The 107,744-nt window shown below is 45.5% G+C and overlaps 1 protein-coding gene across 2 annotated transcripts; it reads right to left on the bottom strand.

Annotated features, from left to right (window-relative positions):
- Positions 1-927: 927 nt before the first annotated feature.
- Positions 928-73,388, bottom strand: PAK3 (p21 (RAC1) activated kinase 3). Of its 2 annotated transcripts, XM_086619833.1 has the most exons (16): positions 73,350-73,388; positions 37,883-38,079; positions 31,392-31,492; positions 27,734-27,778; positions 26,457-26,610; positions 24,672-24,709; positions 22,109-22,240; positions 20,985-21,147; positions 16,326-16,389; positions 12,625-12,673; positions 9,755-9,867; positions 8,766-8,883; positions 7,857-7,956; positions 7,243-7,439; positions 2,074-2,211; positions 928-1,753 (listed from the first exon to the last, which is right to left on the bottom strand). In XM_086619833.1, exons 2-16 carry the CDS (start codon positions 38,055-38,057, stop codon positions 1,664-1,666), a joined length of 1,677 nt encoding a protein of 558 aa, XP_086475959.1. In that variant the 5' UTR covers positions 38,058-38,079; positions 73,350-73,388; the 3' UTR covers positions 928-1,663. The 2 variants fall into 2 exon arrangements, with proteins under 2 accessions (XP_086475959.1, XP_086475960.1); XM_086619834.1 differs by lacking the exon at positions 27,734-27,778.
- Between the last annotated feature and the right edge of the window lie 34,356 nt (positions 73,389-107,744).

Raw genomic sequence — 107,744 nt, 5'->3', positions numbered from 1 at the left:
GTTTTTTTCTTTTCTCACTGGGTGGGTGTTGCTTCAATTGCTGTTTTGAAGGTCGTTGATTAGTTGTACCGCTAAAATACAGCAACAAATACTCCATGCGAATGCTTTTTCTGAGTGAAGCCACATTGCGTCTTTCTTTCAGAAATGAATAAATAAAACACAACTTGCATACTTAAACTATTCTGCTCCCTCACAAATCAGTTGACTAGTCAAGCACAATCCTCATTCACAGCCAGGATTCCCTCTCTCCCAGCAGCTCAGAGCCGCGTTCGGCAGTGCCTGCTGTACGCGGGACAGCAGAAGGCAGGCTGGCTCCACGCCTCTCGGTGTTTCTGCAATCCCCTCTGCATTTCACGCGCTTGCTCTCGCTCAGTGCACAACTCCAGCTTTTAAAGCACTTTCTTCCAGAGCTGTTGGCTGCACTGGCTCATGCCAAGCTACACTGCCGGAGCCGTCACTCATTCACGTCCGCCTCAGTGTCCATGGCAGAACTCGCGTGCCTGAAGGACACCCACCTGCGCAGGAGCCTGCGGAGCAGCCCGGCTCCCTCCCCCTCTGCTGACAGTGGCACAAACGCTACTAACCTTTCCCAGGAGCTACGAGATGCCCAGGAGAGCAGGCATCCTCCGAAGTGACAGCACTGCTCAGCTCTGCTTTGCCCTTCTCTGCTTCTGCAGACTCAAGCTGGCTAATCCCACCAGTCCGTGCATTTCACAGCACGGCTACGATTCCCCTCGGAAGCAGCCCACTGCCAGCTTGGCTCCGATACAGGATGATTAGTCCGGTCCTAGGAAGAGGCAAGAACCCACTGCTGGTCTGGGTCTGCGGACGCTGTGGCTGTTCCGTGCTCTGCAAGGGGTCTGCTGGGGCTCAGCACCCGGTGAGGCCGGGCTGCTCTCACCTTACGTTCCTCCTACAGCGCTGCATCAGACGAGCCCTTTCGGAGCACCCCGACCGACCGACCTTTCTGCTCTTTCATCTCAGTAAAACTCTCATCCAGGCAAACAGATTACAATTAGTCATACAAACCAAATTGTCAAGAACCGGAACACTCTCTATTCACAGTTGAAAGCCTGTATCTCAACAGGACGTTTTGTCTGCACCACTCTCTGATTTGGTTTTGGTTGGAAATGCAATTTCACTTTCCTCCTCGTCTAGAAGTACCATGACTGGGCAAACACCAGTGAGTGGGCTGTATTCAAAAGGCAGTGCAGTCTGGAGTTTATGAACGAAGGAGACACTTCTCCAATGCCAAACCATACAAAAAGAAAACATAAAAGGGACTTTCTGTCTTTAAGAAACAACTGACAATTTAAAAGTGAATGTACAGCTTATTCACAGGGTGAGAAGGAAGGGAATCTTCCAACTGATTTGCTTTACCTTGGAGATGGCTGAGGCAGCAAAGCATTTTCGGTCATTATCTCTCTGTCTTAAGCCCTGTTTCATCTTAAAAATAAATTAAGGAGCCAGAAAGCAGGAAGAAGACAAATGATAATTTTTCAATCCTTGAGGGACTGGGTTGTTCTCCCTCCTACCACCATGACTGTGACCGTTGGTTTGTTCATCCGTCCATCTGTCCTGCAGCACAAGAGTTGAGGTTTTATAGAGTTTTTGTTCTCAGTCCTGCTCTGAGCTGGCATGGGAGGAAAGCCGGCCTGAAGCGCTAGCGGCTGCTGTTCTTAATCGCTTCCTTTGCTGCAATGATCAGAGGAGTCAGGCTGGAGAGAGGCTTGGCTAATTTTAAAAATGGATGCTGCCCAAAGGAAAAAAAGAAAAGAAATGCACCGTTACTTTCCAAATGCAGTTACTCGCAGGCTCAAGCAGCAGCATTCTGCTTACACAGAAACAGGACTGAGGGGACCATCTGCACCTGCATCTTCACGTCCAGTACCTTGCTATCGCAGGCAAACACGGCCCGTAATCCTATTAAACCATTTATCAAGGTGTCTTCAGATTGCTGGGATTTTTGCCCTGCCAGTGCTCTGGGAATGCTGCTTGCTGCCCCAGAGACTTGTTCCTTTCAGGAGACTCAAAATACACAACTGTTTCACTTGCAGCTGCTTTGCATTTTACCTGCAGAAGCTCCTTGGCAGACCCTCGCCTGTCCACGTCCATCTCCAGGCAGCAGTTCAGAAAGTCGCGGAACACAGCGGACAGTCGCTCGGGGTTCTGCAGCTCCGGTGTCCCGTTTGTAGCTATCAGATACAGCGCCTGGACAAAAAGGAAACACGAGACTCCACCTGCTTCTTTCGTAGCCTTAACTGCTCATATAGACCCCATTTGTTAAGGTGCAGTCTCCAGTGGCAGTTTCTTCCCCGGCAAAGGGTTAGAGAGGCTCCCTGACCTCTCCAGAGCAACAGCAGGAGATTTAAATGTGGTGTAACAGAAACTGGCAGTCCGTCGCCGAGGGGAGCTGCTCCGGAGCAGAGCAGCAGCCGTGGGGGCACTTAGCTACAATATCCACCCGGCAGAAAGCCATGGCCCCTGCACTTGCCAAAGTGCCAATCCAGCCAGAGCTCCCACAAAAACACACAGCCGTCCAGCCTCAGGCTGCAGGGGGTGCCGGAGCCCTTCCCTGGTAAGGGGTGGCCGTGGTGAGAACACCATGCTGTGTCTGGTGGTCAACACATGAGAGGGAAGGGATGTCATCCAGAGGGACCTTTGACAGGCTGGAGAGGTGGGCCTGTGAGAACCTCAGGAAGTTCAACCTGAGTGCAAGGTCTTTTTACAAGGGTGTGTAAGCGACAGGACAAGTGGCAATGGATTTAAACTGAAAGGGCAGATTTTGATTAGATCCAAGGAAGAAATTCTTCACTCTGAGGGTGATGAGGCACTGGAACAGGTTTCCCAGAGAAGCTGTGGATGCCCCATCCCTGGAAGTGTTCAAGGCCAGGCTGGATGACACTGTGAGCAACCTAGTCTACTGGAAGGTGTCCCTTTCTCCCAATGATCTTTAAGGTCCCTTCCAACTCAAACCATTCTATGATTCTTCTGTTAGTCCTGATGCAGCAACAAAATGATCTTGCCTTGACAGCTGATTTCATTGGCTGACCTAGTTAGTATGAACTACATCAGCAAAAGCATGTTTTGCTTCTCCAAGTATTGACACTGGCTTTACAGGCTATTTTAAAGAGTGATTTGGTCTAACTATACTATTTCAAAGGATGACATAAAATGCATCTCTACAGTGCTCACTAGTCTCTAAAGTACAGCTTCCATAAACAAAGGTAGGCAATATTTTTCCTCTGATCTTGATAAAAATGGCAACTGGATGAAAAAAACATAAATTCATCAGCTTATTCCTTGGATAAACAAACAGAAACATTTGGAACCTTATTTTCACCACAGACACGCAAGTTGCATGCACAAATATATTATGAAGAAAATGCATAATTGGGCAGACAGGAGCCACCTGCAACTGTCTTTCAGCAGTCTCCAAATTCCAGATTATGTGGTAAACGAAAAACTTTTAATGGTCTAATCAGAAAAATGAGTAATTCCATCCCTATGGTAACCCTGTGCTAATTTTGACACTCGAGTAAATACATTAATGATGTCTCCATCCCAGAAACTGCCAGGGAAGAAATGGGAGGTTCTGGCAGTTGGGCTATTGAAAGCTCAGGCTTGGTGACATGGAGAAAGTGGCTGGGACTATAAAAGAAATATGTTCACTGAGTTATTTCAGCAAAAATGGACATGAAGCAGAACAAACTGCGTTGCCTTTAAACTATAATCTTGATGTTTCAGGCAAGCTTCTCAATGAGAAGAATTGAGGGGTAGACTGTTTTAGAAAAGTCTATTTATTAGGAAAGATAACATTAAATCTTTTACCCTCGTTTCATGTTTTCAGGGTCATGTTCAGACAGAAGAGCTGGAACAACTTAAAACCCCAAAGCAAAGTGTTACCTGAGAATTGAGAGTTATTTGTCTGTGTTAAGGGTTGAGTCCTCTGTGAATTCCCTTCCATGATGTGCACAAACGTCCAGCTGCTCATCTGAATGCACAGCCATGCTGCGCATACAGGTCTATCCAAACACCTGGAAATTCCAGCCTTTCTCCTCCTCAACAGCATCTAGCCTAAGCTAAGCTTAAGTTCCTTAAGCAAAGCCAAGGACACTCACTTCCATGATAGTGTTTATGCAGCTTGGCAAGTCTTCTTGATGTTCCTCAGGCCAAGGAATTAGACTGTAATTTTGCAAAACACAGGGTGGGCTGTATCCAGTGTGGTTCACTTCTAACCAAGGTCTAACATGCCGAGAAGCTAGAGAAGAGTTCCTTCTGCTTTTGCAAGATGTTATTTAGAAACATAAGACAAACATTTTGAACTATTAAAACATAAACTTGCAGAATATGTCTAAAATATACAGCAATAATAGTAGAAATAGGCCTAGGGGTCTTCCCTAAAAATGTCTGCCACGATAATAACCACTCTGCGCTACCGGCATTTAAATAGACCGTGACCAAATTGACTTTGTTATTATCCTCTTAAATACAGAGAAGAATTCCCAAGCCTAAAAAGGCAAATGAACTATCCTAGAGTAAAAACAATAAAAGGAAGTTTCTCTACTTTTCCCACAACAAAAATGTCACAGAATCAGTGTTATCCTGTCCCTCTGCAGCTGACTTCAGCCACCAGGCACAGTGGTGAGCTGGAGTGTCTGTCCTCACTATGTTTAAATTGTTACTTCTCCTGCAGTAAAGGAACACAGCACCGATGTCAACCTTGGAAATTTTATTCCTACCATATTTACCTGACTGTGAAACAGGAGCACCAGGACAAACGGAGCTCTTTTAGTTGCCCGTTTCTTCACAGAACATGAATCATGAGGAAGAGTCATCTTTAGCTAGATACTGCACCTTTTAAATATTTCTACAAGAGAAAAAGGTGTTTGGGAAGCTGAAGTACCTTATCATGGATCTTTTGGATTCCTATGGTACAACCAGCAAAGAAAAACAAGTACAGTGCGAAGGAAATGAGTGTTTGCAGTAGCTGCAAAGGGATAATAAGCTCATTAATTTGTTTAACATACCAGGAAACAAGAAAGGGTTCTTGTTATAGCTGCAGTCTGTGAAAACGAGATCCTAAAGTTATCCAGGCCACCCAGACACACGACAGAACAATATACAGATGATTTAGAAGCCTGAAACTGTAGAAGATCCACAGCATTTGGAAAATATGCTACAGCTTTCAGGAAAAATTGATGCACTGTGGTTAATACATGAAAAAGCAAACAGAAATGCTTAGCATTTGGTTTGTTTTGGGTTTTAAGGGTATTTTTTTTCCTTTTTTTTTTTTTTAATTGAAACTGGGGAGGTCCAACCTGTGTTTCAAAGGATATTTATCACACCAATGTTTGTCCCTCAGGCCGTAGGCATATGCTTGATGGAAAGAAATCACGGTGAGAGAAAATAAATACCATCACAGAAAAAATCCAGGACAATCATGGCTTGAAAACGGTTCATTCCTAAGAGTTCTGCATAGGCTGGAAAGAACCTGAGCAACAACTTCTGCAAAAGGGTCCAGGAAGCTAATATAGATGGTACCAACTTCAGATGTCTGATTTTAATCTACTGCAATTTTACTCAGACACCTGAACATGCCTTGAAGCTTCAAGTGTTCAAGTTGATCTTAACTCCAGCAGGAGATGAGGCGCGTATGGGAAAAAAATTATCTGGGTAAGGGCAGGAATAGCTCAATGTGAATTTGGTCAGAGATAAGAAATCCAGTTATCTTTCTAACAGTTGACCTGAGGCTTCCCGGGGAGCTCTCATCAACATCTGAGGTTAAAGCAGCAGGGAATTTTCAGCATCCAGACCAGCAATGCTAATTCTCTTCATCTGTTTTTGCTGCCTTATACAAGGCAAATGCATTTTGCAGGGTCTTCCAGGGAAGCAAGTGGAATATAGGTCCTCTCTTTGCAGGGAACTGAAGCAAAACTGGTGATGTGCAAAAGTCTCTGCTGGTGGAACTGGGCTGCAGTGACACAGGTCACCTGCCAACCCACCAGCTACGGTGCACGCTGCTTATTCAGCAGTCTGAATCCAAACGTGCGTGTTTGTTATACCCCGTCACAAGGTGGCACAGTGCACGTCACTCCACATGTGTGCACTGGAACCAAAAACCCCAGAGCACCTACCAAACTGAAAGAAGTGTTCCAGGAAAACTCAGGAACCAGGTTTGGTTCAAGGCCAGGTTGGATGAGGCTTTGGGCAACCTAGTGTAGTGGAGGATTTCCCTGCCCATGGCAGGGGGGTTGGAACTGGATGATCTTTGAGGTCCCTTCCAACCCAAACCATTCTATGATTCTATTCTATGATTCTAACCTTTTTTCAAAAAGAGTAGAAGACTGCAATTTGTAAAATCATTGTATTCCTTTCTGAAGTAGCATGGCTGGGGGTATTTCTATTGTTTCTTCTTTTAGTCTGCAGTACACAGTCTGGGTGCCATAGACCAGAGAGAGCACAGCCTTACTGCTACCAGAAACGCTAAAGGTTTTTAGAGCTAAATGCTCCATTTTAGTTCTAGCTTTAACAAAAATTAGGTATGTATACACAAAGGTCAATATTAATTTCCTCATAAATTCCTGCATCCTATCAGGAATTAACTGTGCAGCATTTAACTTTGTTTCAGCTATCAGTCACGAGGTTTTATCTTGGGATACATTCCTCCACTATTACACGCTCGTTTGGTATAAGAACTGGCAGTTTCATGTTAAGGAATTAGGATGAAACTGAAAACTTCAAAATATTAAAAATACATTCGTTTACTACAAGTGACTGCACTAAAACATACTTTTAGAAATGTGTTTGGCAATAAGTAATTATGACATTACTATAACCAGTGACACTTCCTGAAAGGCTCTGGTAAGCAATCGGCACCGATCTCAGTTTGAAAAGACCTCCCTGCAGATACAGCTGAAATGCTTTTCATAAAAACTCCCCTAATTGGAGAGACCTGCTGCTGAAAAATTCTCAGGAGAGTTCAAAAACCACACGAGCAATTTCAAGCATCACTGAAGGCAAAAATGGCACATTTCTGAACTGGCTCCACGTCACTCCTCTTTTGAGGTTCTCCCGCTGACGTAACCAAAGCTACAGCAGAGGCTGATCTCCAGTGACATTTTTAGAAGCGGGCCCTGGTGGAACTAGTTGAAGCTGATGTGACTGGGATTTTGTCTCATGGGAGACAAAACACGGGACAGATTTGAAAGACAGTGGTATCTGATGTTATTTGTACCTTACCCTGAGAGGATTTTCATTAAGATAAGGAGGTTCTCCTTCCACCATTTCTATTGCCATGATCCCAAGTGACCAGATGTCCACTTTGGGGCCGTATGCTTTTCTTGTCACCACTTCTGGTGCCATCCAGTAAGGAGTCCCGACCATTGTGCTCCGTTTACTCTGCTCAGGGGTGATCTGAGCACAGAAGCCAAAATCAGCTGAGGAGAAAAACAAGTATTGTTAAAGCCATCTTGAATTCTGAAACCAAGCAAAAGAAATCTCCACCATATGCCTGAGAACGTGTTGTCGAATGCCATGCCCTGTTTACTCAGTGCTGTAGCCAAAGACATTTTGAATTGGCCACTTAAAAAAACCCCTCAAGTTTCATGCAGTGACTTTTATTCACTTGAAGCTTTAGATTGTAACTCCCTCCCTCTGGAAGGGACATACACAAACCAAAGCTGCTCTTTACACCTTTTTCCTTTCTATACCTCTCTGCACGTTGGAATTGTGCTCTCAGCTTGCAGCAGTGGTCGGTGCACTACCACAGACATCACTTTTGGGTAAGTGGCAGTCAGTGAAAAGCAGCACCACACCACATCCTGGGAATGCAGTGCCTGACCAAGAATACCTACTCAATTTGACAGATCCATCCATTCCAAGAAGAATATTGTCGCTTTTGATGTCTCTGTGAATCACTTGGTTTGAATGAAGGAAATCCAGTGCTTGCAGGCACTGATACATAAAAAAGAAACATGAGGATAAAAATTAATGACCTGATTTCATCATATAACAAAGGAAATGGCTCTAAAACATTTAATTTCTACACAAATTGTGAGTAATGGCAAAATATTGTGCTGTCAAGAGGAACAGCTTGCTGCTTCAACACTGTTAGAGTAATAACTTTCTAAATGAAGGCATAGTAGCTTTTGAAAGAGAAACGTCAATTGTCACAGACTATCCCCTGAAAGCACAGACAGAATAACTGCTGCTGCAATGACTCTGCTATCCCCATCCATATGACAAACTCTTGTTTTCCAAAAAAGTCTCTTCCTTCGGTATGAAGTGGATCACTTTCAGGTGGGAGCTTGCATGACCAGGATTTTATTGTTAGGCTCTACAGCACATTTGGAAATAGCATGTTAGTCATTTTTCAGAAGCAAACACCATTTTGGGTGGAATGCTATCTTTTCAAGCTGAGGACTGTGATAAATGAGTCTCTGTTTCTCTTTGCAGTTATTTTAAAATTGTTTGCTTTTACAGGCAAGAAATGCAGTACAGACATGTTCCAGGCAAATGTTTAAAGAGGCAAAGTTGAGGGAAAAAAAAATAAAGAGATAGCACAATAACTGTATATGGATATAATAATGGAGTTTAATAAGTAGAGTGATTCTGGCAGGCAGTTCACTTAAGATGCTCTTTCTTCGCCATATTATAAAAGCAACAGAGACAAAGCTCTGAACATGAAATCACTCATGTTCTTACCACCCATTTAGAAGTACCATCCTGTCAAAGTATTCCGAAGCACACGCAGGATCCCTTACCTCCCTACAGACAGCTGCTATCTGTCCTTCGTCCATACATGTCTCTGTAACAACATCAGTTAAAGAGCCTCCAGCCAAGTACTCCATAACCACCCAGAGTTCATCACCGACTAGGTAGCTGAAAGAAGAAAACAATGGCATTGAGATGAATGTGCACAACTAAATTACCTTATGAAAACAACTACAGCTGATTTTTGTTTCTAGGTCATTTTTAAACGAAGACAAAATAAAATGAATAGACATTCTTCCTAAGCCATTCAGTACTTAGAATCTGAGCAGCCTAAATGAGACAGGCTTGTAACTGAAGAATTAGATGTCTTAGATGGCAAGCAAGTGAAAAATGCAGTTTAGTAACAGCAAAGATAAATCTTGAACCAGGACTTATCACATCATCTGGTTCATCATCTTAACACATAAATTCCATGATTAACTCCAGGAACAAGACAACATAACTTTCATAGTTGTCCACGGTAGGAGGGTGTGTACCACTGAGGACAGAAATTGGTCAACAGTTTGGAAAACCTGACATAAAATACATTCAGAAACAGGAAAAAACAGTTTAAAAACTGGCAAATTATGTGTTTCTGGAAACAAGAACCTAGTCTTCCTGGCATCCACAGCAATGGAAAATAGTGGGAACAGCCCAAGGGAAATTATTTTTATGATGATTTATCAGCGCTTATCGTAAGACACAGAAAATATGATCAACTTAAAAAAAAAAAAAAAAACAAAAACCAACAAAACAACACGGAAGTAGTGAACTTACAGGCTGTTGTTTTAGTTAGATATGGCTGATCCAGGTTTTGGACAACAGTCTTCAAACTATATATGCCAGAAACGATGAATGCAGACAAAATGCAACCTCCTCCCATACATTGCAGATGAGTAGATAGAGAGGTCAATTTTCTGACAGTGATCAAAGGCCATTTTTAATCTTCGGCTTGCAGTACGTAAGTGAACGTTCACAAGGTAATACCAGAACTACCTACCTGTCTAAATAGTTAACAATATTGGGGTTCTTATTTTCCCTCATGACCAGGATTTCATTAATAATTAGTTCCTTTTTGGGCTGTTGCTGGAGATTCATTTGCTTTATGGCCACCTAAAATGACATTGAAAACCATTAACTCGAGTAGTCTGTTGCAGGAGATCAGGATGAACATGGAGTGAGTGTTTTTTGGAATGACGTAGTAGAGCTGTGCCAAACTGTCTTGTTATTAGACATAAGAGCTCAGTAACTTACACTACAACACCCTATTTCTCTGCTAGCTTGGGTGCTAGTTACAGGATACATGGCCATATAGATTTTGCCTTGTAAAATCTGTAAAAATGACCTTTAAACTATCAACCACAAATCTCTAACAACACTCTCTGGACCTACATTCCTCTCAAATGGCCTCAGTTTATCACCACTATTATTATTCATGCATGTTTTGCAAGCAAGAAGAGATTTTGTTACTGTGAACATATATAAAAACAGCTGGTAATACTTTAGCAATTAATTATATGACTTTTCAATCATTATTTCAGCAACTGCTGTTATTCTTGACTTGAGTTCATAACTGAAAAAACCACATGCACGTACATGTTACGTATAAAATGCCATACTAAAATGATCATTAAGGTCACACACCAAAAAATACAATCCTAGCACTTCCTAACTTCTTGAATTTTGATATTGCAACTCTAAATACATTCTACAAAACAGTTTAGGTTTGCATTTATTTTCTGTGTTTAAAAAAAAAAAACCAATAAATCCATTCTATGGTATTTTATGGATACACCCAGGGTTTTAAGCAGGACTTAGGGCTCTTAGATCCCTCATAGACCTCTATATCCAAGAGCAGCACTGCAGGTGGATGACAAACTACCAGTAAGATTATGATGTATTTGCTGACAGCGAGAAATGATAAGTCAGAAATCTTAAACTGTAGCCCCAAAGAGACTTCTCTAAGATGCCACCTTGTCTATTTATTACTAATATGATCCCTTCTGCTCTGAATCATTGTAGCCAATCTGCCTCTGCCTTACCCTCGCTCCTCTGTCCAGTCCCATCTTCCCCCAAGTGGCCACGATCTCGACTCGAGCTCTCGTCCTGGCCCCCTTGCTGACCCTGCTTCTGCCAGCCCCATCCCTCTGGGCTCAGCCCTACTTCCCTTGCTGCCATCCAGCTCAGCTCCAGCCAAGGACTCCTACACAAAAGTCTTCCCCAGGGGTCTCAGAAGAGCCCTCCTACCCGACACGCACCTCATGGGGAGACGCGACCCTGTGGCTAATTAAAGTCTGCCTCTTGTTCCCTCCGTAGGCAATTCGGCCAGCCTCCCCCTCTGTCTAGTCCTGCTCTTGACATGGCACAAGAGAGACCACCCCTCTGCTCGCACTCCTGGGTTTCTAGCCAGATTTTCATGCAGAGTTTGTATATGTTCAAAAACTCTGGTTTGGAAAAGGAAATGAACCTTAAGGTGCCGCTTTAAATCGGCGACTACAGAGACTGCCAACGTTACTCCTGCTTTCCTTCAAGATTTGTTTCTCGCCTCCTTGGCCCCCACTTCCTTGCAATCAGTTCACGGGCTGTAATGGGCTGTCCCTGACACTGGACCCAAAGACAACCGCATTGTTTAGGAGAGATCTTTGCTCTTGATATACGTCTTCTCGTTCGTCAGCGTGCGTGTCAACCAGCTTCAGCAGGACTAAAACACAGAGACTGCGTCTCAAACATGACCTCTCCCTAATCAGATCTTGCATTATACTTTGAAGATGAAACACGTGATGGAAAAAACACTAAATAGTATGACTGTCTGAACCTGTGATTAAGATCAATTGGGACTGAGTGACGGCAGCCTCCACCAGCTAGCTGATGCATTAATATATTCGTAGTTAGCACAGAGCTAGCGTATCCTTCTCTGAAAGATACTGCTTCTCTCCTTGCCTCCTTTCTGGTAGTTAATAAGGACAAAGTCTGTCCAAAATTAAGCGATGTAATGAAGCTATTCATTCCTCATAGCAATAAGGGAATCTGTGACCACCCCTGGGGCTCTCCCGAGGCCTCTCATTATGACAGATCTTTAGATTTTACAGTTTGTATTGCTAACTGACCTACAGCCAGGTCCACAGGCAGCTTTTATGCTGTAAATGTATAGGGTGAAATTGTATATATAGACCAACATTCTCTGTAATAGCACAACTTCATGCACCTTGGGGAAGAGAGATAATTTCCAAACCAATATATTTACACTGGCAATAAAAATCATATAGTTTTTATCAGCCCAAAAGCTTACTGGGATCTCTTTACAGATTTCTCTCCATTAAAATACCCATTCAGGGATGATGTAACATGGCACCAGGTTGGGACCAACAATACCGTGGAGAGCACCAACCTGTTCTGAAGACAGAGTAAGTAAAAAAATAATTCTCCTATAATTGGCCTTAAAAGCTATGGGTGAAACATCAGGCCATGCACAGAGAGCACCTCAGCTCTTATGATTCCAGGGGCACCAGGACCTCCCTCCAGGAATTCACAGGTACTTTTCCAGGCATTAATCAAAACCTCAGTGTAATAGTTGCTGGAAAGGGGATGGCCACAGTTAAGCATTCAGTTACTGAGACACAGAACCACATTGCCCTTAAAGAGCTTTCACTGAAAAGCTCAAGACAGAAGACAATGTCAGCTGGCACTGGTCCGTGCTTAGGAGACACAGCCTTAGCAGAAGATGTATTTTGCAGGCTGACTAGTCTGTGCTGCGGAGGAACAGCCTTTGCAGTAAAGATCTGCTGACAACCTGAAAGCCCCATCCACAGTCTGCACCAGAGGGGAAAGCACTGAATACCTGCAAAGTCTGCTGGGACTGCTGACACTTACCTCTTGTCCTGTGGCGATGTCGATTGCTGTATAAACAGTTCCTGATGCCCTAGAAACAAAACAGCAGCCAAGAAATGAGAAGTGGTTTAGTCCCTACGAGTGAAAGCAAGCCCAGATAGGAGATCTCTGCTGCCTGCAGTGTTTATAAACACCACCTTTGTTCATCCACTCCTTCAGCCAGCAGCGCACAGCGCAGCAGCCCACCAGCCCTCTGCCATGCAGGGTTTCCAAGATAAAAACCTATGTCCAACATGAAGAAAAAGGGCTGGTGCAAATCTCAAACATACATACTAAATTATTTTAGTTCAAAATTTAAGGATGAGGTGTCTACAAAAATTGGATAATAATATATTTAATTATTTTTCCATTTTCTCCAGTTTTGCTTTGTTGTTTTTTGTTTTTCTTTTCTTGTACATGTTTTTTTTTTTTTTTTTCCCCAGGAAATACAACATACAGTCTAGTTGTGCCTTCTCCAACAGCTTATTTGGATCTGTCTGCAAAGTTCAGGCAACATCATGCAGTCACTCTGAGAACCCTGAATACACATGACAGCGATCTGAGGAAAGGGTCTACATGCAGCTTCCTCCAGCATGCAAGGAAACTATTCTCCAGCCATCCTGCAAGGCAGGTTAGGGCATATATCGTTTCACACACAAATGGAGAACTACTCAAAAGAGAGGATCCTTGGACAGCTTCTTTGTGTGTCAAGAGCCGCCAGCAGCTGCTTCGTTAGGTGCACCAGTGGTTCCTCCCCTGTAATGATGGGAATGGCCAGAGAGGCCACGATCAGATGAAATCCCTTTGGGTTTAAAAGCAACCGTGGGCTTGTAAACCCTCATGGGGCTTCCTTCTGAGCTAAACCACAGGTTTACACTACCATCATTTAAGAAGCCCATGTCTGCATGGGCAGCGAGGCAAGGGAGAGCCAGGGTGGGAATTCTGAATAGCAGGAACACGCATCCAGCAAATGCCCCACTGACTGAAAATGCCAAAAATCAGTTTGCTCATTTTCACATGACCCCCCTCCTTGTTTGTGTACCTGCAGGCTGAAATGTTTCTGAAGCATTTTAATTCAACAGGCACCAGAGACTGCATGTCTGTGTCGAGAACAATGTTCTCATTGGGCACGCTATGTATTCTTTTAATATAAATGCAAATGCATTTTCCTATGACTAATTGTCGAGATTAATCCAATTTGTTTTCATAAAAAGCCAACACCATTTATTCAGACTTGCTAACATCACGCTGTACCTCCTGAGCAAAGCCCTGTCAGGGTTGATTTAAAAACAGCTATTTAAATGAGGATGCTTTTGGTATGCTCCAGGCCATCTGTGAGGAGTTTAGATAAAGGTGAGTAATTTAAGTAAAGCTGTGAATTAATTGCAAGAGCTCTGCAATTCTGCATTACGAACTTTTACTTCTAAGCAACTATAATTTCTGATCTGTATCTAACTTTTAAACGCTTCTGTAATATCTTGGTTTTAATGCAGTTAGGCAAGTACCAGGGCCTGCAATTAGATCTGTGTCACTGTGATGCAGTGCAGTAGAAGTTAAAAAAAAAACAACCTGAACCCAGGCTGCTCATGGCTCCGTACTAATTTGTCTTTCTAGCAAGAGCTAACACTGCTTGAGCAAGCACAGCCTCTTTATCAAGCACTAGTTAAATACGTTTTCTCCGGTGTCAGCAGCATTTTCAGTCCTCAACTGCAGAGAGATGACAAACCAGAGACCCAGCACAGAAGCTGGCCTGTTCCTCAGCACAGGCCTGCTGACTACCATTCACTGCAAGGTGGCTGTAAAACCATCACACTGTTTATTAACTTACCAGCTGCATGAAGCCATGAAGTGCTACGTGCCGGTCAAGTTGCTTTTCCTTATGTAAGAAGTTGCTTTCTACCTGCTGCTCTCCGAGTAGCCACGTCTCTTGCTGCCTTGCAGTGCTCTCATTAGCAGCTACTAAAAAACTACTCGCTTCCAACACTACTAGTGCCTTTGGCATAACTGCACCCAACTCACTGCAAAGGTGGGCAGCTCAGGAACTGGCACCTGCATCAGCTGAGGACATCAGCACCATCCAAGGCAGTGCATCTCAGCCCAGCCCTGCTGCAGACAGACACGCTAACCCCAGCCATGCAGCAGTTTGGTTCCTCCTGATCATCCTGTTTGATTACCTTGGTGATGATTTTTTTCTTTAGGATCTTTCCCCATCACTGTAAATTGACCTGCAGCATTACAGTCATGAGCTGGTTACGGCAGCACACTCACTCCTCTGTGAGAAGGGCATGCAATCTTCAGGCTGTACTAAAAGCTGGAGGAAATCAATTTAGATATCCTTTTAGGCCAGATACTAGCCACTTGTCTTTCCACCAGTTGTTGAGGCACCTTTGTACAAGCTCACTCCTAGGACTGTCAAAATAAAAGACTGTGAGGGTGATGGTCATATTCTCACGGTGACAGCAATAATCTGCTTCACATGCATGTTCATTCTGACTCTCACTTCTTCAGTTGACACTTATCTTTTGAGAGACTGGCACGGCTCTAAGTGTCCACTGACATTTTACAAATGACAATAAGAACCAAAGCTTTGGGTAGAAAGCAAGCTGCAATCTGAGAAAGGGTTTTTATAGAATGAATGGAGCAGAAACACCTTCCCACAAGTGCCCTACCAAACAAGATACATCTACGATAAAGCCTGCCAGGGAGAGAGCATGAGTGTGTCTGGCTTTCTGCAGTACCTATCAGTTCTAGGTCAGCAACATGCTACCCCAAGTTCAAACCTCACAAACACTTAAGGTAGAAAAATATCTTCTGATGTCAGTAAACAGCTTCTGTCATACACTGACAGCAGCAGGACCCGGGTGTTACACAAATGGTACTAGCCCTCCTGGAATTACAGCATAGCCAAGGAAAGCGTGATCGAGCAGAGACTGTGTCCATATTTAAAATGCAAGTCAAAGACCTAATTTTGATGTAATTTCTTTTGTTCTTGTCTCCTCACATAGGAAATCTTCCAAATCAATCCCATTTACAGTAAGCAAAGTTGAGTTTCAAAAGGGAATAGCTTGGTTGATTATTTTCAGTAAACTTCTAAAACCTGCAGGATCCACAAGCGGTCTGCCATCAGGCAGATGATGGATTTTATCATCAAGTGCTTTGTGCATCAACACTGTGTTTATTACCTAATTTTTGGGTTTTACTACCTCTGCTAGAAAAGAGAGTTTATTATTTAATCTCTAGATTCAGTTTCTAAACTATGTGGTTATAATTCTGATCACTGAGTACTTTTTTAAGCAAAAATATCTGAAAGAAATGTTATTGAGCACTGTTATTTATCTGACAACTCTCAGGTGGTAAGTTGCTCTTTTAGGCAATAAAGTTTTTTCTTTCTTTTGCGTGGCCATATTATTTTGAGATGTAGAAAAATGATTTCTCTTAAGAAAACAAGCGAATAGGTGCCACACACCTGAAGGACAGGTGCTCTTCCAGGTCCTGCTCCTTTCTGCAGGCAAGACATTGCCAGCATCAAGTTGCCTTTGACGATGCCTTCTGACACAGTTATAAATTCTGACCAGTACTGAGAGACAGAAGAATCTAAACCCAGCGTCTGAACACATTTGGAGCTTGCCTGACTTCACACGTGGTATTACACCAGCAAAACAGCTGGCTCATGTTTTTGTGTAAGTAACCGTGATTGGACTTACCCTTGGCCAATTTTTTCAAATCGAGTGTATTTCTTCTTAGGATCTCCCACGCTGACAATGCTCCCTGAAAGAAACAAAATTAAAGATGTTCACTTAAAATTGGAGATACCACCTTCCAGCAGGTTCAGACATGCAGCCCCACTGTCTGGGGTTGTGAGCTGTTTGTAGTCAGCTGGACAACAACACAGGCAGCTCCACAGCACAGATGATTTTCCAGCTCCACAAAGACTGATCTTCTACACTCCTTTGGAGAGTTACCTTGATAGGAAACTAAGAGCAGGGAGAAATATTCACAGGAGACACATACCAGAGAAGAACAAGTACCAATGCAAGTATTTCTTGTCTACAGACATTAACGAGAGCTGGAACAATAGAGCCTTTATCTTCTCAGGAATAAATACCCTATGTGATTCAACAGGTTTAATACTTCCAAAGATTAAATGCATCTTGGCTTCTGGAATCAATTTTTATGAACAGGTGCCATTTTCAGAACAGGAAGAATACTGCTAAGTGTTTCCAGGGGGTGATCTTCTCAATCTTTCAGCAGTTTGCCAAAAGAATGCCTTTAAGTTTTAAAAGAACAGCATCTCCTGTTACAGTCAATAATTTAAGAGCTTTAAGAACTATGACTGTCATAATTTATTACCAGGCTAAGTTCTGAAGATGACCTTCCTTGTGCCGTTTTAAGAAGCACACTGCTTGACTTCAGCCTGACTGGCATCAGTAACTGGCATTTGACTCGCGCTGCCAGCACCGCACACGTGCTCATCTTCACGAACACGCACGGCCGTGACGGATAACAAGAACAGCAAAAGTGTTACACAGACAGCGGCACAAATGAGATGCTGACAACTCCACGAGCCCGGGCGATGCGATGCAGAAGCCAGGCGGGATGGGGAGATGGGGTGCTGCCGCCTCCCGGCAGCTCCGCGCTGCAGCAGCGGGAAGGCAGGGCCAGTCCGTCCGGCACAGGACGTGGGACAGTCCGGGTCCACCAGACACTGCGGAGCTCATGTGCCACTGAAAGCTAAAAGTAAAGCATGCACTGCCTGGCAGCTTCTTGCCCACTCTGAGGTGCAGGCAGTCTGAATGGGAAGGCAAGAAAGTAGTAATTAGGATACGGTGTTTGTGTCGAAAGAAAGAGCCAAAATCGGATAAACTGAAATCTGAAGGAATAATTAAAAAAACAATATTGTTTTTTCTGGTCCGGTATTTCCCAGATAAAATATGAACAATGACACCTAGGGTGATGGCTCAATGCAAATGACTTCTAAAGATTTAACTTGGAACATACATCACTAAAATACTTTGAAGAAGATTAGTTCAGGAGGAAAGACAATCTTTCACAGCATATTTTGTTTGACTGATCTGGCAATATTCCTGTACCACAAATACAAACACATACTTATTGGTTCACCTGTGCATCCAAAACAAAATGAGGTGATGTGCCATTCACTTTGAGTAGTAACAAACACCTCTCTCCCCTGTCAAGGCCACTTCTCTGGAGCAGAGGGCTTTAGCATCTGACTGGATGCCTAGCCAGGAATTCTGCCTGCCAGCACGGCAAGAAGATGAGGCACCCACACCATCTGGTAGACTCCCTGCTAAAACTATTTTGTTGGCCTTGCCAAGATGGCTAAGGGGAGCTGCAGGAGAAGAGGTTTCCTTTGCCCCACGGTACTTGCTCCCCTCACCTGGCACTCCAGGAATGCCAGCCACTGCCACTGCTGATGGCAGCGTGGGCACCTAACTGCTGGCTGAGGATGCCGTCACAGTCTCAAGTAGCCTGAAGTGGTCGTGTCCTGCTGTGCCAGCCGTCAAGAGTTAGAGTAACCAGGTTGTCTGGAGTCCAAGCCAAGGACGCAGGCTTTCAGGACCTGGTTAACTTTTCATAGTTTCGTCTCACTGAAACGCATAACGTAAAACGAAGCTTTCATTCTGCTTCTCTATAGCAGGTCTCCACTACAACGTAACTCTTCAGTCAAGAAAAACACGACCAGAGGACCCTGGGACTCCCTTCTGACTGGATGAAGGGATGTGAGATGAGAAAGCACACCCTTCCACTCACACTGCTGAGCTTAATCACCCCTCAGACAGGGGTTCCCCGTGAGACTCCGCTAAAACGAACACTGCCGTAATCCTGTGCTGGACTGGACAACAGGAAAACCACTCTGTTGTCAGTGTCCAGCTAGGTGCTATTTTCAGTTAGTTAATGGACCTGTGTATCTATCAGAATAGATATCAGAAGCTCATGGAAGTTCACGTTAGAAAAGAACACATAAAAAGACTGCAGAACAAATATTATGAAGAAGAATTTTCCAATTTGGCCACTGATTTTGCAGTTCAGATTTCTGGAGTTTCTTCTCAAAACTTGCGTAGCTGCTTTCACAAGTTAGTTGTTTGTGGCTGGTTTCCTGTGCTTAAGCCAATGCACATCAAATATGACAGCACTAAAATCAACGGAGTGACTGGTACACGGCTCCAGTTCAGAGAAGCACTCCCTACTCTGGACAAAAGATAAACATATCAGCTATTTTGATGTCTTTGAGCACTTTCCTTTATCGAGTCCTAAATTAAGTGGATAAGAAAGCAGAATTGGGCCACCTCTGTTTTATAATTACAGTGGAACATATTTGCGATTTCATGATGGGCATAATTTTGTTTGATCTTATCTCAGTATTACGGGCTTCACTCCCTAGTAAAACTTGTAATGAAAGTGGCTCTAAAAAAACCCAAGTTATTTCAAGCAGAAAAGAATAATGAAAGCAATTTAAGATAAAAGACAGGAGACATCTTCCTAAAAGTAGCATAAAATCAACTGTGGTGGAAGCAGGCGAGGTGGAGAAGTTAAAACAAAACAAACCAGAAAAAAACCAACCACCACACATGCTTAAATACAATTTTCCCAGGACTGTAGTAAAAAAGCATCACCTTCGTTTTCAGATAGCTTCATGAAAGCACAAAGATTTTAATTGTCCACATCATAATTTGCCCAAGGCAGACTTTCAGACTTTGCTCACTTGGTACCAAATTCTTAAGAAAGAAAAAGCACATAACATTTCAAAGATATAACCCACAATAACTCCAGGGCTGAGTCCTAACCTGGCATACACAGAACCTTGAATAAACACCACACATACTTGTGTTTGCGTACGCAGGGCACCTGCAGGTATCACGGTGGAATCCTGCCTTAAATATTTAGCCTCAGCTGAAGAAGCTGTAATTCCTCCCTTTATATGCTGGCATACCTGCAGGTAACTATCTGCTCTGGAATTTATTTCTTTGTGCCCTCAGCTGACGCTATTGAACTTATCCCTTGGATATTCCCTAATGGCACAGAGATTCAGCTCTTTACAGTCCTGTCAACCTGCTAAGGGTGGAGAAAACTCTACACAAGCAGCTGAAATCTCACAGCGAAGGAAGGCTTCAGCCTCTGCAGTTACAGCAGCCATCAGTGGCAGGGCAAGTACGGCGAAAAGGTTGGCATAGCACCAGGATGAGCATTGACAACCACTGTGAAGAAGCCACAGTCAGACTGCACCCCTTTACAAGCAGTTGCCCCCATTAAAGACAGAACATTACTGGCTTTGAAATCAAACACAAGGAGGTGTAGATCAATCCACTTTTTGTCCTAACAGCTGATGGCAGACACAGAGTAAACTGGGCTATGTTATGAACCCAATAATTTATCACCTGAGAACACAGCACTGGCAGCTATTATGTTCAAGAAGCAGATTAAGTTGTTTGTACTGCAGAATGATGAAGGGCTTGATGTGTTTTCCTAGAGTATGATCTGCACAGGGGGCTGGGGCCAATGGTTAGGATTCTAACAGTATTAACTGGCTGGAAATTAGCTCTGACAAAGTGCCATGTATCTGAGGAATGGACAGTGGATGTGTCGGAGGCTGGCTCCTGAGAAATGCCTGCAGTGCAGTTTTACCCAATCACACCACATAGATGTGTCTCTTTGATACATCTTTGGAAGTATAAAGCTAAGGAAAAAAAAAAGGATTGTTATAGAAGGAATTTTTTTTTCCTTTTGGGGCACATGGAAAACACCTCTTCCTCTCTATCCATGGTGTCAGGTGATGTTCTTTCAAAAGAGTTCTCTCTGACACAAACATAGAATTCTTATAAAAACAAACTCTGATATATTACAAGTAGTAGCAACAACAATCATAGAAATGACACCAGCAGAATATCTGGGGCAGAAGAGCTCCTTGAGGCTGAAGGAATCAGCTTAGTGCTGCAGTCGTCTATTGGTAAAAAACAAAACCAAAATAAACCCAACAGATTTCTGCAAAGTATTTTGGCTTCAATGACTGGTGAGAAGTCAGGACACTAAAGAGAATTTAGGAACCCAAATACTCTGTTCAATTTGACCATCAGCACACAGGAGTTCAATAGGTCACAGCCTTCCACTCAACCAGGAACAATCTCCACTTTTGCCTTTAGTGTAGAAGGAAGCTGAGGCAAATCCAACCCAGCCACAGCTGCCCTCGGAGGCAGAGGAACACCCAGAACGTGCTCTCGCGTCCTCTAAGCACAACACAGTGTGTAGGGAGTTGTAAGTGATTCTGTGACACTAAACTGAGGATGAACATTTGGTACATATAATCCTGAGACACGCATATCAGACAAGAAATACAGAATACGTACTCAGTTTCTCTAGAATCTCCTCATCTGTCATCTTGGATTTTTTTCGCTGCCGGTCTGTGTTTCTGTACAAAGTGTTTGTGTTTGAGTTTTCAGGTTGGGGAGTGGTGGCTTCTTTAGCTGGTGCTGGTGCAGCGGCAGGTTCAATTACAGAGCGCGTGTAGATCTGTGACAAGAAATTATTTTGTGTCAGAACGGTGGCTTGCAGAGGTGCCCTGAGATCCTATTTCAAATACAAACCCTTAGGAAGATGCTGTCTGCCACATCCATGGCTCTTAAAAATGTTGAGTTTTGCTGTCCACTTCTTGAACTGACCAGGCAAAAGAGAAAGGCTAGTTTGACACAAGTTCATGGCCAGTTTCATTTTCAATTTTCATCGATTTTTTGAAAGATGATTGAAACAATGAATTTACTGTGTTGCAAGGATACAGACATAGACCTGTCCAGGGCCCCAGAGCTTTGTTACTTGACGCTCGTTTGTTTTCACGGGGAACAAAATGACTCTTTGGTTGATACCTAAGCGTCTGAATAGAAGCAGGCAACATTTCCCTTTTCTGATCGTGACAGTTCAACAGACTTCTCATCAGTATCTCAAGCTTTAGAGAGTCGCCATTAGGAACTGCGTTCCAGTCCTTCAGAGACCTCCCTTCTCTTTACAATGCACAGTTGTGTAGAATTCTTCTCACCAAATTTCAGTCATGTAAAAGTTAAGGGTGTAGTCTAAGGTGTCCATTGAGCTGCTTATATAGTCTGTGGAGGGGGACAGGTACCTCCAGGGGACAGTTTCTCCTATACATCCTGCAAGGGTGTGAACTGCGTCTGATGACAGACAGTCTACACAGACCCTTTGGACAAAGTTACTTAATTTTACACCAGTAGCATTAAAAGACACAATGCTACCTTCTGCTCTGATACTAAGACAAATTCACAGACACTCTCAGAATCACAGGAAACTCATGACTAAACGTAAAAGCTCGAAAGATTTTCCTGGTGTCAGTGGCTTGGGTGAAGCACTATGCCATGGCAGGGCTCCAGCCCTCAGAGTCTTCAACAGCAAGTGCTGCCTGATCAGAAACACACAGCTCTGAATTACACCAAATACGGTGCTAACCAGAGCTGGGACTTACTGATTTTGTATGTTCAGGCCGTGGTGCGATAACAGGTGGAGGTTCATTGTCGTCTTCCTCCTCTTCATCATCTTCATCCTCTTCTTCAGAAACAGAGGGAGCTAGGGGGGGTTCTGATGCTGTTTTTGTGCTCTGTGGACAGACAGTAGGACGAGTGACAGTCATCACTTTTGACACTTGGGAGGTCTGACAGTGACACACAAATTTCATCTGCTTAGGCATCAGAAACCAATCTAGACACACCTATAGTCCTACAGGCCTCAGCTCTAAGTCACACACAGCACAACATAATGTAAAGGTTACAAATCACTGTGCTGTTTTGTTAATTCGTCTTGGTAGTTTTCATTTTTGCTAAAAACAACTAAATCATTCCCATGCTTAGTCAAAGTCTAATTTCACAAAATGCAATGCTTGAATATATCACTAGCAATCACATCTAGTTGCTGGTTAATTGCTTTGGCATTGTGTCTACAGAAATGGTAACAGTTAATTAAGCTAACAGGTGTCTACTGGCTAGGTTAATTAAGACACTTCAAAGTGCAAAGCCTCCTTTGCTGTCTTGATGGGAATTTGGTTTTGGAGAAAAAGGCTATTTGTTTCTTTACTATTTTACCCATGGGATAATCATATTGCCTGTTTCCACAGTGCTGAATTTCCCTGTTTAGTAGCTCCTTTTCCAGCACCATCCTCCTCTTTAGCTAATCATAAGTTAACACACTGATCTTTCCACCCTTTGCCTGTTTCTTACCACTACAGCGGAGAATAAAAGCCACTGCCAGGGTGCAATCCACCTTCAGGCAGACTCCAAATACGGGGCAGGCAAGGGAAGTCTGGCTGATCAGTGTCTACACATACACTGAAGCCTACACTGCGGATATTTAAAGTCAGATGTGTTGAAAGCCCCCACCACAGGCAGGGGGTTACATCCCATCATCACAACTTTGCTGGCAAAACAAAAAAGGCGCCTTGTTAAGTGTCCACCAACTGCTTTAAAGCTGACTACAACAGGCCACTTAGAGAACTGAAGCAAATCAAAGCACTACTCTAAATATTCTTCTCTCATTTGCGCTATCTGTAAAATGGCACCAGTTTGGTCCAGTATAAATACCAGGGACAGCCTGCAGGAAAGAGGGAGACCTAATCTCCATGCCTGTGTTTTACTGACTAGATGACTGTCACCTGTACTTGCACACAGGGTCACACATTTACATGGAGTATCGTATTTTCTGAGACTCAGTTCCACTGCCCAGCTTTTAAAGGTAAATGGTGGAACAGGCTACCAATCTGGCCGAAGTAGGGAATGATATGCCAGACCTTCTAAACAGCAGTTTAAGGGCCAAGTCTGTCAAGCAAGGGATGCCCTAATAGGAAGGTAAGTGTTACTTTGTCATACATTAGATCAGCGTATAGCTTTCCGTGCATCATTAGCACTTTGCTTACATGGGGACAGAAAATAATAAAGTGAAAAATAAAGAAAGGAATAATCACATTTCTGTTATGTCAAATTGTTATAACTATTTTTTTCCACTGGGCTCCATGCCTGGTCTGACAGCACTACGTCGTGCAGCTAGAACATATACAATGCCATATTATTTATTGTCAGACTCCCTTTAAGGAGTGAAGTGAAATGAAAGTAATTCCAATGACTGCTCGATCCTGTCAGACAATTGTTTTCCCTGCACTACAACATCTATCCAGCATCCTCTGAGTCGGTAACTTTTGAAAGCTGACATCTTGACTGTCTCACCACGGTCTGTGTCTGGTAGAATAAAATACCACAGCATCTGCCAATGTGTCCATACCCAACAGAAAAGCTACTGGGGAGGGTTACTATGCTCTGGTGAACCCCAAACTTCCTTTTAAAAGTGTGTTTTAACGATAATGAAAGTGGCATCAACTGAGAATCAGAAGTGTGAATATTCAAAGATGATTTTCATTTCATTGTACACACTCTCTGCTGTCTAATCAAAAATCTGAAATTAAGTTGCTTAACACTCGAAAATAAAGGCCAAATCCCCATTCAGTCATTTGCTATTTAATGTACTAATATTAACACTAATAAATCTGGTCAATATTAATGTGGATGTCATGACTACATCTCTGGGATTGCTATGGCAATCCAGTATTAATTAGAGTGGATGATTATTTAAAACTTTCTTTCAATGGTTCCAGTGAGTTACATATCAATTAAAACCTTATTTATATTCAGCTACATATCCAGCTGTACTAAGGATAAATCATAAAATTTAATAGAAATGGATTCTAAGTTGTTAAAACCAAATTAAAATGGGCTAATTAGCACTGCATATTGTTGCGAATTATATATTCCACCATGGCCAAGAACAGCAAGCAATCTTCTGTCTGCAAAGCCAGACTTTCATCTGCTTAGAAGTTCTTAAACAGAAAATTAGAAAACAGCCAATGATCCCTTTTCTGCTGCTGCAAAGACACTAAAATGTACTTTATTTCAGCCTACAAGGCTGGCACTCTGTCACAAAGACAGCTCACAGCTTGCTCCACAATTCCTAACGCTATGGAAGTAAAAGGTTACTTTGGCACTCACCGAAGGATGGGCTTCTATGTATCCGTGGGCGCTTTTATCTGCAACGTGCAAGGGAAAATTAACCAGATGCTGTTAGAAACCTGCCTGTTGTGGGGAACCCCACAGAGCACGTAAACCCAAATAGATAGCATTTTTCTTTCACAACATCCTTCCAGTAGCAAGTTATGTTTACATAACAAGCAAGGTAACAGGGCAATATACTAGTTTATTCTTCTTCTACAGTCCCCCGTGTCTAGTTTTTTGCCCTGTTTTGGCAGTAAATAAAATAAATAGAAACTTGGTCAAGAAGATGCAAATTGTTCTTTAACAATCAGAGCTAAAGTAGCTTCTTTAAAAAAAAAAATAAATGAAAATTGCATGCATTGATTCTCTTCAGCTTGCTGAAGATGCTTCCCCATAACAGCTTCCCCAAAATCCCCCTCAGCCATCGCGGTTCTATTCTGGCACAGCACAGTAACAGCTCCTGAGCCCAGGCGCATACACTAACTGTTCTGAACTTTGCATTTCATCACAAAAGTAATTGCTATTTTAGCAAACATTAAGTGTCAAGTTAGACAGTCAAGTATTTTTATTACGGAATTTAGAAAAGAGATGCTTTCCCTCAAAAGAAGAGACACGTTAGTAAATTCTGGAGATAACTGCACAGTTTTTAGGGCTTCGGAGAAGCGTTCTCAGTCTGCATTTTTGAAGTTGTATTGGACGAATCAGCAAATTGAGGAAATTTGAGACTCCACTGCCACAGACTATCGTGTGTAGGGAACTGAACCACTGCAGGTTAAATTACAAATGCTGTCCACACTCTGTTGGATAGAGACACCCCCTTACTAGCTGAAGCTGTTGGCAGGACCTTTACCAAACTAACGGCATTTTTATTTAAAAATCAACTCAGTTATTAAGGAATAGCAAAAGAACACATCAATACAAAAGCCAGATATGCTGCACTTAGTGAAAACCTCTGCTTACTTGCTAGATGCGTCACCAGCCAGAGTCTGTCTCGCAAAAAAAAAAAAACCAAAAAACCACAAAACAAACAAAAAAGAAAGAATGGGCCAAAGGAAAAAAAATGCAAACTGCAGCACAGACTTGCGCTCTCATTTTTGCAGCGCTACACTGTAATTTTGCAGACTGTACACAACCAAGGGAAAAAATGACACCCCCATCACATTTGCAGGCTTTTGGATGGTAATGCCTAAATCATGAGGATGTTCCTGGAATGAGCACGCTACGGAGATTGCCCTGGACACTGACTCCTTCCTTCTCATCCTCTGGCAACATTCCTTTTATATCTCCATAGTAGCTGTTCTAGGTTTGTTTGTGATTTATGCACAGCAACCTAATCTTCTCTGCAGCTAATGCAAAAAAATCCTTCAAAATTCTCCTCTATCATGAAGCATCACAGAAAATCCTCATAGTTCATAACCCATTGCTCAAAGGATCGAAGTGTAACTCATGAAACAAGTATACCCTGTACCTCAATCTGAACACTGTGCAGGAATAAGGATGTGAAAAACCAAAAGTAAACAAGACTCTTGGACACCAATGCTTCTGACTAAAAATAGTAATGATTGTTCCATCTAGTATCTTACTTTGTTCTAAAGTGACAAAGAAAAGTCACAGTTTCAATGACATTTAGGGAACAAAAGGAGAAATATAATTCATTTCAGGAATAGTCTACATAGTGGATTTTTTTTTTAAGGTTGCTTCTTGACTACTTAAATGTTGAATGTTGGTCTGACTCATTTTGGGGCCTGACACTCCCTTTTTCGCAGTGAGACGTCGACTTACCTCCTGACGTAAAGCTCATATATTTCTGGTTGTTAACTGTTTCTTTGGAATCATAAAATTTGAGAACATCTAGAACAGCTTGTGGGTTCTTCTTCTGCTCCAGTTTTGTTATGTTGGAGGTCTGTAGTAGCCTGGCCCACTGCTCTGGAATGCCCTGTAGATGTCAAGTGGAAAGAATCTGTATTTAGAATATTTAACAGCCATCACTTCACAGATCTTTACCAAGATCCCATGCTACCTGTAAGATTACTTTCAGAAATTTCGATTGACACCTTACAATTAAAATTAGTGGCTTATACATTAGATGCAATCATTCTCTTCTCTATCAAAATATAGAGCTAAAACCAGGATCCAACTTGAAAAGAAAGTTATGACTGTGATAGGAAAAAAAGTGCATGAAACTCATCTTTAAATCAACTCTGCTCTTCCATGGAATAATGATTTAAGGCTTAGCTTGCTTTCCTGGTGATTCAGTGCAGACATAACAAGACTATTCTATATTTGTGGACAACACAGTGTACTTTAGGAGCTTTACACTGGATTTTTAATGCTTAATACTGCAAACACATTTTGCTGAAATGATCACTGCTGTCTGATTAAAAGGTAAACCCCACCCTGATACAACGAATTTTCAGCATACCAGGGAACGCTGTGGGGTTAAGATTCTGCATTTAAATTCTCAAAACCATAACACTGAGCTGTACCACTGCTGCTAAGGATGTCTCTTTTTCGAGCTCCTGTAGCTCTGTAGGTTCTCTACTGTAAATATACAGAAAACAGGGACTCAGAAAACAGGCTGAGAGTGCCAAAGCCTTGCATGAATTCTTGGACCTCTTATAAGCAAGGGTGACGTTTGAAAATTGATCCAATCACTGAAAGCTGCAGCTCTGCATTGAAATTATATTGATGAAAAATTGCTTTAAATATCCAGTATAATTTCCTAAATTTGAAAGCCTGTAATTTTCTCCATTTACTGCACAGCCAACATCTACCAGCAAACTGTAGGACTTACTGAACGAAAAACTACACCTGAAGTACATTTAAACTTAGCCTTGGTGCCACCCCAATCTAGGTAAACACTTTAACATGGCTTCTTCCTAAGAAGTTCTCCACAAAACAATGTGTGACATGGGCCTCCAAAGTTTAGGATTAATGAAAAAAAAAAGTGGGATAAGCCAAGCAACAAATCTACTGCACACACATCAACCTGCTGCTGCAGTGCTATGACATCTCAAAGAAGCATTTTGATGCAAGATTCTTTTGGGCCCGTGACGCACCTCTGGGAGCTTCCCTGTGCACATCTGTGAGCCATAGAGATCTGGCTGTAATGGACGTAAATAAAGAAAGAAAAGAAAGTTAAAACAGAATGTGGGACAACTTAGAAGGTGGTAGGAGGAAACCAATGGGCCAAAGTGGGGAAGTCCCATCTAAAATGGGAGTTACGAGGTAGATACCAAATAGATTAGGTGGTGGACAGGCTACAGGAAGGCAGGCTTAGGAAAACAGAAAAATCACAACTGTTCCGAAGTTTGGAAGCATCATTCCCCCTCCTCTCTTTTTTTAAACCAGTTTTTCTCTCCCTCATAAAAATACATTACTGAGGATTAACGGCAACTGACTGGAAAAACCACCTGCGATTTATTTTTTTTAGTTAAAAAGTAAAAATAACAGAGGAAGATCGGGGCTTTTGCTGTTTGTCTAGTTTTGAAAGCCAGGTTAGCATTTCTGAATGGCTCTACACAACTTTTCTTCCAATGGTTCTCCAGCCCCAAGACCACAACTGGCCAATGCATGAGTCAACACCGTGCAGTGGAGAAAGCAGCTGGTCAAACTCGGATTTCACGCTGGGAGGCTGCGTGTTGCCGTAACGCAAAGAACCTACGCGTGTCCGACTGAAAATCGGGATAGTTCTAAAGAAACGCTTGATTAGATCAATAACGTGCAACTTCTTTGGATCTATAGCCACAACTTTCTCCCACTCGCTAATGTCATAATCTTGAAACTTTAAAAGTTTGGTGGGTGACCACGTTTTATTCTAGATTGGGGATCAGGAAACTGTTTCAAAAACGCATGCCTTACAAAATGCACTCCCCAAAGCCCTGCAAACCACACTTCCTCCTCCATTCAGAAAATGCAAGTTGTTTCTTCAAAATAAATCAACATAAAGCTCTAGCAGCATGCTCCCGGCCCAACAGTTTCCAACCCATTTTATTTTGGGCTTTAAAAGCCCTACTTCTCAGCAAACGTGGTTGCTCCAAGCACAGTGAAATGGAGATACAACATACGTTCATGAGCAACAACACAGCTTAGTGCTCAAGCCTGAAAGCTGAAACTCAGGAGACCATGCAACTTGGATTTGAGATGCAACTAACAGCAATCGGGTAATGCAGCTGGGGGGTGACTGTTAGGTGTCAGGAAATGGCCCAATGCACTGCACATAACCAGTAGAGCAGACACCATCGGCATGACAACCATAGTAATCTGAAACAAAAAACCCCACGTATTTGCACATTTATTGGACATTCCCATGGCACTTCCAAACTTTTGAAAGAGACAGACAGTGTGATCACTAGACAGTGGGAATATTTTTTCATGATGTGGCTAGTGGCAGTCCCTTCAGCAGGACATACTTACCACACGACTACGCAGCTGATACACGGGTTGTATCCAGGTTGGGACAAATCAAACATGCCTAATGTCACGTAGAATGTAATGCTTGCATCTGGGGTTAACTGGGAACTCATAGCTAGTTCTTCATGGTGCATCATCCCCTTGCTTTGACTGATGTTTTATTCCACTAAGGACTGCAGCATTAAGTCCTGGGCTGGCAAGCTGCATGGGGGAAGTCACTTGTCCCTTTGGTTTGGTTTGAAGGTGAGAGCCTTCTCAAACCGCAGCGCTGCTCTCCCACACTTTAGGAACAAGTATTATTATAGAAACATTGTGTAATTGTGAAACAGCAGTCATCTAATGTCCACTGTTTTTTTAAAAAAAAATATTAAAAAGAAATTGTGCTACACCAATAAAGCTGGACATATTAGCCATGTACAATCACTTTGTTCTATAAAAGGTCAGGACCTTTGCTGGTGGCATCTGACACCAAAAAAAAATTTTAAAAAATCAAAAATCTCTTATGCTAGAGACTGTTTTGACACACTGGATGATAACAACGACATTCAAACTGATCCAAATCGTGATCTCTGAAGTACTGACAGAGAGTGCTTGTGCTTAGAACTGAAGGGTGTTAACTTCGACATCCCTCCTTTTTGTTCCAGCTGGCAGGAGCATGAAACTAACTGGGATCCTCACCACCAGCCAGTCTACAAGAGAACACGATTGCGACCCATTGTGTTTGCATAGAGCCAGAAGGGAAAAGTCTGAAGCACAGGGTAGAAATAAAGGCACAAGGCTGAAAGGAAGAACAAACATAGAACGAAGGACTGAACATTCGGTAGGGAGAGCAGTGAAATAAGGAAGGAAGGAAAGAAAAGATAGATAGGAAAGAGGGATGCAAACACAAAAGGGGGAAAACAAAAGCAGAAAGTAACAGAATATATAATATGATACCAAGATAAAGGGAATGGCACTGAAAATTAACCTGAACAATAAAGTGGCTACAGGGAGAGACAGAGAGGGAAAGAAAAAAAAAAAAAAAAAGAGGAAAACCAGGACAGATAGCAGGGAAAACAATTTTAAAAGCTTTATGCTAAGTTTCTGATCAAAAATGACTACATCTGGGCTTTTAAAATGAGTATTTAATCAATCCCTAGGGTTCAGCAAAGAATAAATTTCAAAGTAAGATTTTATAAGTGACATCTATTTTAAAAAGGCTAATTAACTGGTCCACATATCTTAAATGTAGCTGTATTTCCTAATTACTACAGATAATTCAATTTCACTACTCCTTTGAAGACACACTGTCATTAAATGTGACTCTTTTTCCTATTGTTATTACTACTATTGCTACTGTAGCATAGAAAAAGTTTTGAGCTTTCTGAAATGTTTTTGAGAAACAAAAGTAGTGATCAAAGTAAAAAATTATGAAGAAATCATGTTTAGGGCTCAAATTCTGAAAACTAACCATCCTTAGTCCAGGCAAATGATTTGTCCCATCCTGTTTGGTGTATGCAGCCCGTCAGCACTAGCGTTCTACAATCTGACACACGGTGATAACACAGTCTGACCACTTAGCTCACAGGGTACTACCGATGGTACAGGGAGTTCCGAATGTTTCCTCTCGCTTCCACAGCTCAACCAAATGCCAACTTACTGCCATCTTAGCTTTAAGGATTAATGGTTTCAGCACCTGACTAGTAGTCTGAGAGAAAATGTTTTGAAGCCCCCTGCACACTTCAAGGAGCTTCTATCAGCCTCATTTTTCCCAACACTTCATATGCTTCGTCATGACATAAGTAGAAAAAGCTGACTTATTTTATTGATACGTAAAGGCTAGACATGTGTCGGATCACCTAGTCTATGGACATATTTTGAAGGATATTAGATCAAAATGAACGGAATTATACAGCGCTGCTGCTTTCTGAGTGTCTCCAAGGGTTGTCTGCAGAGCAGCTGGACTTTGCACTTTGGGGCTGATTGTCTACAGAAAGACATAGCCACGCACATTGCGTGGGATTTTTATGCTTTTCCAAAGGCACTAAATAACCAACCCCTGTAGCAGTTTGTGGGACTGATAAAAAGCACACACCTACGTTCTTCCTAGTTTTCATTTTCCACAGACACTCTGCTGACAATCCTTGGAGAAAAAGAAAAGCAGCCTGAATCAGAAAACACACACTCCAAATCCTAAGCCCAACAAATAAAAGTCTCTTTCTTCACAGCCTGGCTGCCATCATCTGATGTTTCTGGCAACAGGAGGTTATTTTACCATCAAGAAACTAGAAGCTCTGGTAAGCACGCAATACAGCGGTTACTTACTGTGAATTCTCCAGTGACAGCATCAAATCCCACGTGAATGGTATGTTCAAAGTCTGAAGGAAGAGAGATCTCAGGACGTTCCTTCTCTTTCTTCTTGTTGGCTAGAGGCAAAACATTAACATGCACTTATTTTCTGCACAGCTTCTCATTCAAAAATTTTTACAATCAGGTGTGCTCAAAATAGTATTTTAAGAGTCAAAACCAAATTAATTAACATCCATCTTACTTGATAAATAGACACAAGCTAATACACCACTAGTCTAACTGTCAACCCCTGCTTGGGAAGGTCCAGAGTGTTTTTTTCTTTCTTCCTTCCAATCAGAGCTGCCAAAGCAAGCTGTTCATGAAGTAGCCTTCCTAGGCTATCTCTAACCAGTGTGATTTCTATTATCAGTTCTTTTTTTCCATCGAGCTTTCATATCTAACTCCTGTTTGTCTTCGTTCTGTGGGTTCCTGCAGAAGTAAAGCACCCAGGACACGCATGTGCTGCCTGTCTGCATGTGAGTCTTTTCTCCAACATGCTTTCAACCAGTTGTCAAACTCAGCCAAATCAGAGAGGAGAGGGTTTTTTGTTTTGTTTTTTGTTTCACAAGTTCTGTGAAAACAGGCAGCTCAGCAGAAGACAAAGATCCTACTCCTGCCTCCTCTCCGAGTAAAAGGCTGAAGCAGCAGCTCTGTATTAGAAACCACAGAAACTCCACAGCAACAAGATCCCATAAATGCCATTGGAAAAGCTTCATTCGAACTCTCAATTAACTAAGGCACACAACCATAAACCCCGGGCTTTATTAGTCTCCAGGAATTCCTTCTTTCTAAATCACTCCATCGATATTCACAGTGGGTGGAGTGTCTTACTGAAGGAGATGGACTTGAAGTCAGCCAAGCTGCATATGTTTCTCACCTCCCTCCTATTTTAACACCTTCTGAAAGTAACATCCCTTGTGGTCATCCATCTCCTGTGCTTTTTATTATTGACAAATCTCACTTCAGCCTGGTTTTATTGACCCTGATAAAGAATGAGTAGAATAAATGCTGAGAGAAGCTGCCTTTATTCAGAAGGATGCATCCAGAATCCATGTTCAACAGAGATTTCTCTGAAAAATAGTGACAATAATGCCAGTTCTGGACAACTCCCAAACAGCTAGATAAACATAGCATAAACCTGCGTTCAAACATCTATCCTGCTGGCAGGTACCTGAAATATTTGGCTTCCCTGGAGAACCAGCATGCTCCAAGAATAACTATTACGTGGCTGAATAATACAGTACAGAGCTATCTGTAGTGCCAGTGGTATCATCTGTAACAGCTGAGAGGGGAAATGCCATTCTACCAAATACATTTGTCATTTCAGTGGAAAAATTACGTGCTAATGATTGGAACAGAACAAATACTACAGTGCCCACTTGCAGTATGCAAGAGTTATTAACACAAACTCAGGAAATAGGACATGCATAAAGCACTCATGTAGAATACAAAAGAGTCACATCATCTCACATCTTCAAAGAAAGCATTCTGCACCTGAGAATCCCACCTCTCCTCTGCTGCCCTTCTGACCAGTTTAATGCGTGTCTGGTTTACACGTCCTCGTCGTGGTCCTGAGCAGGCTTGCTCTATAGATCTGATGTGACATGACTTCACGCTATCAGTTGTGAGAAACTCAGAGATATACAAAAGGTTTATGCTGTGCCTACCACAATTGGACTCTAGATCCCACCTCTAAAGGATGGGATCCTTTAGGATCTCTAAAAGGCCAGTGTCTCTCCACTTATTAATGATAATATGAAAACGAATACACATGCCATAGTTACACATCAGCAGGAGAGAAAGCAGCAGTCGTTCAGGTCCTGCCTGTGCCTTCCATATTCCCTCAGTGCAGCACCATTGACAGCTGTGCTATGCACCTCAAAAACAGCTGGATGAAGACAATTTTGTGCGTGTCTTACTTCAAAAGCAAGTGTCCCCTTCTACCAGTATCAACCAGGATGCAGCTTTGCTAAATCTATTTTCTGGCACATCAGCTTTCTAACATAAAGCACTACCATGCTCACAGACTTTTAATTAACATTTTCCTTCAGTGTTTTAGTATTAAGCTCACCAGCTTCGTGAGTTTATCTAGGGGTCTCATCCAAAGGCTGAACTCACTGTTCATCAGGACCCCTCCCAGCCTGGGTCTGTCTTTGCTCACAGATAGTAGCTCCACAAGGCCTCTCTCTGAACATCTTTCGTATTCTACCTTATGGTATTCTTTAGTTGGAAGATGCTCTGCTCTTCATAGTTATAGTCAATAGAGTGTTTTGGATATTTCTAATCCTTTGTCTGCATCCTCATTAAATAATTGTCACCTTTTGTCTGTATTGCATGCCCCTACACAACGTTAATTGATGAATTATTTTCATTTAGCATTCAGCAAAGATAGCAGCAATTCATCAAATACAAATGCAAAGGCTTTTCCCCTTCTTTCATCTCTAAGATGATGATGTTTAACTTTCAGGATAGATGTTGCCAGTTACAAGATGTCATCTCTGCTCAGCATATATGACTTTCTATTGTAGATAACAAAACTGGCTTCTCCTACCTCATCATTTGCAAGCAAATGCAGTGAAAATTAGATTTAAAGGATCATCAAATTCAGTTCAAAGCAATAGTCAAATCCAGAAGTGAAATAAGGCATTACAGAAAACATTCCATCAAAAGCAGCACTTGTGCATTCTAGGCCTCTCCTGCCGGGGGACAGGCATTCCAGCTCATCCCGCAAGATTTGGCTCATCTGCTTCATGGACCTCTGCCTACCAGACTGTGGATATAATACCTATGGTCCAAATGCTGATAAACTATAAATTAAAAACAGAATTAAAAATCTCCTTGCAACACTCGCACCCCTCCCCAGTCTAAAGTCTTTGACACTTCTGTCCGTGCCCTGCAACTCAAATCACTTCTATTTTACATAAGCTGGCAAAATGATATGAAAAGGCACGACTTGTTTGAAGCAATGACTGACTGGATTCAAGGGTTTTATACTGGACATTCCTATGTGATTTTCTTATAAATGCCCCTCACAATACACTCCTGCTGCACAGCAGTTAGCCACGAGGGCCACCCACATCATCTCGGCAACTACTACAGATTAAAAGAGAACAAGGAAAGAGCGTTCTGTCTTCCACAGTCCGCATCACCATCATTATTTTGTTAAAAGAGCAGTTGTCTGGGAGAAAAATGTGACTCAGCTAAGTGGCAGTTTTTCTCCAGAGAGGGAGGGAGGGTTTGACCTAACGCTTACACCCTCCTGTTTGCCCTCCTCCTCTTCATCTCATTCTCTCCTCCATCCCCTCTCCTTCCCACTGTTGCTCACATTGTCCTCCCATCCTCCTTCCTGCTCTGCTCCTCCTGTCCTGCCCCAGCAGCCTTGTCCTTTTCGTTCTCCTCCATTAATCTTAACCCCATCAGGTTTTTGTCCTTCCCTCTTTCCTTGTTCTGTACAGGAGGCAACCAGATGACTAAAGGTCACACTCTGCTCCCATCCGCAGCTCAGACTAAAGCAGCATCGATGGAAGTGGCATTATTCACTCAATAATCTTAACACAGATGGACCTCTGCAGCTGCAAGGGGCACCAGCGCTGGGGTGGGCCCGCTCCCCTCGCTTCTTTAGGCTGAATGCTCTACAGTGCCTTTATGGAGCCACCACTTCACACACAGCATCAATGTGTTTCATAGCACAGCAATTACGGGTGCTTTAACGAAAGAAGAACAAGGCTGTATCAAACAACCGGAAGAAGGCAAGTCATTTATTCCTGCTCTCGATTCTCCGGAGGTATCAGCACTCTGCTGAAAGGAAACACTAATGTCATCAACTCGACCATGGCTCCCACCACCATCATCACCTCTGAGGGAGGCAGGCCAATTTCACGGCTTCAGCATAGGCTATGAGGGAACAGGTTCAGCTCCTTGTTCCACAGATTGCCCACGTGACGCTGGAAGTGTATCTCGGTATGTTTGCCTTGGCCCCCTGCCCCCAGGAAATGGGGTACCTTACCCCAGAGAAGCAGGCGAGAGAAGCTACACCGAGGAACACGGGGGGGTCAGGTGCTATGGGAAGGAGCAGGACACTGATGTCTAAGTGGCTTGTTTCAACTGCAGAAGCACAGAAGGGCCCCACTGAGTCATCAGCAGCTTGTCAAAACAAGGTTTTAAACACAGAAGCACCCAAACCCTAACTGGAAACCCTACACTCCAACAGGGAAGTGACTGCAAAAGATTCCTGGTCCCCGAGCACAGCAGTCCCAGCACACAGCATTGCCTTGGAGAGAACGCACGGCAGCATATCCATCCTCCCCTCCCTCCCGCCTGGTCAGCAAGAGAAAGACAACAAAGCTCCTGCAGGTTCAGGCAGAAACACCCTGCCACGGTGTTTTCTTCATGTTCTGTTTACTAGTACCAGTGGTGGACTATCACGATAAAATTGTGACGCTGCAAAGCGCTGCGCTGGATGAGAGCAGCCGTATTAATCACCTTCCGCTTTATAAGCGGGACTCTCAAAAATGTGTCACCGAGTCTGTGAAGCATGCACAGGCCAGCTGGTACCCTGACCCACAAACCAACCCTGAGATGAAACCACCTCAAACTTCCTCCATTTATTATTTCACCCAAATTGCACTGTAAATCTTAGCTGACTTTCCCTCACAGTCACATTTAAAACCATGATACTTGTATGTTTACCAAGACTGCTCTGACTGGTAGTTAATTACATCTGGTTTTAATGTCGCCAGTCATTTCCAGGAGGCGTTGTTTCTGGATCCCCCTGTTTCTGCATGCATTTCACGCAGCACCTCTTGCTTGAGAAATGTTCCCTCAGAAAGGGATAATACCGTCCTGCTGGCAGTCTGGGGAAGAAGTGACCCAAGTCCTTCCAGGAATTAAACAGGCCGGAAGAGATTTTAATTTTGGCCTTTAAAAAGAATGAAATGAATATTAATTTTAATCCCAGAAGGGGACATTCTGGGAAGCACTCTGCACAGTGAACCAGCCAGGTCTGCCTGAGGAACAGCTCCATCCAGTCCCAGTCTTCACATGAGAGGAGCCATCAGGACTGTCCCTGACTGAGGGGAGGAATGGGGCTGAAATTGTGCCTTCTACTGCCAGTGAGGAGTTCTGAATGCCAGACTGCCTCCAACTGCTCCACACAACCTGTGGAAGAGACTCGTGAACACGGCAGCCAAGTAGCACAGGTGAGCTGGAGCTCCGAGGGAACGACTGCGGTTCCATAGTTCTGAGCTCTCCTTGGAGGAACAGTAATGCACATCGAAGGCGGAATCCTTCTCGAAATCCAGATGGATTTTGTGCTGCTGATCACAACCCTTTGAGTCCAGCGTTTCAACAAGTTTTCAGTCCACCTCACTGTCCACTTATCTAGACCATACTTGATCAGTTTGTCCGTGAGGACACTACAGGAGGCTGTGCTGAACATCTTATTAAAGTAGAAATAACACCCACTGTTCTCCCTTCACCACCCAACCTGTCATCTCATGGTACAAGGCTGTCAGTATGGTTCAGTGTGAATTTCCCTTCATAAACCCGTGCTGACTGTTCCTGATCACATTCTTATCCTTCATTTGTGTAGAAATGGTTTCCAGGAGGATTTGCTCCACTCGCTTCCCAGGGACCAAGGTAAGGCTGACTGGCCTGTAGTTCCCCAGATCCTCGTTAAAGACAGAAGTGACATTTGCTTTTTCTCAGTCATCAGGAACATGGCCCAGTCACCATAATCTTTCAAAGATAATCAAGAGTGGCCTTGCAGTGACATCAGCAGCTCCCTCAGCACTTGTGGGTGCAGTCCATCAGTTCCCCTGGCATTACGAAAAAAGAAGATCCCTTCCCCTAATTCTGTAAATACGCTAACTGAAAACACTCTCCTTTCTGCAAATGCATTTCAAAGAACACAACTGACATGCTGTCTCCTGCATGTTTAAAAGACTCTCTTGCTGTAACCACACCTAGCAGGTTTTAAACCAAACCATTCTGCGTTTATTCTCACTGCAAAAGTGACAAGCAAAAAGAGCCTCGCTCCTATTCCTGGAATATAAGTGCATTAAAAAAAAAACAAAGCAACATCCCTAAAGTGTCAGGCATATTGCCTTCTTGCTTCTGCAACTGTATATTCAAAAGTACACAACCTCATCTCTGTTTCTACCGCAAATGCAAAGCAAAATCCAAAGGAAAGGATTCCCCAGCTTAACTATAAATTTATTTTTAAAAGGCAAGTGGCACAACGTGTGCACATCCTACCGGCTTTTCAAAGACAAGGAAGTGACTGAACACCACCTCCTCCTCTTTTGAATCATGTTACTAGAGTAATTGGAAGAGAAGGATTCGAAAGGACTTTACCATGTTCTGCAACCAAAGCAGAAAGAAAACAGTGGCAGAAAGCAAACGCAGTAACCAACAACCAACAGAGAGCAAACAGATGTAGCCACCCCTTCGCACTGCTGATACTTTACTTTTATCCCCTCCTCCTGGGAAGATGGAGCGCAGCCTGGCTTTCTTGTTCTTCTCCTCGGGGGCCATGGGGAGCGGTTTTGAACTGTGGTTTAGTGCTGAAGAATCGCGATTGTTGCTGTTCATTCTCAACGGTGGGGCTGGAGGTTTCTCTTCAACATCCAGACTATCGGACATCTTCAGCAGCCCTCACAGCCTCCTGCAAAAGCAGAACAGAGAGTACACCTGTCAAATAAGGATGCCAAGAGGGGTGTCCTGGGGAGGAAAGCAGGTGAGAAAAGCCTTCTGATGGAATAAGGCAGCCTCTCTATCAGAAGTTTGCTCTGAATAAGGTTACTGCTGGTTGCTATAAATAAACACAGCAACCAATTCATAAAAATCACTGTATTACTATTAAAATAACAATTTTTTTTAATCCCTGATAAAAGCTTTTAAAATTTTTATTTACAATTTTTTCCCTTTACTTGTTTACAATCCAAATTTTCCCCTAAAACCAGACTTCCAAAGCCAACTTTCAATGATTTACTGAAACTACCTGGTATTGCAGTGAACCATTTTTATGACGTAAGAAAACAAGATGCATGATGCGGGGATAGGGATAGCAAACATTAAGATCTGTTTCCTCCCTGCTCTGTGTTTGGAGAGGGTTTCATCCTGGGAGTGTGGGGCTTCAAAAGGAATGATCTTCCCAAAGGAAACTCATTAAATTAAATTAAAAATTTTCTTGCACATAAAAATGAGCGATATGTTTGCTTTAAAGTCAATCAAGGTCTAAGCAGGAAAATGATCATATCCTGAAAACCATTCAAGTCTTCCTCTTTCTGTCTTGCTACCACACAGGTCTGTTACCACACGGTTGTTTGTGGCACAGCTTTGAATAACAGCACTATAAAGTCCCAAGCATGGTACCTCAGCAAGGGGTGGACGTGTACAGTCTTTTGTTGACTGCTAAGAACAGGGGTACTGATCTGTGGAAAAAAAAATACCTAGAAATTGTTACAAAACTTTCTAAATTGCGAAAATGTAGGTAAGACTTTTCAAATTCCTAATCTTTCTAGCATATCTTAACTATTAAAATTCAAGTGTGGATTAAGCAGCTGGTTTAACAAACAAGTAATGCTTGGTAAAATGTACTGGTTTAAGACTTGAAAATAGAGCATGATTTCAGACAGATCAGACACGATGTGGGCTATACTGCACATTTTTAAAGGTTACAATTCCACAGGCACCTTGCCTCCCAACCCCTCTAAAATCACTGCGGCCCTTTTATGGAAGACACATGCAGACCACTGTGCATGTGTTATGGAACCGTCCTTGGGCTGATGACTGCTATAACTTGTGTTATCTGTGAGTCAGCCCAAGCAGAGTTCCACAGCTGAAAAACATAAGTTGCTTCATTTTAAACTCCCTAGTACATACAGCACCAAGTGGGCATCCTGGAGATCTTGATTCACAAACATGCACTTAAAGACATTACTGACCCCAGTTGCTCACCTCCATCAGGAGAGCAGTTTGTATGAGCACCCTTCCCTGGTGACTTCATCAAGCGGTTTGTGTTAAATTAGTGATCTGAGCTATTCTGGCATATTTTGTCTGCAGGAAATTAGGGAGAGCCCAAACAATTGCTCCACAGGTAGATCAATACGGTGTTCACCAGCCAAAGAGGATGCCTGCTTGTAGGCTCAAGCCCTATGTGAACTGCTAGACCTTCCCTACACCATGGGGTTGCTCACCTCCACCTGTATGGTGCACAGGTAATACTGAACCACAGGCAGCCACCGACCAGGTGCTGTTCCCTGTAGCTTTGCCTTCAGGCCTAGAAGCACGGAAAAGATCACGCACTCTTAGCTAACAAAGTCATGTATTGGAGACGGCTGTCAGACAGAAAGATGCTTTTGTCATTTGGAACACACCACTTGGGAAAGCACAGAAGTGACCCTCCACAGAAAACCACTGTCCCCAGCACATGCCCGGTCCCCCTAAGAGGGCTCTGCTGACACAGCCCAGCTTTCTGGGCAAAGATCTCCTGGGAGACCGGCTCTGGTGATGGAGGAACATGGCTCACCCTCCTATGGAAGCACATATGTAGGTAATAACACGCTTTGTATCACCAAGGAACAGTTATAAATCGTGCCCAGGCTAGGGCTTGTGCTGATCTAACTTCCAAGTAGAGACCAGCCTATTCACCTAGAGAACTAAACGCTTTGGTAGATTCAGGCCAAACAGTTAACATTAGTAATCTTTGTGGTTTCTATCCTGAAATGCAGAAGGTTTTCCAGTAACAAGAGAGGGGGAAAAAAAAAAAAAAAAGAAAAAAAAAGAGCCAGTGATGAAAACTACTGTAAGGTAATAGGGAGAACTACCTGTGCCATGTGTGTTATCCTGGTGAAGGGACAGCACATGATATCCCAGTATTTCTGTGCAGGGAAGCGTGATGGAGTTCCCAGCTTATGAAGCCCAACAGAGACATCGGACATGGCTCCCTGTCCCTCCAGCAATTCTCAGAGACTAGGAGCTTATGGCAACAGCAGCTTTTATTCTCTCTTTAACCCACCAACAAACACTTTTCCAGTGCCAAAGACAGCCTTTGCTCCCTGAGACCACTGGCGTGAGGCTGACCACAGGAGCACCAAGGCACATTTTCAGCTTGTTATCAAAAGCAAGAGGGTTATTCTGGGAAGTCCATCATAAGGCACAAAGTCTCAGCTGTCCCTAAGAACAGGCTAACTGTATCTGTCACTGTATCTATTTGTAAACAATGCCAGTTTGCTGAAATAGGTCCTCCCATGGGATTTCATTCCACAAAGAATACTATTAACGGCTTCTGGCCCAAATTTGCCTATGATGTAATTATTTCCAAGATTTTGAAAGGAACACTATATTTTGTTCAGAGCTGTTTCAGGCTCAGTTTCAAGAACTGTACAAAGCTCTTTTATTCACTCCTAAACCAGAAAAAAAAAAAAAAAAAAAAGAGGGGGGAAGATAGCCTAAAAGGTTCAACGGTTGATATTAACTTTTTAAAGCTGGTCCAAAGGAAAACTAAAGCGAACCACAGGGCAATACACACCAAGAGACCTACAATTTATGGTTTCCCTGATCAGAGCCCATCTGCTCTTCCATTCATTCTAATTTCCAGAATTTCCACATACCACTGCATCACAACAAAAGAACATTCACTACCATATAAGACTTCAGATTTTAAGTGTTTTGTACTTATTCACTCCAACCATCATTTAGAGAAAACCTGCAAAGAATGGAGGGCCAACAAGACATATTTAGCTGAGATATTTCTCAGGTTTACATTGCAGAGAAGTGTCAACAGCACGACAGCCCAAGTTAAACTCCATCCTGGGGCCAGTTTTTCCTGTCATAACAACAAGTCCTTGGTCCTGTTAGTCTTGTTCTGCACAGGGTGACTCCATCCAAAACCACCTTCTATCTATTGGAAATGACTATGCCAGATTCGCATATTCTGTCAGTCAAATTCTGCTATTCTCTCACTCTCTCTTTTTTTTTTTTAAGGTTTGGCTGTTTTGTTTGTTTGTTTGGGTTTTTTTGGTTTTTTTTTTTGTTTTTTTTTTTTCCTTTTTTTTACTAAAAGGATATTGATAAGATTGGGAGGTCAAAAGACTGGACACTAGAAAGTATTTCTTTATGGAGAGGGTGGTCAAACACTGGAACAGGCTTCCTAGAGAGGTGGTCGATGCCCCAAGCCTGTCAGCATTTAAGAGGCATTTCGACAATGTCCTTAACAACATGCTTTAACCTTTGGTCAGTGGTGACCACCTGAAGTGGTCACACACACAGACTAGACGATCACTGTAGGTCCCTTCCAACCGAAATTCTGTGCTATTCTAAAAGCTAATTATATCTTTAATTTCTTACAAATGTGAGGTTCACTGAGAATTTCGTTCTTTGGAGATCACATTTCAGAATAAAATGCTTTCGCTGCTCTCATCATCTGACAAAGCAGCAAGCATGGAGCCAAGCACTCCTAGGAAACTTAGCAAAGCAGTGCATTCAGCCTCTGGATTACAAAATGGGGTTTGTACCCTTTTTTCCATGCTCAGAAGTGATAACTACTGCCTCATTAAGAATCCTTAAGTGTTGCATCAGCACCAATTCCTGCCTCCCAAAAATAATCTCTGCCATTTCCTCCCCTTCATACACTTCTTGTCCATACAGACTCAAGTCTCTCCACTCAAAACATGCATTGGTTTCATGGGGTTTTGCTGTGCCTCCTGGCAGGCTCCTCGGCAACCTTGCTTCCCATGTCTCAACTCGACACGTAAGGTGTCAATAGTTGCATTCTTCCTGGAGAGAAATGCCCACAAAACTTCCATTTCTTAGGTGCAAGATGAATTCTCAAGTCTCTGACTTCATGTTGACTAAGTTTCTACGCGGTACTTCAAGAAGCACATAATTCACTGAAGACCTTCTCCCAAAGAAGCTATTGAAAGCAAACCCTTGAAGAAGGCAGAAAAACCGCTTCAATTCGCACCTGTATCAGAATTGCAAATTCTACGAGTACAATGCTGAAGTAACATATTCCATGCCCAAAGGTTCTCAAAACCCGCAGGACTGACTGAAGGGAAGGGAGCACTTCCAGGGTCTCTGAGCTAATGTTCCGCAGCCCTCACAAGCTCAAGGAGACAGCATGGCATTGGTTTCTACTCCTGTCACGTTTCTTAGACTCTTCCTGCAGCCCTGAGCACGAGAGAGTAAATTTTAAGCAGAAGCAGAACTGAGATTGCAGAATAATTCTGCAGTGGAGACAAGATCCTGGCAAACCCTGCAGGCAGACCTGTGAAACACTGTGCCCCGCTTCTCAGCACGGCTACAGTACAGCTACCAGAGCACTTCACCACACCAGAGCTGTGGGACCCACCAAGCTGTCAGCAGGGATAGCTTTTGAAGGGGCCAGCCCGTGCTCGCCAAGAGGAGGGAATGCACAATCGACAGGATTTTCCTCATCTCAGTCCTCAAAGACCCCATTCGTGCAACCAAGGCAGTGCCGGTAAGACCTTTAAAAGAAACTCGGAAAATAATAGCATGTGTGCAACACAGAACTGACACCATAACTACCTACTTCCAGACAAAATTCCTTTCAATGTCCAGTGGATTTAAGGCAGCATTTAAAGAATCAGACTTGTTTGTTCTCATTGTACCAAAATACACAAGTGTGTTAGAGTATGTTAGCTCGGGCTTCACAGCCAAGTGGCAAAAGCTGAAATTAAATTCTCAGCCAGGCCAGTTGCTCCCACATCACTGTTAGAGGGTTATAGAATACAATTCAACGTCCCTTTCCTTCCCCCCCATCTCTCCCAGTCACCAGCTTTGCTAAGCGTGAAGACAAACATTGACTTTAAATATATGGCATTCAGCTTCTCCATGACTCAATTCCCCCTTTGCATAAGCCTGTCTTATAACGTTTTTGTATCTAGTTCTTGCCAAGCTAGGGAGAGGAAGGAAGATAGCTGAGGCACCCAAGTGTCTTCAAAACAACACACACAGAAAAAAAATTGCTTTAATTCAGTTCAAGTTCAGAGCAGAATCTCATGCGAGGCCTTTATCCCAGTAAGCTCTTGACCCCTGTGTATCTGGGGAATACTGTTTGTAGATAGATCTTGAAGAGCTTTTTTAGGTTAGTCACGTTATTTCACAGTCTGCAGCATTCAGACATGACTGGTTCCAATTAAAACTCACAAAGAGTATCCTGTTTGCAGAGACACTGGTGTTCACTTTCAAAGCTTCAGAGATACTGTTGTAGCTTGTGATGCAGCAAAACCGTTTCCAAGATCTGCGGACTGGAAGGAGCCATGCCAATTTTCAGGCAGTAGCTTTGAGAACGTAACTTGACTATGCAATGCTTGCTCTTTGTTTATAAATACACTTCCTCCAAAAAGATATTTTATTACTTAGTTATATGGGCCAAATTCTGCTCCCAGTGATACTCATCCATCTCCCAGAAATCAATGGTGATGTAACTGAGACACATTTTCTCCAGATATTGAGTACTGAGACACTCTGTTAAGTACTATCTGTAGGTATTTATGCAGTACTTCCCAGCCCAGCTGCAGAAGAACTGTACCTGCTTTTCTACTTCTGCATGTTTATTTGCAGGTTTTTTTCACCTGAAAGAGCAGCCGGTTAGTTGTGAAGAATGGACGCAGTCACCGTTTCACTACTTATGTGAAAGATGTTTACTGTCTTCTCTGCAAAATTTGATTAAGTTAAAATACAACACTGATTTCTTTTTGATTAGAAAAGGGCCATATTCAGCATCAGCTAAAGACGACACAACTCTGCTTGGGCACGCAGGGTCTATAATGCCCCACGGGCAGTCTGTGCTCAGCTGCCTCCAGCCCTGGGTGCCTGCAGGGGGGAAGTGGGCAGAGGCAGCCTGAGTGCCTCGGTGCCTTTGGGAGTAAAGATGTCTTTGAGACCTCCTCCACATGCCCGTGTTGCCAAACAACCATTGCATCCCTTCTTGATACAACCCTGAAAAAAGGCAGCATTCACACAGGCTACAGAAGGAATTATAAGCCTAGAAACCATAATAACAACACTTTGCTTTTATACTGCCTTTTTACAACTGTCTCAAAGCACAATACAAACATTTGCCAATTAAGCTTCCCCATTCCCCTCACAGGCAGGTAAACGTGCTCTGAGATGAACAAATTATTCAAACTGAGTAATTTCTTTGATGAATGTACTCTCTGTTTCTGTTTGCAAACACCCTGTAAGCAGCTTATGATTTCCTCCAATATATTCATTTATTCAGAAGTTATCCTCTGAAACTTGCTGCAAGTAACTTCTGGCCTCTGAACTCGCTGTTCATAAGCAGCTCCTGTGTGGAGGGGATATTTTGAATTCAGGTTGTATCCAAGCAAAACCACCCGGGTCACAAGGACTTGCAACGGTTTGTTTTCTGAGATGGGATAAGCAAGCTTCTGTTAGGAATTGCAGTATTAGGAGTTTTACTAAGTGACTTACTAATACTGGTTTAAAATTCACTCTTGATGGTGCACTTGCAGCAATACCATCAACAAATGAATACAGAAAGAATGTGAATGCAGTAGCTGCTCATTTAATGGTTTTGACTAAATATTTCTTCAAATTTCAATTATTATGTCCCTTGTCTGGACCTCAAGAGTCACCCAGTTAAACTGGTGAGAGCTGGGAATGGACTGCAGCAGTGGAGCTTGTCACAACTGATGAAAGTAACCTGCAAACATTTTTTTTCTCCTTGCTTAATCTAGATTTTAGAGCATTTTTCAGTAAAAGGCCTTCAAAGGTCTCTCCCCTTCAAACATTTAGTCTGTCTATCTAACTACATTTCTTTCTGCAGCTCTTTCAACTCTGTCTCTGCAAACTGCCAATGCAACCACAGACAATGTTTTACAAAATGCATCCGACTTTCATCTCAACACCCTTCAGCCCACCCGCTTTCAGTGCCTCTTCCCACGTGCTGCAACCTCGCTGCTGCTCTGCAGACTCCCAAGATCCAGTATCTGCTCCCACTACAAAAGCTTCACCGTTCCTCGTACAGGTTCACTTTTCCAAGTGCAACAAGTATTGGGACTTGCCCAGGTTTTAATAGAGCACCTCTCACTTTCCCTCTCTGTACAAAGCCATGGGTTTCAGGCTGTGGTCCCAAAAAGCAAAGCATGGCATTATTTTTACATCAGTATAAAGCCAGCTATGTTTAAAGTTAGGTGTATATTTAAGGGTTGTCCTTAACCAGTGCTTAATGTATGAGAAAACACGAGATAACGCTGAGGCTTCAGTGTAGCTGCAAGACATCGTCAAAGGAAAACTGGAGAGAGTCGAGTCTTTCTCCATCCCTCTGGGATGGGGCTGAACCTTAAAAGCACACCCCTAGTCCAACATATTTTCTTTGTGGGTGTTTTTTAATCACATTAAAACAAAAGCAATCCATTCAAGCTGAGCTCATGCCAGGATCCTGGCCACTCACTAAACCATTTGAGCTTTGGGATGGTTACATGACCTGGGAGGGGAAGGAGCGTGTGTACGGAGGGTGCGGGGCAGTGAAACGACCTTCCAGATGAAATCTTGTCCAGGTGTTCAGTAATTAAACCTCCTAAGAGCACGGAAAGGAAAGGCAGTATGCTCCTATGGGTTACAACAAGCGAGCACCTCGCAGCATCACAGCGTCAGAAGATGGCCTGCAAAGTGGTTGCAAAACCATTAACGGGCACAGTCACGTAACAAACAAGCAAATGAAATGTGGAAAGAGGGAGTATGGGGAGTAAGCATGTGTTCAAAGCATGGCTGCCAGGAAAGCCTCTGCCAGGCAGCCTCTTGGCCATTATTGTTTTAAGAACACTGACAGTATATGGATTTTAAGTCATTAAGAAACTCACTTTTAGGGAATTATTTTTGCTAGGAAAAGTGACAACTTCATACAACAAAGGTATGGACACATCATACCCTGATGATGCAGAAAAGCTAGCTGGGTCACTAGGACACTTCTGCCACCCACGGCGAGCCTCCACCCTCCTGGCTGCCTTGGGAAGAGCCACCGGCACCTCCACCCACTCATACCCAACATCAATCTGACAGGGTTTGAACAATACCCATATTTATATGGCGGGGAGCACACTATCATTGCGTTCAAAGATTACAGCTGTTGCAACTCAGCACAAGAACTTCACCCCTTCTCTCATCTTCTCTAGTGGAGATGTGTTTCAGGTGAATCTACACTGGCCTACCATGCACGCTTCATCTATACCTGAGAAATACCCCAGGAAAAATCATGCTGTGTCATTGCATCAAGGCAAATGTCTCTTATTTTACACATCATGCGTGTCCCTCTCTGCAGAAAAAGATACAAAGCTCCCTTACACCAATATATCTGGAACCACGTAAGGGCGATGTCATTACTTCCCACTGGCAGGAAGACACTGCTTTCTTCTGTCGACACAGCTTCAGGACATCCAGGTTGAACTGCCAGTTCTTCCACTGGCCTTGGGCAGCTTGGGAGTCTCCTTACCACATTCTACCTTTTATAACCTCTCTTCCTCACTTCTCATACCTCTCTAGCATGCATGCTTTGGGTGCAGGGTTGGTCTCCACCTTACGTGCACAGCACCACACAATGGGCCGTGTCTACGCTCTCAGCAGAACATCACACGTTTGCCCAGCAATCCCACCAGCTTAAAACGGCCTTGGAGCATCCCGAGGCAGAGACCTGAGGTCTGATTCACACAGCCTGCTCTGTCACAGCAGGGGAAAGACTGACAGCACTGCAAACCACCAGCACAGGAGCTTGAATTTGGCCACTCTCAAGCAGAGTTTAGCCTGGATATACCTGGGGATCAAAAAAACAGTGATCTGGGCAGATTGCTCACTGGTCACAGGGTTTGGCAGATGCGAGCTTGCTCTCTCTCATCATTTAAACAATACCAAAGGAAGTTTCTTCTTGCTTGGACTTCCACAGTAAGAATTCTACATATAAAAGTGTTCTTGAGTTTGTATTTTTGGGGCATCCTAAACACCTACTGAACTCCAGCTGGTGCATTAAGACTGCTTTCAATAAACCACTTGGCATCTTGCCTATTATGTCATTCAGTTTGTTTACATTAAAAAAAAAACAAAGTTTGAAAGAAAAGAGAGAGGGGTAAAAAGAAAAAAGGAACAGTTTCCCTGCTCCTCACATTCTCTGCAGGTGTTGGTGCTTTCTTTGCTCATCCACAGTTTATTCTCTGCGTGACACACTCACAGAAGACATGCCATGATAAACACGACCAGCTGAACCCCCCCAGCCTAGCACCATACCAACCCACGCTAACAATGTTCACCAAAGAAACAGCCGTGGCCCTTTCCCCTGCAACGGTCCCCATGAGCAGACCAAGAGCTGGTTTTGCCTCCGGACACATGTGCAGCTCTCCAAGAAGCCAGCAAGAGGGAAGGTATTCCATGTCGATTACAACCCCTCTGCTCAAGCACTGTCCCATGCCCCACTAGACACACACACTCCAAGCCAACATCTACCACACAACTGTGGAAGAGATGAGGAAGCAGCAATATAATGCCAGTAATTGAAAATTACAGACATTTGCCATTTTCTAGCACTTTCCAGTCACCTTTTAGATCCTTTTGCTTTTGCAATCCTTAGTCTGCGAGCTGAGAAACTTGCTGTAGTAAACAACACTAAACCCCTGCGACAGAGCAGATGGATGAATCTGACATTTAAAAGACTTAACTCAAGGCCACCCCAGGATTGCCAGACAGACTTGGGAGGCAAACCCCACTCCAAGAAGGAAAAACAAATAACAGGGCATACTCTGGACGTCTCCAGCTCTGCTACTGGGGCTGAAAACAAAGACCTCTAATCAAGAGAGCATGGGATGGACTTTCAAGCCTCCAAATGCCACATGCAGAAACAGAGACCGACACCACATGAGAAGATTTGCTGTACTGATCTTCCCAAGACATCATGGTATGTTTGGAAGGACACAGCTTCTGCCTCCAGGTATGGAAAGGGCAAAGCCCAGGCTGCCACACGCCTTTTATCCGGGAGGTAGATGGGTTCCAGATTCTGCTTGATCTCTTTAGGGCACTAGGGCAGGAAGGCATTCATATCCCCATTTACTTCCTCAGGGACAACGTTTTGCCTTTTATTCTTTGCCAGGCCTTTTATTTACAGTTGACTAGCTTCATATATCTAATATTCACCTGCTACGTTAGTGATCTTATCGTGCGTAATGGCATATCTACCTTGGGGGTATTATGGATCTGGAGCAGTCAGAGGGGGGGAAACAGAGCAGTCACTGCATGCACTTATATATTTCCAGTTGCCAGCTATACCCTGGCTTCAGAGCAGCAGGATGTGAAGACCAGGAGAGCAAGTGTACAAGTGCTATTCTTAAGTGGGTCAGGGGAGAAACGACACCTATATGCAGAAAGCAAAACACGATCTACACGCTAAATCTGTTTTTTTCTCAGCTACCACAATGGTCTGGTATTTTTAAACTGCTAAAATGGGGAGTCAGAAATGAATGCCTCATTGCTTGAAAAAAATAAATCTTCTGCTCCAGAGTAGTGCTCTACTACTCCTTCTTGCCTGACTCCACTCCACATTACAACAGGGAAACAATTCACCACCTAAACGACAAAATAAAGGAGTTCGGGGAACTACTCAATTCCTCTGCACTTGTCCATAGCCTCCTGCACAGTTTGCAACCACCATGGCTAAGAACACTGTGCCCAGCCTAGGATGAAACACCTCCCACAAAAGGTGGTGGCATCCAGGAGTGGGGACATCCCAGCCACAGTCACTGTAAGGCAGAGTGCTTGAGACAGCAGAGATCATTGTAGTTTTGGAAATGGCACTGTGTCCAAGCTACAAATCCTAGGTAGAGCAACTGGTAGGTATCTCACACTTCCAGGTTTTCCTTCCTGCTTCCTGCAAATTTTCACTAGGACAAACCACTCAGCTGCTCCGTACAACCACAGATGCCTTGTCTGAAGAACCCAGGAGTACGTTTGCAAGTCACTGACGCAAAAGGACACAAATCTTTTGATATAAGCAGACAAGAGTCAAACCATATCTGCTCCCAACGTATCAGGGTACTCCCATCTCTGAAGGTCTCTGTCCAGACGTGAGGAGTCGTCTGCACTTGCTCCTTTAAAAGGAAACCATCTCTCTCACTCAGTAGGTGTTTCTAAAGCAGCCTGAGGTCCTAACATAAACCCCTAACAGAAGTACAAACTCCCAGAGCAGCAGTTGACACTAATGTAATCTTTTATCAGGTCAAAGCAAGCACCAAAAATAAGGAACCATCAAAAAAGCACAGAAACAAGTAAACAAACAAAAAGCAAGGGAAGAGGAAAGAGGACAACAACAGGACCCAAAATAGATTCCTTGTGCCAGGCACACATCAGATTTATGGCATAAAAGCTTTGCAAAGAGCCTTGCTCTTAAAACAGCTCATCAACACTCACCCTGCTGCTGGCTGAAGTCTACTACTGTTTGACACCCTCTACTTTCTATATACAACTTCAGGCCTTAAAAGAAAACTTAAATACATTAATTGAGGATTTTACGAGGCACAAAATGACACCTGCATTGTTATATTCTGTAAGAAGCAAAGCAGGCTGAGAACTGAGGACAACAGAGAAGTAGCATCCAAAGACAGATGATGTCCAAGAAAATCTTAACAGCTCCTTCACGTGTCTTTATCCTCCAGTCATTACAAACAAGGGCCAAGGGTTTGGAGGTGCACTGCTCTCCCCGGTGACAGCTCACGACCAGCCAACGTGGAGAGCAGACAGAAGAAGGTGTGTCTCCATGCTTGCTTTGCGTAGAGCTGCGGAGCCTTGCAATTCCCTCCTGACAGCCTTCAACCAGCCTGTGCCCCACCATGCCCCACTCTGGTACTGACAACTGGCTGACTTTTGGAACTATAAAGAGCATTTCCATCTGTACACAGACAGCAGCAAACTGCTGCTCCTTGGCTCAGCTGGCAGCAACTGTCACCTCAAGCGGGCACCTGGCCACAAGATGTCCATGTCTGCAATAAGTGACCTAGGCATATTCCTTCCCAGGCCTCATCCCAGGAGGCACAGTGGAAGCTATTGAAAGATGGTGGGATACGAGGGAGCTGGCAGCACACCGCCAGCCTCCAGGCTCACAGTATCCCCAGCTCTGCCTCGGTACAAACCTGGCCTTCACCAGGGGACAGCAGCAGGGCTCTGCCTGTTGGTTTGTTTCCGTGCAGGACATATCAAGAGGCAGAGTCATATGCTGAGAGTAAAAGCGTGGGACACCTGCCACAGACTTCACAAGCGACCTCAGACAAGTTACACACTGTCTCTGTCTGTTCTTGCTCTGTGAGGAACTCAGCTCTCTCTTTTGGTGTTAACGTAGATGGGAGGTTGCTTCTATTTCACCAGATCTATCAGACTTTAAAGAACCTAATAAAAAGGCAGTTTAGCTTCAGAAACCTGACAGCAATCATGTTGTCAGCCAGCACACAGTAGGTGCAATACAGTGTCAACAGGTTGTTGACAGCAAGTGAAGAAGAGAAAAAGGCCCACAAAATACCTCCTAGGAAGTGAAAAAACAGGAAATACTGAAGAAGATATCAAACCTCTGGAAATGCTGGATTGCTAGGAAAAAAGTCAGAGGCAAGAACAGAGTCTGTACACTCATCTGCCCTTGATGAGGAAAAGACAAGAAAAATGGAGGTGAAGTGATGTTACTAAGTGGCAGAAAACTACAAGAAATGAGCAAAACACTGTTGCCAGGGTCCCTGTCTAGAAAAAACACAAACCACCCACAACAGCTGATATATTGTCTGATCTCAGACAAAATGAACCTGTCTAAAGGCACTATTGTTTAGGCAAAATCATGAAGCAGAGAAAAGAATAAATACTTAGGCTACAGAGCTGTGCGTCACCATGTCTACATGTAACTCTAGAGATACTAGAGGTCCCTTAGTGAAACAGGTAACAGCCTGAGATACACATCGTTCCGGTTTACAGGGCAGCCTGGGAGGCTCCTAATGGAGCTCCCGAGGAACACCTCCAACCAGCACGGCCACCTCAACTATCCAGCAAGCGTGGAAGAGAGACAGGCCCAAGGGGCAAGAGCATTTACACCCATTAAGAACATGGTTAAAGGAACCCAGGAAGCATGGAGACAAGCTGCCTGAAACTATAGGCTCTGGGGTCCAGAGCACAGCACAGAAAGATACATAAGGAGAAAGATGTTCAAGTCAGAGCAAGGGGTTAAACACACACGGGAAACAGAATACCTTCACGATGCAGTTTCTCCAGAAAGTACCTACCAAGCGTGAATGCAGTGACTGAGGATGCTCCTGTGAAAAGAAGGATCTCTGCAGTACAGCCTCAGCAGACAAACAGACTCAATAGTCAGGCTCTGCAAAGGAATCTGCCAGCCGTTCTACAGCTATGCTTGTGGCTGTGCCATTAAATCAGGGACCAAATTGATTCCAGCTGGCTTGTAGAGCCAGCTGCAAATGATAAGAGGCAATCTTAGACCAGAGAAATGCCACCAAAACATAGAATAAATAAAAAAAAAATAAATTTAAAAAGTGTTCTGAGGTCAGTGCGAAAATATAAGAACCCTCACAAAACCAGAGGCATTATCACTTTAGCTTGACAGAAGCTGATAGACAGAACTAACCACTACTTGGCAGTAGGCCCATGTAAACACAAAAAGATAAACATTTGATAAAGAAATATTACCATTTTCATAGAAACTTATGTCCCTAGAAGGCTTTACAAGACAAGAGGCTTTGATTAAGAAACTAGCATAGACAAAAAAGACCACAGAACACACTCAGCCAATTAAAAGCCACACTAACGAACAGGTCACAACGACTAACCATGATCTAAGAATAATCACTGAGGGAGCCTGTTCCTAGTGAGGTTAATTCCTGGTCCTGCTTTTACCCCTGAGGCCTTTAAAGAAATTCTTTGAGCAAAAGATGCTATGAGCACCTTGCACTGCACTGAGCTAGAGAAGTTCTGCAGGCTCTGCACCACCGCTCTGAAGTCTGGGAACATCCAAGGCCATCAGCAGTGACGGGCAGTGCCAAGGGACCAAGAACCTCCACCTTAGGGCTTAAGGGCCCTCAGCAGCAGAGGGTGGGGTCAGGGTCATCTCAGGGAGCATGACCAGACTACGGGTCCCACCCAAGCTGGAAGGGTTGCTCATCAACCTGGTGTTTCCATTAAGTGGGGCAAGGCTGGAGACAGTCATGGCCAGGAGCTGGGAACACAGGTAGCACAGCCCCAGCTGCCTGCTACTGAGCTAGAAACTTAAATTAATCCTTATCTCTTGAGCCACTCCAAGAAGCTGGTATGCAAGAAGCTGCTCTGCTACTAGAATGATTTTGTCAGCCCCTTCCTAATTTACAGCCTTAGGCAGATGCCTGCTTTTCCTTGCCCAGTCCTGAGGTATCAAAGTCCTACACAGCAGCTCAGAGCAACACCAAGATGCCTCAGAAGCAAACCTACAAACAGCAAGTATGGAAAGCCAGCGACCCACCCCATTTACCAGCTGATCAGGTCACAAAGTACATTTGCTCAGACAGAAAAGGAGCCACCAGCTACGCTCCCTGGAATGTGATGTTTCCACCCACACCTTACTAGTCACCAGCACTGTCTGGGTCACAAGCCAGGAGAAAGGACCACGAAAACAAACTCATGGAGTACGTCCAAGGAAAAATTGCCCATGTTCTTCGGAGAGCATCAGTGTACAGCCCTTCCTGGTTGGTAACTAATGGCAGAAAACGCCCACAGAAAGAGAAACTTTACAGAATGCAATGTGCGTGTCTCAGTGGCAGAGAAAAGAGCAGATTAACACACCAAGTTATTACCTAACTCTAATGGGAGACTCCAAGTGATTTCAGAGTGCTGCAGACAGTAATGCAATACCAGCTCCTTGATGGGCCAGATCACAAGAAAAAAAATATTACCTTCTCTTTGCAAGACTACATGTCATGATACACTAGCCAGCAACATCCTCAGAACTTCTGTTGACAACATGCACCATTGTCAGCCATCCTCATTAGAGTGCCGCTGTCCTGGATGAAACAAGTTACAGCAATAAAAAAAACACCACCTGCTTACACTCCAATCTTTGCTAGCACTACTTGGCAGCTCAGAGATCCGCCCCACCACTGAGACACAGAGACCTAGGTTACGAGAAAGCTACTGCAGAAAATTAGCCAAAGATCTACTGGTGTAAACGTTCAGGGTTTTTCCCCCCTTGTGGCAAATTTCAGAGGGCAACCTAAGAGCAGCCTCTACGAAAAGGCAACAGCCACCCATCCTGTTTCTTCAGTCTCTATACCTAAACGAAAGCATCCTCCCACTTTCAAGAGATGAAGGTTCTTTTGCAAAATTAATCACTTCTTGCAGCTCAAACAGCTCTTGTTTGCCATCAAAACCAAAATAAAACAATAAAAATCTTTGTGTACCAGAGAAGAGAAAATATTTACCTTGCATTAAACAAACTTTTCCCAAGGTGCAGGCACAACTGTAAATAGGAGGAAATGTTAAGAAGAGACGGTAGAAGCTGTTTGCAACTACACACCTCAAAGCCAGAAGGGATACGAAACTGGATCTCCGCTCTTCAGGACTAAAGAAAATTGTCACAAAGAACCACAAATTATTTATTAAAGAGAGTATGATACCACGGGGAAACAAAACAAAACCTAAAATAATCTAGATGCAGACATTTCTATCAACAGAAACCAGACAACAGTACAGGGAAGACAGCTCTTTCCTCTATTATCTTTAATTCAATTCTGCTTATCAACCTCATCGTTACAGCTAAGAGTGCAAAGACTTTAACACATTTAGAATCTTATTCAATTCCCACTGAAGTCACCGAATAGACTCCAGTAACGCTGTATCAGGTTTCTATGGGCCCTTCCAATTCGAGGAGCTAAACGCTCCTTTAAGAACTAAATGAATTCAGCTTCCTTGCCTTTGTGAGAACGCCCTGGCTGCTTGCCCTTTCTCTGACTCGGACACACTTGGCCCAGTCCTGCAGAGGACTAAGTTCCCTCTGCTCCCGCTGAAGTCAAGGGCATCTCTAAGGCTCAGCATGCCCCAAACCAGGCTGCCTGCCACGCAGGGGCCAAATGCCAAGACGTCAGCTAGTAAATGCACAGACCCTGGGAAGAACGAAAGTGTGAAGGCAAAGCCCACGGCTCAGAACGGGCAGCCCTGGCTCATTTTCCGGGCATGCCAGGCACACGGAAGTCCCGCTGTACCAGTGGGCACACTTCTCCATTTCATACAGGGACCTGCGAGTCTAATTTGGGCTGACACAGTGTGGCATGCACACTTGAATGAGCTTCTGCTGGAAAATGTGGGCCATCACATCATGGTTTATTACTATTTCATTATCTTCAGACGCAATTCAGCCTGCAACAGCTCCTAAATACAACACTTCACAGATCTTGTTCCTGTGTTACTTTGTGTTTTAAAATATTTCTCTTCCATTATCTAGAAAATATTTATACAGAGTGATAACATTTCGTGCACCTGAAAAGTCATTTATCTCAGGTTCACAAAGCTTTTCACCAGCTACAATGAATTAAACCCCTTGACACCATATAGGTAAATTCCAGTAGCACCCATCCCTAACTGATAGAATCTCAATGCACTTCTGCAGTGATCAATGAATTCTTAGGAGACAAATCACACACTTGTCTGCAGAGCCAGAGTCAGAATCCTGGGCTTTGCACTGCCAAAAGTCTCAGCCTTTTAGCCTAAATGACAAAAAGCCCTAAAGCCAGAGGCTGCAGACTGTAAACCGCTGTACGCCACACAGCCCGTGCCAGACAAAGCTCACCCTCGGCATCAGGAGCTGAACAGAGCTCACCTGAGCCAGCCAGAACACGGGCACCGGTCTGCAAAGAGCTTACAAATCAGGAAATCGATTCACAGAGATTAAATTACCACTCCAAATTGCCCTAATAAATCCACGGATGTAAAAATGAGATAAATTAACAAACATGCCACCACCTATTCCTGATAAACATGCCAAGAGCTCAAATTCCTCCTCTTGCTGTCCACCACTAGCAGTTGTAAGCTCTCCAGCCATGAAATGCAACCAGAGTTCTTAAGTTCTGCAACCTGTACACACAGCATCTAATATATCAAATCTATATTCTGAATTAAATTGTACAGAGCATCTCCTGTACTCCAGAGAACAGCAATCACTGCCAGTTGAAGATAATGACAAGAAAATCACCTTTTGCTGTAGCGTACTGCTGCTCTTGTTAGCTATCCACCATCCAGAACGGCCCAGTCTGGATAAAGACCTACGGAAAGTCAGCTTTATCATCCCTCTACCCCTGAGCCATCAGGGGATGCACACCCTCTGCTACGTTTACCTTGATATTTTGACATTCAAACACTTGCCTACAGCTACAGGGGCAGGGGTACCTGGTCACATCACTTACTGCATACTCATCTGCCAGATGCATTGACCACATCCCCTCTGCACGTCTGCAGCCTCTGATCCCCTTCAGCTGCATCACTCAGCAGCTGATCTCTTTCAAAAAATTGATCGATTCTGCTATTGACATCCCCGTAATTTCTGCTGTTCTCAAGGGGAGCTAAGGTCTTTTAAAAACACAGCCTTCAACATCCGAATCAAATCCCAAGTATCAGAAGGGCTTTTCCCATCCTGCCTCCCTGTGCAGAAGCAGAGGAGGAAGTGCCAGGAATCTGACGTTCTCTTCTGCTCTCTAACTCGCTTATCTTGGGGACTCCGGCCAATTGCATAATTACAATGTGCCTCAATTCCCACATTTCTCAGTGGCTACAATTATGCTGTAACAAATCCCTGGTCACCTGGGACTGATCCTGTACTTGGGATTCTGCCTCCCTGCAGGCATGCCGCAATCCGATAGGCACAGGCCATGCTCCTGGGAGATCCAAGGTCTCTGACTGGAGCTGGTCATGAATTTTTCAGCAAGTTACATGTCAGTGGCCTGAATCTTTTCATGGGAATATGCCACTGTTCTGGAAGGCTTCATCAGAAGGGCGTGTCTCTGGATGAAACAGAAAAGGAACAGCATTTCTGTTCCCTTAGAGAGCAGCTGAATAAAGTACGGACTTGGGGCCGTTAACAGGAGTGGGAAACCCAGTTCAATGCAGTCACCAGCCCATCAGGTATCCTGGTAAGGGATTCAGATTCCCCAGGAACAGTTTTTCCACTCCTTTGTCAAAATTTCTTAACAGCATTCCTTCCACTCCCACTCTTTTCTGAAAAGCTTTAAATGGTCTTAGTGTCAGGGAGATACAGAAGAGAAAACCATTTCCTACCTGGCCCTACAATAGGGAAAGAGCTCAGGTTCCACTTACCTGCACATGGTGCTGTGTACACACAGTGACCAGGGTACCACAAGCTGAGCTCTCAAGAGTCCAAGGATATTAGAATCTCCACTCAACTTCCCTTCAACAAAAAGCCAGCCTGCTGGCCACCTCCCAGGGATCCTGTGCAGATTATCAATTAGTTAATGGCTGGAGAGTGCTTGGAAAAGGCAGAAGGTGAGGGAGTGCTGTCATTTCCCATTATTATCGCGGCTCCCGGACACCCATGCCACAGGAAAGTTGGATCTGTCCTTCCTATGAATCTGTGATGCTGGACTCAACATGTATCAGTTGTTGCAAGCACTGCATGCGAGTTGTAACAAGCAAGCAACCATACTGGCCTAGAACCTTTTGAGAAGCTCTGGAGGGCACAGGGCTCTGGAGGTGGAGGGCACAGGGCCACTGGCTCTTAACATGCAAACGCAGCCGTGTGACATCGCTCTGCCCCGTGAGACTTTTTGAAAAAGCCCTTCTGCCAAAAGCTGCCGCTCACCCAGAAAAGCTGGCAGAAGGGAAGATGTGTCTGCACTAAACCATTTGTACATAGCATCTGGTGACTTAGCCCAAAGTGCCAGGGAAACGATTTGAGGTAACTTTCCAACTCCACAGTGACAAAGGCTGAGGCATACGTTCTTGCAACTTGGCTCTAGGAATGACGACTCCCACCAGAGGACCACCAGGACTTGGGTCTACAGGAACTCATCAGTCTTCCCTTCAGCTTCTGCACCCAAACTGACAACACAGAAGACACTGGCCACGCTCTCCTTAGTAAATGATTTATTACAATCTAAACTTCAATGCCAACACATTTAAAACTCGCCTGATTCTTTTGGCAGCCAGTATTACTTAATTTGACAATCCAACCGCACAAAAAAGACTGAAGTAAAGGCTGGAATTTGCACAAACACATTTACACTGAGTGTCCACACCACTCGAAGCAGGTGATTTATAACTGAATCAGTTAAACCACTGCCACTTTTCTGACAAGCCCAGAACTTCCTCCTCCCAGACTGACAGGACGAATTACCTTCATCCCTCTGTAAGTCAAAACACCAAAGAAGCATCTACTCCGCACCAAAGCTGTGCTTGCAGTTCTTAAAGATGCACCCAAGTTCCCTTTTCCAGCAGGCACATCAGCACAGCCCTCTCCCAGCAGCGAGTGCCTTGGTGAGTGGCTGGCCCACACTGACTTCCATGGAGAAGTGTCACCTTATGCCCTGGAAGAGAACACTGCAGTTGTCCTGGTACACCAGGAATTACACACCTCTACTCTTTACCTATCTATCCTCAGTAAAAAAAAATAAATCTGCTTTGATAACTTGCTGGCAACAACTGTCAAAACCCAGTTTACATGCATGTGAGTGCTGTACGTGCACACACCAGAAATTACCGTTTTCCTCCAGGTATCCCACTAATTTCTTTTTACCAAACTCTGCGGATATAGGGTAACGTGGTATTAAAAGGACTTGGCTAGATTATCACCTCCATTTCTAGGTGTGCAATCGTCTGCAATTTCAGGCAATGCACCCTCCATAAGGCTTTGGCAAAATACGCGTTTGCATTGAACATCAAGAGACAGAGAGGCAACAAATTCTCCTCTCCATCCTTCCGAGAGATAAACAGCTCGGCAAGTTGAGTGATAAAGAACCAATATAATTATATATCATTAAGCTGCAACTAATACTGGTGGAGAATGGATAAGGGCCTGCTGATTAGACATGTTATCAAGGAAAATCTAAGATGTGGTACTAAGGCACACGTTGAAAACAGAATACATTTTGTGCTTCTCCTAGAAATATTTAGCTTTATTTCAAGCCACCGTCTCTTGTCGTTTTACTTGGCATGAGCACTTCTCACCATAAAGAATTCCTTCTTCCGTCAAGGATTTTTTGAAGGAAACAACAGCATCTACCAAAGAAACAGCCTCCAGGTTCTCTTTGGCAAAACAAAACTCGTCTCAAACTTCATTCAGAAGGAAATGACAGCCTGATGAGAAAACACTACCAGACCTCACTGCACAGCCCATTTGCTCCTCATGCAAGGCCTCCACCAGAATTCATACCATTCCTGCACTGACTCCCCGGACTTCCTTGAAACAAAATTCCTGTGCTGAACATCTTATCCACAAATTTCTTGCCAACCATGACCAAAACTTCATCCATTTGCTTTCAAATAATATGAAGGGATTCAGTAATGCAGCAGAGAAATTACTGCCTGTTTCAGGTGCACACAGAAGACAGTGCTCAGCTCCCATGAGAATCCAGCTCTGGTTGCACGTGTCTCACCATCCATGTGGAAAGCAAATACTTTTACTCACCTGCCAAGCAAGAGTTACTTAGACTTATCGAGCACGCATTCTTGCACACTACCTTTGGGGCCTGGCCAAGGTTAACACCTTCAATATTTAGAGCCCATCTATACGTCCAAGACAGCTACTGGTGCCTCTACAGCCCATTCAGGTCCTGGCCTCTGCCCAGAGATCACCACAGTGGGAGTTAAACAGTGGTTCTGGTATTCGCAACGGAAAAATTGGGAGCTCCGGAAGGATCTGGGACTGCATTCCTTTAAGTCTGAAACAGGATTCCTATCAGATAATACAAATCTCTGATGACTTGTGAGCCGAAGAGTGACGTTTCTTCACCCCTTTGCCTTTCACTAGTTCCACTGATTTCTATGACAGAGAAGTTTCAGGAAGAAAAGCATAAACCCGGTTCTAACCTAATCCGTTTTCTGACCCTACACAGCGTTTACCTGTGGCCAGTATGTGACCAGCCACCAAGGCAGATTCTGTGCCAGTTTTCTGGGCTTGTACCATTCCCAGCTCAGTGAAGCTTCACAACAGTTCAAAGCTGTGGCCTTTATCAGAAGGCGAGCATTCAGTGTTATTGATAGAACTCAGTCATGACTACCCAGGTAGATCATTATACTCTTTTCACAATTATCATTAGCACTAATATGGCTTTGGCTGCTGCCAACTGTAGGAGTGCCTTGATCTGATTCACATTCAGGAGCATTATATCATATAAGCGCAACATACAATCCCAGTCTGACAGGCTGATACTGCAGACTGTGTAAATGGAGATGAATCACTTCTTAAGTCTTTGCAGGTTTGTTTGCTCCCAAAGAAACAAGTTTCCATTCTTCTAAAGGCTGCCTGGACAGCAGAACCCTGCATTCTTTTCCTCGTCAGTAAGGGAGCACCTCCAGGGTAGAAGACCTTTTCTGAGTGACTGACCTATGCCTGCGGCCATCTTCAAAATGCCTGTCCCAAGAACTCTGTTTGAGAAAAGAAATCTTGTGAGAGGGGAAGGATTTTGAAAAGGAGCTATAGAAAGGATGAATGTGCGCTGGGAAACAGCAGAAATCTTGAGACCATGTTCCTATTGCAAATGCTATTTAGGTGTCACATCAAGATGAGAACTGTTGCCGTTGTTAAACACAGCTATTTTATAAACCTCGATTCTGCAAATTAAATGAAAACCAGAGGTCAGATGACATAACTGGAAGAAAGATTTGGCCAAAGGCCATTATTTTTCATAAGGACTGGCCTCTGGGAGAGCAGGTATGTCATGAAACCCCTAGTGAGATGGTTAACACAGACTAAGAGAACAGTATTGACAGATTATTTTTTGCTGGAAGTAATCTCACCACTGAGCTCTGACACAGGTTGGAAAATCCACTCAGATCCCAGAAGCTTGACTGCAGAACAATTTAACATGTGGCAAAACACACATCCTTTATACATATACCTGGGATGCTGCTTGGAGTTTGTTGGGTTGGTTTCCCCTGCTCTCTAAATTCTAACCTGTTTATATTTCCAGAAATTAAAGCTAAAGGGTAAAGTGATAAGATTTTTCCAACATCACATGAAAAAGTACAGGAAAACTGGCTTCCCCCAAACTGTCAAGCCAGAGTTGCAACTGCATTTTCACTTGTTTCACTAGAGCCATAAAACACCACTTGTGCTGAAGCGGTGCAAGGGGAGACGTCCAGTTTCAAGCACTGTCCAAGCTGCACAAGAGCACCATTCGTTGGTAACTGATTCACAGCTAAATGGATTGAAATGGGCGAGTCCCTTGAACTGACGGATATCAGCCTTCTGGAATGACGACGGCGTGAGCCCAATGTGGTAATAATTCAGGCCCTACCTTCTGCCTTCAGAGTGTGAGGTACAGACATTAACACAGAACCACAGCTCCACAAGCTGTGGGATCCTGGGTACCAGAAATTCTGCTCAGGGTAGAGTCTCAGGCAAAGCACAGGAAGGGAGAACCCAGAGGGACAGTCTCTAAGATGTGGTTCCACATCCACAGCTGGCCTAAATTTTACTCCACACCAGGAAGCAGCTCCTTTCCCACAGATGGCTGCTGTTAGCAAGTGCTGACACCCACCATGGAGCAAGTGGGCATGCAATATTAATAGCATCAACGAGAAAATTATAAGCCCACATCAAAGCACTGAAAGTTAGTTTTAAAGCCAGATGTCCTAAAAACAAGTGCAAAGGGAAAGGTATTACACTCAGCTAAACACGTTTAGAGAACTTTATTTTTAAGATGTGATTCTGCAGTTTTCAAACATACACATGTATGCAGAATGACCCTTCAGGATGAGGAAAAGCTGCTGTCACCTATAACTCAGCAAATCACACGTTACACAAAGAAATAAAAATCAATGCTGCTCTGACATTTAGCCTGATAGAAAAGTCAAAGCTATCCTATCCAACAGCTGGGAAGTTCTGCTGTGACCATGTTTTTCCTACTACAGGGTCATTCCCTTGGAATCTGGGTCCAAAGATTCTGCTGGACTTAAACAGAAGCAAACCAATAATGCAAATGAAGTAGTATAAACTCATTTGCTAGAGTTCCTCTAGTAACAGGCAATGATAAAAGAGCATAATGAATTAATCTAATTTAGAAATCTCCCCTCCTCAATTAAAACACTCCAACATTGGACCAAACTACATAGAGCCTGTTCTCATCAACAGAGGCAGCACAGCTGGAACACAGATGAAGACGCTGTCAGCAACGCAAGCTCCATGAGAAGACTCTTGGATTTTGGGATATAATAAATTAGGGACAAGTACAAAACACAGAAATATTACCATGAGGATATAGTGGCTGTTACTGGTGTCCCTTTTGATTGGGACAGGGACTGCTCAGACACAGCTACGTCTCCACAGATAGCCACAGTTCAATCTGAGCTCCTCTGCTTGCACTCCAAGCAGCTTCATACACAAGCCTGTTTTCATAACTAAAGGCATCTGAGCACAGAGCTGTACCCATGCCAACATCCCTGCAAGGTGTCCATCATAGTCCTGTCCTGCTGACAGCTACCGGAGTCAGCCACTTCCAGCTTGGAGGACACATGCTCCACCACTGCAATGCTCTGAACAAGCCATGAAGTATGACACGATGGTAACGGTGAAGTCTTCATGTGATTCTAGATGTGTTTCCTTGATAGCTCTGCCACTTTAACATCCACTCACAGTCAGGGCCTGACATCTTTTTAAGTAGTTTGTTGAGACGCTACAACCTGTTGACTCAACTTGGTTGTTTGTCTTAATCTGCCACAGACCTCAGAGCTGCACAGTAAAATACGATGGGCTATTTCCTCTCGGAGCAGGTGAAAGATGGAATCAACCACTAATACATCTGCTCTACTTTCTCTGCTCAGTTAACTGGTCTCATTTTGAATCAAACCCTGTCTACTTATTATTTGGGCAAAACAGACAGGGATCAAAGCCAATCCTATCTTACGCATCTGCAGCCTCCCTGACTTCACTGGCGCTCAGGCCAGGCAGTTTGAAATTACATCACTGGCATCTTGATGCAGCTTAGATGGCATCACCTCAGGTTACATAGAAACTCAGGACTGGGAGGGACCTGCCAGGTCACCAAGTACGGTCCCTGCTGTCCAGGCAACCACGTCACCTAATCCCTTTATAAATGAATCAAAAATAGTTATGAACCATACTTCATCGGGCACACCCCAGGCTGGCCACGAATGATAAACTGTGGTGTAAAGTGACTCGGGAAAAAGCACGCAGACACATCCAAGACAAATTAGAAACTGCAATAAGCAGGGAGGCAACTGAGTCTAATGGCCAGGCAATGGGATGGGCAGCAAGGTGGCTGGGCCCTGCTGCTGGCTCCCATGCTGACCTGTTCCACCCACAGTGGCATTGCTCCATCCCTCAGGTTCCTCTGGGCTGAGACCAAGATAATGACGTTGTTCTTCCTCTGTAGGTTGCTTGTAGCTCTACAGACAAAGATGGATACAAAAACTAACTATTTTTATCCACTCAATCTCCCTAGCAGGTTTTTAAAGCCCATTTTAAAGCCCTCCTTTGCAATTCAGTCTGTAGATAATTTGCTACCTGCATCTCCATAAAGTTTAACCTGTCAGAGCCTGGCAGAGGTGTAATTTCATCCCCAGGCTCTTCTGACTTGAGACTCTGGAGCATCTCTTTGTGGATAAAGTATCAAAGCAACAGCTCTGAGAGACAACAGCCCTTTGCATCTCACAACCCATGCATTATTCTCTCTAAACATAGTTTAACAGGCCAGAATCAAAACTTCTGCTCTCCCCTCATTTCTCCTCCCCCCATGCACACTTTAAGAAAGAACAAACACAGATAAGAGCAGTAGACAGAGATACAGACAGAGAGGATGGTTTATCCCACAGGCAGAGGATTACTGCATCATGATGTAATGACCTTGTTCAGAAAAGAAAAAGGTTACTTACATGACAGCATGAGTTGGAGAAATACCAGCTCCTTTCCAGAACAGGGTAAAACAATGTCCATTTAAAGTTATGCTGAAGAAAACGTAAAACACTTGTCCAGTGAACTGGAGAGAGAAAGAGCAAACTTCAGCCCAACTGGCCTGGATATAATCTCTCTCCAGATGCACATAAAACATTGAACCAAACAAGCAGGAGTGTTGCTCATCTAAGAATGCATGGAAAGGAGATGCCATTCTGCTTTCTATGCATTTGCATCTTCAAACATCCAAGAGTCCCCTCTGCCTCCTACAAAGATGCAGGGCAAAAATAGCCACTTTTGTGTTTTATTTCAGGTGCAAAATGATACAGAGCCAACCATTTTATTTGCCCCCTGTGAAGACTTCACATTTTTACTTTCTTTGAATCTTTTCTGCCCCCAAAGAACAACTGGAGGGAGGAAGGCCACATGCTGCCTGTATATGAAGCAATCCCATGAAAGAATAACTCGAGGCCAGGCTTGTTTTCTCTGTTTAGACAGCATTTAGTGAAGCTTTGGCCATGACTAAAACTCCAAGGCTGAGTTAATCACATTTGCAACTACAGGTTCCTCAAAGGGACTTGTTTCTAATGAATTTCCAAATGCTATTAAAAGAATAGCTACAGCATTCACCATTTAAAACATTGTAAAAGAACCCCGATGTTACTGCCCCAGTACAGCACACTGATTTCACTGCTTGACATTCAGCCCTCACTGTTGTTATTCTGCTAAAGTGAAGCGTATGTTATTAAAGCCAATATTTACCAACAGATACTACAGTTGTGAAAGTAATACAGTCCTTTCATGTAAAACTAAGCTTCAACAGGAAATAAAAGGCATTTGGCAAGTCTTAGCCTGCCAAGGGCAACTGCGACATGTCCTGTTTCCAGGACAAGAAAGCCCTCCAGTTACCCCAGATACTTCCAGTGGTGAATGCTGAGCTTGTCTGGTAAGTTTTCCGAGCCCAGTGGAAATCCTACAGCAGACACAGAAAGCTCTGAGTCTGAATTGGCACCAGATGCTTCAGAAAACAAGTGAATTTCATTCTGTTACAGGAATAGGAGGAGGCCAAAGCACTTTATTTGTCAGCACAGGAACAGTCACTCATCTAAGAGCATGAATATTCTGTTGAAGTCGTTATAAAATGAGACTCTTCCAAGGAAACCCTGCACTCAGCAACAGTGCCATGTGCCAGCTTACAGTGCCCTCTGCTCTTGTATGCAAGAAGAAATGTATTTTCTATAGCAGATGAAGAGCAACGACAGCCTTCAGACTAGAGTATGGAATATAATTTGCAACAAATTCCAACCTCTCAAGAAGCTGCCTACGATATCTCCCTACTAGCTCAAAGACTCCATACAAAGGCCAACTCAACATCATGCATCTACTGCAACGTCTCTTCTCAATTAACCAAGAAAAAGGTGTGTTAACCACACATCAAAACTGCATTGCAGCTAGTGCTGCCAATTACTGATGGCAAAAAGGGAGGCTGATTCATTTGACTGTATGTGGGCCTTGGCTGGAGTTTTCCCAAAATGCTACAAGAAAAGAAAGCCTCAGTGAACCTCCCCCTCATTCCCACCCCTTCCTCCCCCCCAAATCACAGCCAAGGGGCCCGCACTTGCAAAAACGACGTTTCCTGGAGGATTCTTTCTCCAAACCACTCCTTTTCTAAATTCAGATGAAACACGCAGCAACTCAAAACACGTTTGCGTATATGTACGCATACATGCACACCCCTCCCAAACAGGTTCAAGCGAAATGCAATGCAAAGTGTCCAAAAAGCCTTTAAATCCCTAGTCCCCAGAGAGCCCCTACATCTTCCATTATAGATCCCGCTGCGTTACGTGGCCACCTGTGTAACGCGTCATGGCTCAGCCACCCGTCTGCAGTGGTGGCCGAGCAGGGGGCGGGGGACCCTTGTCTTTTAGCTCAAAACAGTCATAAACCAGAACATTTCTGCTCTGCACAAGCACATCCTGAATCCAGATCCTTTCACAAGCTCCTCGTATTGGATGCGTTTAACATCTAATACAACACAAGCAGCAATTCTTCATCCAACATGTCCCTCCTTCGCTGTACAGGTTTCAAACGAGCCCTGCAGCCTCGGGGTGCCGCGGCTCTTCTCTGCCTGGCACTGCCAGATGGAAGCACCACAGGTCTGCTTTGAAAAAGGACACATGACGTTCCACCGTAAATTGGCCTCATTCGTCACCAAGGACCCAAATTCTATCATTTAAGCACCTACCGGCCTAGGTTTGCAAGGTGCCCGGCCACACCAACACCACTGTTCTGCACAGAGAGCTCAGGACACAAAAATTCAGTCATGTTTGCTTCTAACTGGTATCTGCCATTGCTCTGCCAGCAGCCCGCTGATGACCTTGGACATCTGACTTCATCCTTGGTTTTCCAGTGCGTCTGACACGAGTCAATCTGCCACCCAGCCTCCCTGGAGCAGTCAGGTCCTGCCTTAACACATCTACGCTCTTCCTCCAGGCCTGACTTTCAGCCATTTATTGTAAACCTTTAAAACTGTTTTCACAGGAAACATGCATGGAGACCTTCTGAGTGCAGAAAAACGCTCGCACCATGCACCTACTGCTCACTTCCTTCAGGTACCAACGTTCAAAACTCAAGTGAGCGCTCTGGGAGGGAGCCTGGGCCAGCTTGAGCTGCCCTTTCTGTGGCGAGGGGGACCAGCCATCAGACATGGCCAGCTCCATGGATCACAACATCGTGTCTCACTAACACTGCAGGACACATCAGTGCAAAGCATCTTCTGCCTAACAACCCCACCAACAAAAGCCATCAGTCTAATGAGAACTTACACTTTAGAAGCCGTTTGGAGTATGTAAGAGCACAATTTTTACCTCTCCTTGCCCAAAAGTAAGTCCCATCGTGGGTCGACTTTGGGATTATGTTTACCAGACTGCTTCCTGGGGTACATACACAGCTATAACTCTCAATGTATCATTTCTGTTCTGGTACATAAGCATTATACTCAGAATAACCACTCCAACAGACGCATTCCACACACGGAGAGTCACACACATTCAGCTGTACCCATGAGGCTAAGCTCTGCCATTCTGCTGCGATCAGCAATGCAAACACCACGAAATATAGCTCAAAAAAAATCCACTCAAGAATCAGGTAACTGACCTCTTGCATCATCTGTGGGCCTGGAAACTTCATCCACATGGTGTTGCTCACTAAGCAAAAGGAGAGAGATCTTGCCACACCAAGGAGTTATAACTGGAAAACTACCTCCTACGCAGATTCCTACCACTTTTCCTTATCACATGAAGAAGCTTGCCATTTATCCTGAGTGTCCAGAGTGCTCTGCAGACCATAGGAGAACACAGGGCACGCCCTCAGGAGCAAGTTACTCAAAAGCTCTCACTGTCTGTGTTATGGATCGTGGCTGTAGGGATTGCCCCCTAATTAGATGCTTTTGACACATTTTACTTCAGAAACACACAATGGTACCAGGGGTTCCAGCGTTTCAGTATCACTATAGCTTTCAAAAAGAAGGGTCCAGGACATACACTCTATGTTTGAACTGTCTATATAGTGCAGAAAAGAATAAGGCTCCACTCTCAGCTTTTTCCTTCTGAAGTGCTTAATTTTATTCATTAATGCCACTGGAGAGGAGGATTCTGCATTCCTCTAGTGCAAGAAGTGAAGAGAGAACAAGAGCATGGAGAGAAGGCGTGGTGAAAGATATGGGGCAGAAATGAAAGGAGAAGACTGTCCCCAAAGACAGCCACTCTAGATACTTCCAAATATTACCCCATCTCTTTCTGGTCCATGCATCCTACAAAGAGCAAGGTGCCTCCTCAAAAAGAAACAAAACAAGGAGCAAGTAGTGGCTGCTTTGGTCTTTTTTTTTCTTGCTAGACATCTCATCTCTTCCCAACTTGAGTTCCCAGAGCCTCTGGAATAAAGAGAGAGGAGTCATAGCACAGCACAGCTAACAGGGATCATATCTTTAGGAAATAAATAACTAGGATGCCAACCTGAGCTGGCTAGACTCACTAAAAAGATCAAACAAGGATGTAAGCAGCTCTTTTCTGGAGCAGGCAGGCATCGTTTCAGTTGCTGAAATATTCATGCCCCAATAGGAGCTGTGGTATCAATGTCTGTCCCTCATACAAACAAACCTGAGCTCAAAGCATGACAATCTGTGTTGTGCAGAGTGGAATCACAAAGGCATCTTCCAAGCCTCCATTTCTGCATGCACACATTAGACAGCTTTTCTGGTGACACTTCAAGAGCATCCCAAATCCGAGTCCACAATCTTCTGCCTATGAGGGCAGGAGACATTAAAAACAGTTTTAGCAAACGCCCAGGATTTTAATCGTGTGACTCCCCTTCTTCCCTCTCAGGTTTACCATGCACCATGTTTCATCTGGGGAGTGGCTGGGTGCACCTGATAAATATGAGCTGGCATCTGGTCACTGCAGGTTGAATCAAAAGACTCTGCAGGGAAGCGCCTGGAAAATTTCTCATCTAGAGGATTTTCTCCTTCGCAACAGGGAATAGAGGAGGAGACAGAAAATGGAAAATATTAGGCCTTTCACTCCCCTGGAGAGACACACAGAAGTACTTTCCAGTGCCCTTCCCAAATACAGCAAACAGCAATTTATTCCTGCCTGCAAAGGGACTGGGGGCCACACAGCTGCTGCCCGTTCAACAGCCCTGTCTGGAGCAACGAGCACATCCAGGTGACACAACAAGAAAATGTTTTAGTGCTCCCCTCGTCACATGCAGCCAACTGTGCATACACCCTGCAAAGCAAGGGTGAGCCCGCTGAGGTGCCAGGGCATTTTCCGCACTTGAGGATGAGGAAGAAAATGAGAATGGTCCGGCTCTGGAGTCTGTGCTGCGCTGCAATGTTGAAATGGCAGGTTTTTTCCAGGCTTATACGGCATCTAAGGCTGGACAAAAATAATATTGCAGTATATTGTCTTGTGGAAAAGCCAAGCACATGCATGTGCATCAAGCTGGATGAAAGTACAGCTATCACTGGTCCATGTGACTTTCAGAAGTCAAGGGGTCATATCAGAATCTTTGTTTCCATGTCTCTGACAAAGCACACTTTTACCCTTAGGATTATGAAGAAACTTGTAAAACTTTCCCAAAGATTCCTTGAACATGTTTCAGAATCCAAATTGCCTTAATTTGCTTCTGATGGCAATGAAAAAGTGCACAAGACCAGAGCAGACAGAGTAATGGAGGTGTATCCAACCTTAGCTCTGCCATTTCCCACCTTTGCAAGCCTCAGACATTGCTGTATTGGAGTGTCCTGCACCTCTACTACACAGAGACCCCAAAACCAGCCCTGTCACATGGAAGAAGTGCCAACTATTCAAACTGTGTAACTGACAGCAAAGACTCCAGGGCAGAGAAGCGCTTTGCTCTGCATCAGCCAAGAGTCAGTTGCATCTGTCAATACACTACTAGATAAGCAACTGACAATAAAAAATAATGTTGGGAAATAAACCCATTGAATATAAAAAAACACTATTTTACCCTTGAATACTTAATGCACACAGTCATGATGATAAGTCATTAGAGCAAGACAAACCAACAGATAACATCTGCTCATGCTAAGCAACACTCACGGCAGAGCTTCCTCAGCTGAGCAGGACATGTCTCTGCTTTAAGAGGGATGTGATTTCTAAGTCTGCCTCTAGAAGGGAAGATAGGAGACTGGACATCAGAGTACCCAGAGGTGCACCTAGTCTAGTGCCCTGAGAGCCAGACTTGCAGGTAGGGCTGGTGGTATATGCTGACAAGAAGATCCTCCCAACCCAGGAGCCAGACAACCTGGAGCACTTGTAGGGCTGCCTGTCCCCCGCCCAGGGCTTCCTGGGGTCAAGAGCTCCAGCAGCTGGGGACATGAGATTGCATCAACAAGATCACAGGCTTCTTGGATCACGGTCAGTGGGACTGAGGGGACAGATGCCATGTTGCTTGCCCAGAGCAAGGGGTACCCACCGGCCATGTGCCACACTGCTTGATTGAGGAGGCAAGGGCCACCTTGCAGCTCAGTCTTCTGTCTCAGGAAACCCAGCAGGCAAACTCATAAACAGGGCACTGACAGAGATAAGTTACACCTGTCCAATTAAACATGCCAAATGAAAAGTCCCTTTGCTGTCCCCAGCAGAGCACACCCTACGTTTGCCATCAGCTGCACACAAGCCACAGCTGCTGACGTTCACCTGGAAAAGATCTCCAAAACTCAAAGCACTGAGACAAGCCACTACCAAACCACAGATACTTTTCTCATATTTTTTCCATTATGGAATTAGTGCTAGGAGCAGGAGACACCAGTGACAGCAGGTCTGAGACAAGACATTCACATCAGCATCTACACCTGTGCTGACCCAGGCCCAATGAGACCTACCAATTACCAGTCAGCCTGACAGGAGGCAAATCAAAGTAACCACAGAAGAAACAGAAGATACGTAAGCTCAACTATTTGTGTCTGAAAGGTAAAAAGCAAAATAGAGCTGTAGGGGGAAAATGCTAGCTAAACACAAAATAGTACTGGTGTGTAGAAAGGTTTATTTCTGCAGCTGAAAGTTAATTCATGTTTCTCTCTCCCCTTTCTATTGCTGCCCTCCCCACCCCCTCACTCTCTTCTTCCTGCCCTGTAAGTTCCTGGGAGAACAGCTTGAAGCACCTTTTGCAGGAGCTAAGACAGGTAATGAAAGAGGAAGATCACGGTGGGCTCCTGTCTGCCCACTGCGTAGCACAGCAAGGAACAGAAATCAGTACTCAAACTGGCTAGGCACAAACTGATGGCAGCATTCATGTCCCAAAGTCACAGGGGGCCCAACCAGAGCAGAAGCAGAAGCCAAAGCTGGCAATATCTCCCCTGTGACCAGTTCTGTGCAGACAAGGCTAAAACGAAGGAGGAGTTGAAGGCAGATGTGAAAGACCTCCAGCTTCCAGGCTGTTTTTGATCCCAGAACACTGGCAGCTCCAGGAACACTTGGATCCACAGTCACAATTAAAGAGTTAAAAGAAAAAGAGGAGAAAGCTTCTAGACAGAGGGAGCAGGAACTGAAATGTGAGTATCACCACAAACCAGCTCTCCTCTAGGAGTAAACGCTGCCAGGTCAGGAGATGGCTAACACAGGAGCTGGGTTTGTTACAGCAAACAATGTGTTGCAGAGCGGAATTTGTCTCACCTATCCCTGTAACTGCACGCACAAAAGTTGTAAAGAAACACAGGGCATGGAGGAAGCCGACCTCTTGTGCCAAGTTTTCTTTTTCCAGACTTTGTGAGCTGGCTCAGGGCACACAGGATAATTTGTACTTCAACTTCCACACGCTTCTAAATACTGAGTTTGTGTCAGATCCTTACGGAGAAATTGCTCAGTGAACCGTCTACTTGCAGAGCTAAAGTCCTCTTCCCTGTAGTCACCAGCAAAACAGTTGCCAACTTCTGTGGGATCCCCCTACAAAGTCTCACCGGGCTTGTTAGTTTAGAGGGCACAAAGCCCCCATCAGACACTCCCCACAAGAAGCTGGCATGCTCATCCTAAAGCCCTGAGGCAAACGCGGCCCAAGCACAGGGCGTGTGACAACCACAGCAGCTCACCCTGGGTACTGCCTCCTGGGGCACTGCTGCCACAGCTGCCCCCTGAACTGCTGCTGCTGCGAGCGGCGGCCTATGAGGCTGGAAACTTAATCCTGTAACAGGAGCTCAGGGCTCACAAGAGCTACTGAGACTTACTTTTAGTTATCCACAGTCACTCAGTGAAGAAATGCCATCCACGCAGGTCTCGGTTCAGAGCGCAAACTCCTCTGCAGCCCCCCACCCATGAAGCCATCCACCCCCTAGACCCCAGCCCCCCACACTGTGCCTGCCACCAGCTCCTCTGCCCAGTCCCACGCCCACGGGAGGCAGCTCCAACCAACACAGCCACAAGCATCGCTGTCCGTCACCAGCCCAGGCTCGGGGCCATCCTTCCCCTCCATGCACATAGTCTGTCGTGGCAACCTTCACTCCCCAGCCTTGAACAACACACCGGCCCACATCCCAGTGGACGTTATCCCTGATCCCTCATTTATTTTGTTTTCTGCTCACGCCGTTGGACAACCCGTGACTGAAACACCTTCCCTGGAAGCAGGCGGCTCCTCTGCAGCCACGTGCCCCACTTCCACCAGAGATGAGGCGAAGGTGGTGCCACTTCTGCGCGATGGCCGGCTCCCTGCTCGGGGAACACCGGTCCCCTCCGACACTCCCTCCCGCTGCGGGCTGACCCGGCCCCAGGCAGCCGCCCTGGTCGGGGCTACGTTCTCACCCCCACTCCTGCCCTCCACCTGCGGCAGCCGCTTCCCCTCCGGGGTCCCGGCCGGCCTCGCTGCCTCCCGGGGCCCTCGGGCCTCCTCCCGGGCTGCTCCTGCGCCCTCCGCCCCGCCCGACAGCCACGGCGAAGGTGGATGCACGCAAAAGGAGGAGCCAGGGGAGACGATCTCATCTCATCATCCCCTCCGGCCGCAGCGGCTCCTTCCCTCTACCCCTCGGGCAGGCAGGTAGCAGCCCGGCTGCGGCCTCCCCCGCCCTCCCGACGGCCCGTCCTCCTCCTCACCCCGGGGGGTCCAGCAAAGCCCACTCTGATCTCCGGCCTCCCGGTTCCCTGTGCTGAACGCCATCACCGGCCGCGCTCGGAAGGAACACAAAAAGCGGGCTGCCCTCTCCCGCGATCTCCGCGGCGCATCGCGGCCAGGCAGGCGGGGCACCGGGGAGACGAGGGGGCTCTGCCCAACTCTCCACGCAGACAACCAGGTGGTCCACTGCCCACCCCAGCAAATGGAGCCGTGTGGGGAGAGACAAAATCCACCCCCCCCTCGACACCCTTTAGGGCTGCAGGTCCAGAAATAGCCCTGTTCTTTCCAGCTCAGGCCCGCAATCTCTTTCAGATGTCGCTCGCTTTGAAGCCACCGCTTTTCCTGCCCGAATCCCCTCAATCTTCCACATTAAATACATCGCTGTACTTAAAACAGGGCTCATTTCTGGCACCGGTGAAAACCGGATCTGAGAACTGAAGGGCCAAAAAGGGGGCACTGGTGCCGAGAGCATCCCCCCCGGCGGAGCGAAGCCTGCAGCCGCCAGACATCGCGCTGGAGCCTCCCTCGGCCGGCTGGTGCACGGGTCTGGGACAAAGGGACAGCCCAGCACAGGGACCAGTTCTCTCCCGTGCGTGTGCAGGGCAGAGAACACCCTTCCCCGAACGGATTTCAGGAAAAACTTGTCAGGCGTTTTTAAAGGGGTCAATCGGATGCGTGTTGCCAATAAAGAGCATTTAAAAAAAAAAGAAAAAGGCAGAGTTATTTATAGCCCAGAGCGTCTCGCCGCTCTGCAGAAGCACAGCCCAGAAGACGGCATTGTTGGAAGATGGGGAGCACACGCACCACCACAGCCTCCATGGCCGGTGTCGGCGCTGACACAACTTCGGAGCCGACAGCGGCTCTGCGGCTCGCAGCCACGCCGCGAGTTCCCGCCGGTCTCCGTTTACAGACAGCGCGGAGGCTGCCCGGTAACGCAGGTGCCACTGCCGGGAGACGAACCCCAGAGACGCAGACAACGCCGAGAGCGGGGCAGCCCGGCCCGCCCCGCGGCCGCCCACCTCGCTCGGCCCGGTGAAGCCGCCCCCCACCCCGCCACGCCGCGGAGCCGGGAAGGGGAACGGGGCGCCGCGCACACGGCCGCCGCATTCCGCAGGCGGCCCCCGGGCGAAGCTCCGCAGGCCGCTCCCGGCCCGCCCTGACCCCCCGCGCGGCGGCGCGGACGCCGGCGTTACCTGGAGCTGCCGCTGTCATGCTGCACCGGCCGTCCCCCGCCGCGGCCCCGCGCCGCCGCCGCCGCCGAGGGCCCCCCCCGGGCGCAGCCCATCTGCCGCGCGCCCGGCCCGGCCCCCCCCGCGCCGCCGCCGCCGCCGCCGCCACCGCGCGCCAATCGCCGCGCGCGCCGCCGGGACGCGCCGCCGCGCCCCAGCCCCGTGTCGTCACCCGCCGCCCGCCGCGCCCATTGGCTGCGGCTGCGGCGGCCGCGCGGCGCGGGGGCAAATCTTGTGGTTCAAGGCAGCTGCGTGGGGAAAGCGCGGCGCGGGCGGCCCCCAGCTCGCGTCCTCCGCGGCAGAGGTGTGCGGGCAGCCGGGAGGCGGGTCTGGCACCCGGCTGGCACCGAAAGGTGTCCTGAAAGGCATCATATTGCTCCTTGGTCCTCGTCCGCAGGGAGTAGGAAATGCACGGTGAAATGTCGGGTTGCCCCCACAATTTGCCATGTCACAGCCTGTGGGCTTTTCCCGGCAGCATCCACACGTGGGAGAAACCCACCAGGCGCGAGGCTTGTGCAGCCAGCTCCGGCCGCTCCTGCGACAAAGAGGACACTTCCTGCCAAAGATCTCCAAAGGCGCCAGAAGAAAAAAACCACACTCTTCATCACAGTGCATGTTTTCCCTGTCTTTCATTCGGAATTACGCTGACCCGGCAGAGCGTGGTCCCACTCCTGCTTCTCCCGAACCCCGCGAGTTCAACTCATACAGTCACAGAAGGGTTTGGGTTGGAAGGGACCATAAAGAACCCCTCCATGAAAGGTCTGAAAAGTAGAAACAGACCCTGTTCTGATGAGGATGCCCTCACTGTTATAGTATTTCCAGAAAAAAAACCAAACATCCACGGACAAACATGGCCAATTTTACAACCCCCCCAGCAGAGCCCAGGGGCCATGGGCACTGCGGCAGTGCCAGGGCTGGGAGCACAAGCCTTGCTCCGAGCTCGTCCCCTCGCCCAGGCTGCGCTGGGTTCCAGGGCTGGTGGGCGGCTCGTGCACCACGGGCTATGGAACGGGCCGTGCTGTTATATCCCAAGATGGGCCAATCTTTGACCTTTTATTTGTTTTTTTCCTGAGGGAGAGGCACAAGGTAGTGTTTAATAATCCATTATGCAGCAGCCACAGGCAAGAAATGAAGACTACCTTCTCTGGCTGCTATTGCCAAAGGTAAGGCAGGTCACATGTAATTACCCAAGAGGAGATAACGAACCCTCCCAGCCCCACCACACGGCATGTGATCTCCTCTGACCACGAGCGGTCACACTGTTGCCGTACAGCTCATTCAAAGGACAGGTTCTCCAGAAGCAAAAGCACACTGAGTCACCCAGTCAACGCCGACGTGACGAGCAGCCCCCACTGAATCACTGCCGTCCCTTCCTGCTGTACGCTGAGGTCTCTCCAAGGTTTTGTTCTCCAGTATGAGTCAAACCTATCACTTAGCTGGCTGGCTCTGCAGCAATCATAGTCAAGCTGTGGAGTGAGTTGTCAGTGCTGTTTCCATCCTGTAGAGAAATACCACTGTGGATAGATGACTCTTGGGATCCTCTAAGGTCAGCAGCGACCCTGCAAGGCTGCTGGAAGAAGAGGCACCTTCCACTTTCTGCTGCAAGTAGCATCCACCCCAGTGACAGCACAGTGTGCATCCAAGGGGGCTCGAGAGAAGCAGACAAGATGACCCTTGCAGAGGACATGCTCTTCCTTGTTGAGCCAAGACAGGGTGGTTTGCAGAGGGCTTAGGCTTGAGCCCAGCTTTTCCCCCTTCAAAGTCTGTGCAAAGATTTAGGGGAATGTCTCCCGACTGCAGTGATGAAGGGAACGCAGCTGAAGAAGCTTGTCTGGGGTCTCCACGGGCTCACCGAGCCCTTCAGGGCTGAAGGGCCATACCCTGCAAACCACGCCGGCTGCTGCAAACTGGCGTTTAAAAACAGCCCGTAGAGTTGGAAAGGACTGAGGAGGTGGTGGACAAGTGGTACCCAGCTGCTTCCAGAGCAAAAATTATTCCCGATTGCTTCGGACACAGAACGGGAGGTTATTTACCAGCCCCACGCCCCAGCGCACCACGCACAGCGTGAGCTGTGTGCCCGCTCAGGGGCTTCCCAAGGAGGGAAGCAGCTCAAGGAAAAGCTGCAGGCAGAGCACCAAGTCAGGCAATTACAGATGTTAGGACCGAATCTGCGGGTGAATCCCTTTCATTCACTTTTAAAAGTCCAACTAAAAGATAGTTTCAGCATAAGCTATTAGCAAAACCAATCTTATAAGCACTATAAGAAAATTCTGAGACACCAAGGCTGGTGCCTTGGCTTCTGGCTGATTTTGCCGAAGGCTGAGTGAGAGCAGATGAAGGAAGAGTTGCAGCTTCCTTTCCCCTGTGAAAGAGCAGAAACTTGACTCCATGACTGCACGCAGTGAAAAAGCATGATCAGATCCCTTACTCTCAGCCTGGTCCAAAGTTATGACTCTCCTGGGAGCCAAGGAAACCTTGCAAACATCAACTGTGCATGGTGGAGTTTTTCCTGAAAATTACAGAGCGTTTTTAAAAGTCTGTGCCTTTTGGGTTGGCCTTTGGAGACCACGAAGCCCTTGAACCTGTGCTATTTCAGCTTCCCTGGGTTCTCCAGCTGTCTTTAAGCTGCTGGATGGAAGCTGACTGTCCCATGCCTGATAGGAAGCTGATGCCCCATGCCTGTCCCATGCCTTTCTGGGAAAGGAGACAAAGAGAGGAAGCAAAGGCAAAGGCCAGAAAGGGGCAATTGTCCAAACTGCAGAACTTTCTTGCCCCTCACCCCAGCCGTACGTGAGGCTGACCCCATCGGAGCTGGAGGGCTGCTCCACACGCTGTGAGCAGCCAAGTGTGCTGACAATGGGCACATTGCTCATGGCACACTGCTGGGACAGGGAAAACGCTGAATGACTGCACGGCCAGAGTACCCACACAGTCCCGGGGTGTGGGGCTCGGCAGTGCAAGCTGGACTCGCTCCACGGGTCCGACACGTGGGATGGGCTGGGCTGGGCCAGACCTGCATAGTCTCACTGAGCCTGATCTGGCCAAGACGTGGACAGGGTGCCAGCTTTGTCCCCACAGGGCACAGGAAAGCAGGCTCGTCCCTGCTAGACATCAATCCTCTGTGACTGTCACATGGGTGTCAAAGCTAGTTGGAAACGCTTTAAGAGTCTGCACAGCCACGAGGTCTGGCCTCTGGACTCACAGAGCCTTCCTGAACCCTGTTTTTTTCTGGAGGCAGCTAGGTCTCCAAGCAAGGGTCTCATCCTGAAAAAGTAACCCAGAAGCTATCTTCATTTGAGCCCCAATGCCCAATGCTTTAGGAGTCTGAGAAGCAGGAGGAGGGACCTGGCTGGACCAGGTTCATTGCCAGTCCCAACAGCTCCTTTCTCGTGTGCTAAAAACAGCAGGACTGGCTGTATCAGGACCATCCGTGCTGGAGTGTCTCTGTGCCAGGCTGTGCACAAGCTCCCCAGCCCCTCCATGGGGCATCCCCAGCCAAGGGACTCACGTCCCTGAAGATACAACCCCATGGAAATACAGAGCGAAGCAGCCAATGCAGCAAGGCAAGAGAAAAAGAAATAAATATTAGCTCTGAGCCACAAATAGCCTTCTAGTAGCCTTTGCTCCCCCGAAAGATGCTTGAGGACTTCAGAAGCCAAAAGCCACGTAAGCTCACCTTTTAGACCTAACTGGGCAGACCCTCCCAAACGGATCGCAGTGCCGCAGACTCGCACTGCCTGGGACTCCCAGCACCCTTCCCTGTGTAAGAGGGGTGTGCAAGGCTAATGGCTCAGTAAGAGAGACCGTGCACCAAAATGAAACAGAAACCAAATGTACACTTTGCTGGGATGGCCAGGAAGTTAAAAAAAGAAAAGTTTGTCAAGTAAAAACGGGAATCCCTTCGAAGATCTGCCTGATCCTGCTTTCACAGGGAACGTGCTCAAGCAGAGCAGGAACTCAGGAAAGCTTTGCAACCACACATCGGTCAGTACTATGTAGGATGTAACCTTAATGGGGTACACAGTTCCAGGGGTGGCTCAGATGCATCCTAGTGAAGGCACAAGGCCAGTGAACGAACCCCTCTCTGCTTCAGTGGGGCAGGAGGGTGGACACATTCTCCATCCACTACAGAACTGGCCCTGCCGCATTTATCACACCTTGCTGGCAAACATGGCACAACGTGAGCGATACAGCGGGACTGGTAATCGGGTGTCAGTGGGTTTTCAAGGGAAGGGGGGAGTAAGGATCCCATTAATCCCCCATACTTAGTGGTAGCTGCCAGAGAGCCTGTCCTGCCCATCAAATGAACTCTGACAACTAACTCCCATCCCCATCACCAAAACCCCAATAAGCAGCAAGTTATTCTGGCTCCTAAGAGCTGTGCGTGTTACACTGCCCCACAGCTTTCTGCCTCTGCCAGGACGGGCTCAGCTGCACCAGGGGCTGCTCTGGGGAGCACCGGGGGAAAGGGACACGGAGGGACACTGAAAGCCAACAACGAAATTTGGGAGCCTGCTTGGGCCATGATGTCATGGTTTCCCAGCGCCCCGCAGATTGGCTGTGGGTGAGCATCTGCTGGGAGCTGGGGCTGGTTATTTGCCTGAGGTTCAGACCTTTCCCAGCAGCTCTGAATCAGGCTGGTTGTCGTGACAACCTGGATAGCGGCAGCTCCCGACTACAACGTAATGAGGTTGTCACAAAAAGGAGCCCCTCCATCAGAGAGGTTTAGTAAGGGATCATTAATGTTTCCGAGGGAGCGTGAGAGCAGAAGAGGTAAGGGGACCATCTGGCTATGCTGGAGCACATCAACAACCTCCCTTGGAAAGGAGCTTCGTTAGACAGGAACCACCTACCGGCATGTAGCGATGGGAACCAGGCAGGCTGCCTGCCAGCAGTGAGAGGGTCCCAGCTGCTCAGCTCTGGGATCTGGTGTCTGCCGAGATCCAGGCAAAGATGGAGCAAGGAGGACGCACGAGCGCTGCCTGGGAACGACTTGAGTCTCTGAGCGGTGAAGGTGCCCAGGGCTCACTTGGGCACAAGGGCAGTGATACAGCCTGGGACAAGTGACACGGTAAGGCTGGCACGCAGAGGCCTTTCCACCGTGGCACTGGCCGCACCTGCTGCCTCTTAGAGGGTAAGTCACTGAACCACGCCGTGCCTTAGTTTACCCCCTTTGCAGGTAACTTCTGCCAATGTTCAGAAGACCTTCCCACCGCCATACCACGGGGCACTGGGAACTACCAGTACTGCAAACCCTGCACGGGGCAGGGCAGGGACTGCAGCAGATGCCGCTCATTCAAAGAGAACTCATGCATGACTCTGCTGTCCCGAGGATCTTCTCAGCCCAGGTGCAAGAATGACAAGGCAGGACAAAGATGTCCCCTCGTCATTACTGGAGATTGAGCCTGGGGGATCATGTAAGGCACCAAACACAGTGTCTTCTCCTGGGATCTACACATGCTCTGTCTTCTCGCCCCAGGTAACTTTTTGTGCTTCACCTTGTTCTTGTGAAACACGTGTTTGCCCCCATTCTCAACAAACCCTCAAGATGTCTACAACTGGCTGCAATCATAGTGGATTGGGGTGCTGCAGTCTGAAACCTTCATGGATGGTGATAACACCACAGCTTGGAGAAGCTCAGTTGCTAAACTACTGATCCCTGAGACCAGGTCCCTGGAGAAGAATGCCCACATTCATGATAGGGAACATACTTTTGAAAAAAATTTTTCCTGCAAAACAATAAAGTCCAAATCTTTCCTAAGAGGAGATAGAAATTACCCCCATAGATAACTATGAATCTTACAGCAATAATTGACAGAATTTCTTTTATGTCACCTTCATCTGTTTTAAAAATACCTACTGCAAACATTTGCCTAAGTCAGTATAAGATTTATTAATAAAGTCTTCATACTAAAAGCAGCTGTACTTTCATTTTAGTTTATTTTTACCTCAAATAAATTTTCCTACTCAAAATTAATGCTTCAACTGTGGATTTAACCAAGATGTAATGGGAATATTAACACATGCCAATTCAATACCAATCAACTACTACAGACTGCATTTAATAGACACATTTCTTAATATACCACTGCTACACCTCATTAAAATGTTGTTGAATCTTCACAACTGTTGTAAACAATCAAGTGGGATATAATCCACCTTCAGAACTAGTAAAACTGAACGTAGTGCTCTCCTACTGTGGGGACGCGTGTGATGTAAAATTCAAAGCTAAGAGGAGATGTAGTTGATTACATGTAACAGAAATACCCTCAGATTAATATTAGGCACCAGGTTCACAAATCCTGCCTCTCTCTAAAAGGAACAAAGGGACGGGAATGTCTGCAAGGAGATCCCCATCCTGGAATAAGGTTTTGCAAGAGGGAAACAACATGAGCTGTTGGAACCTGCACTCTGCAATACTGTCCGAGCTGTGCAGCCCAGCAGCGTCGCTCCTCCAGTTTTGGCAGAGGGGCAAAGAGCTGCTGCAGCAGCGCAAGGCGGGCAGCAGCTCAGTGGCAGCTGTGCACTCACCTCCCAGCAGCGCTGCCTCCCACGGAGCCCTGCTGTCATTCCCAGGCCCTTTTTGTTTTTCCTGTAAACTGCAATTTAAATCACCTTCCAACAGGAGCAGCAGGACTAACAGCTTAAATGTATCAAGCCCTGCCTTAGCAGAGTTTGTAAACAACACATCACAGCTTCCTGCAGGAACAGGAACAGGATTCGGAATTTTTCAGGAGACCTCTGGAAAGTCCAGTCCTGCCTGGTTTGCAGTGAAACATCTCCCATCCTCCTTCATGGGGAGCATCACACTTGACTGAACACAAGCAAAGGCGACCCACCTGCCTGCTGGACTTTACCCGCTAAAGATGTTGAATTCAGCCTCCTCTCAGGCCGGAGAAAACCAAGATTCGCCCTGCCTATCCAAACAGCACAGAACGCTTTCCAGCCCTTCCTGGTGTCACAGAACAAGATTCTGAGATGCAGTGTTATGGCAGACCCAGCCGAGTGTGGCCAAGCTGCCATGGCCCAGCACGAGCACCAGGTTTACGGATACGTGACCACGCACAACTCCTTGCACTACAATGTCCCAGCAGAGGTGAGAGGTTCCTTCTCATTCCGGAACAGACACATGTAACTATGCTGCAGTAGGCTTTAAGGGCAGTATCTGACAGTAAAACCACCACAGGAAGATGGGCAGATGCAACAAACTTATCTTCTCCTTGAAAAATAGTTGTTATTCAACATTGGTTCTTTACTGGAACAGCCACACATCACTGTTCCTCAGTTTTCAACCTGAAAAATGTCTGGAGCTGGGCGAGACATACAAAAACTCTTCTCCAAGCTGTTTATCTTTGTTTTAATCTGAAAAGCATTTACCAACATACTAGAGTTTTACACAAGTCCTTCTCCATTTTTTTCCCCAACTACTCGTGAACAGGAACGATACCAACTCTCGTGGCTGCTGGGAGACACCAGAAGAGGGAGGCTCAAGAGGTCAAACGTCACCACCACGCAGGCTACGACCAGGCTCAGGCACACCGCGGCAGCATCCGGATCTGGGGTTTTAATTTACATTCACCTCGATGTAATCATTAAGATTAATGATGGCAGCACTGAGGCGGAGCCAGTGTGAAGCAGCCCTGCCTGCCCAGATCTCTGCTTTTGACACCTGAGCTCAGTCCTGTGCTGAGAACACAGCAGGGAGACCCGCTGAGCTCCTTCCTCGATGTTCCTATCTGAGAGGGGTAAACCATTGGTGGTACCTGACGTTTTTGGGTTTTAAAGATGCTGAACATAGAGGCCAATATGTAATCTGTGACTGTCCAGAGCATCTCAGCATCCTACACCAAACCACATGAAGGTAACACCCAAAGAGAAGGTATGTAGCTGATCTGATTTATGAAAATGAACTGATTAAAGCCAGTAAGGCTGTTAGGAAATGAAATGGCGTTAACAGCTTTTATGCTGAAGCCACTATTCAAATTTTTTAACGCCCATTTCGTGGTCAGACATGTTTGCAATAAAAAAATCTTCCTCTCTGTCTCTTTCCCACTCAATGTAGTTGTGCTTCAGGAACAGAAAGGGCTCAGGCAGGGATTCTAACCTGTTTTTTGTGCTCTATCACCAGAAGATTTCACATGGGGGACAATTCTGGATTGAAGATATAGGAGACTGGAGTGCTGATAGCTGTGGAAGAGAAGCAGTGTCAAGCAGCTGCCAGGAAAACTTTGCTATCCCTCATCTCCTGCTGCCTTCAGAGCATTCTGGAGAGAGCAGGAAAGTCTGATGTCACTGAAGTCCAGGATTTCCCTATTGCCCTGAGCCAGGCTCCATGGGAGCCCAGAGGGAGCCAACCTGTGAGGGCGGTGGAAATGCAGTACAAAACCCAGAAACCTGAAGAGGAACGACTATCTTGTTTTCAACCCCTTGAACTATCACCCTTCCTTTATCATCCCAGCTGCTAGGAACGTAAGATGAAGGCATCGCCCAAGGGTATGAGAACAGCAAAGCTACTGAGGGCTCCACAAGTTTGTGTCCATGTGACCAATTCCTGCAGCTTAGACATCCTCAAAGCCTGGGTTGACTCACCTCTGGCTGGTCTACAGCATAGACAAACTCATAATGGTTTGCATTCCTTAGAGATCCTAGACCCTCAGCTGCGGTATCACAGGTAAGAGTCTGAATTATTCCCTCAAAGCAGATGGGACAGCTGAGGCTGCTTTCATCTTTAGTCGCTCCTTCCTCCGTCCCCACAAATGAAAGCAGATCCTCATTTCCACGTGGCTCGTCCTGCTCATTCAGCTCTCTCCTGAAGATCCACTTTTCCCACAACGAATGTTGTGAATCTGGGAATTGACCTCATACTAGATCAGCACAAACTTTGATTTCACAGCTACGGCAACTCCACTGACGTCAGGGGTGAGCATGAACAGGGGTGCTGTGGATGGCAAACACGCAGCACTGCATGACGGCTTGTGAGTACTGAAGAATGCCGGGTTACCACCGTGTTGCAATGCAGAGGTACTGTAGGCACCAGGATAACATCAGCCCAGAGGGCCTGGAGAAGAAAAAGGTCTTTATGTGATTCCCATTTCACAAATGAAGAATTCATTGCCTGGAGAATATCCCACTACAGTCAGATTTACTACCACGCCAGCTCAGGGCAGCGTCCTCCCAGCAGCTGGAAGACTATTGACAAGGGTTGTCTGTGATCTTACAGCACTTCCACACCAGCCTGCTAGGCTGAAGCCTAACAATTATAAAAACCATGACAGAGAATGTGTGTCTTGACTCAGAGACTATCCTTCCCAAGCTTACCAGGATCGTGACCCAGAAAGTTAAAATGCAAGAAAATCTCTGGCTGCTGACCAGACAAAAAATTTGATACTGGGTTAAAGAATCGATGGCTCTTGGCTATAGCTGACAGGCATCAACTGCACCAGCTAAAGTGCCCCTCTTTTCTTTAGGGTGCCTAATACCAGCCAGAGCAGCAGGACTGAGAATGCCTTTGTGATAGAAACAATTTACTCCAGCTGAAGAAAAAGATTCCTCTGAAATCCAATTTAGTGAGACACTTCAAACAAGATTTCAGGAACTCGTTCCAGAGGAAGGACTTTACCTTTGCGAGACTGACCACATCACAATAGTAAATGGAGAATGTGCCAGAAACGAACTTTTATGTACTGAGAGGTGCTGCTAGAGCCTAAAACACAACCTCGCCTCCAACACATCTTCAGCAAAGTTACCTCTTTAGAGGAGAATACCTCCTTCTCCTTCTCCTTCTCCTTCTCCTTCTCCTTCTCCTTCTCCTTCTCCTTCTCCTTCTCCTTCTCCTTCTCCTTCTCCTTCTCCTTCTCCTTCTCCTTCTCCTTCTCCTTCTCCTTCTCCTTCTCCTCCCTGTCTGTGAACCCTTCCACCACCTTCCTTCCCTTTCTCCCCTGTAACTTTGCACATACTTGCAGATCACTATACATCAGGACGCAGCCCGTAAAATGTGAAAGCTTATAGATTTGTTCATGCCAAGCAATATTTCACTGTTATCTGTCCCCAAACTCTTGGTTTTGTTTGGCCACAAAGAGAACTCCATAAGAAATAGTGAAGGCTGGTCACCCAGCCAAGCAGGTGTGCAGGTACAGACACCAAGAAGTTTGTTGCATAGATTTATCTTTCATGTCACTGAGAAAGTTAAGGTCTGTTTTGACATAGCATAGACAGGACCAAGCATTGGTTTGAAGACAGAAGGCCACAATCCCAGAAAAAAATTCTTTATCATAAATCCAGAGTCCAGAAGGCAGTGGAGCACAAGTTTTCTGGCAAAATAGGGTTTCTTCTTCTAAAAATTATGCTTTTCAGAGCACAAAACAACCCAGGTTTGACAAGTCTTATCTGAACAGTAGAAGAGTTTTGAACCCAAAGATTAAGGAAAGGTGTGTTCATGAAACTCTCAACCCAAGACAGTCTATAGCGAGAGAGTGAGACTTGTCTTGGATGTGGAGACCTTTTCATATCACCTTCAGTGACCAGCTTCTTTAAAAAACTCAAGAAAGCACCAATTTTAGCACGCACCCACAGGATGGGAGAACACTTAATGGCAAATTTAGGGAAATTTTGTTCTCCATCCAGTTTAGATCAAAACCAAAAGAAAAAATCTTTCAAGAATTGTGAGCATGATCTTTTGACCAGTTTCAGCACGTCTATAAAGCACGACAGTGCAGAGAGCACTGCATTTCACCCTCATCTCTGGCTGTGAATGTCGGGTGTTCAGAGAATACAGTCAAGCTCATTAATCTGGTGCTTAAAGATGTCACCTAATCAAGAACTGGGATCAGGAAGAAATCCCCAGCTGACATTAAAACGTTAAATGCAATGGACTGAATCCAATTATTATTTTTATTGGAATTACTAATATATGGGATGGGGCTGGAGGGTCTGATTTCCAAGATAAACACGTGACATCAATGCCACTGCAGACAGGGACTGGCTGAAACTTTTGACCTGTTCTGCGCTGCCGCTGTGCCAGGTCAGACTCCCCTTCCTCCCCAGGCAGTCAAGAAGCTCCCATGGGGTCAGGGAATCCCTGTCACAGCAATGGTGACTGGGTGCTCTCATGAATCACAAAGGCTACAAACCTGCAAGGTTGCCCAACTATTCCACTAACTTTCATCTTCCATGAGATGTTTCCTTCTTTTGGTACCCAAGAAATCTGATGCTCGGGGATTTATGGCTCCTGGCAAACGTAGTATATAAACAGAGAAACCGTCTTCTCCTGTGAGCAAATTAATTTGTCTCTCTGAAGAGATCTCACAGCAGGCCTTCGTCTCTTCAAATGTACCAAGATAGCCTTCCTTGTCGTTAAAGTGCCTTTGCAGTTAGCTGATAAGTTTCCCTGTCAGTCTGAGCTGCTTCAATGCAAGGACACGTCATAAACCTTCCTCCCAAAAAGTCTTTCACTGCATGAGAGGAAAATGTCTAGGGTGTGTTGACAGCCTTCAGCTATCTGAAATCACTTTGTGAAATGTTACAGGGACCCAACCCAGCCAAGAACAATCACCCTTAAAATAGAAATTAAAATTAAATACCTTTATTTTTTCATGAAAGAAAAAGCAACATGTTTCATCAAAGCACCCACTCCACCTCTGTGTCACTCTGACACCTTCACTGACAATCACACTTAGCTTCTGCCAATGGCCTATGAAGCCCACCAGGATGGGGTCACCACACTCCGTATCCATCTCCCTGCTCTTGGTATCTCCTAAGCAGATAGTGGCTCCAAACGAGCCATCTTTACAACAAAAGGTACCATCTTATACTGTGGCCACTGGCAGAGAGGATCAGAGACAGAGGCCAGTACTGGATTTGGTGGCATCCTGCCTGCCCTCCTGATGCCATGGAGGCACCTCCTATCTGCACTGGACTCCAGTCAACAGGATGCAGCCAAATGTAATAGGCGATTCCATGACATTACTCCAGTTTACATCGGTGTAAATAAAACTGGGCTCCCGCACTCACTTTTTCCATCCTACCAGCGTTGCTCTGCTGTGCGACTGTCAGCCTGAATGCCAATCCAGTCTGCCTCTGGCTTACTGTGGGACCCGGGCTCTTATGCTTCAGCGCATCCTTGCAGTCAAAACAGGATGTTTGTTCATACATATTTTTAATCTTGTTGCTACCCTGGCTTCTTCTTGTTAGCTGCCTTGCAGAGCCATTGGTTCCACACCAGGGAAACAGGCCAATTATCCTGCACAGCCCAAGGGAGAGCTACTGCTCAGGGAGGCAATGGGTGCTCGCCCCGGCGGGAATAACTGCTGTCCTGCGGTCACGGGAGGAAATCCCAGAAGTTCAGAAAGTCTCAGCAAAGCAGGGGAGGAAAAGTCAGATAAATTCCTCATCATCAGAGGAAGAGAAGCACCATCTTTGTGGCAAGTGCTGTGTTTGTTGCGTCTCAGAGGGCTGTGCACAGCCCTGCAGACAGCAGGTAAGGAGGCACTTCTGGAGACAGCAGCTCCTTGGCGCAGAGCTCCAGGACCGATGCAGGGCTGGGCAGCGCCAGGGCATACTCACTCTTTACAGGACAATGAGACACACGGCCACAGACTCAAAGGTGGCGAGTACAGACCTATGTTGCTGAGCAGGACGGGCTCACCCATCATCAACATTTCAGCTCCCATTAACTTGGACCAAAGGTCCCAAGGGACCACCTTAGCCAAGCCCAGTCCCTCTAACCACACTGTCTCCTTGGAGCTGACACGTGCAGGTTGAGCTACAGTCGGGGCCATCAGCAGACGGCCTCATCCCACTCTCCATAACAGGGCAGACACATGAAGCCTGGGCTACAGTATGCAACTCAGAAAGTGGTAAGTAAGACACAGGCAGTATGGCTTTCAGCTAAGGCAAAAGCTCTCTGTTCACTTTTCTCCACAGACATCATCAGAGAGACCCGGTCCCTGCTCCTTCGAGCTTGTCATCACACAGGACATGGGCTCTACCTCCCACAAGAGATCTGATTTGTCAGTTCAGGCCAAGACACGTAGAGCCCAGCTCCTCCTCCTCACAAGGAGTTAAGTGATGGTACAGTCTTAGCTACACATACCGGTGCCTGCAGCCAGGGAAGAGAGAGGGGAGAGGAGGCTGACTGGCCCTTTGGAGATCCAGTCCCTTCACCGCCTGTCTCCCCCACGCCCTGCCCCAGCAAAATGGTTTTTCATGCTTAAACCCACGCACAGCTTTGTGCCATGCCACTTCATTTTCTGTGGCAGCCACGCTCCTTTCGAAACAGCACATGGTCCAGAACATATCGACTGCGCAGCAAGGTGAACTACAGCTGTGGATGAAACATCTGGACAATTGCCACGGCAAAAAGGACTGGCATCGCGTCGTGCTACTGCTGCCAATTATCTGCTGGTTGCACAATGAATCCCTTATCACCTTCTCTCACCAGGGCTGGGCAGGAGGAGCTTTGCAGCCTTTGCTTTGGCCTCACTAATCACTGCTGGGCTGACAAGTCCCATGGACCGGGAACAGACTGCTCCTCTGGCTCAGAAATAGAGCCCATACCTCACCTTCACTCCGACTGCTGAAAACGTGCCCTGAGATGGCCTGTGACACCATTTTTGTCTTCTAATGGAAGCTGAATGTCCCTGTTTTCCCCATCAGGAATGAAAGCTGGCACATTGAAGCCCAGTTCTGGCCACTTGTTGCACCAGACAGCAGCTGAAGAGATCTGTCCAAGGAGAAGGGCACTGGGCAGGCACAACTGGAAGCCTAACTCCTCTGAGTCCCAGGGTGGGCAGTGCCAGTCCTGCCAAAGCCTGCTGAGCTAGAGTGTCTAGCTGCTCATGTCTTTTGTCACTGCCACTCAGCACTCCTTGGAGAGGTGGAAAATCATAATGCCAACACCGGTCCTCTTGGAAGGAGACTAAGAAACTGTGTTTCATTTGCACCCAAGTGATCTGCTCAAGATCAGCTGGATGGGTTCAGTAGACAGAAGGAGAAAGGTCTCATCTGTTTGCTGTTTAGTGGTTTAATGTCAGAAAGCATTGGGACTGAAAGCATCTCAAGCTTCACAGCCTTTGAGCTCTTTTGGCTGCAGTTGAAAAAGCTGAACCCCAAACCAAAAGAGCTCACATATAACACAGGTACTTTCCTCCCTCTATTGTCTCCAAAATTACGAAACCAAATTCTACCTCAGGTGGGCTGCAGCCCCGAAGAGGGCACAATGCAGGGTGACATCTGCATCTGCCCCATCCCCTGCTGCACCTCCTGTAGGGGTGCTGACCCACAAGCAGTGGCCAGTCTGTAGTAACTCCACTCCATGAGCTACCCAGACCTCATGTAAATAAGACAGAAAGAAAGAGAAATAGATCAGTCTTACCCTACATAAGGGAAATGGAGAGGCACAGCCAGGCTCATATTCACGCTAGCGCTGCAGAATAACCTACTGTACTCTAGACTCTACTTCCTATCAAAACTGCTCCACTTTGTAATTTTCCAAGTAAAAATTTTTTGACCCTATGGTCAACTGTCTGTCCAGAATTGCCACCACTGAACTGGCAGGCCTGTGCCACCCTATTTCCTTCCAGTGTCCTTGTACCAACAAGGCCTGGAAAGGTGAGCTGCTCTGAATGGAAACATGTTGGGAGGGACACATGAGGATGGCCACCAAATCCAGGGGCATCACCAGTTTTCTTTCTAACAGACAGCAATTGCTCCTCCTCACCTCCTGGGCTCACCAACCTGAAGGCTATTTGCTTACTGCAGCACTGGTCTTGGAGCCACGTCTGTGAATTCAGCATGCGAATGCTGCACTATTTTGCACTTTTTGCTACACATGCCCAAAAGAAGCAATTGTGGCCCTGCAAAACCCTGGGACAATGTTGTGTATTCATGAGTGCCATCTACTGGCATCCGCTCCCTTAATTAACCTTCACAAAACCACTTTGTGGGATGTGGAGCTCTCTAGACCCAGAGCACACAGGTACCACTGGCTCCTGTCCCCTCTCTAGCAGGGGAAAAAGTCTGTGGCTTCTCCAATATCCCAACCTCTGTTCTCATCAGCTGCAGGAAATATATCAGGTGGATTCATTCTATAATCTGCTAGGATTGTTTAAGTACAATGAACATGTTTTCCTGGTAAGGAAGGAATAACAGTTAAGGAAACCCTTGAGATCTCAAGAGATTCTTCATGATGCTTCTGCTAGCTGGAGAAGAAAACAACAATGCAAAAAAAAAAATCCATCCAACATATACACATACTGGCTTCTTCCTCAAAAGATTGTTTGGTCCCCTGGAACCTTGTTTTCTAAGGACTGCAGCTGCAAAGAAAACCTCAAGACTCAGATGCCCAGGTATCTTCCAGAGTGTGCTGAGAGCCAGAACGAATGGCTCAACCATGAGTGACCTGATCACCAATCACCACACTTGTAGCAACAGCCACTGGGGGACAAACATAGGTAAATGATCCAGTTTTCTTGGGACAGAGAAGCAAGGGGACCCCAAACCTGCACACTTGCACATTAAAGGGGCATAAGTCAAAAGCATTTGTTGGACACCATTCCCCCAAACTGTCAAGGAGGCTTAGCAGAGTCCCTGTGCTACATGAGCTCTGCCCACTGAAGGACAGTCATGCAGCATCTACCCTCATCAGGGCAATAATTACACTCATGGGACTTTTACAAAAAAGATCTGGCAAAATTAGAGAAGCTGGCAACAGTGGGAACATGGCAATCTAACTGACAAGTCACACGAAGGCTGCTGAGATAAGAAGAGCAAAGGACTGGAGTACAGAGGATGAAACACATCCAAAAGTGTGACAAAATCACACTCCGATGGATAAAGTCTCCTTGACACAAGCTCTGAAAAAAAGCAGAGCCACATCATCTCTGAGCAACCCAGGATTAGGATTTGTGTTCTCCTTCCATGGCTGTCCTTGACGTGGAGCCAAACTCAGCCCTCGACTCTCGCAATTAATGCCCTGTAGGGCAAGCTCTTCTTATTGCCTGTACAGACACACACATTAGCCTTCCCTGAGATCACAGCACCCAGTGCCCCCCTTCCCTTCCCTTTCCTTCTGTACTCTCCCTGTTCAGTCACCCCCTCCTGTTTGCTTTTTCACCTTCACGCAGGGAACACTCTTAGAATTGGAGCCAGAAACAGATACTCATCCTGCAAAGAGCCACCTCAAAGCAAGAGGCTTAGATCCTACACTCTCCCAGGAAAGCATCCAAGTTATGCACACTCCAGATGATAAAAGTGAGTAACCATCATTACTAGGTTGCTGTAGTGTCAGTCCTGGTGCTCAGTCTAAAAAGGATGATTTCTGATGGCACAGAGTTTAGCAAAAGAGATAAAACCGCAGAATTTAAGGTCCAGATCATCCATCTTGCAGAGAGCTGAAATGTGCCCAGTGCCTGTAATACAGTAATGAGAAGGTTAAGATGCATCTGAATCAGTCTGTATGTACCTGTGCAGTGAAAAATTCTGAGTTATTGGGCGTTTGAGTCCTTTTTAATTTTAAACAAAAGCACAATGAGAAAACAAAGGCTGGAGGCTGGAAATAAGTAAGAGGAGCATTTTTAGACCAAAGCAATGCACCACTGAAATAATTTACTAAGCAAAGCAGTAGATTTTCTCTGACTTATAGTTTCTGCATCCCCACTGGATGTCTGCATAAATGACATGCTCTAACCTAAGCAGAAGCTATTGAGCTTGAAGTAGAAATCTTTGCGTAAAAGTTTGTGTTTTGCATGGGAGGCCAGACGAGATGGTTAGAACTGTCCCATCCTCTTGTCAACAGGGCCACGATGGGAGTGCTGGAGCCTGAGAACTGGCAGCCAAAGAACAGTAGGACACAGTAGTAACAGTTTCCCATTACCTGGGATCACAGTACCATTAAGACAGTACTTTAGGAGGTAGAATATTAATGTTGCCTACCCAGGGTTTCTCCAGCAGCAATGAAAATTAAGGAGATCTATAGTATGACTCATATAGATTGTATGCAGTAAACAAATAATGAAAATACACCATTGTAATATGCAGTTTGGGAACTCCTATGGCATATGTTCCAGAACTGCATTCCCATACTTCTGCAGCATCCTGTAGCCTAAAGCCCCTTGCTTTCTAAGTGTTAACCAGGGCTCACAATAAATGCTGAGAAGTGAAGGAAGTGTGTTCATCTCTCTCCTACGTTTGGAAAGCCCTACAAGCAAAACCCGAAGGGACTTGCACGAGGTCACAAGTGAATCAATAGCACTGCTAGCAACAGAGCTCAAAATTCCTGGCTTCCAGGTTCCTCCCACAGAGACAGAGAGGTTGCTAACAAATCCCCAAAGAAGTGGGAACGAGCAAGAAAATCACAGTGTGCAGTCTGGCTGTGCTCACAGGTGAGTTAATTAGACTGTGGCCTAATTAAAATACAGCTTTCGCATCTTGCCTTTCTTCCTTGATGATGTATGCAACAGACATTAGGTTGCCCATACATTTAAACTGTAAGCTAGGAGACAGCTTCTGACCTAGGAGAGAGTGGAACAGCCCTACGATGGGGTGAGAAACCCACCGATTTCAATCCAGCACCCAGTGTGCTCATGGAAAGCATCACTGGATATAATTGCCTGCAACAGCAGAGGGAAATAAATGAAGACACAAAAGGCTCCTCCCAGGGCTCCCTTCCATGGCAAACCCAGTTTTAGAAGCACCAAACACTTGCCATTTCAGGTGAAGTTCCCAGGCGTTTGGCATTGCTAGAAAACAGCTCCTGCACCTTAGCAATTACAACAGACACACAAATCCAACATGCTTTTAACAGCTGGAGTTAAAGACTACTTCTGCCAAAACCTGCAAAAAGAAGTGGCAATCGCATACCTCGGTGTCGCAGGGAAGCTGGGGAAACAAGGGCGTTACTTGTGTTACGGTATCTCTCCTCCCTTTTTGCCAGGAACACAGTGGGAACAGAAGGGAAACAACTTAAAACAGACCATGAAAATGAAACATTAACCAAAGATTTGACCTCCACACATAAAACCTAACAACTGAGGAAACTACCACAATAAAAGAGCTTTTTTGTCTCAAGATTGTTTTTAGAGGGCAATGGTCTGCTCAGGGAAAAAGCTGGGTTTAACTTGCTTAATCTTCGGCAAGAAGCTCCACATGAGCCGGCAATATGAGCTTGCAGCCCAGAAAGCCAACTGTATCCTGGGCTGCATCAAAAGGAGTGTGGCCAGCAGGTCGAGGGAAGTGATTCTGCCCCTCTACTCTGCTTTCGTGAGACCCCACCTGGAATACTGCATTCGGCTAGAGTCCCCAGCACAAGAAGGACATGGAGCTGCTGGAGCAGGTCCAGAGGAGGCCACGAAGATGATCCGAGGGCTGGAACACCTCTGCTATGGAGCCAGGCTGAGAGAGTTGGGGCTGTTCAGCCTGGAGAAGAGAAGGCTCCGGGATGATCTTATTGCAGCCTTCCAGTACCTAAAGGGGGCTACAGGAAAGCTGGAGAGGGGCTTTCTACAAGGGCATGTAGTGATAGGACAAGGGGCAATGGATTTAAATTGAAAGAGGGGAGATTTAGATTAGATCTAAAGAAGAAATTTTTTACTCTGAGGGTAGTGAGGCACTGGAACAGGTTGCCCAGAGAAGTTGTGGATGCCCCATCCCTGGAAGTGTTCAAGGCCAGGATGGATGGGGCTTTGAGCAACCTGGTGTAGTGGAGGGTGTCTCTGCCCATGGCAGGGGGGTTGGAACTGGATGATGTTTAAGGTCCCTTCCAACCCAAACCATTTCATGATTCTATGATTCTAAGTTTTAAGGGTCTGATCAGGAAAAACTCCACTGATGTCATCACTTGCCCATTCTGCACAGGCAGAGGGGTCACGAGCGGCTGGCCACCACCTCCAGGGAAAGGATTTCAGGTGCCAAGGGAAGAGCGCAGCCCAGGTTCTTACTGAAACCTGCAGTTCACGTGAGGATGAATAGTTACAAAATGAAATACCAAAGTCTGCAGCTACAGAATCAGTTCATGAGTGACTGGAGGTGAAATGCTAAAACCGCTACCAGCTCACGCGCGCAGGACTGAGCCACAGAGCCAGAGCGTTCAGGAGGTGCCCAAGGCAGCTTCACACAGGCTGCACGTCCAAGATAATTCCTCGCCAAGACAGATACCCTCCGGACGCAGACAATGCTGAAAAGCTAAGTGTTTGGCAGATAAGAAGGAAAAAAATATCTGTAAACTCTGAAGGTAAAACACACTACTTTTGCCTTTAAAAACTCACAAACGTATTTTTTCCTATCTTGTCAGGCAAACATTTCAAACCAGTGTTGCGTTTCCCACTAAACCATGATGCCCACACACGGAAACTCAAGTGAGCAGTGGCCCATGAGACAGTATAGAGCTTTGGAAATGAAGTTTCCAAAAACATCTGAGATAATGGAGGAGAAAAGGAAGGCTCAGAAGCAGCGTTGAATGAACACAGAGAGACAGGATTTCTCTGTACATCAGAACTCTCAGCTTCAAAATCACGTGGAAACCCCAGCTTTCCTGGTTTTACCAGGAAATAGCCCAGGAGACAGACTGAAGGCTCTGAGGCAATTCATTTTCCAACACAACAATGCAGTCTACAGCCAGAGCATCACATTGCAGTCATGCTGCCTGTTACTCAGTGCAAGAAAAGATCAAAGAGCAAGAGGCACTGTGCGAATCTGCAGCTGCAGTGTTCTCTGCTTCTCACAGCTCACCTAGCTGAAAGCAGGGAGTCTGGCCAAGCTGTGGCTGCCTGCACCTACACAGTGAAGAAACTGCCAATGTCAAGAAGCCCCTTTCCCTTTCTTGGTGGGCTGCACTACTCATACTTGCTTAGAGCCCCTCTCACACTCCGCGGGCAGGTAGCGCTGCTGGTTTACTCCAGCACACGAGGTCAAATGAGCCATAACTCCAAAAACGTCCGGTTCCAAACAAAAGCCAGGGAAGCTCATGTCTTTGTGAACTTTTATCACTTTCCCATCCCTTTTTTCTTCTTTTTTCTTCTGTTTTGCTGTCATGTACCACTAAAATTAAATAGCATTTGGTCTTGTCACTATGTTAGCCAAGAGATGCTGCAGACTCAGAGTCAAACTCAGTCTAACCTGCGAGATACTCGCTCCTGGTACACTTGATGGGAAAGCACAGCCTAAGACGGAGAGAACGGGGGACTCATCCCTTGGAAATCTAAGTGCCTGATGCCTACCCAACTCACAAAAGAAACATTGCAAAGGGGTTAGAGTCACAGAAGGCGTGTAACTGGGATGATCCTATACAGGCATATCAGTAACTGATGTTAAACAGTGTGGAAAAACCTGATTCACAGCCTCACAAAAGATCTGGGGCAGAGAACGTTAGCAGCACAACGTAATGCCCAGCCTTCATACACTGTCTTTACAATGGGCAGTCAATATCCTTGAAAAGTTGCCTGCTTATGTTTCATTCTGTATTATCTTCCACACTCATTGTGGTCCTGATCTCAAAAAGGTGCTGTTCATCTCTTCTTCCCAAACGTCACCTCCCCAGTTCCGCACAGCCATGAGCTGCTCATATATTTCCATGCCTTGAGAAGTTAGGATAAGGATGCTCCAAAACCCAAAGTAAAATACAACGGTGCTGGATGCTCCTCAGGTCATCAAAAATACAGGGTAGCACTGCAGAACAGAAGCAGCGCTTTCTGCTACTGTGCCAGCATTTTAAGAGGATTCCTGGTTTCCTTCTCTCCTTACAAATCAGGCTGTCCCCCCGCCTGGTCCTCCTGCGATAAAAGTCTCGTTGCAGCTGCAGGGAAAGGCAAGCCATTTTGCTTGCATGGCTGCCTCTGCATTTCAAGCTTATTTGTATGAGACACTGCCACCCGGCACGATTTGCATACGTACCAAAACGCGAGACCTGCACAAAACGAAGCAGGAAAACCATTTGTCTCTCCTCTCGGGAAAGGTTAATGGCATGGATACTTTGCAAATGTTTACTATGAAGTGTTTCCTAAGCCTCTGAGCTATAGAATTTGTACATAAAAGGAGGTTCGCCCTCTTCCCCCAGTCCCACAATCCTATTTGCTTCAGATTAACACGAGTGACCTCTGCTTCGCTTCAGCTTCATTCATCGCCCACGGAGCAGGGCCTGGTTTTACTGAATTATTTCCCTGCCATCATGAAATGCTATTCAGCTGCATTGGAGGGGACAAGGCTGCAGATGCAGGTGTTTGCTTTCTATCCCATTAACCATTCAACACCCGGACAAGATTCCTATTTAAACCTTACTCAGACCAGGAGGGTTGCAGAAAACCATGACACAAATACAAGATAGCTGGACTCACCACACCAGAACACTGGGCCCAAACATGGGATAAAGAAAACGGGGGTGAACGACATCCTGGTAATTACATGCGATCGTACACATCAGGGGACAAAGCAGCCCTGCATGAAGCACCTCATCTCAGCTCCTTCTGCAGCTCCCTCCCTCTCTGTCCTCTACTGTGTCAGTCACCCAATGTGCCCCACTGCTGCCGGAGTGCATCAGAGGTTCTGGGATGGGTGCTCTTTGAAACGGCTTAATTTAAATTGACATATGAATTGTCACCTCCAAATTAAGCCAGGCTGAAGAAACCCCTTCAGGACCTTTCTGTCCCTTCTCTCTCTCTCTCCCCTCTAACTTTGCTTTAAAAGAAGGCTTACATGTCACTCACCTCTCTGGCCATCAAGAGGAAACAATTTCTACCTGGAAGGTGTCTTCAGTTGCAGACTATAAGGGCAGGGAGGATATGCCCTCATTTCCCCAGTGCTCCAAGAACAACAGCCCAGACTGAAGTCCCTCCACAAGTCAGATCTCCTGTGTCAGACACAAACCCAAATTATTCTGGCACATAAACACAGATCTGTGCTGAAAGAATGGCCATGGGGCAATTAACAGAACGAGCATTAAATCTGTCTCGCTCCTTTGTTCTCCAGGCGGGCTGCAAGATTGACTGAACCCTTTTACTTGGGAAAACAAATATTAGGCCTGATCTTCAGCTGGCAGAAAGCCACGCAGCGCCATCAATTTCTCCGCTACCCTGGCTGAAATTTTGACCGATGGCTTCCAGCTGCATCGAAGCTCTCGCGACCTGCACCTCCTGTACCTTCCAACAGCACAGTAACTCCACTCGCTAGTTTTTGCAGATCAGGGACAGATTTTCCCCGACCTCACTTTCTTTCTTTACACCTTGCAATTTGGTTCTGCTTTTCCTGCCTGCTGGATACCCTTATCAGCCTTGCCCTTCTGCCTCCCACTCTGTTCTGTCTTACGTACACAGGCTGCGCTGACCAGTTTTAAGGAAAAAGTCAGATGATTCTGGAAGTGCCATGACAACACGGCCCACATCCCCCCTGCGTTAGGCTCACGGTGCCCACCCTGTGCGGCACCCGGGCTGCCTGGCAAATCCTGCTCCAAGATGGACTAGATTGCACCAGGCTTGGGAGCTTATGCTGAGCTTTGCAAATAACCAGATAGTTCAGACACAACTCATAAATATTGTATTTAAATGTTCTGCTTATTACTACAAAACAGCATCCTGCCTAAAGAAGTTGAGCCCTAAACTTAAAGTAGAGCAGACAAGTATAAGTGACTGGTGGCAATAACTGTCCTGCTCTCATGGACCAAGGGAAGCCAACTAAATACCTTCAGCACCCAGACTGTCCCAACAAATATTCGTCCTTTAGCTCTCCCAAGAATGACATACCATTCCTTACCCTGCACAGACAAGAATTTGCTTTTGCATTCAGTGAATGGCGGTTGGGGTTTTGGTTTTAAAAACGAAACTATGTATTTACTGAAAATCACATGTGACTCTTGTGATAAGTGAAGCCATTTTTAACAGTCTGGGACCTGGGGGAACCAGCCTGAATACAGAGGGTGTTGTGTGGGACCCTCTTCAACACACACAGACTGAACTCCACAAAAGCCAGAGGCTGATGAAGACTGGTAGGATAATCAGAGTAAGGGAGATTCCTCTTTGGGAGACCAGAGTAGCCAGCTTTTTTTAGCTTAACCAAAGAGAAACTGAGAGGGGTCATCACTGCAATCCAGAAATAACTCAAAGGCAAACACCACGGAAGAAAAATAGCTAGTCAAGATTAGTGACTAGAAATAAACAAAGAAGAATAAAACGGTCATAAGTACATTTGGACTGGAAATTATAATGTTTCTATTATGAGAAGTATGAGGCAGAAGCTACTTTTCAACAGAAATAATGGGAGAAAGAAACCGTTAACCATCTTTGGGAGTTTACAAAGCAGACTCTGGGACATGGTATCTGCAGTCAGAGGGGCTGGATCAGGCACCCTTGAGCTTCCTCGCTACACTGAGTGCTCAGCTCAAACCAAAAGCAGGAAAAAAAATTAAAATAGAGGAAAATGTCAACGTTCACCACTGCTGTCAAAAATCTCTCATTAAAACTAGGCCACAAAGGCAGCCAGCTCTGCAAGGAGGAATGCCCAGAGGAGAAAAATGGCATCTCGGTGAATTCAGACTCCCTGATCGGTTGTGCCTCTCCATCACAAACACAGACACTTGCCCCACGCTTGCTCTTCAGGATGAATTGCCAGTTGGGATGTTTCTGTAGCATGCCTACAGTGAGGCATCAGGAAACTCTCTGTCAAAGCTATTGGAATAACTCTACCCAAAAGCACTCTCTTGCAGTGAAACAAGCCACAGGAGGAAAAGTGGTCAAGTTTCTCTGGACTGCTATTCAGTCTCTGTTAACTAGAATTTGCGGGAATTGGAAAGGAAGATAAATGCTTCCATCTCTAGTTATAACTTTTCAAAGGAATTGTGCTCGGGTTTTTTTCCCCAAAAAACACTCTCCATCAACATTTGCAATTTATGGCCCAAGAGACACGGAATGCAGAAAGTAGGCAAATACATAAAGAAAGCAGAGTGTCTACTTAAAAGATTTTTTAACATTTTACAACATACAGCGCAGAGAAAGAAAGAAGGAAACTCAGTTGGCCTGAAATAGGCAAAACTATTTTTAAGGGTTTATTTTCTAAGCTGAGAGAGTTCTATCACAGCATTTTTTTTTTTTTTTTAAATTTAAATACCTTACCTAAGGATTCAGTGTTCCAGGTTTGACAGGGAAGGATTATATGCTGGATTATATGATGCTTTGTGCAGACGTTCTCATTAAGGAAACGGTGATCTCTCTGCCTGCAGATCTGTTCTCTGAAAGCCTGGCATTGCCACTGAATGACTATTTGTCATGATCAAAACACTAGTGAGCTCAGTCTTGTCTCCTTGTGTGCGTGGAGCTTCTGATGATATCTTTAACTTACCCCATGAGGTAAAAATACAGAAGGAATATGAAAGGGGAGAGGGAAATCAAGAAAATGGGTAAAAAATATGTGAGGAGTGACACATCAGAAAGAAACATAGGGATGTGACCAGAGAATCAGTAACTGGATGTCTCAGGACTGACAGAGCAAAAATAACAGTCAACATCTTCATCCAGTCATAGGTGAGACCGCTGAGCAGATGCTGCCCTAGGGTGAAGAGCCCTGAAGACCAAGATCTCCCTTTAAGGAGGCATTTCCTTCTATTTTTCAAAGGGCAGAAGCCAAAAGCCTGTCCAAAAATATGATCAACAGCTACTTTAGTTTAATCACAGGAGTAAACTCAATTAAAAGGGATGATACAGTAGAAAGTTGTGTGAAATAACTTATTGGACTTCTTTTTCTTCTTTCCCACAAAAAAAAAGAAGGTGCTTGTCAGTGCCATCAGAATGCCTTTGATCTCAAGATTGATCTAAGCAACAAAACAAGAAGAAATGAAAGAAAAAATGAAAAGGGCTTGCTGGAAGACTGCAGTATGTGTACATCTTCCCTCTACACCCTGCCTCACCTCTGCCTCCCTGGCTACTAGCAGGTGACTCCGGAGAGCTGGCAAGGTACAACGCGGAGCAGAGCCCCACACACCCTGACGTGCCTCGGGCACTTTCATAAGGCTCTATCAGATCCCCCGTCCTGCTCTGTCTTTGCTTCGTCTGTTAATAAGTGACCAAAGTTCATGGTGCTATGGTTACATTTTACAGTCATATTTAGTGCTCCTCTCAACAGCACTCTGCCTCTGAAATTCCCACGAGGAGGGAAGAACAGTCTGTAGGGTTTAAGGATGTTCAGTATTTCGAATTTTGAGGCCATCATCATTGCTAAGATTAAAACTGCACTGGCTGAGTCTGCCTACAAAAACACAGTTATCAGCCCTCCACAGGCTTGCAGAAGGTCAGGGCAGCCAGGCAGGGAAACCTAAAAGTCAAGAAAGACTGTCTGTGTGTTATCTCTTAATTTAGAAGCAGTTTGGGAATTTCAGCACTTATTTAAGGTTAGGCATGCGAGTCCTCCCACGGAAGTCACAGGAGCTGTTCGTGGGCTCGGAAGTTAGGCATGCATTAAGCACCCTCCTGACTTGTGACTCCAGATCATGTCTGAGAAGCAGAGTCCGCTGCTCAATCCCGCCTTGTCCAGCCCTTGGTGCGATGACCCCATCTGCTCTGGGATCTAAGAGCCGCCGTACAATAACTCTTTAATTTAAATGACATCAATTGAGATCAGACTAGCCTTAAGTTTGGCTTTTTCAGGAAAAAACAGAAAGCATCCATAAATGCACACTGCCTTTTCTGATGTCAGCAAAAATTTTGCCACTGATTTAATGAAAACCAGGATCTCATGGCAACATTTAATGCTCTCAGCATCACTACGTAAAAGTGGGACTGTCCCAGATTTCCCTGCCGTTGTTAAACAAGAGAGTTTTCAGTTCTAAAGACAAAAGCAGAACTGTAAACAGTGCTACTCGCAGTGATGATGATAATCGGAGGAAAAAAAGGAGAATTAATATTTCTCTGCAGCACCGGATGTTCCCAGCAAATGCTAGAAATGGCAACAGTGTTCAGTGACAGGCACAGCTTATCGTTTAGAGAAGAAACATGTCATATCTCATAATCACAATTTTTTACCTCTTTAGCCTTTAGTTTACAAGATTTCTGCCTAGGTTTGCTCTGGATCTCTGCATCTGGGAGCTGAACAGCCCTCCACAGTGCAGCAGAGAGCTTGAGACACTGACCCGGAGACCTGGGGGAGTTCCTCGCTGTCTGCTGGAACCCACTGCTCCAGAGATGCCACCAAACCCTTCTCCATCCCAGGGCTGCTCTGCCTGGCTGGAGAGCGAGCAAGCACCAAGCCCGAGGAACAGGGAAATATTCCGTGATCCTTCTGGCACGAACACCCCTGCTGAGGGGAATGAAGAGTTGATTTGTGCTCGCACACACTGAGCGGTTTGCACAGCCACCCCTACTGCTGTACATCACATCCCCAGGATCAGGCCGCAGGCAAGGGAGAGCGTGGGTCGTTAAGTCACAGAAATTCAGTCAACCCGTCCAGATATGAGTCTCAGGAGAACATTCAACTTAGACAGTTTCCTCAACCCTCCTGAAGCGCTGTTTATGATCGATTAATCTAGACATACAGAAACAATAGTAACTTGATAAATCTCAGTATGCAGAAGGCAATTTTTAAAGCACCATTATGTGCATTAGAAAGCTTTCACACTCATGACACCATAATTATAATCAAGCCTCATCTGGCATTACCTAGCACTGGGAAGAGTGTAGTGGGGGGTAGTTTGGTTTAATTCCTAATCTAATTAAAATTCTATTTTGTTCCAGCAGCCAAAGCCATCTTCCATTTTAAAAGCATAACAATGCATACCTGCAATTATGACTCAAGTCATTTCATTTAAGAGCAACTGCTACATGTAAGACACTCCTGCACCCTGGCTGTCCTCATGGACAAACATGAATTACACATCTCTAACACAGAACTTGCCAATTCTGGCTCCTTACAGCCCAGTACTGATGTAAAATAAAAAATTACAAAGGTGGAAGCTCAGAGCTTTGCAGGGCAAAGGCACAGCTGTATTTCATATCTCACAAAACTTACGGACTTGAAAGTACATTTTTGGGGTGAGGCTGGGGGTGTGGGGGGGGGATGCCTAAATCTCCTTACAGGTGCCTGGTATAGTTACAAAGTTATTAGCCTCATCGTGAGAATTACAAGGCGAAATACCACACCTTCAATAATTCAGGAAGCCAGATTGAAGGGCAGTAGCAATGCCTTCTCACTTTGAATCCTGTCTCCCTCTTCCCCACCCTGATCTCCTGTGACTCCACTAAACATAAAGCAGCAGGCAATAAAAAACCAGCCATCACTACGGGCAGCTGCACAAAGCCCCGCTCCCTCCCTTCTGCCCCACGTGCCCATCAGAAATGACCGTCCACATCCATCCTTCTCTTCTTCCTGCTGACTTGTGAATGAGAAAGGGAAAGCAAAGATTATTGATCTGATCTCCAAATTCAAAAGTGCAGAGCATCCCTGGGCTCCAAGAGAGGAAATCCCTGGTAAGGTCGTGTTCACAGTGTCCTCTATCTGGCAATACTTCGTACAGCGGATGAAGCTTCCAAGGTGCCCATTATCACAGCTCTGGGGTGAAATCAGAAAGTCTGACTGGGGTTTATAAATCCCACTTCAACACATGTGCACCACGATTTATGAACGTGGTACATTAATGGCTGGTCTCAGCATCACTAAATCAGTCCCTCCCTGCTACAAGTATGAAGTAAAGACGGATAAATCAGAGCATTTCATTTAGGGTGATTTACATTGCAGATAAATCAACAGAGTCATTTGTTAACGCATTGCAGGATCTTCTAATCTCTTTCTGGTTTTCCATCAATCAAAATTTTTTGAAATTACATCACTAAATCCCAGACTAGAGGGGCAGGGCCATAATTCAAGTCTCGGGGGAAAAACCAAGCAGGCTTATGGTGCGGAGTGATGGTTTGGTTGGGCTGGGCTTGGTGACGAGGCAGTGGGTTCAGTTCCCTGCTCTGGGACTCCTTACACAGTTTGGAGGCCAAACTTGCATGGGATCCACTCTCCTGGCTTGTTCTACAATTCCTCAGTCCCACGTCCCCATGTATGAAAGTGAAACCAGAGCACGTCCTCCTGAGGGTTGGATCATGAGGAAAAACATCTTCAGAAAAGCATAGGGTGCTAAACACTGAGGCAACTACGTTGCAAGGTGGTCAGGGATCCTGGACAGCCTAGAGAACCATGAGAAGAAATTGAGGTCTCCCTCAAGGAGAAAAAGTGATCACTTCTATATCATAAGGACAGATGTAAGACGAGGTGACCTAGAAGAGCATAGACTTGGGAGCATTTCTGTGAGGAACTGCAGTTGGGCTGTGCAAAGATCATGGGCGCAATTTTCAAAATGAGGAAGATAATTTGCAGAAAACCCATTGCCTGCCCACAGGACACACAATTTCCTAAAAGGCTGCTGTAATCATCCTGCTTGATCACCTTCATAACACCAGCCATGGAAACAATCCAGAAGAGATGGTAGGAGAAGAGGGCTGGAAGGAATGTCCTGTGAGGAGCAGCTAGAGACTCTGGGTTTTTCTAGCTTGGAGAAAAGAAGGCTGAGGGGCAACCTCACTGCTCTTTGAAGCTTCCTGAGGAGGCAAAGCAGAGCGGGAGGTGATCTCTTCTTGGTATCCAGTGATAGGACACGTGGGAATGGTTCAAAGCTGCGCCAGGGGAGGTTTAGACTGAACATTAGGAAGCATTTATTTACTGAGAGGGTGGTCAAACACTGGAACAGGCTTCCTAGAGAGGTGGGTGATGCCCTAAGCCTGTCAGTGTTTAAGAGGCATTTGGACATTTGCCAATGTAGGTCCTTTCCAACTGAAATAGTCTATTCCATTCCATTCCATTCCATTCCATTCCAGCTCCTAGTAAGGGAATCAAAAAAACATTCAGCCTTTGATGCATTGATACAATTTTGGAGGACTGCGCAGCAGAGAGGCTGCACAGAGCCAGCACGCAGGTACACACTGCAGCTACTTCTCCATCATCTTTACTGGACTATTTCCATAGCTCCAGAAAGAGGCTCTCAAGAGCAGGGAGGCCCCAAAGACAACTTTCCTCCTGCATCTCAGGATGAAGACTTCTGGTCCTGGCTCGACGCTGGTCTGTCTGTTCCCCATGTTGTTTCCTCAACAGTGAAGGGGAAATTAGGAAAGTGGTCTCATTTATAAAGCACTTTGAGATGTGCTGATGACAAGTGCTCTAAAGGAGTGATTTGTTCTTCAGGCACGACTTCTGATCTCAGTGGTTCTCAGTCTTCAGCATATCTAGACAGCTTAAGATTCAGAACTAAAGCACTTATGCCGTGTCTCTGTATTACATCTCACAGACTTCATAAATTCTCTATTTCCTCTTCCCAGAAACCAAAAAATTTGGTTTCTTGTGCAAAGCTGATAATTTCTCCATCACAAAAGCATTCCAAGTTAGTCAGAATCCAACACACGAGAGGCAGATGTGCCTCTCTAGGTTTCCACCTACAAAAAATCCTTTCTCAACAGTTAGGCCTTGGCAGCTCCTGCTTTTCACGTGAAAAACTACTGTCCTGTTTGACTAACCTGCTTCAGCTTTCACGCTGTAGTGTGGCGCTGAGGAAGCAATACGAGGGTACCCTGCAGTTGAGCAGACGTGAAGTTGATTAGCACCGTAACGAATCACTCTCTGACCTTTGCATCCATTTATTTCAGCAGCAACGCTCACTCGGATTGATCTAAAGGAGCTACTTTCTGAAATGCCCTTACACTGATGCAAATAGTTCTTATATAATTTCTATACAAAGCAACACATCCGGTGCTATTCAGGAAGTCATTCACAAAGTCCTGTCCATCCAAGTCTTGGATGGACAAGCAGCACCAAAAAATTAGGATTGACTCTAAAGGGCAGTTGGTTGGGGTTGTTTTCCCTTTACCTTAAGCACTCATGGAAGAGGTCTGTGCTAGCAGGAGATGTCAGAGGGAACAGCTCCAGAGAGGGGAATGCCCTGGCCACCACTGAACAGGCACCACACAGCAACAACGGGCCTCTCCCAGGGCTGGACGCAGCTGCATCCTGCAAGCCAAGTGGGATGTTTCCTCCCGTGCCAGATAAATCCAGAGCTCGTGTCACACACCGGGCAGCGACGAGGGGACAAGCATCCCCTTTGCTGTCCTCACAAAAGCACCCCTGTTCCCTTCCTCGCCCTGCCCAGAGAGGAATATAACTTCCACTCAACAGTACTCTGACTGTTCTACATATATAAACACACAGACAAAAAATACACTTTTATATATATATAAACATATACGTTTTGTTTGCACACAAATGTGTATATATACATAGACACATACATCTATATATATATATATGCTGGACACAGCTGTATGAACTGAAGGAGCTCAAGACACAGGGTCAAGTGCTTTAGTCTGAGACTTTCCAAGCCCAGAGTACCTGGTTGTTCCTTCCCTCACCGGGAAGCTGAGCCAGCAGAGAAGACGTTATCCTGACAAGACTGTGCTTTTAACAGCACAGATCATTTTGCTGAGGTGTCTGTGTACAGTAAAAGCACAAAGTTTTGCTAGAATCACTTTTTTCCCCACCAGGAACGGTGAGAGGGCACGGCGTGCTGGTCTTGTCCCAGTGGTCCAAGTCCACACCTAGACTAATGTTACCCTGAACTTATCCTGAAGGTATATCCAAGCAAAAGAAATCAAAAAACCTTATTCTCAAAGCTTCAGTTTCCGTAGTCTGGAACAATGCTCTTCAATCCCATAATTATTTTAACAATTTGGCAATCCAGTTGGATTTTGGCACTTTTGGAATAATTTCACGGTCCAGAGACACTTGCTGAGGACAAAACAGAACTACGGTGCCATTTTGGATATTAGCTGATAAGATAACTTGTGCTTTTAGATATACTGCCTGATCATGGGCACACAAACCACCACGATGCTTCTGGGTGCTGGTAAGACCCAGGCCTTGCGTTAACCGCCCCAGCTGCAAGCCTGGCACCAGTGTGCTTTGGCTCCTGGATACAGGGCATGTGCAGAACCTTACCAAGTGTCAGCAAAAAGTTCTATCACTTTATTTGTGGAGTCTCTCCCACGGTGGTGACTTGAGATCTACCCTTCAAATATTTACACACACACTTCACACACCAGACTAGACGCTGCTGAAGCAGAGCTGGGGGGATGCATAATACACCTTTTTTTCCTATGATATTGTTATGAAGTAGGAGGTGAGATTATTCACATATTAGGCCCTCGGTCTCCAGGGAACTGTCTGTGGTTTCTATATTTATACTTTCAGGGTTGTCACAGAAAATACTGCAAGAGATTTTGATCTTGAAAACTGATGCAAATTTAAAAAAAAAAATTATCTGTAGTGTTTCCACCTCATCCTCAAAGCTGGGGGAAACAGAGGTTCTCAGATTTTTGCTCTCCTCTTCCTTAAAACAAAAAGACAGAGTAAAGCAGCAGGAGGCCATCACACAAATGGCAATCATAAAATTGATCAGGCTATCAAACAACTGTCATCAAGAAGCGGAAAATAGATTAATGAGCATTCATTATTGACTAGCCAAGGAGCCTGGCAACAGCTCTCTTCAACGCTGACAACAGCAGGACTCTTTAATCATTTCCGAGCAGGACAGGACCTTTCTTATGCCACTGGTCAGCACAGCTCTGGGATTTTGCTCTTCACTGTGTGGGGAAGATAAAACAGGACTCAGATATAATACTGGCTGCTGTCTAAGCACAAAAATTCCAAAATTTGAATCCCCTATCATGTAAGCACCAAGAAAAATGTGCAGATCTAGATTAAGAGACGCGTAACAAAACATTGTCATTGGTTTATCACAGGTTGCTGTTTTAGAGAAGGCTGTCTCTTATCAAATGAAAACACTAATACTGGAGTATGAAGATAAGCAATGAGGAAGTGGTGAGAAAATGAAAGGGTTCCCATGGTGGACATCTTGGTCCCTGCTATGTCAATGCCGCTCCGTGGCCAGCAGAACTGTCCAGGTTGGATCAACCTCACTACAAAGAGGTTGGGCAGACTCTTAGAACATTCCTGCTCTCCAGTGCACTGCCCAGGTCCGTTGTATGAGTTTGGGCACTGAACTACTCTAATTTTACATACAGCTCAGCATATGTAGTACACATACAGATTATCTTTTTTGTATCTGGCCAGTTCAGATAGGATGCACACACGTTTAGGGTCATCAGCCCCTGGGCTCCTGTTCAAAAGAGCCTAGCTCCAAGGACCTCCAAGGCACAGAGCAGAGGATATTTATTTTATCGGGCTTCTGAAGAAGTTCAAGAACGTTTTACAAAGGGCAATGAAAGGGGTGGAAAGCATCTTATGTCAGCAGTTGGCTCAAGACACACATACTTGATGGTCTGAATTCTGCCAAATTGGGATTGTGTTGCTACTGTGCAGCAGATGAACTGCAGCATTGTATAAAACAGGTATTGGTGGCTGTGTCAAAAAGAAGTTTCTACATCAATGAATCAAAAGTGGGTGGCTTCTTGGCTTGCTTGAGGGACTGCTTCAATCAGGTAAAAATAAAGACAAGGATGAAGGCCAAAGACATAGTAAGAAAGTTCAATCTAAAGAAACCTCTGTACTACATAACTACAACTCACATCTATTCACTGTCCCACAGGTACGTAGTTCAACACACATACATTCACCTCCCACTCGTGGCTGAGGGATTCAAATTCACCATTGACAGGTGCAGTGCAGAATGAATCCCAGAGGGGCTCAGTGACAAAAAAAACAGAGCAAACACTCACTCCTTTTCTACGTACAGCGACACTGTGGGCTCACCTGGCTCCACGACATGCGTGTTACAGCTGTCCAACTCCTTAGGATCAAAACAGGAATAAAAGAGGGTGAAAGAGCTGGTGTGGTCTTACACAAGCCTCTCTGTCCTCTCCCAAGTGCTGCTACCCCTCTCCAGACGGAACTGAAACACAGCAGAAGCAGCTGGCACTACAATTTATAGAAATTGTTAGAAACTCTGCCATATACTTTGCCTTCTGCATGGGAAGCCACCTCCTCTTCCCCACCCCACGATTCCTTGCATGATTCAGCAAGACCTATGAGGGATAACAGCATCAGTGGTGCATCTTTCAAATGGTAAGAAGTTCTCTCTGCCTCCATTTCTCAGGTCACTTTTGCATCACTGAGAAGCCCCATGAGCTGTCCTCCAGTCCCAACTGTCAAACGATTATAAAGGGATGTAGGGTACTTATGCCCATTTATACCATTTAAAGATCTACTCTGTGGCTCACATTTGCTCAGTAAGTTTACAGAGGTGATATGAAATATGGGTCGATATTTACTGTTTCTTAATATTAAAAGATTGATTGTAGCAGGGGGAAATTAATAGTGCAGAACATGCTAGTGTGATCCAACAGCGGCAAGTGCCTATTCCAAAAGAGCTGGGATGCTGCTGCACAGAAAGAACCAGCATTCATCGGAGTGTCTTTAATAATTGAAGAGTTCACTGCCTTTGTTAGTCAACTCTAAAATAAACATCACCTTCAGTATTGCAGTGGGGCCTGCAAGACCCATCTCCCAGGCCAGGACTCCAGAGGACCAACTGAGCACAAGCAGCCTTCCCCAATGAGCTGATAAACTAGATATGGAGCATAAAGTAACATCTGGGTACAGCTAAGGGTGCATAAGGAAATAAGAAGAGAATTTAGGTCAAACATGGGAATGGTGCTGCTCACTGTCAAAAGAAGCTGAAGAATAATCTTTAATAAATGCTGCTGTGGAAGACAGAGATTTGAGGAAGGATAAGAAGGAAGAAAACAAAGTTTTACTGAGGATCTTGGAGGAACAACCTCCCATATGAGAGTCAAAGTCCAATGGTCAGTGGTCAAAGACCCACCCCAACAGGCTAAACAGCCTTTCTGGTTAGTTCAAGGGAGATACTGAGAATGAAGTGGCTCCTGGCTCCCTCCTAGCTCCCCTTGACTTCCAGAGTGGCTGAGCAAGTGCCTAGTGTTGGGCAGGTTGGCTGGAAGCAGCTTCAGGAGAGTGGGCAGGTAGGAATCAGGAAAAGGAAGGTAAGCAGTTTATGTCTGACAGACAAAAAAAAAATAAAAAAAAAACCCCAAACCAGCAGCAGCCTCTCCATATGCTCCAGATGCACTTGACAAAAACATCAAACTAAAAAAAATGTCTGAAGATAACCCAAGCACAGATCATAAATTAGTCTAAGCCGGTATCAATGATTCAGGTAACTCCAAATCTCTATATTCACTGAGACAAAACACCATTATTAGCAAAGAAAATTAAAGCCATTTGCTCTGAGGTCAGTGAGATCAGAACATGTGAAGAAATTGAGTTCTGCTACCTCATTTTAATACCATACATTTTCATAAACAAATAAATCATGATGCCACAAACCAC

The sequence above is a fragment of the Tauraco erythrolophus genome, chromosome 13, assembly GCF_009769465.1.
Source record: "Tauraco erythrolophus isolate bTauEry1 chromosome 13, bTauEry1.pri, whole genome shotgun sequence".
Classification (NCBI taxonomy): domain Eukaryota; kingdom Metazoa; phylum Chordata; class Aves; order Musophagiformes; family Musophagidae; genus Tauraco; species Tauraco erythrolophus.
The sequence above is the reverse complement of the archived record's forward strand: the minus strand, read 5'-3'. Positions and strand labels throughout refer to the sequence as shown.

What these genes read in the sequence shown, in the direction of transcription:
- PAK3 (XM_086619833.1), bottom strand. Translation starts at nt 38,057, where the DNA reads ATGTCCGATAGTCTGGATGTTGAAGAGAAACCTCCAGCCCCACCGTTG. An exon ending in TATGAGCTTTACGTCAGGAG is followed by an intron (nt 24,710 to 26,456) that starts GTAAGTCGACGT and finishes TGCACGTTGCAG; the next exon opens with ATAAAAGCGCCCACGGATAC. An exon ending in TTAATGAAAATCCTCTCAGG is followed by an intron (nt 2,212 to 7,242) that starts GTAAGGTACAAA and finishes CTTTTTGTCCAG; the next exon opens with GCGCTGTATCTGATAGCTAC.